This window comes from Lygodium microphyllum, chromosome 5 (genome assembly GCF_053477565.2).
Source record: "Lygodium microphyllum isolate KBCC chromosome 5, Lygodium_microphyllum_v1.1.10, whole genome shotgun sequence".
Taxonomy (NCBI): domain Eukaryota; kingdom Viridiplantae; phylum Streptophyta; class Polypodiopsida; order Schizaeales; family Lygodiaceae; genus Lygodium; species Lygodium microphyllum.
Window position 1 is genome coordinate 152,681,371 of NC_141139.1, and position 144,179 is coordinate 152,825,549.

The following is a 144,179-nucleotide window of genomic DNA, read 5'->3' on the forward strand; positions in this document are numbered from 1 at the left end:
CCATGCCTTTTATTAGTAAGCTAGAGCTTGAAGAGCTACCTCAAGAATTAACTAACACAATCATTAATGTGATTACTCGTTCAGGGAAATGAGACAGGCTCACACTTGATCAACCAATAAGCGTATTGAAGAAGTTCACCATTAGGTTACGTGATGATCTACAACTACCTTGATGGGAATGTTGGATCCACATGTGATTCTTGTTCTAGAAGATAATGTACCAATATACCCAGAAGGTTCTAGCATTTTAGAATCATTTGTTAAAAATCCAGTCGCCAAACTGGTCACTCCTTTCAGTTCTTGAGGTGGCAACCATGACTCACACAATTGTCTTTGAAGAGATCAAGAAAGTGCAGTGCGAGTCGGTGCCACTTGGAGGACCATTGTATATGTTTCTAGTGATCTTGGAGAGATGATCTGATATGTGCATATTGAAGTAGCAAGAAATCCTTTTATGGTTTCCTTTGTAGTTCTCAATATGGAGCATGCAAGAGAGGACTATCACCTCCTCTTGGGTCACCCATGGTTGCAATAGGCCTAAGTGTGTCACAACTAGGATCATGGCCATTTGGCATTATGGAGTGGCCATAATAAAATTTGGTTCTCCTTGAATTAAAGTTCCTTCACCTTCTTTTATGCTTTGGCTTGTCATTGCATCAATGGTCAACATGGTGGAAGATCTAGATGATGATGAGAAAGTTAAGTTCTTGGCAATGAACATCAACCTAGTTCCACTCTATTTGCTAAACGTTCTTGAGATTTTTGCAATATCTACCTAAGGGTTCAAAATCTTGTCATCTTAGTCCTTCAAATTTTGAAGCTTTCTTTTTCTTGATCTGATCTAATTCCATGATAAAAGATAGGGGATATTTATTCTCTCTCTCTCTCTCTCTCTCTCTCTCTCTCTCTCTCTCTCTCTCTCTCTCTCTCTCTCTCTCTCTCTCTCTCTCTCTCTCTCTCTCTCTCTCTCTCTCTCTCTCTCTCTCTCTCTCTCTCTCTCTCTCTCTCTCTCTCTCTCAACATTCATCACAAATGGCAAAGGATGGAAAGGCCACCAGAGTTGAGATTATTTGTAGCATCATTAGCAAATTGTCAGTACCACAAGAAATTCATAGGAAAGAGCTAACGATAGCTTTATCGTAGTATAGGCTCTCTTTGAGGCAATCACATGCATCCATAGACTAGAGGAGTTCACCCCATATCAACTTCTCCATCTCTTTGAAATTGGCTTCATCATCAGGACAAACATACATGGATGTGCAATGTGATTAGTGATACTATAGGCCAATTGTGAACCTCCTTGTAGTAGCTTCAAATTGAGATTAAGAGATACTCTAGAGAGACACGACAGAGTCGCCAATTCAAGATGTACATAGAAGAGCACTAGATATGCAAATACCCTACCTATTATGATATACAAGGTCATTATCGTCACCTTTTTCACAAAGGATTTAGCCTTTTTCAATGAATTATGGGATTAGTTTTAGGAGCTTTGTAGGAATCAACGTTAATTGGATTGACCTCCAATAGCAATCTGGCTACATAGGTAGCCACTAGCAAGCACTATGGGACTTCTTTGGGTTTTTACCACCACCATGATATCACACATATATATAAGCAAAAAGCACTGTTCTTTTCTCTCAGATTTTTAAGAGGTCCTACCCTCAACTCATACCCCTCATGACACAAAATATAATCATGTAGACCAATCACTAGTAATCACTTAGTTATTGATATATTCTTATTGTTGCTTAGGGGCAACTATAGTGATCACTTTAAAAAATGCAATGCAAGAAGAATGTGTTGGATAAGTAAAAAGGCTAGTAGTGTTGAGCCCAACTAAAGGATATAATTATAGTATTAAAATAGCCAAACCTATAAATATAATTAATATCATATTACCTAAGACTAAAAAATAATATACGATGTAAAGAAAAGTTTTGAATTCTAAGTGTTAGTCACTAAACTCATTGGCATGTGTCATTTGGATTTCATATGAAAATATATGTGAGAGGGAAGGAGGGAGGGAGCAAGGGTTAATGATACACGATAGTCCTTGTAAGCTGTGAAATGAGGCATGTTCTTTGGATGAATTTCATGGAATGTGATATATGTTGAATGGTCTAGATTGTGATAAGCTTTCATACATCCTGAGCTTAGCTTAGTTAGGATGTTGACATGTAGTTTTGGTGTTCATACTCAAGGATATTGAGATAGCTATGTGTATAAGAAGGAAGGTTGCCTATTTCAAACTTGCATACATACTTTCAATCACCTTTTCCTGAAGGGTAGGTCACTTTCCAAATAAGTAACATGAGTGTATATATAATAAAAGGAGAGAGACAGACAGAGAGAGAGAGAGAGAGGAGCATAAATGTTTGCATGTGTGTATGGTGCACCTTATGGTGTATTTTTCTTATTAATTATGAGTCATACATTTTCCCCCCCTTTTTCATCATTATGGTTGTAGTGCCCCATACATGTAGGGTAGCCTCAATCTACCCCTAAGGCTTGAATTGACGGCCTCACAAAGCTCACACCCCCCTATTATCAATTGGCCTACTCATTGCTAGTTGCATACAATGGATTGGTTGTACTTACCATTTTGGTCTTGATCCAATTTGGCCTTTGATAAATCTCTCTCTCTCTTTCTTTGTGTGCCTACTTCTAGTTGCCAAGCCTTGCCTTAACCTATTTTCCAAGCCTGATTTCTTTGTATAGAATTGTTGCTCTATCCAGAGGTTTTCCCTATGTATGCCAAGGCATGTTTTTGTCAAGCATGTCTCACATCATTGCCAAACATGCCCACCCACTTGCCTATATTCACACCACCCCCTTCTACTATCACCCCTCCCCCAACCATCCCATAGTTTCTTCCTCTCTCCATCCATAGCCAACTTCTAGTTGTTCTAACCTATTTTGACCAAGTTGGTGCTCCCTTTGTGCAAGAGGATGGACAAGGTTGGTATTAAGCACTACCATTAAAAAACAAAAAAGAGAAGTAGATAATGCTCTTAACACAATAAACAAGCAACTCATTGATGAAATTAGGAAACTCAAAATAGAAATGTGCATCACTAAGGTTAAAGGTGGAGACCCAAGGCGAAGAGCTAACAATGCTCAAGAGTAAGTTAGGAGGAGGTGTGGGCTTGCTCTAGGTTGGAGGAGAGAGAAATTTGACCTAATTTTATAGAACAAACCTTTGAGATCAAAGAGGGGATGCAAAATATTCAAGAGAAGGCTCCCAAGGAGGCTACATCTTCGATTGAGATACTCAAGAAGACTCAAAAGCAAGTGGAGGAAGCAAACCAATGGATACAAGTGCTCAACGAAGTTAAACATCAACTCTCAAACTCTACCCCTATTGCCACCATTACTAACAATACCTTGAAAGAGGACCAAAGAAGAAAGGTACAAGCACTACATGGGAAAGCAGAGGATTGAAAACAATGATAGTCTAGAGAAGGATACTAAGAACCAAGAATAATTTTAGTGACAACTCATATTCACTATTTCAAAAGCACAATTATGTAGTGTGGCCAACCATCATCGTTGCTTTGGAGATAGATTCAAGTGAGAGAGAAAATATTTAAGGACCTGAGGGTCACTCTTCACTTTGAAATAGCTATCATATATGTAATGATGCCACTTGATAATCAAATCAAGTATCTATATAGATATACTCTAAGCTTATTTATAGTTCATAATTTGTGTCTACTCTTCCATCTAGTAGCCTCACTCTTGTTGGTATCCAATGTTGCACATTAGCTAATCAATATATTGTCTGTGTATTTTTCCTCACAAAAAAGTTGAGCTTTGATGATTGTGTATTTAGTGATTTTCTTTACTTCAATCATGATATTTTCTTTCAATTAACATGCTTAAACTATCTCTTATTCTGTGTTTTTGCTACTTTATTGTTAAAAGAGGTTGACCATTAAAATATGAAAAATGTAAGGCTATATATCATTGTATGTCTCATAAAAAGTATCCACCCAACTAGTTATAAGATTTTAAAAATTTAGAAAGCTATTCCCTTCATGTTCTGAAGTCTACACTGTAACTTTTGCCCCATACTCTATAACATAAAATTATACATATGTTCTTATAGTTATCCCCACTAAAGACTTGTACATGAACGTGGGTATTAAGGAGACTTTACGAACATCAGCTTTGAGGTTTGAAAAGAAAGTAGATAATCGAAGTGAAGTAGGGGAGAGCTTGGAAAGTGTGTGCCATCATCTTACACTTTTCCTATCATGGTTAGCATGACACAAGCGAATGTTGTATTCTTGGACAATTGCCTCACATCAAGTCAACTTGCTCACATGAAGAAGTGTATGCCAAAAAATCAATGTAGTTTAGGAAAGAGGGTAAGCTAGATTTTTATAGGGAAAGAAGAGTAGTGATCATGAAGAAGTGCACCAAATGACAATGTGAGACTTGTATGTCCAACCTTAGAGGCAATTTGGAACTACAATCAAGCGTTGAATTCATGTTAATACATTTGAGGTGGCATTAGAGGGAGACTGTGTAATTTCTTACATGTGTTATATATTGCCTAATGATAGATGAGGATAGAGTTAGATTGTATTTTAATTTGAGATATACCAAGGTCTACAAAGCACACTTTCATAGAGTGGAAAAATACATATGGAAGTGAGCATACATGAGACTCATGTTGACTATGGTAGCCATGGGTCAAGTGGTGTAGTACTATTCATGCTCATTCCACATATTGAAGATCTCAGAGTCTCATCATGCCCCATCAGAGTTGTTGTGAGTCATGCTTCTTTATCATTTATATTGGACTCCCAATTCCAACATGAACAGAAACCCCCTTTCTTGAATAGATTACCGACACCCAATCCATTACTTCTCTAGAGAGAGAAAAGGATGTTTATTCAAGGGAGATCCTCAAATTGTTATATGAGGCGTATACCCATATTCCTTTATCTCAGCTCACATGACAATTCAATGAGGCTTTACATGTAAGAGTAGGTGCAAACCTTTCTACACTCGACCCACACAAAGAGCTTATTTGAGTCAATGCCTTGGAATAGTTTGTATAAAGAGTGTCACAAGACCAAAGCTCGTCTATAGAGAGAGAGCACTAAAATTTACCACTCACTAAGAAGTACTAATACTCTTCAAATGCCTTATATAATGAAAGAAGAGGACCTTTATAACCATGTTGCAAAGACACTCGTACCCATTACTCTTGAGCTAGGACTTTAGAGGGGCTAGGTGACTTTTCATATTATCAAGCCACACCCATTATATTTGTTGATACGTGAGAATAGTATTCAACCAGTGTATACACAATAATGAGTCAACCATCTATGCTTAAACCATTGATGCCTTACAAACATCTACTTTCATTATAGAGTAGAGTAACAAGCTTCACTAAGCACTTGATACATTCTATAGTAATGGTAAATTTTTCATCTACATGCTTAACACAACTACATGTGATGACTTCTTAGAGAGACTGAAGCACTAACGCAATCATACTTTTACTCAAGTGATTCTACCTAACCTATTTTCACATATTGGTCAAGTTATATGCCTCGACTCTTGAGGATGAGTTGGATATATATATATATATATATATATATATATATATATATATATATATATATATATATATATATATATATATATATATATATATATATAGAGAGAGAGAGAGAGAGAGAGAGAGAATCTAATAGTACAAGAATATGCTAGCTTTAAGGGACGCTTTCATGCATTTGATCATATGCTTACACTTTGACCAATAATTAAAGACAGAGCTCATGGCTAACAGACTTATTGTTTCTCTACAGACTTCCACTGAGTCTTTGATGTTGCGTGAGCCAAATTAATGCACAAACCATATGATATGGGGAGCACATAGGGAGCTCAAATGGAGATCATTGTCTAAGATGGTGATTAGCAAGGTACAAACACTTAGAGGGTCTTAGTACTTATCCAATCCACCTAATGGGTAAGATAGAGATAGTCATATCTCATCGATACTATTTGGACTATACATTGATGAGGGATTTGATTCTCTCTCAAAGGGCATAGAGGAGTTGGGCTAGCAAGGTACTAACACTTGAGGGTCTTAGTACTTATCCAATCCACCGTATGGGTAAGATAGAGATGGTCATATCTCATCAACACTATTTGGACTATACATTGATGAGGGATTTAATTCTCTCAAAGGGCAAAGAGGAGTTGGGCTAGCAAGTATTTGGATACCCCTTTGGTTGTATGCAAATGACAATGTAACTGACTCTCAACAAAGCCACAAAGACATTATATGAGACACATTCATATGCACACAACTCTAAGGCTTTCACTAAACATTGGTAATACCAAGGTTATGGTGTTTATCACTACATTGTAGCGGATTAAGAAATCCAAACCTGTGTTTACTTAAGAACAAGAGGAAATGGAGTATATGGATACTTACACATCTTGGAGTCTTATTTGTAGGGGCCACCCTTGTGGATATTTCATTCATTGGTCATATCTACATTGTTTTAGCTCAAATCACCAATGTCACTTAAGACATATGATGAATGGAGATCAATGGTTTTAGCATCCTAGTTTGAGCACACACACACGCACGCACACACACACACACTCTCTCTCTCTCTCTCTCTCTCTCTCTCTCTCTCTCTCATTAGCCACATTTCTCTATTGTTAGTAGAAACGCATGTAAGATGATAGGAAAGGCACTATAAGCGAAAGTCACCTTCAAGATCTAACTACCAATGGATGTACAAGCAGCTTATTTGCTTATGGACAAATGTTTGGTTTCCACTCAATGCACACCAATGCAAGAAGTCTCTTATTATATGGTAAGCACAATCTCCCCCCTTTCACTTTTGTGGGCCTCACCGTGGATATTTTACATATAATCTCTCCCCTTGCACTTTGGTGCATGTCTTGTGTGAGGACTTTTTGTGACCAACTCATTTTTGTGAAACTCATCATACTATTTAAAGGAATCATAATGGTTCCAAGCACCTATTTTTGCTAGTGATTAGCTAGAGCACAATATGGTTGGTAACCTCTGTTGCCCATCTTCATTACAATATGCACCATCATCACAATGCTCCAAGATAGCCCTCATTCTTGATTAAACTCATCATACTACTTAAAGGAATCATAATGGTTCCAACCACCTACTTTTGCTAGTGATTAGCTAGAGCACAATATGGTTGGTTACCTTTGTTCCCACCTTCATTACAAAATGCACCATCATCACAACGCTCCAAGAGAGCCCTTTAATTTCCAAGTAGTTAGATAGCTTCGCTGAATACAAAATAGTAGTCTCCTAATTTAACAACTACTATATTGTGGACCCAACTACTTTCAACAATCATCTTCAAAACCTCTCTCTACAAGATTTTTAAGCCAACGCTACCCAAACACGTGTTGAAGGATGATTCTTAAAGCTCATAGAGGTTCACCTCCAATACTTAGTTTTCACATAGAACCACATAAAGTAATTGTTGTTGATTTATAGATAGTACTTTAGTATGTGTTACATCCTATCTATATTGCACTAGTCCAAAGTTTGACAATCACATCAACTAGCCAATCAAAAAATCACTTTGAACTTTCCCAATGCTCTAAACATTTTAAACAAGAGAAAGACTTACAAGCTCAATGTATGAAGGTATAACTTGATACAGTATTTCACCTTTCTCCATGTGCTCTTATCAATCCACCAAGTATCTTAAGCTAAATCTCGTGAAAACTCACTTTGCTTACCTTACTTGGGCATCAACAAGCCTCTCTTTATTTCTATGCTTGCCTTGTTGGGACCTTTTCTTTGTCCTGGTTGGTCTGTTTTGTTTTTAATCAAACCTAAACTTGAGCAACTTGCATACTAACGCTTGGTGGAAATTTAAAGGCAAAGGTGCAACAGTCTATTGTCTTGTCATGTCTTATCTGTATTTTCCATGCAGAACTACCTACACTGGATGCCACGTACTCAATTAGAGAGTCAAGCTTCGAAGAAAACAAGCAATGTTAACAGGAGTCTATGAAAGAGCTCAACCTGCCTGCTTGTCAAAAAATCTCCATATGGCCTCAGAAAACATGCTGCAAATATTACTTGGAATGCCATATAAAGGATGTGTCCTACAGAAACTGGTATGATGACTAGAGGCTAAAACTCATGCCTGCTTTCCACATCTATCAAAATTTTTTGAGATGTTTGCATAATCTTTGGTGAGGCCGGGATAGTCCAAGCACAGCTGTGGTTTGAGGTTCATGTGACATCTTGTTTACCAGAATTTGAACCTTGAACCATTTCACCCCTTTGCAAACGCTCAAAAGTTTAATGTCTCCAAAGAATTATTTATTCTCAACTAATGTGGTGGTTTTCTTCTCAACAGATATAGAGATATCTGCAAAATTAGCTGTTTCACTTGGCCATTCACTAGGTTATCCCAACATTGAGACATGTTGGGCTTCAATGGAACGTCCCAGGACTAAAATATTTCGCAGTAACCCTGCCATATGTTGTGAAAACTTCAAAATGCAGCAAATACAGCAGGTTAAGGTTGAACCTCCTTTTCCTTCACACACAGAAATACATTTACGCATTGCAGCAACATGTGAATTAACCAAATGCCTGTTCTAATGAATTGATGCGATAGTATCAAATTCCTTTCTTCATTGCATAAAAGTTCTATTCTAAATGTGACCACCAGGTAACTGCACAAAGAAGCTATCAGAGACCATCTGTGTGTGAGCCCATTGGGACAGTTGGCATCTTCCCTCACTATGTAGCAGTGATTATGAAAAGTCCACCTATCACATACAAGGAATAGTGAGTACAAGATGAAGTATGTATTCAATATTTTTCCTGGTCATGCAGCTAATGATTATTGAAACCATTCTGCCACATTACTCAAAAACACTAAGGTCAACAATACAGCTTGGACTTTTTCAAAATTGCAGCTATTAGAGTCTGGAGACAATGACTGAATTGTCAAGTGCCCTCGTCACTACAAACTGAATAGGAATCACTGTTTCCAGCACCTCAAACAGCCCAATTTCACCCCTGCAAATGCAAGAAAAATCCTTAGTACACAATGTTGCATATTGAGAGCTGACACTTATCAGAAAGAGCAATTCAATTGACAAGGTTCTGCACACTAATTAACAGCAAAAAGCCTCAATTGAAACCACTGGGCATATCTTCATATTTGGGCCTTTCTTCCAAGCTGTCCAAGTAACCAACTAAGCAAGTTGCATAAAAATGTGCATCAGAGCAATAGGATTACATAAATATAGATTTTGTGTGTGTGTGTGTGTGTGTGTGTGTGTGTGTGTGTTGGGCAGCAGGGGCCCCGGGCAGTGGGGCACACATAGAACCACCCTTCGGAAACAAAGCACAATGCACTTTGTTAAGTACACAACTTACAAATACATTGTGTGCAAGTGCTTTCGACAAAGGAGATCAAGCACTATATTTTTTCTTTTTACGCGAAGCAAACTGCCATAATTAAGGTGACCAAATCGAGCATACCACAACTCAATGTCATCCACAATGGTGGCATCAACCTGTAATGCATCCTCTGATGCTCTCCACTCATACAAATTAAGATGATCAATTTAGCCACAAAACCAACACATGCAATGGCTGAAACTGAAAGCAAATTTTTCTTTATGCCTGGCACATACAAGTTCTTTTCAAGCATGATAGTTTCCCCATCCACTTGCAATGATGCAAACCTGACCAATGCCTCGAATTGCATACGAAGCATTGTTGCAGGTACAGCAGATCCCCCCTTTCGTACATTTGCATATGATACAAACAAGTTACAAATATGCAATAGCGCCTCAGACACCAACCAACCTTTAACCATGCTACCTTCTGGCCGAGCTCGTTGTTGCACAAAGCCTTTCAAGGTTTTCATGAAGCGCTCCAAGAAGAACATCCATCGCGTATTGACAGGTCTAGCAATCTCCACTTCATCTACAAGATGCACACAAAGGTGGATTTGTATCGTGAGCATGCTGGTGGGCATGTAATTCTCAAAGAGACAGACCGTCTCCACTGCTCCCCGCCTCGCGGATTCAATAGAGGATGTCTTAATCTCCTTCTGTGAGATCCATTGCACCAAAGTCAACAACCTGTAAAATGGCCCCGCATATTTCTGGAGTAAGACATCCTGCGATCACGATCGGAAGTACAAACTGCCACAAATGAGAAAGCATTATGAATAATGGCTACATTCCAAATAGCAAAATGCTCATGTGAAGAAGGATTATAGGAACAACGCACAGCAAAGGTATAAGACTGACCAATGTCCAAGCTTGCTGAATGTACGGTTGTATCCTTTGCATTTGCTAAATTTTTAGTAACACTCATGCCCGATTGTTTCTTCTTTTCACTTGCCATCCTTTTTCTATATTCTTCAATAACATGCCCCTTCTTCTTGCAAAGATTGCACCCTTTTTTCTTAGCATCATCATCCTTGTTGCTTGAGGAGTCCATAGAAGAAGTTGTTTTGTCTTTTCCCTTTGAGTTTGAGGGCTGCCACTACTTCCCTTTGTTTCAATGATTGGCTGCAAATGTGTGATTATCCATACTTATATTGGAGCGATTCAGCCTTGATTGCTCTCTTGCAGTAATAGTGATACCAACACATCAAATCTGTAAGCATTAGCATCTCCTTTTGCAAGTAAACGGAGTGTAGTGCTTATGCAAATAGGCTACACAAGCCTCATTGCACACCAAATACAACAAAGCAAGCTTATCCCAACTTCCAAGCATCCTTGGCCATTGCGCATGACTCAATGTGCAAAATAACATGTCTTCTCCACGAAAGTGCAATCAAAGAATGAGCTTGGGCATCATGCCCATGCCATCTCAACTCATTTGTTGTGGGAGGTGTAGGAGGAGCTAGAGCTAAAGATCCACTGGTGATTGTGAATGCACTAGAAAAACCTCTGACATTTTGTGTAGCCGGGCCTACATGATTAACTTCTAAACCACGTATATAACCCCGAAGCTACTCGTTAGCAATGAGGGTGTGCTCCATCCTATATGCCCACATGGGATAATTAGTGCCATGTGGCTTGGTATCAAATTTGGTCAATGCAAGTTGTTAAGAAGAGCAACCAAGCTCAAGGCTCAATGGCAGCTATGGGGGTGCGCAACCAAGATGGCAGCTAAAAGGTATCGCTCTTGAAACCAACCTTCCTTCCGTGGATGGGTGGTAAATCCTTGATTACAACTTAATTACAGCAGCAAACAATAAATGCAAATCTGAAAATACAAATTTGCCTACTAATCTTGGACAATGCACACCTGATTGGCCCCAAAATTGGCACCCCTTTCGGTATTTCTTTAGCTTTATTAAAAAAGAAGTTGATTTACAATGGGATTCTCCAATCCCCTTCGCAATCCAAACTTCCCTAGCTGTCCAAAGTGACCAGCAAGTCTTCAATCTATTTTGCCCCTTGATTCGGGCACTTAATTGGCCTTCACCCACTTCATAGACGATGTAAATGCCCCAAATTCAATGGCTGACTAGTCCTCCATCTGAATTTAGCTGAAATTCACCTTCAGCCTTGAAAAATCCAAGACTTGGAGCTTCCAATTTCTAGCACGCTTTCCAAAGCTGCTGCTAAACCCTAATTTTTTATGTAAACTAGGGTTTACAACAGCAAAATTTGCAATTTCTCAACCTCCAAGGGTCCAAATGCTAAGATCTTTGGAGCAAGGCTGTGAAATGGCTACGAGATGAGAGAGAAAGCTGTAGAAAGAGAAAATTCAGAGTTTTGTCGTGAAGAATAACTGAAAATCAGTCAAATGCAGCTGCTGCCTTGCCACAACAGCATTAAATGTTGTTGCCTGCAACTAAGACATCCAAATCAGCTATCACCTTGTACTTGGATGCAATCACCCAGCTATGGAGGGTTCGAAACTGCAATCGCCTCCTCAAAACTCACTCGTGGCTACCTACAATGGCTGAAAATAGGCTGGCCATGGCTGCTCACAGCTCTCTCACCTTTGCTACAACAAGAATGATCTCGTTTTTCCTCTTCTTCAACCTTTTACCAGCTTGTATGGGCAAGTTTGCTAAGTGGTGACCTTCCCAAATGGTTTTTTTCAACATTATCCATCATTAAATATTAATTTTCAGCCTTTAATTACTGAAAATTAATCTAATAATTATTTTTGTGCCTAGAAAAATAATCTGACTGGCCAATAATTAAATTGGCTAGGCATCTTCCACTTCCAAGTCTCTTTATGCCATCTTTGACCATTAGATCCGTGTTAGGTACCATTAAATGCCACATCTCTAGTGTCACTAACTGACACTTATGGCCAAATGAATGATCTAGGCCAACAATTGACACCAGATACCACCAAATACCTGTGCAACATAACTTATAGCAGCCTTTGCCTTTGACATCCCATGATTTTCTTGGGTCCCAGGCTCATAAATTTACTCCAACCCCAGTTGCACCTCACATGTGCAACATTTCCTTAATCATCCGATTAAAAATTAATCCATATATTAAGTGAGGTTTCAAAAATACATGTTCTCATGACAGCTCTAATACTACTATTAGGTTAGGATTCAACAACATGCGTCACTCACAGTGAACAAGTAAACAACGAGAGAGGAGAGAGATGAAAGATCACATCCATCTCTCTCTATACATTCGTTGTGCCAAGATACACATTCAAACAACCACATACTCACCATCACCAATCTCAAGTAATGGCAATGATGATGTGATGGTGAATATTGTTAGCAATCGTGTGATTTGCACAGTTATCTCCTCCTTGTGAGCCTTTGAGTGACACGGGGATATTAACAGCTCTAACGCTCCATCTATCATGTGTTTTGACAAAGGAGGCGACTCTCTTTACAGCATGCAATTTTGTTTTCATCAGTTTTAGATGTGTTCCCTATCAGCAATCATGTCTTATCATCTCCTACCTATGAGCCTCACAAACGAGGACTCCAAAAGCTCTGACTTGTCTATCACTTGTTTTGACAGAGAAGGCAGCTCATTCTAGAGCACTCAGTTTATTGCCTTTCAAATGCATTTTCTCCTCAAGTCGAGATTTTGTGTGCATTTCCCGAGAAGTTTTGCATGCGTCAATCTACCTCACCTAATGAACATTATCCATTGTTTTTTAGATTTTTTTGAGCTCGTTTAACATTCTTACCAACATTTAATGCTGGCCAGACCAGCATCAAATGCTGATTGGCCATATTTTGGCTCCAAATTGCAATCAGCCAATTTTTCATGGTTGTACCTACATATTTGGTACTCCTCCCACTCGGCAGATACATTCTCCCACATCTTCCTCCTACCTTGGTAAGTGCACACTCCAACTCCGTTGTCTTCCTCCATCTCTAGTGCTATTGTCATCATCAACCTAATTTAATGCCCTCACTGATGATATGGGCCACGTGCAAGGACTAATCAATCCCTTACTATATTCAGCATTCTTTCCTTCAGATTTCTTTCTTCTTTCTTGAAGTCTCTGCTATCTAATCCTTTGTGTTCGTGTTCCTTCTTCCATTGCGCACTCTCACATGGTATCATCACCTAAGAGAGAGCTGATTTCTACCGGAAACCACCCTAGATTGCCAGGCGGCCTTGCCACAGCTTTTTGCTTGGGGGCATCAGCTCTTCTTGTGCCACGTGCCCGTTTTGCTGCCCATTCCCTCTCCTACTAGAGGCGACTGGCTTCCTTAGTCAGGTGATAATTTTCTATTAAAAAAGCAAAGTCCTTGGGCAAGTGACAATCTATCTCCCTAGGCAAACCCTCTACATCGACTTGCTTGTAATCTTATAGCTGTTTCCTCCAAATTGAGGGCTATCTACACCCAAAACACAGATTTCTTGTGGGTGTCTTCTAGGATTATGAAGATGTCTTACAGCCAGTTTCATGGCTTTGATGATACAAATGAGAGCTTTCTCATCACTTCTCCAAACCGCGGCGAGAATATTGTGAAGACTATCACGCGGATCATGAAGAATGTAGGTCACCTAGCCTGTTTGTTCGAGAACGCTCTCCTCCCCGTTCTCTCCATGCTTCACAAAAGGCCTATTTGGCTGGTCTCTATATGCCACTCACGACACCCTCTATCCAGGTGCTTGTACTCCCTTCTTTGCTCAAAGAAGACCAGCTTGATGGTTCAAACTACTCACTTTGGTTGTGTAAGGTAGAGCATATCCTTGATACCTTCGATCTTTGGGAGTTTGTTACCCACCCTATTCCCTGTCTAGAGGTGGATCCCACTGTTGGATCATCAATGGATCGTATGGCCTTACGAGATCAGCTCAACTCTAGAGCCTGATCTTTCCTCTTTATGAGCTTACAGGATTCTGTCCTAGTACATGTGTATAGGTTGTGAAAAGCGATAGAATTATGGACAAAGCTTGGTTCTTTGTACCATCAAAAGGCATTTGTCCACCGGATTATCTCCAAAAGAAATTACGGATGCTCATTGTTGATGATTCTTCTTCCTTGAAGATCATATCAACAAGTTGGAGGATATAAGAGATAAGCTTGAGTCCCTTGGCAAGATGATCTCTTCAAAGGATATGGCCATGATTCCTTTGACTCAACTGCCATCTGCCCGGTTTAATGTCTTCTACAATAACCTTCTTACATCCAAGATCCATGAGAAGCTTCTATAGAAGCAGCTTGTCGCGCTTGCTTTCAAGCATGGCAAGCATGCCAAAGAGGTTGCTAGTGGATCCACCACCACCAAAGTGTTTGTTGCAATTTCAAAAAATGGAAAAAGAAAAAAGCAAGTCAAAGGCTCAATGACAGGAGAGTTTTTCAAGCTCTAACTTTGACTCAGAGAAGCCTAATTGCCCATATTGTGAAAAGGAAACTCATCCATATACCCTCACCTTTGTCCGAGAGCGAAGGATGGAGCTACAACATTCAAGCCTTCTACCTCTACTCCAACAATTACCCATGAGTCAGTGTTCGTTCATATTGTTGACTTGGAGAAGTCTCCTTCAGTGATTGCCTCGTCTTCTGAGAGACCTTGGCTAGTTGATAGTGAAGCTTCTAGTCATATGACTCCACAAGGTGATTTGTTGCAAGATCTATACACTTTTAAGGGTTCTGTCCCTGTTGATGACATTGTTTCGGTGCCTATTTGTGGTATTGAAACTTTGACTTTGTTTCCCGACCGCATGTCAAGCTCGCTTTCGCAAGTCAATTATGTTCTGAACTTGGGCTTTCCAATCCTCTCACTTTCTCGACTTACTAGGCTTGGTACTCGGATTGTCTTCACCAAGCAAGCAATTTATATTGAGGATTTTTCTACAAGGATTGCTATCACGACAAGAAGACAAGAAAGTAGGCTTTACACGCTCTGTTACACTTGTCTTATGCTCGGTCCTTCAAGATAGTTGTCTATTGCTACACGAGTTCTGGCTTGTGCACCATCTTTTTCACATATTTGTTCATGTCCCCCACCCTCTCCTCCATTGGTTCCCTCGTGCCCCCATCCCTTTCAAAGAGGAACAATCTTGGTAATGCGGCCTTGGATTTCGTAGCCCCTAGTGCTTCAAATAGGGTTTTCCAAGATCGTGAGAAACTTCTTCATCAACAGTCTATATCGACCAAGTTCATTAACATTGACATTCCTCTTGCCATCCCAAGATCCGTTTCTTTCTTGGCCTTTTATCACTTCAAGGATCTGAGAGAAGATGTTAGCAACCATGATTGTCATGTATTGTCATCTCCTACCTGTGAACCTCAATCTGAGTCAAACAAGGACTTTAGAAGCTCTAACCTATTTGTCACTTGTTTTGACAAAGAAGGTAGCTCATTCTAAAGCACTCGGTTTATTACCTTTCAGTGCATTTTCTCGTTCACTCGAGATTTTGTGTGTATTTCTCGAGCACTTTTTGCATATGTCAATTTGCATCTATGTTGGACATTGTCCACTCTTTTCGGGATTTTTCTGAGCCCGTCTGGCATTTTTACCAACATTAAATGCTAGTTGGTCAGACTTTGGTCCAAGATTGCAATTGGCCATTCTTTTATAGTTGTACCTAAATATTTGGCACTCCTTCCACTTGGCGAACATATTCTCCAACATCTTGCTTCTTCCTTGATAGGTACACACTCTGACTTCGTCATCTTCCTCCATCTCCAATGTTTCTCTTATTATCGGCTTGATTTGGTGCCTTGACTGCATAGTACGGGGGAGTTTTGGAAATGGGAAAAGCCGAAGTTTCGGAGTTTCAGTCGAATTTTGGAAACAGAAAAGCAGTGTTTCGAATTGTACACTAAAATAAATATGCTATTACATGGATATGTAAATATATCAATCCTACGACATGTATTTAAATTTTATACAAAGCTTTGAGTCTTTATGTCATATGATCGAAATCGTGATTCATTATACGTGTCACAAGTAAACACTCAATAATTAAGACAATTTAACATGTATTTAAATTTTATACAAAGCTTTGAGTCTTTATGTCATATGATCGAAATCGTGATTCATTACACGTGTCACAAGTAAATACTCAATAATTAAGACAATTTAACATAGTTAAGACACAATTTTCAAAACTTTAAGCACAAAATATATTATAATTTATGACCAATGAACCATCTAAAGATTGATACCAGGAATGGTAAAACCAAGATACATATAAGTATATGATGTGAATAATCAATAAGCACTGAGCACGAGTAACTACTAAATAATAACTATCAACATCAATGAACAATCATGATACCATTATGTGCATGTGACATGTGTAATACCATTGGTGACTGGTAACTAACAACTGCAATGCTAAATTGACTCTCGACTCCTGAGGTATCATGAGTCTAATCTCTAGAGTCCATGAGTCATGATTGGTCCGGATTTTAAGGATCCATGGACTATCTCCTTATCCAACTCCGAGGACCCTTATATCCCTTAATTGGATTAACGTGCCTCCAAAACAGATGTGGCCCCATGATAAGGTAATGAGAAATAGGAATTCGCAAAGAAGTTAAGAAGTAAAAGAAAATTGAAGAAAGAGGAGTAGTAGGAGGAAAAGGGAAAAAAATAAAAGAGGAGGGTGTAAGAATAAGAGTAAAAGAAAATTGAAGAAAGAGGAGTAGTAGGAGGAAAAGGGGAAAAAATAAAAGAGGAGGGTGTAAGAATAAGAAAAACTTAGAAAAAAAAAAGAAAGGAGAAGAACCTAAAAGGAGGATGGGAAGGGAGAAGAAGAAGAAGAAAAAAAGGAAGAAACGAGGAGGAGGAGAAATTCAAAGCTGTAGGAGCTAATGCGCTTCAGCAAGAGGAGGAGACAGTTGGCAGTTGCACAGTAGACTAGAGCAAAACTGAAAACCGGTTTGCCCATCCGCTGCAAGGTGCAACAACAATGTTTTGTTGTTTCCATTTTGGTCCGAAACAGTCATTCCATTTTGGGGCCCCCGAAACGTCATTTCAAGGTATTATGCCTCACTAACGCTATAGGTTGTGCAAGGATCAATCCTCCTATATTCAGCATTCTTTCCTTGTTTAGTGCAGATTTCTTTCTTATTTTCTTGCAATCTCTCTTTGTTTCTTTGTCTCTGTGTTCGTGTTTCTTTTTCCGTTGCATACTCTCACATTCCCTTGGGCTAGTTAGTTTCCAAAATGTGCATTTCTTTTTCAATAGTTCAAACTACATTTACATCCGCCAATCTAAGGCAATCATATTATTTTAAGGCGACTACATTTCTTGCATTGTTTAATTTTGGTCCACCAAGATTTATTACATCATCTAGCAATAGTCTGCCAATTTTTTGAAAGTCTAGCTATTTATTGCTATTCCTCTAATTATCTTCTACAAGTCTCCAGTACACTTAGACATTCAAGATTTTTCTCCATCTTGCAATATTGCCATTTTTCATCAACTTGATCCCGAGTCCTCGTTGACACCTTGGGATACATGCAAAGACTCGATATTCATGTTTCTCTTCTATTGCACACTCTCACATGGTATCAAAGCCAAAAGTGAGGACTCCAAGGATATGAGAAGAGAATATCACACTTATCTTGTTGTTTAGAGCAAATCTGCCTCGTGAAGAACCATAGTAACCGAGACACGTATTTCGCCGACATTGAAACGCAAAATGCCACAAATATTTCACTAAAATACAAAACATCCTCACTGAAACAGCCAACTAAAACAAATTTCTTAATGAATTTTTTTTTTCTTGCTTTTTTGAGAATGTTTGGACAAATTATATACACAATAGACATCATTTGTTGACATGAAAGGATCTGCATGGTATAAATGTGTAAGTTACAACTCATTGTTTATAAAAAAAAATTATCCCATATGTAGTAATCAAACCATTTCACTTGGCGTTTCACTTAGAAACTTTCCCAAAGGTGAAATGTTCTAGGGTGACATGCAACGTTTTAGGTGTGTGAAGTTTGGAGCGTGAAATGTTTCGTGGTTACCTTGTGAAAACACAGATTTTCTACCTTGTTTTGACCTTCCATGAAGTGTCAAGGCATCTACAACTTCCTTGTGTCTACATTGCAGTTTGAAGTGTGCACACATGCATAAGGACAAAGTCCTGTAGACTCACAAAGAGAAAGGATGGAGCTCTAGAGTTTAGCTAATCCTAAAGGGCAGCTTGGTCCATCGTAGATCCAATGTGGTGGGATCCTCCACTGGACGAGGAATTGGGGTAGTAACAAATGCCCACAATTTGAATGTATCAAGTATACACTTCACTTTGTAGAAGCAAAGGAAGAACAAGCACCCGCACAAACGGTGCCATTATGCCCACACGAGGACTTGCAGTACAAGTCTTGTTAAAGGTTTTTAGAGAAGCAGGGGGACGAGCACGCTCCAATCTTTAGGATCGGAGCTTTGATGTGTGATCTTTGCATCACTCTTCATGACAACTTCAGAGATGAGACTACCTATTGAAGAAAGATTGAATGATCTCCGCATTTGACTCATCAAAATCATCAAACAAGTGGAGCTCAGCTGTCGCTTGGAAACCTGGAGCTATTGCCTACTATCATAACCTTGCGTTTACTGCGGATGTAATTAGTTGGACCTATCCCCATCAGTCAAACACAACCGCCATCATCAAAAATTTGTGTTTGCAAAGTCTCTCTCCTCTAGTTGTTGCCTACATTTCTTGCACAGTCAACTGTTTCTAGAGGTTGTACAAGATCATTAGCCTTTGCGGAGTTTGAGGTTCAATATTCACTGGATAGTGTGTTTGTTGCATAAGCATTGTATATTCAATAGTCATTCACTTCATTATTCATGGTGTTCGCTATCTCTAAATTACCCTAACCCTAATAATTTATGCTCTGTCATACGATTGGTTTTGTGTTTTTTACATTTAGAGCACTTCTTCACATGGTATCAAAGCTAGATACTCTCTAAGAAACCTTGACCTTTGATCGGAAAGCTCATCTATAAAAGAAAAAACAACAAAAGGGACAGATGACTTCAAATGCATTCACACCACTACTCGAGTCTCCACAACCAAACCTGGACAGAAACAATCAGAAGTGGGTCTCCCAGCTTGCTACTGCTCGATTTGGCATGGGCAAAGGACTATCATGGAATCCACACACCATATCAAATTTATGTGGCTAAGTATGATCTCATCCTTATGCATAGGGCTCAACAAGAGGTTAAAGGTAAGACTAAGTTCTCTCCTTTAAATTCGATGCACAGAACTAATGATCTTGTACGACCTTTGCAATCTCCACTACAAACTGGCCATCTCCAAGTGAAAGCTGGCTCGGATTACACTCCACTTCCACAGTACTTTTTTTCTCCAATGCCAAGTGCAAACCCTATTATGTCAGATTGTATGCCAACAGTTTCTATATTTTTTGTTGGATTAAGAGATGCTCATTAAGAAGGGACTCTTCAAAATAACCTTTCATTTTTTAGTAATAAGGAAGACAGATATTTCTTCATTAACTCAAAACTAGGTAAGAAGATGAAAGAAGAACTTGTGTAAGTATTTCGTCCCTTCTTTTTCCTTCAAGTGATGGTGGCTCTGCACATTTAGGCCCAGCCTTTAAGACCTCTACATATCCGTTTTCAAGTGGTGTACTTGTGATGGAGGCTTAACCTCCCACACATACAATTTCGAGCTATCACTCTGGGAGTGCATCCCAAACATACTCAACTGTGGATCGTTTGATACCATAGTTTGCCTCTATGGCATTACCTAGTGGACCATCTGATCATCATGTTGTGCCTTGACCGACATTTGGACAAGGCTATCATGATCCAATCCCTCCACCTCCACTTACAGTATCATATGAATCTATGTCTGTTTTGATATCTCCGCATCAATCAGAACTCATTGGACATCAATAAAGTATTTTTGCCTATCCACAATTAGCCCCTCCTTCTTATCCACCGCCATCTTATCCTCCACACTCCCTCACCTATCCATCTTCAGAGACACCTCATGGTTCTAGCTCCTCATCCAATAAGCATGCTTTTAATGACAATACTCATTTCAATGAGTCAAACTACACTTGGTCAAACTTGATGAGGCATGCCTTAGACTCTCAAAACCTACGGGATTCAAAGCAAGAGTTGGAACCCCAACCTGATCCCACACTTGTTATATTACAGATGAGATCATCTGCTCATATAACACCTCTTCTTTGCCAAGCTTATACAAGGCTTATTGCCTACGTTTCACTCTCAGCTTCAACATTTCAACTTAGCATCCGAGCATTGGGCACACTTGACTGACCACTATGCAGCTCGGGATAGGACTCGCCACATCAATTTGGATCATGAGCTCTAACACTTTAAAATCACCGATAAGGATGACTTAAAAGACAAGTTGGCTAAGTATCGACATCTTCTCGTTGAGTTCTCAACCATTGGGGCTGCTAAATCCTTTGACGATCACATTACCCTGTGTCACGAACATGCCATGATCAAGTATGCAGATTAATTCTTACTCATATCATATGAATCCACACCCCATGAGAACAAACCCTTAACAAGACATTCTCAAGCCAACCATGTGAACCTACCCTTGACATGTCATCATAGAACCTTCTAGAAGATATGCCATGTCATCGTATGCATCATCGATGATGTCATCATGGAATATTCTAGAAGATCTTTAGCCGCCCTCCAACACCTATAAAAAGAGGGGCTACCATAGAGCTCCTCAAACTTGCCAATACCAGTCTTGGAAGCTCAAGGAGTTGAGACCTCCAAGTAAATAACTTCGAGTTTCAGTTTTAGGTAACAAGCTTGCTCACAGATTTTATGGCCCCTACCGGATCCTAAAGTGCATTGGAGACTTGGCATACAGATTGGAGCTCCCTTCTTCCACAAAGATTCACAATGTCTTTCGTGTTAGTCAACTCAAGCCTTTCTATGGTGATGCAGTTGATATAATTGATGAGCTGCCACCTATTGATGAAGAAGGTCTTATTCAATACATCCCAAAGGCTGTCATAGGTTAGCGTGAAAAGAAGCTTCGATCTCCTTGTACAAGTTCTTGTCTAGTACCGTCTTGTATCTTGTTTATCCCCGTCGAGACAGATCTTGTATCTAATATCTTGTATCCATACCTACAATCCCGAGTTGTGGGATCCTTCATATCCTATCAAGTCCTGTTATCCATACCTATGGTCGCGAGTTGTGGGATTTTTCGTATCCTGTTAAATTATCATTGTACCTTGTGTCCCTATGTGAAATTATCTTATAATCAAAATTCTTGTAATAAATCTTGCATCTAGTCTAGTCTCTCGAGAACAGTCTAGTGCTCTCGTAACAGATCGTCAAGACTACTTTCTAGTCTTGTTGAGCACCATGGAGGCAACCCTTAAAAGAATCCTGACCTCCCTTCAAAAACCTCCAACAACAAATTCAAGACTTGAATGAACAACAAGCGGAACTTCAAATAGAACACTCTATGCATCTAGGCCCTGTGCTTCAAGAGATGCAAGATCAGATCCGAGACTTGCAGAACAACAAAGGAAGTGATTAGATGATTTTGGGTATTTATCAACCCCCAACAAGAGAACCCAAGATGAGCATGCCAAAGGAGTTCAATGGTGACTATTTGAAGTTCAGGGGATTTTTGCAACAAGTAAAGCTCTATATCCGCATGCAACAAGATAGGTATCCAAATGATGCTTCCAAGGTGGGATTCATCATAGAAGAAACCAAGCCCGAACCGATGCAAATAGATAATACCAATTCCAACTCTTAACCCCATAAGAAAAGCAAAGACAAAGAGAGAATCATCTATGTCTATATTGTGGAAAACCTAGACACATCACCTAAATTTTCCAAATTAGAGGACAAGAACCCCAAGAGTTGCTACAGCCATCCTCGAGCAAGAAAGTGAGGATGTCCGTGCAAGCTGGTATTAAGAATTCCAAGATGTCTAAGGAAAACAGAATGCAGATCTCTTGCCCAAACACAGACCATATGATCATGCTATAGAACTCCATGAGGGGGCTCAACCACTTTTGAACCCATCTACAAGCTCTCCTGATGAACTAGCTGAACTACGCAAGAACATTGATGAGAACTTAGCCAAGGGATTCATTAGGCACTCAAAGTCTCTTGCTGGAGCCCCAATTATGTTTGTGAAGAAGAAAGACAAGTCATTTCGAATGTGTGTGGATTATCGAGAACTCAACAAGATAACAGTCAAGAGTCGATACCCTTTGCCATTGATACCAGAGCTCTTGAAACGTCTTGGAAAAATCCCCATCGAGAGAGATCTTGTAATTATGATATCTTGTATCCATACCTACGATCCAGGGTTGTAGGATCCGTCATATCCTATCAAGTCCTATTGTCTATATCTACGGTCCCAAGTTGTGGGATTTTCCATATCCTGTTAAGTCATTATTGTACCTTGTGCCACTACATGGGATTATCTTGTAATCAAAATTCTTGTAAAAAATCTCGCATCTAGTCTAGTCTCTCGAGCACAGCCTAGTGCTCCCTTAACACCCTGTTACTTAACAAGCTACCAACAAAATATTTCCATTTTATACAGCACATGATTTCAGATCCTCAAATATTTACATTTCATGAGTTTCAATGTCAATTGTTGTGTTATATGTGGTTGTCTAATCAATTTCATAAGACGTCCCCGATAGAGTAGAGTAGAGTAGTTTATTATCATCCACGAAAGTCCAAATTATGACCCGTGGGACCTTTCCAAATATACAATGATTCTCCTCTCCCATGGTAGGAAAGGGTAGCTACGGTGAAAGAACGATATATGCAACATGGTTCTCTCGAAAGCATAACATGCGGATGATGAGAGCCCCTATCTTTGATATAGGAGTAGTGGTCAGAAAGTGGTAAAGTGGCCCCCGTAAAGGGATATCAAAGTCAACCCATATGTGTGCATATGTTGGGCATGTCATAATCATGTGCTCCTCTGATTCTACACTCTGTAGTCCACACAGCTTGCATAACCTCGTCTCTCTTGCATGTCCACTCCATGCACTTGTCTCGATCAATAAAGTGTGTCATTGAGTTCAAAGTCGTATAATACTCCGTCTAAATACCACTGAGAGCGGGTTGGCTATGTATGGTTGTGTGTGTGCCTCTGCATGCATGAAGGATTCCCAACATGAAGGATAGATATGCATACTGTGATAAGCAAGTTTGCTATTTGCTCCCTTGCTTTGATGTTTTGTTTGATACTCTCATAAGAGGTCTGTGTCACAAGGACATGAAATTTTGAGACGCTTTAATCTTGCTAGTAACATTTGATAAGTCTCACGAGGACGTGAAATTTTGAGATGCTTTAATCTTGCTAGTAACATTTGATTAAGTTATTAATCGAATGTGCAAGGTTGTTTTGCATATGTGATGCACATGGCAGTTATTTCATGGGAATGGGCCAAGGACCTCGAGGATGCAGTGGGTGTTAAAGGCAAAAGTTGTGTTAAGTTATGCCAACTGGGTTTTGGTGGTCAGTTGGTGCTAGGATGGACCCTAGGACAATTGTTTGGCCATTAAGTGTCAATGGTGACACTAGGGACTAGCATTAATTAATTAATTAATGCTAGTCTAAGGGTCAACAGAGGTTGGGAACCACTCCAAGTTGCAAATGGCCTAGCCAATTCCATTAGAGATGGGCATGTTTAATTTTGGGCAAGGTCAAAAGGGCTGAAATTAATTTTCAGAATTAATTAATTTTGAAAAATTAATTTAATGGCTGAGGAGCTACCTAGTGGCATTGGAGTTAGCCTTATAGAAGCTGTCAGCGTTAGTGGCACTGAAGCTTCTAATCTACGGGTTATTACGAGAGGTTAAAAGGGTAAAGAAGTCAAGAAAGCCAAGGAAAAACCTATCGAGGGAAATCCCAAGCAAGATGATAAGGCGACGCAAGTCCTTAATCCCAATATGGAAGGAAAACCTTGTCAGAGTGCAGCGGTGCGGAAGCGTAGGACTGAGAGAGAGAGAACGCAGAGAGAGAAGGGAGAGAAAGAGACAGTGGACGATGAAGATCTGCTGTATAAAGAATGCTGAATACAAAGATATACACAGGCGCAGTGCGCTGGACTGCGTGTCTCCACCTCAACGATGCGACCTGCTGTCCACCTCGAAGTCTGCTGCAGTCTGCACTGTCTGCTGTCTGAAATCTGTGAACAGAGACAGAAATCTGCACGGCACCGGTCTGTAATCTGCGACAGAGAAGAGTGACCAGACTGCTGGAAACGTCGACTATGGGGCGCCAGAAAATAGGGCGCAGCCTGAAAAAGTCGGCTGCAGACAGTCGGACTGCCACGTGGCAGTCCGACTGCACAGTCCGACTGCTGCTGGTCCGACTGTACAGCTGCCTGCCCACCAAACAGGCTATGATCTCTAACACCCCCTCTCAGAGCCTGGAAAGGGCAGAAGCCTGAGGGATCTGGAATGTTGCCGAAGTAGAGCCTGAGGAAGCGCCTTCGTAAACAAATCCGCAAGATTGTCCTCCGTCTTGCAATACTCCACAGTGATGGTCTCATCCAGAAGCTTTTCTCGGATGAAGTGGTACTGAATCTCAATGTGCTTCGTCCGGGCATGAAAAACAGGATTCCTCGCCAAGGCAATGCAACTCTCATTGTCACATCGCAGCAATGTAGGACGAGTCTGGGGGCACCCAAGCTCCTCCAACAATCTCCGAAGCCACACAACCTCGCATGTGGTGGAAGACGCGGCCCGATACTCCGCCTCAGTAGACGAAAGGGCTACCGTGGGCTGCTTCTTGCTACTCCATGAAATAACACCTGCACCCAAAGTAAAGCAGTAACCTGTTGTAGACCGCCTGTGGTCCACGTCACCGGCCCAATTCGAGTCGCTCCAACCTGCAAGTACAAGATCTGACCCATCTGTCCCTGCGGGGTAATGAATCCCCAAATCAGACGTCCCCCTTAGATACCGAAGTATCCTCTGAGCAGCCTGCCAATGCACCGTCTTAGGTTCACGCATGAACCCTGCCAAGAGCCCAACAGCAAAACATAGATCAACCCTGGTGTTGAGAAGCCAAATCAAGGACCCTATCAACTGTCGATAGCGGGACGCATCCGCCAAAGGAGAAGCTGAATGGGAAGAGGCCTTCCAGTTCGGATCCATAGGAGTAGAGAGGGCCCGACAATCTTCCATCTCAAAAGACACCAAGAGCTCCTGTACATATCTCTGTTGGGAGAGAAAGATCCCCCTCTGAGACTGATAAATCTCATGGCCTAAAAAGAAATGGAGTAGCCCCAAATCCGTCATCTCGAATGTCCGATGTAAAGCTGACTTTGTCTCCTGGACCTGCCGTGCATCATCACCTGTGACAATCAAATCATCAACATATAATACAAACAGCACACAACCATCCTCGGAAGTGTGAACATACAGTTGCGGATCGGCCTTGGACCGCCGATATCCCAACTGAGACTAGAGGAACGAATCAATCTTCTCGTTCCAAGCTCGCGGGGCCTGCTTGAGGCCATACAGGGCCTTCTTCAACCTGTAGACTTTCCCATCTGAAGAACCAAAGCCAGGAGGCTGCTCAACGTAGATCTCCTCCTTCAAATCACCATTCAGGAAGGCCGACTTCACATCCAACTGATAAACAGGCCATCTCCTATGGCCAGCCAAAGCAAGAACAGCTCTAATGGTTGCCATACGAGCTGTGGGGGCAAAGGTGTCATGACAGTCAATCCCTGGGCGCTGGGCAAAACCCTTAGCAACAAGGCGAGCCTTGTGCTTATCCAAAGTACCATCACTGAGATATTTGGTCTTGAAGACCCACTTGACTCCAATCACCTTCTTCTTCGGGGGGCGTGGCACAAGTGACCAAGTGCCATTCCTCTCAATAGCCTCCAACTCAGCTTCCATAGCTTTCTTCCATGGGACGGACTGTAAAGCCTCCTTCACGGAGGTGGGCTCTCGATCCTGCATAACACGGGACATCAAACAATAATTGGAGCAAGCAAGCGCCGAAGAATGCGCCTAGTGCCTCCGTGACCGCCGCGGACCATCCTGCGGTCCCCACTCCTCAGGAACCCCCTCGATCCCTGAATCACGGAGTGTGTCACGGGCCCAGCGAGGAGGAGGCCGAACCTCCCCTCGTCGTTCGCCATCAGCAGAAGACTCTGGAATATCCACCGGGGGTAACTCCTCAGAAGGGTCCGGTGGAACAGTAGACTCTGTGCCAGAAACAGAATCATAATCAAAAGGCACGGGCTCCAGTGGAACTGTAGAAGGAGCCCAACTCTCCCCGGGATCTCCAAGAACGGGATGCTCTTCACCCGTTGAAGTAGCCGGAACCTCCACAAACCGCACATCACGGCTAGTATATACATCCCGCTTGACGGGATCATACAGTCGGTAGCCTTGGGACTGGGAACTGTAGCCAACAAATACCTGTTTTCGGGAAGCCGCTTCAAATTTATCACGGTGAGCCTTGGGAATGTGAACATAGGCATCACACCCAAAGACTCGAAAGTAAGAAACATCTGGCTTTGTCCCAAAATAAGCCTCAAATGGAGTCATCCCGTCCACGGCCGAAGTAGGGGATCGATTAAGAATGTGGACTGCAGTAGCCACAGCCTCGGCCCACAGAACCTGAGGGGTCTGTCGGTGCTCCATTATGGTGCGCGCCATCTCGATCACACTGCGGTTCTTCCGTTCAAGAATACCATTTTCTTGAGGAGTATTGGTATTGGCAAACTCCTGGTGAATTCCTCTATCTGCACAAAACCGAGCAAATTCATTAGACACAAATTCACCTCCCTTGTCGGATCGCAAGGTCTTCAACTTCCGGCCTGATCGGTTCTCCTCAAAGAGAAGCCAATCCTTGAAGTGCGAGAAAGCTTCTGACTTTAGTGCCAAAAAATAGGCCCATGTCATCCTGCTGTAGTCATCCACGATCAGCATGAAGTACGAGCTCCCACGAAGGGACTCATTCCTCATAGGGCCACATAGATCCGTAGATACGAGCTCCATCGGTGAAGTAGACCGCCGCGAAGCTGTGTGGGGAATGGCATCCCTATGCTGCTTCCCCCGTATGCAGGAGACACATGGCTGCTGGCTCACCACTATATCTGGCAACCCTCGAACAAGCTGTCCACGTGACGCCCTCTGAAGATAGTCATAGTTCAGGTGACCAAACCGAGCATGCCATAACTCAGACTGTGACTGTGAGGTAAGAAGAAGAGTAGAGAGGGCAGTGGAAGACTTCAGTTTGTAAATGCCGTTCTCCTCATATCCAGATGATAGAACCTTCCTCGATTCACGATCAAGGACGCGCACAGTAGAACTGTCAAACTCCACCAAAAGACCAAGGGAGCAAATCTTATGAACTGAAAGGAGATGGTACCCTAATCCTGGTACATGCAAAACCTCTGAGGTATGGGTGCCACCTCGTCCATCCGGAATAAGCTGCATCTTACCCCGACCTGCAATAGAAACTGAAGAGCTGTCCCCAATGAGAACCTGCCCACGCGAAGGTCGCAGCTGGGCAACATCATCTGATGAAGGAGTCATGTGCCGTGAGGCACCACTATCAACAATCCACTCTCGACCTTGGGGAGCCGTCATCGCAGCATCAGAAGCATTCGGTGAAGCGTCCTCAATGACAACTAGATGTAGAAATGCAGCTGATGAGGGTGCAGCCACCGCTCCAGAATCCTTGGTATCCTTCTTCTTGGTGTCCTTCGTGTCTTTGTCAGGGCAATCCTTCTTCCAATGGCCAGTCTTTCCACAAATATGACATGTGGAGTCTTTGTCCTTGTCCTTCTTGGACTTGTTATCCCCCTTCTTCTTCTTTTGGTCCTTCCCCTTCTTCTAAGAGGCTTGACCTGTCAACGCCTCCGTCTTGGAAGCATTCTGTCCCTTTAACTGTTCCTCTTGGTCCAAGACCATAGGAACCAACTCTTCCCAGCGAAGAGTAGACTCTCGCCCTGAAGCAATAAGGGCAGAGTAAAATGTACCGAATCGTGGCGGCAACTGGGACAATAGTGTAATCGCCATGTCTTCGGAGGAAATCGGCTTCCCCGCATTCTGAACCTGCATCTGTAGCTGCCTTAGCTTGTTAATGTGTTCCCTTAGCGAAGAAGACTTATTGACGGACAAGGTCCGCATCTGTACCTCCAAAGAAACCCTCTTCATCAGGGTCATCCGATTGTACATTTGATCAAGCTCCAGCCATATCTCACGAGCCACCGTCAAGTGCTCGATGTGAGCGATCACGGCTGTAGTGCATGATAGAAAGAGAAAGGATCGAATCCTGGCATTCAGTTTGTCCCAATGAGACTGGGCCCTGGCCAACTCCGCACGAGCATCGGAAGAGAGTTTGGACTCATCTCTTACCGAAGGCCGGTCAATATCCTCCTGTACCAACTCCGCCAAATCATAGGACTCAAGGATGGCCAACATCATAACGCGCCAAATGCGGTAATTGTCGCCGTCGAGCTTCTGATCTGTAGGAAGAGCCGGTAAGACAGGCACCTTCCGGTCCATAATCGCCTGGAACTCCAAGTCCATCTCTGTAGACATCTTCACCTGCAATGCCTTCTCAAACGCAAAAGCAGCCCCCTCTGACTGGGTAGTCTCAGCCTGCTAAGGCTCTTCTGCGTCCTGAACCTTCTTCACCCGCCGGAGGCGATGAAAAAGCAAAACCTGCACTTTTAGGTTGAAAACTCAAACTTCCTCCGCGTCAAACAGCAGTAAACAGCAGCAAATCCACCACCTGTACTCCTTTCCTGTGCGCCCACACTCGTTTCAGCCTTGTTCCAAGGCGCAGCCCTCCTGTCTGCCCTTAAACGCAAAAAACGCAAATTTGTGTCGCGATGGAAACTCCTCTTCAGGTTGATTCTGCGCTCAGTCAGCCCTCAAACACTGCTCTGATACCATGTCAGAGTGCAGCGGTGCGGAAGCGTAGGACTGAGAGAGAGAGAACGCAGAGAGAGAAGGGAGAGAAAGAGACAGTGGACGATGAAGATCTGCTGTATAAAGAATGCTGAATACAAAGATATACACAGGCGCAGTGCGCTGGACTGCGTGTCTCCACCTCGACGATGCGACCTGCTGTCCACCTCGAAGTCTGCTGCAGTCTGCACTGTCTGCTGTCTGAAATCTGTGAACAGAGACAGAAATCTGCACGGCACCGGTCTGTAATCTGCGACAGAGAAGAGTGACCAGACTGCTGGAAACGTCGACTATAAATAGTCGAAAACTGCCATGAACTGGGGCGCCAGAAAATAGGGCGCAGCCTGAATAAGTCGGCTGCAGACAGTCGGACTGCCACGTGGCAGTCCGACTGCACAGTCCGACTGCTGCTGGTCCGACTGTACAGCTGCCTGCCCACCAAACAGGCTATGATCTCTAACAAACCTCTCAAGGCCATAGATTGTAAAGCCAATCCCAAGAAGGATAAGGAGTCACCAAAGAAGAAGGCAAAAACTAACAAAGAAGCACCAAAGCTAGTTCAAAGACCAAAGGAGAGAATGGTCTGACGAGAAAATAAAGCTCTTGCTAGCTATCATGAATTTGATTTAGGGAGTTCTCTTTGCAAAGTTAAGCAAGATGTAAGTCTTCTACATTTGATTAAGTTGTCTCTAGGAGTGCTTATATTCTTTATAAAGATGGTGTGAAGTTAAAATATACTTTCGGTATTGACAAAGCTCATCGGGACTACACATTCCTTGGATAATGGTCTCTCTTGGTATCTATTGAGATGTGAGATGGAAGGTCCTGGTTGCACCATTCGAATAAGAAAGCTTTAGAGCTAGTAGAAAATGCTTGGAAAGAGAATCTCTTTGAGATAATTCATACCTACAAGCTTTGTTTAACATCAGGGTAAACAAAACTCAAATCAAAATCCAAATTAAAACAAGGCTAGTAAATCCCAAGAAACCACCCAATCTGCTCTTAAACTTGGATGACAGAATGTACCTAAGAAGAATAAGTATTGTCAACATTGTCAAAAGGTTGGCCATTATAACGACGAGTATCAATTTAAGGCAAGAGAGTCTTAAACCAGGATGACAGAATGTACCTTAGAATAACAAGTATTGTCAACATTATGAAAAGATCTAAGTCAAGAGGTATACAACCAAAATCCAAGAATCAAACCCCTGCACCATAATTGCATAATCTCCAACAGGTGAAGCAGGGTGGTGGCAACCCCAAGCACGGGCAATGGTAAGGCCAGATCCACATTGCCACCGCTCAACCATCACAATTGGTGAACTACTTAACTCTGACTGGTCTACAAAGGCCGACATCTCCTTAGAGACATCAAATGCAAGTCTCGTTTACATCTACAAGAGGCCTCCCAACGAGGTGACTACAGAGGCCCACCCATCACAGCCGAGCATATCAACATTGGTTTGGCTTATGGACAGTGGAGCTACCCATCACATGACTTCTATAAAGGATATTTTCATTTTCCGAGCCCTTGAAACCAAGAGAGTCCATGTAGGAAATAACTCCTTGATCAAGATTCACGCTCAAGGTCACATCAATTTTCCCACTAACCAAGTTCAGAATCTTGCTTCACTCGATGATGTCTATCATGTCCCCTAGTTTCGAGTGAACTTATTGTCCGTTCAACAGCTTTGTTGGTTGAAGCAAGTGATTTTTCTTCACAACCACCACAGTCGAGTCCTCGACTCATACTAGTTTAATGATTACTTGTAGTAAGGTACAACCTTATGGCCTTTACCACATGACCCATTTTCTTACCGAGCTGACTACCGATAATTCAGAGTTTCATCGCTTCCAAGCCTTAGCCACCACATAGGAGCCTATGAACTTTGAGCATCTTTCGCATTTTCGCTTAGGACATCTTGGCTATGGATCTCTTTATGAGTTGTCGTATCAAGCGATGGTTGAGGGCCTTTTATGCCTAAAACTATCTTCAGAGGTCTGTCAAGCATGTCAACTAGATAAGCAACATCATACATTCCTCAGTAGTCTACCACCCGTACTGAGGAGCCCCTTATGCTCATTCATATAGATCTTTGTGGTCCCACATTCACTAGCACCTTGAATGGCTCGCTATACTTTTTTTTTATAGTGGATGATTTCTCTATGTACATGTGGATGTACTTCCTTAAGAATAAGTAAGATGCCTTCACTTATTTCAATGCTTAGGTGCTACTAGTACATAATCAAACCAATCGTCGTGCAAATACTATGAGGAGTGATTCTAGTAGTGAGTTTACCTTCCACAAGTTTTCTAAGTTTCTACACGAGCATGGCATTGCACCCCAACTCACCTCTACGAACTCCTCTACATAGACAGAAGTCATAGAACATGGGAACCAGACAGTCATGAATATGGTACGCTCTATGTTGTTCCTAGCAGAGCTTCCTAAGCGCCTTTGAGTTAAGGCTATTAACACTTCAATGTACATCCATAACCAATGTTTGATTGCAACAGACCCTAAAAAACTCTCTACGATGCATTTTTTGCTCTTGGCCTGTTGTTTCTCACTTAGGAGTCTTCGCTAGTCATACTTATACATACACTTCGGATGACAAGATAGGATAGCTCACCCCTCAAGCTGATCTCTTGATATTTGTGGACTATTCTTCAGAAGCGAAAGTCTTCCATTTGTTTGATCCTTGGACGAAGAAGGCGATCATTGGGAGGGACGTCATCTCATTGGATTGCTTCTCTTCATGTGTTAAGATAATTAAGGTATATCTAAAATTATGGACTAACTTATAGTCATGGTTTATCCTTGCAAGGGTACACTAATTCTAACTGGACAAAAAATCCTCACACCCAACATTTCCATGGCAGCTACCTCTACACCTTCGATACAACACCCATCTCTTAGGCTAGCCGTGAGCAAAAGACAGTGGTAGCTTCCACGACTGAGGCATCAATTTGTGCTTTGTCGTATGATTGGTTTTGTGTTTTCTACGTTTAGAGCATTTCTTCACAAGGACATGGCAATGATTTTCCTTAGTTGCCACCTTCCAAGTATGATGTTTGCTATACTTGTTTGCCTACCTTCAAGGTTCTATGGGAAGAGCTAGCTCTGCTTCTTTTGGAGGACAAAGAGCAACTCAAGGAGATAGGTGCCACAAGATTCAGCCTTACTAAAGCTGGATCGCCTCATACCGACCAGTGTGAACACAGTCCATACCATTTGGCAACAATTGGCCAGTTTTTAGGGTGTTTAGTTATTTATAGGTGCTCCTCCAATTGCTTGTCATTATATTTTTCACATTTCCAACACACTCTTAACATTCAAGACTTTTCTTCATCTTCCAATGCTGCTATTTGACACCAGCCAATTTGGTGCCCTCACCAACACCTTGGACTGTGTGCAAGGAACTGATCAGTCCACCTTTTATATTCAGCTTCCATTCAGATTCATGCAGATTTTCTTCTTCCATTCTCTTCTTTCCTTGCAATCTTTCTCTTCCCTTCTCTCCATGTTCACATTCCTCTTCCACTGCACACTCTCACAGATTTGTGGAATACCCATATACCACAATCATACCAAACCCCCGTATTCCCACATGATTAAGCTCCTAGGACTGGTCCAGCCAAGCTATATAACCAACAGCTCTGCCTCATGGAAAATTATTTGCACATGGATACTCAAAAGTCTGTCAACAAACAAATTAAAGAGTTGTAAGTTGTTGCCATGATCAATTAATTGTGACAACAATGTCCTTGACCTTGTTGTCTACCATCCATAATAAACACCCAACCCCACATGCACATACATGCTGCCTCCCCTTCCAAATCATGTTATTCCCCTGATTGCAGTAAATAGGTGAGCAAGAATTACAATTTGTTCAACCTAGAATCACCTAAACCCAAGACTCAGAGAATGTTTAGCCTTAAGGCAAATCTTCAAAAAATCTATAATTTAGCAGTCAATGGTGTTGAAATATGGGTTCACGTGTATAACAATTACAATTGAATTAAAAAATGGCAAAAAAGACTTACAAAAAAATAAAGAAAATAAATGGAAGTCTGTGTATTTTCTTAGGATATGTGTACAGCTTGACCCTTGCATAAGGACCAGAGTGACATACTTGTAATGCCTATGACGCCATGCATCACTTTGATTTTTCATGAAGCTTATACTAAGGTGCATTACTCCAATCATTCCTCGGATTTTATCACATGCATTATTCCTATCATTCCAAGATTTTTAATCTAGTTGAAAAATTTAGTAGCCAATGCACAGTAAAACTAGATTTAATTCCTTAGCTATTCTTATGCATTGAGACCAACCTAGCAGCCAACAAACATGACCCATCATGGTCTGTCATCACCGAAGGCAGACTCCTTTTTTCTGCCTGTAGGTAAAAATGGAAGTTTAAATGAAGGTGTCAAACCTCTACTAGGAATTGATCGTCTTTACTTGAACATCCATGTTTTCTTGAATCTGTTAGAAGACATGTTTCCATGTGTCTTCCCTGTGTTTCATCTCTCGCTTGTCAGCCTCAGTGTAAGTTAGACAAGGACTTGAGAACTCTAACATGGTCTTTGTCCACTAGTCTTTCTCTGTTGATAGTAACCTTCATTCTAGGCCCATCAATTGAAGATTAGGTCCTAGAGTTTCTCTACACTATCCATGGTTTACATCTCAGCATTGGCAGCAAATCTCCTCCAAAGATCACCATTCCCCACAACTAACAAATAGAGACCTTCATTGGTAGAACCACTGAAAACATGCATCCAATGATACAAAGCAATTTCCGAGGACACTTAGAATTTCTCGAGAATGTTATGAGGGCAGCAACAGCGATGAAGTGTCAACAATCATTTCCTCATGAGCAAGTAGCCAACCTGATCCATGGCAGAAGAGTCATTTTGAGGTGATTTATCTGCAGGCTCTTCCATCATGACCACATCCTCTTTGCTGCTGCCCATTGGTACTGCTTCTGCACCACTTGACATATTTGAAGCACCATCATCATCAACTATCTTTAGTTCCGCTGGCAGTTGCCCTGATTTAAGTGCCTGCAAATTGGTACACAAATATGAGATGGAAGATTCTCTAAATGCAACTCTGTAAACAAATCCACTAACAGCTTCAAGCATTTCTTATCTTTTGTCAAAAATGCTGGGTCATAGCAAAGAACAATCATGTAAAGATCAAATCACCAGAGAGGAAAAAAAACATAAACAAGAAACTTATCAAAATTGTAACTGCATCTAAGGCGCAATTCCAAAAAAGCAACTGTACCTTTTCAAGCCTGGCAACTTCCTCCAATGTTTGAGAGTTTGCAATGGCAGCCTGTGCAAAGACCATTATTTAGAAACATGCAGGTGGTAATTCCCCTTTCTCAGAAAAACCCTTCAAAGAAGAGGATTACATGTGCATACTATCAATGTAATTATATTGTTGAAAAATAACCTTGATAGCCAGAATCTGCTCCTTGGTTGGACCAGTTTGTTTAACTTCTTCAGCTTTAGGAGGAGATTTTTCGTCAGGTATTTCACCAGGCACAAATGTCTTTGCAGGAGGCAGTTCCACGTTTAGAGGTTTTGCATCCTTCGTTCCAAACAAAGCTGTTGCCTCTTGTCTCTCCTGTCCTCAAAACAGCTGTTAGATTTGCCATGCCAAAACTGTACTAAACACAGTTTAACACAACACTCAATTTTTGAAGCTCATGAACCATCATGTAATCCTGCCAAGATCACATGTTCCACCATCCACTCACGATAACTTTGCACAGTCTTGTATGTGCCTGCGCAAGAGCCCATTTGTAGCTGCAATCAATCTCTAACTATCCCTTAATCTGACTAGCCAACAGTCAGTATAAACATTCACTTTATTTTTCTTCATTCAAGCTCTCTCTCTCTCTCTCTCTCTCTCTCTCTCTCTCTCTCTCTCTCTCTCCAAACACACACACACATGCATACACACACGCGCACGCACATACATGGGTGTTTGTGTGTGTGTGTGGTTTTTTTTTTGGTTTTCGGGCGCGGGAGGGGGGGGGGGGGGGGGTGTTGGTTGTTGGTTGTTGGTTTCGCACATGCGTTTGCACAGGAGTGCAGAACTGCTATTATAGGCCATCAAAAAGCCCAAGGACAGCAAAGCCAAGGACCACAAAAATATTAAGAGTTTGGCATTCCCTGAACACACAGTTTCAGATCTGAGCAGTTTCTCCACGCAGTCCACGTGGATTCAGTCTGTACAGGCGTCAGGGAGCACAGGTGCCACATGGCACAGTCGGACAGCTGCTGTCCAGTCAGCTGCAGTAAATGCAACCGACCTGCATTGTTTTTGGCATTTTTCCTGGCCTATTTATTGGCCCTGATTTTAGCAGTCTCCAACAGTTGTCTTCACAGATTTCAGACTGCAGACTGTAGAGACTGCCCTCAAAGCTGATAGAGACTCGGATCTTCAAGGTGGAGACATACACAGACATTCTCTCTGCACCCGTGTATATTTCTGCATCCTTATACAGCATTGTGCACTGCAGACTTTCTGCATTTCATTGTCTCTTTCTCTCTCTCTGTTCACTCTTTGTCTTGGTCATTCGCTTCCGCATTGCTTCACTCTGACATGGTATCAGAGCATTGAAGGATTGACGACCCATTTGCGAAGAGGAGATTTCAGCACGGCACAAGGCTGCGCTTTCAGCGTTCAAGTGCGAGCAAGAGGGCTGCGCATCAGAACAAGGCTGAGGTGAGCGTGGGCATGCAAGAAAGGAGAAGATTTGCTGAAGCTGTTGCTTGTTTTTGCTGTTAGAGAAGGAAGAAGGCTACGTTTTGGGCCTTCAAGTGCAAATTTGACCTTTTCATCGCCTCTGGCGGGTGAAGGAATGGGATGGGCAAACAAGAGCCCTAGCAAGCTGTACTTTCACAGTCAGAGGGGGCTTCTTTTTGTGTTTTGTGCAAGAATTATAGGTGAAGATGTCTTCTGAGGCCGAGACAAAGTTTCAGGATATCATGGACCAAAAGGTGCCCATCCTACTGGCTCTTCCATCAAATCAAAAGCTCGATGGTGAGAATTACCGCATATGGTGGGTCATGATGCTTGCCATTCTAAAGTCCTATGATTTGGCAAAGCTTGTTCTGGAGGCTATTTATCGTCCTTCTTCCCGAGACGAGTCCCGACTCTCTTCCAATGATAAGGTGGAGTTGGCAAAGGCTCAGGCACATTGGGATAAACTCTATACTCGCATTTGCTCGTTTTTATTTCTCTCATGTACTACAACCGTTCTCTGTCATATTGAGCATTTGACAGTGGCCCGAGAGAGATGGCTGGAGCTTGATCAGATGTACAATCAGATGACCATCATGAAGTGAGATTCTTTGAAAGTGCACATGCAGACCATGAGTATCAACAAGTCATCTTTTCTATGCGGGAGCATATCAACAAGCTGAGGTAGCTTCACATCGAGGTTCAAAATGCAAGGAAGGTGATCACTTCTAAAGACATGGCGATAACTCTTCTTTCATAGTTACCACCCCATTTCAGTGGTTTCTATTCCGTCTTGATTGTTTCAGAGTGGTTTAAGACTCTTCAATGGAAAGAGTTGGTTCCTATGGTCCTAGACCAAGAGGAGCAATTGAAAGGGACCAATGCTTCTAAATCTAAGGCCTTGGTTGGTCAGTCCTCTCAAAAGAAGGGGAAGGACCAAAAGAAGAAGGATGACAAATCTAAGAAGGACAAAGAAAAGGAGTCTACTTGCCACATTTGTGGCAAAACAAGACACTGGAAGAAGGATTGCCTTGACAAGGAGAAGAAGGAGAAGGAGAAGAAGGTGAAATCTTCAAAGGATTTTGAAGCAATGGTTGCTCCCTAATCAATTGCTTTCCTCCACTTGGAGGTGGTTGAGGATTTGACCCTGCTCTTGGTCGAATTTGATGTGGATTCTTTTCGGATTCTTAATCGTGGATCAATACAAGTTCTTTCTTCAAGTTATGAGGAGATTGGGGTCTACAAGTTGCAGTCTTCTTCTACCTTGACTTCTCTTCTTCTTACCTCACAAACTCAGTCCGAGATTTGACATGCTCGGTTTGGCCACCTCAATTATGATTACCTTCAAAAGACGTCCAAGGGACAGCTTGTTCGACGTTTGCCATATATTGTGATGCATCAGCAGCCTTATGTATTGTGCATCCGTGGGAAGCAGACTCGTGATGTTGTTCCCAGCAAGGCTTTGAGCCAATCTTCAACACCCTTGAAGCTTGTTTCTACTGATCTTTGTGGACCGATGAGGAAACAAGTTCCTCATTCCATGAAGTAGCAACAAGTGCCTGCACAACCAAGTTACCTTGTGCATGGCGAGTCATTGCTCTAATTCTACCAAGAAGAGGATCGGACTATTTGCTATCCTGTAATGTATCCAACAGCCATCTAGGGATTGTTTTAGCCTCCCAAATAGCACCCCTCTCAATGGCTACTTCATCATCAGCAATGCCTTGATCAATGGGCTGAAAATCAGATTGTTGTTCAACATGTGTTAGCTGCTAATTCCGTTGTTGTAAACCTTCAATAGGTTGTTGAAATCAACCAAAATCAGATGCACTTTGCTGAAACAATGGCAACAAACTATCAAACATATCCATAGGCCCCACACCAGGTTGATTTTTGTGGTCCATGAAGGGCTAATCAGCATTGTCGGTAAATATTACACCTCTACCAACAAAAATCTTATTCATGGAGGATTAGTATAAGCAATACCATTTACTTTGTGCCATAACAAATCAAAATGTATTGGACACCCTAGTCTTGCAACTTATGTCTTCGAGGTTGTGGCACCAAAGCATATGCCAAACAATCAAAGACATGAATGCGATACCACTAGCTTCCAACCATTCCGAGCCTCATAAGATATACATTCAGCAAATGCTTTAGTAGGGCTGCAATCTAGCACATATACTACACACATAATAGCATCAAGCCAAAATTTTGGGGGCAGCTTATTGTGCGAAAGCATACAACATGCCAACTCCATCAAAGTCCAATTCTTTCTTTCAACCATACCATTTTGTTGAGGTGTGTAAGGCGTAGTACATTGATGTTTAATGCCTTTTCAGCCCAAAAAACAAAAAAGTTAAACTCACGTGACATATATTTGCCCCAACAATCTATGCAAAGCATAATCAACTTGTATCCATTGCCATTTTCAGCCAAGGCCAAGAAGGCTTTAAAGGATGCAAACACTTTTGATTTATGCCTTGCAGCATATGCCCAACGATGATCAGTCATGTCATCAATGAAGGTAACAAAATACATGTATCCTTCAATGGATTCGACGAGCATGGATCCAAAAACATACTTCATCATGTATGCCCACAGCAATTAATTTGAGCAAACCAATTTATCAAAATCCCCAAACATATTTAGCAAGTCAATTTGGGCTGCCATTGCTTGCTATATAAAACTAAATTTTCACAACAGCTACCAAATGTGTATCTCTATGTGCAACAATATGAAAGAGCAAGAAAAAGCTCAAAAAGCTTACAAATTTGCGCACAATTGATGATGTTGAAGAAAAATTCGTAACTAAAAAGGCTCCAATATTCCCAAATGTTGATGTAGATGATGAAATTGGCTTCATATTGAGAGATTGGCAAATTTCACAAAAGCCCCAAATTTTTTATGTGAAATCGAGCTATCTTCAGCTTCAAATAGAGAATCCCAAAATTACAATGATTCATAAAGCTACATAAGCTACATGTTAGTGGTTGAAATTTTTGTATTTTCCTCGTATGATGACACTATCGAGTGTTGCACTACAAACTTGAATGCCATGTTCTCAACATGAACAAAAGACCCAAATGCACAACACAATTACATAGGACCTATTGGGAAGATGAGATCAACAGCATAGCTGGCATGAATGAACCTTAGTCAAATGTTAACCTTTGTTAGATAGCCCAACCAACATGTTGGCACCTTGGGGTTTGTCATTGAGTATATGTTTGCATGATTAAAATGGTATTCACTTGTACAGTAAACAAATTTGCAACCTATGCAAATACTTTGTTGCTTCTCTTGTGCAAGATTAAGCATTTGCTGTCTTTCCATTCACATTTTCTTGTGGCTTCCAATGGCTCCAAGCTTTCCAACATGCAAAACTCCAATAGGAAAGACATACAAAGACCATCATCATGTCTTATACTTTCATGAAAACTGAAGTTACTAAATCTCCACATGTAAGCCAATCCCAAGTTTGGGCCCCAAAAAAAAAAGGCATGTCACAACAAACCCATGGATCCTGCTTACACCACAAACACGTGGTGCTTTGGTGGCACTCAAGTTGGCAACAACCACCTGGCTATACAGTGGCTTGACCCTATATAATTTGAGATGCATATATCGAAAGGATAGATATTTAAATAAACTCTAAATATTTAAGTTAACCTTTCATTGACTAACTGAAAACTCATATTAATCAAGCAGTCCTTGTAAACTTACATAAGCATTGGAACTGCCATCATTTTTAAAATCAAATTCATACTTATCATGGCTATGAATATGTGATAATGTTACTCTCTTTAGAATGTTAGATTCACAGCGTACACTTGGTGCAAATTACTTTCTATCTCAAATTTAGGCAAGTTGATATAATTACGAGGGCCTCCCAAGCTAAGAGCAGAGGTTAGATTCAAAGGCTTACTAAAGATTGAAGTGGTTTGACCAATAACAAAAGTGAATGGCAAACAAAACTGAAAGAAAAATTCACATTGTGTGTGAAGCACGTATGACAACTATAATAACCAGTCAGAAAATCCATACAATAAAGCCTGAAAGCTGTAAAATGTCTGAGACAAACATTCAAGAGGGAAATTCAACCACATTACATTCCTAGTACCTAGAAATATGCCAAGTGATATATAAACACATCGGCTCATTTCAAGCATATACTAACCAATTGTACCTGGCATCATCAATCAGAACCAAAAGCATAAAGGCTCATATTTAACCTATACAAGCATCATCCAAACAATCACCAGCTTGGTCATGTAAGCTTTTCCATCAGTAGCCCATTATTAACAGTGCCTCTCAATGTCCAAGCTGGCAGAAAGCAACAGCCACTACAACAATGTTCAGCTCACATCTCGATCAAAGTAGATCTGCCACAAATCACACGCTACATGCCACAACAAATAAAGGTGTCCCAGTTCCAGTGCCATCCATGTCAACAAAGCTACATAGGCTGGCCCTACAGGGCTGCCCACTAGCAAGCTAACTCCTGTGTAACGGCTCATCGGCCAATAACCAAAATAGGCTCTACTCCAACTTCCCACAGATCAGGCTGCCCGTCATGCCCACGTAAGGTTCCTCTAAATTAGGCTGCCCAATAGCCACGTAGGTTGCAATAACCACCATGGCCATACAATGGTCCATCAACAAGGCATAGGCCACCCACAAATCAATGCAATACAATGGTTAGAATCGTCCATCAATCATGTTTAGCTGAAGCTTGCCTTTTTTAGGTTTTCTTTTCCGCGTGATTATTAGGCATATAAGATCCATGATGTACTATACATTCATTCAAACATGGAATAAAACCCAGATGCACAAGATTTCTATGGATCTAAAGACCACACAACTTCTGCATCAGCTCAAAATAGCAAATTAGATTGTGCACATTATCGCACATGAACATTGAGTTGCCCAAACTCTCATAATTAACTTTGGAGCAATATTCCAATGAAGCATCATCATCTTGAATAGACAAATGTGAACAATCTTGCAAACACACGTGACACACACTCTCAAACAAGCCTACATGAAGAACTATGTTTGAAAGATTAGCTAGAGATAGTTGGCACAATCATATAATTGAAATACTTATTTGAACGTCCCAATCAAACTCTGATGATAAGGAAAACAATTAGAGTTTTAAGTGGATCTAGCTAGTAGGAAGTGCATCATCTTTCACTTAACATCTAAGCAGCATATTTACGAAGGCATCAAAACAATGAAAAGCAAGAAATCAAAAGTCAAATGTTTGATTGTAAAGCATGCCCAAGTCAAAAGGCAATATTCATTTCTTCGAGAAATTAAACTTTCAAAGGTATTAGAGTTTGCAAGTCACCTTTTGCTTGACTTTTCTAAAATCTAGAAGGCGTAGCTTCTGCAACTTGTGAATGACATAAAGGCGATAGTGTTGTTTCTTTGTGACTGTATTATCAAGCAAGCAGAGGGTCTGCAAATTTGTTAGCCCTTCAAGAGGATCAAGGTCTATTAGGTTCACCAAGCGATTGTTTGTGAGTATCAAAGTATGAAGCTTTGGCAAAAAACCTGCATAAACAACATATCAGAGTAAGCTTCATGATCAATCAATAATGAGGCATGTAGTGAATTAACATGAAGCACAAAGTGAAACTTGCCACAAAGAAACAAACATCGAAAAACTCATTGCGTGAATTTTGACACAACAATTACAATCACTAGAGCAAAGATTGCCATGGATTACATGACACAGAGTACTTTATAATAACTCCGCACATGAAGGCATTTGAACTTTCAAGGTCTAAGTTCATACCTCCAAGACTTGGGCTTATTCGAGCTATCCTATTGTTGTTAACCAGGAGTGTACTAAGACGCTTGAGATAAGGAAATCCTTCTAGCTTGACCAGCTCATTATCAGATAGATCAATGGTGTCAAATTGGTCCTGAAAGCAACCCACAAGTGGAATTTCTTTACTCACACAAGATGAGCATGTCATTTGCAAGATCAAGATCAAAAAAAATACTTGCAAACAATTTTGCCTCACATGCATAGCAATCCCATCTAAACAGCTTCATGCCCACTCAATAACATCTAATTTTTACTCCCTAATAGAAAGAAAATAGCAAAGATTACAAACCATCACAAACCTCAGTAGCTCCCAAGTTTTCCACCACAGCAATCTTGTTCCCTGGAGATGAAACACAAAAAGCATTTAAAACACAACAATACAAATAAAAGCAGGAAAGATGAAAAGTTAAACTACACACAGATGCACCCATCATTATCCTTGCAGCCAAGATGTGTATCAATGAGTTTCATACTCCAACAGACATCTAAAAGTATCAATACTACATGTTTCAGAGGAGTGTGAGACACAATGTCCGTGGAAGCAACAAACCAAGGCACAAACTCAAAACAATGAACAATGAATGAGAAAGAACAATAAGCATGAAGGGCAATGCAATCCATAATAGAAAGCACAAGAACAAGCTAAATACCAGCACTCAGATGACCAGCCACAATGCCTCCACTCGTGACTCTCTCTGTCTCCAAGGATGTGAAGCAAACCCAAGAGGATCAAGTTGGCCAATGTGAATACCTTCCCAATGGCCTAAATGTGGCACCCATAAAAGCCGATTAAATGCCCAATAAATACAATGTCTTATACCCATAGTACACATAAAACCAACACCCTCTCCCAAATCATGGGTGACTTGTACAACAAAATAAACAATAGTATATGGCTCAAACATCAGCCACCCAAGAAGATCCCCTAAAATCCACCATGTTGGATACCTCTGGAGTCAGTAGGCACTAGAAAACCCTCAATATCATACTACATACAACAATGGCAATAGATAGAACCATGGATATCCAAGCCTTGGGTGATCAAGCCAAAGCTATGGTTGATGTGGGGGTAAAGACGCTTGTGCCTACACTACCCTATATTTACTTCACACACCATGACTATACACCTACACACTACAAGAGGTGGGCACCCATCATTGTAACTTTATTCTTTATTCTTTCAATGACTATTGAATAAGGAAAGGCTGGTTGCACATTGTGACTATTGGAGTTCCCCCATCTAGCTCCATCCTCCATAGCTCGCATCTCTCTTGCTTCCGCTTGCTCATGCTTCCACTTCAGCTTCTCCCTTCAACTGGAATCAAAGCTAACCATTCGAGGAGCTTCTCCATCCTTCACTTCAGCCCATAACAAAGCTTCAGTTCAAACCTTCATGGCAGCCATGGCTTCTTCACCCCAAGGTACGCATTGAGTTCTATCTTCTTCCTGGCTTGTTCCCTGTCTCTTAAGGCTTGTTCCAAGAGTGCAATAGACCTTCATCGGTGCTTAAAGCCTCTGTATTGAGCAACACAACCAGCAAAGGGGTCAATACGACCAGCATGATTTACGCCTGTTGTGCTGCCTTGTTTCCCTGACTCGTTGCATTCCTCCTCCGGCTCTTAGAGCTCCCAGCACTTAGTAAATACTTTGGCAATCACTTGGACATTGTGTGGCTTGCTCCCGAGTATCAATAGAAGTGTTGTCGGTCAGCCATTGCTTCATTGTTTGGTACAGACCTACCCTGTGGACAACAAATAATGAGCTCCATTATGCTTGTTTGATACTTCGAGGATGCTATTTTGGTGCCCGGATGATATGGTTAAGCCTTGCAATACTACTTGGAATGCTACGTGGATTGCTTAGAGCTTGATTAGCTCAATTTTGGAAGGTTTACTATAGTTATAACAATTTGGACAACAAGGTTTAAAATTGGGAGGGTTATGCCTATTGAGGCTTGATGCTATATGGGTATGCCACTTACGTGTGTTGATGTCTAGCATTGATACTTGAACCCAGATATGATTACGGATTGCTTTACCACTCGGATTTTGAGCTACATTGGATGCTTCGGATCTTTGGCTTTATGCTTCAATTGCTATAGTGGATCACTTACATACGGGCATGAAGATTTATTGAGGTTTTATGCTTCCAGCTATATGCTTGATATACCTTTCGAGATGGCCATGTATTTGATGTCTTTGTCAGAGATCATAGCCTGTTTTCAGGCAGGCAGCAGCAGGCAGCAGCTGCACAGTCCAGCTGCACAGTCGGACTGTGCAGTCGGACTGCCACGTGGCAGTCCGACTGCCTGCAGCTGATTTTTATCAGGCTGCGCCCTATTTTGGCGCCCCATTCCAGGCAGATTTTCGCCTATTTATTGCTGACGTTTTCAGCAGTCTGGCATTCATTCTCTGTCGCAGATTACAGACCGGTGCCGTGCAGATCTCTGTCTCTGTTCGCAGATTTCTGACAGCAGACAGTGCAGACTGCAGCAGACTTCGAGGTGGACAGCAGGTCGCATCGTCGAGGTGGAGACACGCAGTCCAGCGCACTGCGCCCGTGTATATCTTTGTATTCAGCATTCTTTATACAGCAGATCTTCAGTGTACACTGTCTCTCTCTCTCCCTTCTCTCTCTGCGTTCTCTCTCTCTCAGTCCTACGCTTCCGCACCGCTGCACTCTGACATGGTATCAGAGCAGTGTTTGAGGGCTGACTGAGCGCAGAATCAACCTGAAGAGGAGTTTCCATCGCGACACAAATTTGCGTTTTTTGCGTTTAAGGGCAGACAGGAGGGCTGCGCCTTGGAACAAGGCTGAAACGAGTGTGGGCGCACAGGAAAGGAGTACAGGTGGTGGATTTGCTGCTGTTTACTGCTGTTTGTCGCGGAGAAAGTTTGAGTTTTCAACCTAAAAGTGCAGGTTTTGCTTTTTCATCGCCTCCGGCGGGTGAAGGAGCTTCGGGACGCTGAAGAGCCTTAGCAGGCTGAGTCTACTCAGTCAGAGGGGGCTGCTTTTGCGTTTGAGAAGGCATTGCAGGTGAAGATGTCTACAGAGATGGACTTGGAGTTCCAGGCGATTATGGACCGGAAGGTGCCTGTCCTACCGGCTCTTCCTACAGATCAGAAGCTCGACGGCGACAACTACCGCATTTGGCGCGTTATGATGTTGGCCATTCTGGAGTCCTATGATTTGGCGGAGTTGGTACAGGAAGATATTGACCGGCCCTCGGTAAGAGATGAGTCCAAACTCTCTTCCGATGCTCGTGCGGAGTTGGCCAGGGCCCAGTCTCATTAGGACAAACTGAATGCCAGGATTCGATCCTTTCTCTTTCTATCATGCACTACAGCCGTGATCGCTCACATCGAGCACTTGACGGTGGCTCGTGAGATATGGCTGGAGCTTGATCAAATGTACAATCGGATGACCCTGATGAAGAGGGTTTCTTTGGAGGTACAGATGCGGACCTTGTCCGTCAATAAGTCTTCTTCGCTAAGGGAACACATTAACAAGCTAAGGCAGCTACAGATGCAGGTTCAGAATGCGGGGAAGCCGATCTCCTCCGAAGACATGGCGATCACACTATTGTCCCAGTTGCCGCCACGATTCGGTACATTTTACTCTGCCCTTATTGCTTCGGGGCGAGAGTCTACTCTTCGGTGGGAGGAGTTGGTTCCTATGGTCTTGGACCAAGAGGAACAGTTAAAGGGACAGAATGCTTCCAAGACGGAGGCGTTGACAGGTCAAGCCTCTCAGAAGAAGGGGAAGGACCAAAAGAAGAAGAAGGGGGATAACAAGTCCAAGAAGGACAAGGAGAAGGACAAGGACAAAGACTCCACATGCCATATTTGTGGAAAGACTGGCCATTGGAAGAAGGATTGCCCTGACAAAGACTCGAAGGACACCAAGAAGAAGGACACCAAGGATTCTGGAGCGGTGGCTGCACCCTCATCAGCTGCATTTCTACACTTAGTTGTCATTGAGGACGCTTCACCGAATGCTTCTGATGCTGCGATGGCGGCTTCCCAATCTCGAGAGTGGATTATTGATAGTGGTGCCTCACGGCACATGACTCCTTCATCGGATGGTGTTGCCCAGCTGCGACCTTCGCGTGGGCAGGTTCTCATTGGAGACAGCTCTTCAGTTTCTATTGCAGGTCGGGGTAAGATGCAGCTTATTCCGGATGGACGAGGTGGCACCCATACTTCAGAGGTTTTGCATGTACCAGGATTGGGGTACCATCTCCTTTCAGTCCATAAGATTTGCTCCCTTGGTCTTCTGGTGGAGTTTGACAGTTCTACAGTGCGAGTCCTTGATCGTGAATCGAGAAAGGTTCTATCATCTGGATATGAGGAGAACGGCATTTACAAACTGAAGTCTTCCACTGCCCTCTCTACTCTTCTTCTTACCTCACAGTCACAGTCTGAATTATGGCATGCTAGGTTTGGTCACCTGAACTATGACTATCTTCGGAAGGCGTCACGGGGACAGCTTGTTCGAGGGTTGCCGGATATAGTGGTGAGCCAGCAGCCATGTGTCTCCTGCATAAAGGGGAAGCAGCATAGGGATGCCATTCCCCACACCGCTTCGCGGCGGTCTACTTCACCGATGGAGTTAGTATCTACGGATCTATGTGGCCCTATGAGGAATGAGTCCCTGCGTGGGAGCTCGTACTTCATGCTGATCGTGGATGACTATAGCAGGATGACATGGGCCTACTTTTTGGCACTAAAATCAGAAGCTTTCTCGCACTTCAAGGATTGGCTTCTCTTTGAGGAGAACCGATCAGGCCGGAAGTTGAAGACCTTGCGATCCGACAAGGGAGGTGAATTTGTCTCTAATGAATTTGCTCGGTTTTGTGCAGATAGAGGAATTCACCAGGAGTTTGCCAATACGAATACTCCACAAGAAAATGGTATTCTCGAACGGAAGAACCGCAGTGTGATCGAGATGGCGCGCACCATGATGGAGCACCGACAGACCCCCCAGGTTCTGTGGGCTGAGGCTGTGGCTACTGCAGTCCACATCCTTAATCGATCCCCTACTTCGGCCGTGGAAGGGATGACTCCATTTGAGGCTTATTTTGGGACGAAGCCAGATGTTTCTTACTTTCGGGTCTTTGGGTGTGATGCCTATGTTCACATTCCCAAAGCTCACTGTGACAAATTCGAAGCGGCTTCCCGCAAACAGGTATTTGTTGGCTACAGCTCCCAGTCCCAAGGCTACCGACTGTATGATCCCGTCAAGCGGGATGTATATACTAGCCGTGATGTGCGGTTTGTGGAGGTTCCGGCTTCTTCAACGGGTGAGGAGCACCCCGTTCTTGGAGATCCAGGGGAGAGTTTGGCTCCTTCTACAGTTCCACTGGAGCCTGTGCCGTTTGATTATGATTCTGTTTCTGACACAGAGTCTACTGTTCCACCGGATCCTTCTGAGGAGTTACCACCGGTGGACATTCCAGAGTCTTCTACTGATGGAGAACGACGAGGGGAGGTTCGGCCTCCTCCTCGCTGGGCCCGTGACACACTCCGTGATTCAGGGATCGAGGGGGTTCCTGAGGAGTGGCGACCGCAGGATGGTCCGCGGCGGTCACGGAGACACCAGACGCATTCTTCGGAGCTTGTTTGCTCCAATTATTGTTTGATGTCCCGAGTTATGCAGGATCGAGAGCCCACCTCCGTGAAGGAGGCTTTACAGTCCGCCCCATGGAAGAAAGCTATGGAAGCTGAGTTGGAGGCTATTGAGAGGAATGGCACTTGGTCACTTGTGCCACGCCCCCCGAAGAAGAAGGTGATTGGAGTCAAGTGGGTCTTCAAGACCAAATATCTCAGTGATGGTACTTTGGATAAGCACAAGGCTCGCCTTGTTGCTAAGGGTTTTGCCCAGCGCCCAGGGATTGACTGTCATGACACCTTTGCCTCTACAGCTCGTATGGCAACCATTAGAGCTGTTCTTGCTTTGGCTGGCCATAGGAGATGGCCTGTTTTTCAGCTGGATGTGAAGTCGGCCTTCCTGAATGGTGATTTGAAGGAGGAGATCTACGTTGAGCAGCCTCCTGGCTTTGGTTCTTCCGATGGGAAAGTCTACAGGTTGAAGAAGGCCCTGTATGGTCTCAAGCAGGCCCCGCGAGCTTGGAACGAGAAGATTGATTCGTTCCTCCAGACTCAGTTGGGATATCGGCGGTCCCAGGCCGATCCGCAGCTGTATGTTCACACTTCCGAGGATGGTTGTGTGCTGTTTGTATTATATGTTGATGATTTGATTGTCACAGGTGATGATGCACAACAGGTCCAGGAGACAAAGTTAGCTTTACATCGGACGTTCGAGATGACGGATTTGGGGCTACTCCATTTCTTTTTAGGACATGAGATTTTTCAGTCTCAGAGGGGGATCTTTCTCTCCCAACAGAGATATGTACAGGAGCTCTTGGTGTCTTTTGAGATGGAAGATTGTCGGGCCCTCTCTACTCCTATGGATCCGAACTGGAAGGCCACTTCCCACTCAGCTTCTCCTTTGGCGGATGCTTCCCGCTATCGACAGTTGATAGGGTCTTTGATTTGGCTTCTCAACACGAGGGTTGATCTATGTTTTGCTGTTGGGCTCTTGGCAGGGTTCATGAGTGAACCTAAGACGGTGCATTGGCAGGCTGCTCAGAGGATACTTCGGTATCTGAGGGGGACGTCTGATTTGGGGATTCATTACCCCGCAGGGACAGACGGGTCAGATCTTGTACTTGCAGGTTGGAGCGACTCGGATTGGGCCGGTGACGTGGACCACAGGCGGTCTACAACAGGTTACTGCTTTACTTTGGGTGCAGGTGTTATTTCTTGGAGTAGCAAGAAGCAGCCCACGGTAGCCCTTTCGTCTACTGAGGCGGAGTATCGGGCCGCGTCTTCCACCACATGCGAGGTTGTGTGGCTTCGGAGACTGTTGGAGGAGCTTGGGTGCCCCCAGACTCGTCCTACATTGCTGCGATGTGACAATGAGAGTTGCATTGCCTTGGCGAGGAATCCTGTTTTTCATGCCCGGACGAAGCACATTGAGATCCAGTACCACTTCATCCGAGAAAAGCTTTTGGATGAGACCATCACTGTGGAGTCTTGCAAGACGGAGGATAATCTTGCGGATTTGTTTACGAAGGCGCTTCCTCAGGCTCTACTTCGGCAACATTCCAGATCCCTCAGGCTTCTGCCCTGTCCAGGCTCTGAGAGGGGGTGTCAGAGATCATAGCCTGTTTTCAGGCAGGCAGCAGCAGGCAGCAGCTGCACAGTCCAGCTGCACAGTCGGACTGTGCAGTCGGACTGCCACGTGGCAGTCCACGTGGCAGTCCGACTGCCTGCAGCTGATTTTTATCAGGCTGCGCCCTATTTTGGCGCCCCATTCCAGGCAGATTTTCGCCTATTTATTGCTGACGTTTTCAGCAGTCTGGCATTCATTCTCTGTCGCAGATTACAGACCGGTGCCGTGCAGATCTCTGTCTCTGTTCGCAGATTTCTGACAGCAGACAGTGCAGACTGCAGCAGACTTCGAGGTGGACAGCAGGTCGCATCGTCGAGGTGGAGACACGCAGTCCAGCGCACTGCGCCCGTGTATATCTTTGTATTCAGCATTCTTTATACAGCAGATCTTCAGTGTACACTGTCTCTTTCTCTCCCTTCTCTCTCTGCGTTCTCTCTCTCAGTCCTACGCTTCCGCACCGCTGCACTCTGACAGTCTTGAGCTTGTATTGCTCATTTGGCATTCAGATTTGCTTCAATGGGAGCTACTTGCTATTGGCATTAGAGCTTTGGATTCAATTGAGCTTGATCTTTTTGTGTCCACAATACAACTCACTCAAAGATGAAATTGACATCAATAACTCCAACAAAAACTTCTATGCATAGGTATCATCTCATAGATCATCAATGCAAAGCAACTCTAATCTTCAAACATGATTACTCCTTCGAACTTATAACTCACATTCTAAAGATCAAACTCTCAAGCCACATCTCACAAATCAGTAGCATCGGCATCGTAATCCCCTACAATCACCCAAAGTGTGTGCAAGTAGAAGCTCTCGATCAATTGAGCCATCTCCACACCTTCATAAACATTCTCCAAAGATTATCAAGTCTTTAACACCACCTATGACAGCCTTCTTGGTCTCCTCATCCTCTTTGACACCCTTCACAACTGCTCCACCTCCTCACCAACAGCAACTTTGCCTCTTCCTAATGAACAGGTCCTATTGCTGCCACCTTGGCTCAATGAACTCCTCCACTAACTCCACATTCCACCATCACTTGGAAAACATCTCTTGCTACAATAATCTTCTCTTTCTACCTCCTTTGACACCTCATCCATAGCCATCACCACCTCTTCTCTAACTTCACCGCCACCCCATAACTCTAACTCTTCACAACGCAACCTCCAACTACCTTTCTCTCTTTCCTCACACCGACTAGCTACCACCTTCAACTCTCCTCACCTTCTCACCTCTCCCATGTCGCTAATCAACTCTCAAAGAGCAACAAACACAGAAGCATATGGCAAGAGAATATTGTGTAATATCACCAATCGAAGCTCTCTCTCACTCGTAAGAAAACTAAAGCATAGTGACCCCAAACAAGCTTGAAAAAAATAGGACAAAAATAATGATAAAAAATCACAGGTTGGCCAGCTGATCAGTCCCACTAAAATAATAATAAAGTAATGCATCTGCTGCCACAAAAATGTTCTCTTGCCACATGGCAACCTGCCTGACTGCTCCAACCCATCAAACCTGACTTATCTGCCTAAATCATTGCCCAAACATGCTAGTGACTACCCAAACTAATGCCTGGCCTGCTCCAAAAAGAAATGTGACTCCATAAACAGCTCTAAACTGCTCTATATACGCACGTGCCCAAAGTCTCTAGAATATTCACCAATGGGGAAGCCGGTGGAGAAGTAAGCTCCTCATTTGTAGATGGAGAAGCAATCTCCTCAAGAGGCATAGGCTCCACTAGAACTCGCTCAAGTGTCTAACTGTCACCTGGATCTCTAAGAATAGTGTGCTCCTCACCCCCCTCGGAAGCGACAAACTCCATGAACTGCACATCTCAACTCGTATAGACGTCTTGCGAGATGGGACCATATATCCTATACCCCTATGACTAACACATCAAAACACCCTGAAATAGGAAACATCCGACTTTTGGCCAAAATACACATCAAAGGAGTCATACCTACAATGACAAGTGTAGGTGACCAATTTATAATATAAACTATTCTAGCCGTTGCTTCATAGTTGTCCACATCCAATGGACGCATCAACTCATCTGACCCATCCAATCTCGTCCAACCTGTCCAAGCCCGTCCGGTCCCATCCAGTCTAATTGTTGAGCTAAAACACGCTTTTCAGCTGATTAGCATTCTGAAACAGCCCCAAAACACAATTAATTAATGAAAAAACCCTGAAAAGGAGAGCGGTCTAAGAGAGTTTCAGTGGTCTCCCAAAAACCCTAATTTTTGGAGCACCCTTCAACATCTATAAATAGGCAGGCTGCCCCCATTCAGCCTTATTCCATCTGTGCAGGTTTCACACTCTCCAGTGCAGATTGCAGCCATCAATCTACCTCCACGTGGCTGTCCAGCCTTCGCGATTGCTGCCACCTCTCCCTCTAGCCTCGTAGTGCCCTGGCGCCTTCTTCCAGCTGTCGCCCACTATCTGAGCCATCTCCCAAGCTGTGTTTGGCCTCCAGCTGCTGCCATTGCCAGCATCTCCACCATTAGGTGACATCCTACATCTTGCATTTATACCCTTCTGGAGCCGCCTGGCATCATCTCTCCCTTCTGTAGCTGTTGCCTCTGTCTTTGGCAGACCCTGGTGTTCAGTTTTTTGAGTTTCCTCTCTCTTCACACTCCAACTGGTGATTACAGACTTGGGGTCCGTCTCCAGTGGAAGTCACACTCTAACATTGCTCTGCCCTTGAGCACACCATACACTCAGTATTCATTCACTTCAGAGTTGTGTTCTCTCACTCTTCTTCTATTTGTGTTTGAGTTTTGAGTTTTGCATTTAGGGTTTGAGTTTTGCTTTCTGTGTCTATGTTTGTCTCTTTGTATTTCTATCATGGTTGTATACGTTGTATTTCCTTACTGCAAACCCTAGCAGTTTTCTTTACATGGTATCAGAGCCGGTGCTCTTGTAACCTGCGGACATTGTGGAGAGCTAGTCTTTGTGCGATGCACACAATATGACTCGTAACCGAATCACAAAATCCCACACACCTTCTCCACTTCCTATGATGTCCTATCAAGCTTCTCCATCACTGGAGACCCTAAGAGAGTATTATAGACTCAGTGGAGGACAACACTCCACTTTCACCTTCACCTTCTTTTTCTACTCCTATTCCAGATTTCACTAACATAATAGAGGAGGACATTGAGGAGTACTATCGCAACAAGTACGATAATGTTTACACCTCTCCTACAAGCTTTGCTACCACGTTCACATCAGTTGGTGAGGCTGGCCACCTCTCCAATCATGGAGGACATATGGCATTCAGAACGTCTAGCGATCCATCTTCATCATCTCTGCCAAGTCCAATGTCAAGTTTGTACAATCCTTTTGAGTTGCATGAATCAAAACCCTCGCTTGTTTCTTCTTTGGAGATACAGGATCCAGATGACTTTATGTATGTGGACTTTGATAGAGGGGGCTCACGAAGCAAATGGAATTCAGGTACATCTACAGCTTCTCTTCCATTTAAGCATGCCACACACACTTCTCACTTCCCTCCCATCCCACCCTCTTCTATATCACACCTTGATCACCTCTCATCATATTCCAAAACCTTGGATTACACTCCACATCTGAATCACACCCCCTAGGGGTTGGATCTTCCATCTCCGCTCCTAACACCTCCTTCTCTACCCCATTCTCTACCTCTTTGCACCATGGTACTTCGTTAGGGGGAATGCTACCCTTTAACACAGTGTTTCTCACCTTTCAGAAAATGAGCACACCCATAACACCTAGGTCGACTGTGATGGGCATTCCCCTCACTATCCCCAGCTTCACATCTCACATGACCACTCAAACGCAAGGGTTTCCATGCTCAGCTTATGGTGCATCTTCAACACTCTCCTTGGGTTACACCCTATGCAAGGATTCCCATCTTCTGCTTCCCATGTTCCCATCCCATCTCCTTGGGTTACTCATGTGGCTACCATGCCCATGCCTAGTCAACCCATCCCTACCTATGGATCCACCTTGCACACTACCCACATGCTTGGTGGGCACTCTGGGGCCCATTCCCAAGTGTACTACACTCCCCTATCCTACCTACACTACACTTTTTCACACTATCCATCTCCGAGCACTACCACTCCTGTTGCAACAGCCAAGAATGCCTTCACAGATAAGACACGTTTAACGGGTCAAATTTCACCACTTTGTCGAATATCATGCAACAAGTACTTGAGTCTCAGGATCTTTGGGACCTCGTCATTGGTCTAGAGCCTATGCCGAACCCTCAACTAGCTCACCCTAACTTCATCCATCAATGGAGAGCCCACAATGCCACAACCAATGTTGAGTTGATCAAAGGATTGTTTCCTGAGTTTCATTCTCACTTGCAGCACTTCCCACTCGTGTCAGAGAGTTGGAGTCACCTTCTCGACCGCTATGCGGCTCAAGATTGTACTCGGCGTATCAATCTCAACTTTGAGCTTCAAGAGTTCTCTATTAAGAAAGGGGATAATCTGAAAGTCAAATTGGCTGAATAAAGACGGTTACTCGTCAAGTTCGCCACTACTAGCTCTCCAAAGTCAGATGACGATCAGGTTATATTCTTCTTAAATAAGTTGCCCGACAAATGATGGCTTTTATCTCAATCCATTTTTATATACTTTTTGTGTAAGATTGCACATTTAGCTCATAATAAAGTTGTTAGTTTCATTATTTATGCTATACTCTTGAGTCTTGTTTCAACTCTCTTTTGCACTTACTTTTTACTTGAATCTCCAAGTTTATGTTTTAAAGGATATGTCACAGTACAACGATGCGGAAGCATAGGACAAAGACTGAGACAGAGTGAACACACAGAGAGAGAGAGAGAGAGAGAGAGAGAGAAGGAGACAATGTAAACGCAGAAAATCTGTAGTGTAGTATACCCAGGGCAGCCTGCCAATGCACCTGTTGGCAGCCTGCCAATGCACCTCTTGGGGTTCAGTCATGAACCCTGCCAAAAGACCCACAGCAAAACAAAGATCAACACGAGTGTTGAGAAGCCAAATCAAGGATCCAATCAACTGAAATTAGCGTGAAGTATCCATCACGAGAGAATCTAAGTGTGCAGTGGCCTTCCAATTTCGATCCATAGGAGTAGTAATGGGCCGACAAGTCTCCATCTCAAAAGTCACCAAGAGCTCCTAAATGTATCTCTGCTGAGAGATGAAAATCCCGTCTGAGACTGATAAATCTCGTAACCCAAGAAGAAATGAAGAAGCTCCAAATCCGTCATCTCGAATGCCTGATGTAAAGCTGTCTTGGTCTCTTGAACCTTCTGTGCATGATCCCTTGTCAAAATCAAATCATCAACATACAACACAAACAACACACGACCAACCTCGGAAATGTACACATAAAGTTGTGGATTAGCCTTGGAGCGCCGATATCCCAACTTCGACTGAAGAAACGAGTCAATATTCTCGTTCCATGCACGCGGAGCCTGCTTGAGGCCATACAAAGCCTTCGACAACCTGTAAACTTTCCCATCCAAGGATCCAAAGCCAAGAGGCTGCTCAACATAGATCTCCTCCTGCAAGTCACCATTCAAAAAGACCGACTTCACATCCAACTGATAGACAGGCCATCTCTATGGCCAACCAAGGCAAGAACAGCTCGAATAGTCGCCATACGAGCAGTGGGGGCAAAAGTATCATGGAAATCAATGCCTGGGCACTAAGCAAAACCTTTAGCAACAAGGCGAGCCTTGTGCTTGTCCAAAGAACCATCGCTAAGGTACTTGGTCTTGAAAACCCACTTGACACCAATCACCTTCTTATGACAGGGACGAAACAAGAGACCAAGTGCCATTCCTCTCAATAGCCTCCAACTCGACTTCCATGGCCTTCCGCCAATGATCAGATGCAAAGCCTCCTTCACTGAAGTGGGCTCACGATCCTATATAACACGGGTCAGCAAACAATAGTTGAAGCAAAAAAGCTTCGAAGAATGTGTCCGGTTCCGTCGTGACCTCCGCAGTCCATCCTGCGGTTCCCACTCCTCAGGAACCGCCTCGATCCCTGAATCTCGGAGTGTGTCACGGGCCCAACGAGGAGGAGAATAAATCTCTCCCCGTCACTCTCCATCTGCTGAAGACTCGAGTACATCCACCGGCGGAAGCTCCTCGAGGATAGCCGATGGAAGAGAAGACTCTGAATCAAAAGAAGAATAACGATAACCTTGGGACTGGGAGCTATAGCCAACAAAAACTTATCGTCCGGAAGCCGCCTCGAACTTATCACGCTGCATCTTCAGAATGTACACATAGGCGTCACACCCAAAGATCCTGAAATAAGAGACATCAGACTTAGTCCCGAAGTAAGCCTCAAAAGGTGTCATCCTGTCAACGGCCGAAGTGGGAGATCGACAGAGGATGTGAACTGCGGTAGCCACTACCTCGGCCCACAGAAACTGAGGTGTCTGTCGGTGCTCCATCATGGTGCGCGCCATCTTGATCACACTTCAATTCTTCCGCTCCAAAATGCCATTCTCTTGGGGAGTATTGGTGTTAGCAAACTCTTGGTGAATGCCCCTATCTGCACAAAAGCGAGCAAACTCATTAGACATAAATTCACCTCCCTTGTTTGAACGCAAGGTCTTCAGTCGCCGGCCAGAACGGTTCGCTTCAAAGAGAAGCCAATCCTTGAAGTGAGAGAAAGTCTCTGACTTCAAAGTCAAGAAATAGGCCCAAGTCATCCTGCTGTAGTCATCTATGATCAACATGAAGGACAAGCTCCCTTTTAGGGACTCTATCCTCATCGGGCCACAAAGATTCGTAGAGACAAGCTCCTCCATGGGTGAAGTAGATCGCCTAGAAGCTTTGTTGGGAATCGCATCCCGATGCAGTTTTCCACGAATGCAGGAGACACATGGCTGATGGCTCACCACTATGTCTGGCAATCCTCGGACAAACGACCCTCGCGACGCCTTCCAAAGGTACTCGTAGTTTAAGTGGCCAAACCGAGCATGCCATAACTCGGACTGTGTCTGAGAAGTAAGAAGAAGAGAAGTAAGAGCTGAAGAAGACTTCAATTTGAAACGCCATTCTCCTCATACCCTACAGAGAGAACCTTCCTCGATGCAAGATCAAGGACTCGAATAGTATCACTGTTAAATTCCACCAAGAGGCCAAGAGCACAAATCTTATGAACCGAAAGTAAATGATACCCCAAACCTGGAACATGCAACACCTCGGAAGAGTGGGTACCACCATGTCCATCTGGAATAAGCTGCATCTCACCCCACGCAGCAATAGACATAGAAAAGATGTCTCCAATGAGAATCTGCCCACGCGAAGTTCGCAAATGGGCAACACCAACGGGAGAAGGAGTCATGTATCGGGAGGCACCACTGTCCACAATCCACTCACGAGCCTGGGAAGCTGCCATTGTAGCATCAGAAGTCTTCGGTGTAGAGTCTTCAATGACTGCTAAGTGTAGAAAAGCAATTGATGAGGGTGCAGCCACCGCTCCAGAATCCTTGGTGTCTTTTTTGTCTTTGTCAAGGCAATCCTTCCAATGACCGGTCTTTTCACAAATATGGCAAGTCGATTCCTTCTCCTTGTCCTTCTTGGATTTGTTGTCCTCCTTCTTCTTCTTTTGGTCCTTTCCCTTCTTTTGAGAGGCTTAAGCAACCAATGCCTCCGATTTGGAAGCATTCTGTCTCTTCAATTGTTCCTCCTGGTCCAAGACCATAGAAACCAACTCTTTCCACCAAAGAGTCGGCTCCCGCCCTGATGCAATAAGAGTGGAATAAAAAGTACCGAATCGTGGCGGCAACTGGGATAGTAAAGTGATCGCCATGTCTTCGGAGGAAATAGGCTTCCCCGCATTTTGAACCTGCATCTGAAGTTGCCGAATCTTGTTGATGTGTTCCCGAAGCGAAGAAGACTTATTCACGGACAAGGTCCGCATCTGCATCTCCAAAGAAACCCTCTTCATCAGGGTCATCCGGTTGTACATCTGATCGAGCTCCAGCCATATCTCTCGAGCCACCGTCAAGTGCTCAATATGAGCTATCACTGCTGTAGTGCAAGACAGAACAGAAAAAATCGAATCCTGGTATTCAGATTTTTCCCAATGAGATTGGGCCTTGATCAACTCCGCACAAGCATTGGAAGAGAGTTTGGACTCATCCCTCACCGAGGGCCTGTTAATCTCCTCCATCACCAGTTCTGCCAAATCATAAGACTCCAAAATGGCCAACATCATCACCCGCCAGATGTGGTAATTATCACCATCAAGCTTTTGATCTAATAGAAGAGCCGGTAGGACAGGCACCTTCCTGTCCATGATCGCCTAGAACAACATATCAATCTTTGTAGACATGTTAACCTGAAATACCTGCACAAACGCAAAATCAGCCCCCTCTGACTATGAAAACACAACCTTCTGGGGCTGGTTTCTCTCTTGCCCAAACCTTCTTCACCTGCCGAAGGCGATGAAAAGGTTATTCTGCAATGGAAGGCCTCAAATGCAGCCTTCCTCCCCTTCAAACAGCAATAACCTGCAGCAAATTCACCGATTAGACTCCTTTCCTGTACGCCCACGCTCGCTTTAGCCTTGATCCAATGCGCAGCCCTCCCGCTTGCCCTTGAATCTTGGAAAAGCAGCCTTGTGTCGCGCTGAAATCTCCTCTTCAAATAGGTTCAGCCCTCAGTCAGTCCATCTTCACCGCTCTGATACCATGTCAGAGTGCAGTGATGTGGAAGCGTAGGACAAAGAGAGAGAGAGAGAGTGAACACAAAGAGAGAGAGAGAGAGAGAGAGAAGGAGAGTGTAAACGCAGAAAATCTGCAATGTAGTATGCTGTATAAGAGTGCAGAAATACACGGGGGCAGAGCAAATATCTGCGTGTCTCCGACTTGATGACCTCAATCTCCATCAGCCCGAGCACAATCTGTCTCAGCCAATAGATCTCAAGATCAAAATCTGAATCACTGAATAATGACAAAACAAGTGTGCACCAGGGGCTGGCTATTTATAGCCAGGAAAAATAGCAATCACAACAGCAGGTCGGCTGCATTAAATGCAGTCGACTGCACCTAAAATAATACAAAATCTGTCCGACTACCCATAAAAGTGGCGCATGTACCTACTGTGCCACGTGGCACCTGTACGCTGCCTACTGTCCGACTGCTAACGTGTCCTCTGCCGTACGACTATCCAAGAAATGACTGTCTAACAGGATATTCGTGAAATCTCATTGTATTCCATCCAGATTGCAATTCAAGATAAAGAAATACCACAAGGAACACTAGCTTTGGGACCAACAAGCTGTCCATGTCCAAGATTAGGTGGTAACATTTACATATTCAGTTTATGTGAATTTTGTGCTCAATGTAATTACAAATTAATCAAGTTATTATCACCCTCTTCGAGAAGGGAGACTAGTTACGCTCACACACACACACATATGCAAACATACATCCATACATGCATGCAGAAGAAATGCTAGTTGCAAGCGCACGCACACATATATACATACATGCATCCATGCATACATACATGCGTGTGTGTGTGTGTGTGTGTGTACACACACATATATATGGCCTTAATAGCTTAGGCCCCAATGCGCATTTATATGCAAGTATAATCAAGGTCAATTGTACCCTATCACATTCATATGCCAATTACTTAGGCCCCTTCATATGTGAGTAGAATCAAGGTCTTTTGAACCCTATCACATAAACCTTGATGGCACCCAATCACAAGTTGTCTTGGTTATGAATTCCAAAAGTCCATGAGGTTTTATATGCCAACTAAATACACCATTACAATATCGAAGTCAAGGATGATATACCTATCTCTAAGCTCAAAATATCAAGCTTTCAAACCTTTTGAGTCAATCATTTAGATCAAAACATAAACCTTGAATTACAATTGTCACAATGCTAAGTGAAAACGTGACTAGTGGATAGGAAAAACCATGACACAATGTCCTAGAGAACCAAAATTTCGTATTACTAAAGACCATCCCAAAATCATGCCTACCTTAAGAACAAAACATGTTTATTATTGCCTTGTTGTGTCTAACCAATGCGTTATTATCACATCCCTAGAAACTTGCAGATCCTCAAAAAACATCTCACAAAGGATTTCATGACTCCAATATCCTTGGCTAACTAACATGAATCCAAGTCCGACTCAAACAAGGATGAAGAATGATGAATCAAAGTCGTCTATCACCCTTGGCTTTTGCCTCCTCCTTCCCCAAACTACTTACTTATTGCAATCATCCTGACAATGCCACTTCTTGCAACAGAATTAGCACCTCCCCTTCTTATCACCTCTCCCGCCAACTATAAGTGCTATCCTTTAGGCACTTCCAGCTCAAGAACCCTTTGACCCCCGAGTTTATTCCAACAACAAAGAGATCATATGCAAAAAATTGATTGGATATTGGAGCTTGGTCCTCCTAGTTAGTATGGATACCATTATAGAGAACTAAGGAGAAAGTAAACTTAGAACAAGATACAGAAGTAAGAGTTCAACAATTGAAGTGCCACAATTTACTCACAAAAACAAAGCGCGCTGCACTTCAAGAATAGGATTAACAATGAAATTATAGATACAATCTAGTGTTAGCATGGAATCAAGCAAAGAAGATCCCCCTTTGAAGCACAAAAAACGTTGATATCAGAGTAAAAAGTGTGAAAGTGCACATTGTCAAACATTAGTAGCAGCAGTCATCAAGCAACACATCATGCAAAACAGTCAAGATGGCAGTTATAACAGCAAAACATCAACAAAGCAGCAACTAGATCAGTATGATACCAACAAGGGAGGCCTATCATCAGCATAAAACAGTCAATGTCACAGTCCAAAAGCAGACCTTCAGCAAGTACATGTACACACTACAGGCCGGCCAGGTTGAGACAATGCTAGATAGTGAAGCAGATGAAAACACAATGACAAGCAGTTCTGTGGTATGAAATCACAGTGATAAAGCACCTGGAAACAGCCTAACTGCACACAAAATAAGCACCAAAATCTAGACAGCTAGATGTCTCATACCATGTGAGAGTGCACAACAAAAGTGGAAGCAAAAAACTTAAGTCATGAACACAACACAATGAGCAACGAACAAGAAAGAACAATAAACTCAGAGAGAACTCATGAACGGCCAATGGAATCCATAATATAAAGCACAAGAATGAGTATAATGTCAACAAAATAACTGGTACGCTGAAGACCAGCCACAATGCCTTCAATCTCCTTGCCAAGGATGCCAAGTGATGCAATGATGATAATAAATAGGAGGCATGGAAGCCTATACATAGGCAATAGTGGGAAACACCTAGAAGGATCAAGACAAGCAGTGTGAATAGCTGCCTGATGGCCTAAATATGGTACCACTAAAGCCAATGTAATGCACAATAACTACAATGCCTAATATCCATGATATGCATAGAACTAGCACAGAAGACAGTCATTATAAATGGACAAATGGACTAAGGGCATAGCAGCCAAAAACATCAGAAACGTTTAGAAACGAAACGTCAAAAACATGTTTCCTAAGTTTCTGTCAAGAGGGGGTAAAATAAGAAACACATGTTTTTTTATATAGGGATTTTTAATAGTTTTGACTGGGGAAAGAGATTCTAAACCTCTATGGAACTCTCTCTTAAACAAAGAATGGCTAATTGAGCTTGAGTGATAATAGAGTCAATTGAGAATAATACATTATACGTTACATATCCATGATCCATTATTGACTTGTCACTTATGTCAAAGTTAGTATTTGGATAAGCTATACTATGGTTTAGAACTGAAACATTATGATTCATACATATCATACAAAGAAAATTGAAATTAACATGTAAATAGCCTATCTATAATATGGATCGAGTCAAGTTGCAACATCATGATTCTCATTTCAAAACAAACTAACAAAATGTTGAAATCGAGAATGAATTGTAATATATCATAAATAACTCATAAATGATACTAAAGTCGTATAATATCCAACTCTCAAGACAAGAATAGATACTAGATTGACAAAGTCCACTAACTAAACAAAATCACAAAAAAATCACTCTCTCATCCAAAATCTTGCACGAGTCATTATACATCATCATCATCATGTTTAAAATTGCTCAATAGTTTTTGTCAAAAAAACCATGTTTTGGGTTTCAACTCACCAAAAAAAATTTACAAAATAAAAATGCCCACGTTTCTTACTCTTAGAAACGTTTCGTACTTTAAGAAACGTTTCGTAAGTTTCAAATTCAAAGAAACGTTTTTCTTAGCTGTTATGGCCTAAGGTGTTGGTAAGTATCACTAGCAAATTTTCCATCACAGGTCAACTACTACAAATGAAAATAACGAAGTCTAAGATGTTGATAAAAAGGTTGTAGATGTTTTGAGAAGGTGAAATAATTAGAAAATAACAATTTCTACTCCATCTTGATCAAAATACCCATAAGATTCTTATCAAATGAATGTGGAGCAAGGGAAGCAAAGAGATGAAGCTATTGTAAACATAGAGAACTGAACAAAAGAATAAGAACACATGAACTCAAAAACAATGAACTCCAGTCATGGAATCCATATACAAAGCAGAAGAGTGTGTACAAAGGCATGTGTTGTAGGCAACCAATAGAGTGCTCTCTGTCTCCCTCTCTCCAGCAAGATAAATGTGCATATATGAGTACAAAACCGTAATGCACTTAAATAATGTGCCTCTACAACCATGATATGTATATGCTAACACCCACTCTCAAATCACAACTGATTAAGTACAGTGAAATATACAAATATGAAAGACACATCGTAGTACATGTAACAATGACAATCACATAGAACCATGGATACCCAAGCACTAAGCGAACAAGCCACCACCAAGTTGTCATACAGGCATTGAGACCCATGTCAATCATACCAACCACTGACCATAAAGAGAAGTAGTTGAACCTCATGCCTATCACAAACCAACTCCACAAAAAGCACATGATGATTGTGGATTCCCCACCTTCAACTACACTGCCAAAGTGTCCCTCGCGTGGAAATGGACTAGGAGAAAAGACCGCACACACAAAAAGCAAACGAACTCCAAGATTTGAATCTGCAAACTCCATCGAGGCTTGTAGACTCAATATCCACCACACTTAGCATTCCTATCTGGCACTAGAAAGTCAAGGATGATAACACCATTACAACTAGACAGCGATTCTCAGACCACCACAACCTTCATGGCATGATCGAATCAAAGTCAAATCCCAAGGATGATGAAGAATTGAAAAAGTCCTTACTCTCCTTCTATTTCCACAACTAGCTTCTTGCAATCCTTGCAAAGGTGCCCCTATTGAGAAACCACATCATTCCATATAGTTTCCCTTCTTCATTCCCATTTTTCATCTCAGTTTCCAGCCCCAAAAAAGCTTTTTAGGATCTTCTGAGAGTGTCCGAGCATTGTTCGAGAGACTTCAGTGGTGTGGCCAAGACTCAAGACTACTCGTGCCTATACATTCAGCACCTCCCATTCATTCTTCCTCCACGTTTCCATCATCAAAGACTATCTACATTTGCGTTTTTAAATTTCAAGATCTTCCTTCACCTTCAACGTCACTCCCAGCAGCTAGCATTAGTCTTTAGGCCTGCAGTTGCAGACTCAGAGGCTCCTCACCCTTTGACGGCAATCTCCCTACTCAATGTAGCACCAATGTCCAATCATCATCCTTGTGGTGCAGATTCAAAGGCTCCTCACCCTTTGACGATAGTCTCCCTGCTCCATGTGACACCTCACCATCCTTGCGTAGAGGCTTCTTCAGCAGTCTCCTTGCTCCAAGACATCCTTCGTGCTATGATACCCTTGTATCAAACCAGACAGACAGTAGGGTTTGCCATATACACTCTATGTTTCTCCTTGCAAACCCTACTATCTGTCTAGTTGCTCAATCATTTCTTAACATGCTATCAAAGCCAAAGACACTCAGTGAGTCGTGAAGATTCTTTGCATTGGAGAAGGCAAAGACAAGTTGTAAGTTCGATATCAACATCTGATTATCACCCTACTTCCGCTACATCACTGAGAGATATCTTTCTTCTCCCTCCCACCCTCCCTTTTAACAGGTTGCCACTCCCGTCCCATGGCGTCTCCATCGACAAATTGCCTGTCGCTCCTATTGTGGCAAGAACGGTCACAACCCCGAAGGTTGTCGACATCGACCTTTGCTCCCTACCCCACTAAAGTATGTCTTCCACCATGCACTCCTTGTGGTACCTCTCCTTTCTAGGCCACATAGATTGTTCTGCATCAACTCTCACCTTACTATGCTTATGGCAATTAGCCGCATCTGATGCACACTAAGTCCTCACGAGCAAACGGTGACTCTATGACCTCACGTGGCAATAAGTCCTTCTAGAGACCACCACATTGCATGGAGGTTTACTCCACCCATTTTCATGTCCAGTGGCTTCCACAACCCCCATCTCCTCCACAATCCACTCCATTAAGAGCCAATAGTGTTCCCCACCCTTGGCTCACCTTAAGCTTTTATCTATCCCACCATCTTCTCCTCAAGTTCAAGAAGACACCTCCGGGTCCTCACTGTCTTTTGCTCCTTCCGAGCTCCAAAGACCTTCGACGCGACAGGCGGTCCTTCCTTGGTCATCCGACAACTTGGAAACCGTGATCCATGAGTTGGAGTCCCTATCTTTCTCAAAGAGGGATACAAAGGGGGAACCTTTTCCTTCTCCTTTGGAGGGTCTCCTTCTCGTACTCCTCCAGTTTTGAGAGGGACCAGAATTTTCAGCCAACCTCTAACAAATCTATCCTTTCCTCTCCTTCTACCAATCTCTAACGTATCTATCTTCAATCAAGGCCCTTGGATTTTAAGCCACGACTTTTTGACTAGGCCTTCATATTCTTTCCAGCACGGTGTAACATAGCTAGTGGCTTCTCACCCAAGGTTGTGTTTCACGTTCTACTGCTCATCCAATCTCCTGACTATCTTCACAGGTCTCCTTTTAGGTGGCATTCTTAGATTACAAAGTGGATCTTCTTCTCTTCACCTCACTTCTCTTTTGTGCTCCTTTCTAGGCTTGAGAGAGGGTGTTGAGAAAACACATCATTCCATATAGTTTTCCTTCTTCATTCCCATTTTTTATTTCAATTTCCAGGCCCAAAAAGGCTTTCTAGGGTCTTTTGAGATTGTCGGAGTACTGTTCGAGAGACTTTAGTCGATGAGACTCAAGACTACTCGTGCCTATATATTCAGCATCTCCCATTCTTTCTTTCTTTACCACGCTTCCATCTTTAAAAATTGTCTACATTTGCGTTTTCGGTGTTTCTGGCTCTTCCTTCACCTTTGGCATCACTCCCTACAGAGCTCGCATCAATCTTCACGCTTGCATTTGCGGGCTCAAAGGCTCCTCGCCCTTTGACAACAATCTCCTTGCTCCAGGAAACACCAGTCCCCATCCCTGTGTTGTGGATTCAAAGGCTCCTCCCCTTCAACAACAGTCTCCCTGCTCCAAGCTACACCTCATCATCCCTATGTTTATAGACTCAAAGGCTTCTTCCGCAATCTCCCTGCTCCACAGTTTCCTTCATGTTACAGCACCCTTGTATCAAATCCACTTCATTATTTCAATCCTGCATCATCTTATTCATCTGAGTTTCTCTTCTCTTCTTAGTATTTATCGTACATACTTTGTTCTCCCTGCAAACCCTATTGTCTCTCTAGTTACTCACTCATTTCTTAATAGCCCCTTTTTGCCACAAAAGTAGCATTGTTCCTAAAGCAACCAAGGCACTTACATGAGGTTTGCCAAACTAAGACAACAACCCCCCCCCAACTACAATCTAGAACCGATTTCATGTGTTGAAAACTAAAGGGAGTATTAAATATTTGATGAAAGGCATTGCCCACACCATTAAACTTCAAACGCAATTTATATAGAATGGTCCCTACCAAATGAGCTTAGAAAAGCAAACTACATATTGCAAAGTTTATCTCGGATCTGTGACACATGAAGAATGAGTGACTAAATCATATTAATCGCCTTACACTGGATACTTTGCAATTAACCATAGAAAGTATCAGCCTTCATAGTACAAAGCCTCATAGATAAGCTCAAGTTTCTCCCACATCTCAAGAGGTCCTACAAGAAATAACCACCGATCAAACTTCTTTTGAGATGCATCGAAAAAACATTGAATATGCTTTGGCATTGCCATTACTCCAATCTAGGATTGCTTCCTCATAATTAAATTCATCCCAATCGAATGGAAAAGGAGAGGATAGTCCAAGGCCTTTCAATCTATCAACAATGTGATGACATGGAGGAGCCATTGAGAGATATTATGCAAAGAAGATAAGGAAGAGCTTTAGAGAGAATACCTAGAACATTTTTAAGGTTAATAAGCCCAATAGTACAAGTTTAATAGTTGAAATGAGAGACCGGTTCAAATTAAAGACGAGAGAGGAATAGTATACGAAGTAAGTGTAGAAAACAAAGCCACAATAACCAACACGGGCATTTTAATGCATCAATATAGCAATAATCATACTGATAATACTTGATTAAGATTTATTATGAGTCTTGTCCGAAGAGTAGAGGAATGGAAAAAGAACCTTCCATGCTAGTCCAACCATGGGCCATCAACTTGCTACATTAGTAGATTTCCAATTTGCCATCTCGGTAGATTGTGGATGGACTCTTTCTAGAATTAGTAAGCTTCCATCTTCGTTTGTCAGTCATTGATGACTCACTGTTTGCATCATCCAAATTCCCACTCCCCTGTGACCATGGATCCTAATCTAGGAGCTACCAAATTACCTATTTGTACATACAAGGGTCAGCTGTAAATTTTACAACCGTCGGGATGCTATGCTTCCACCACACCGTGATGCTATGTATTGATAAACCAGATTATCAACAAGTTCTCCTCGTTGTTTTGGCAAGCGATTCCCACCTTCGAGGATTGAAAGAAGAAACAATGCTTCCCAATACACTTAACATCGACTCTCATTATCAAACTTCGACCAAAATAGATACGTCTACCACATGTAGTAAGCCATTCCATCGTTTTCTGCACAGAAAAGCCTGCTTGCCGTGAAGTTTTCTGTTTATCAGCTACAAGATAGCGCCGTGACGCTAGTACTGCCTCAGCATACGCATGAGACAGTGTACCCACAAACAAAAAAAGTGAGAGAGAGAGAGAGAGAGAGAGAGAGAGAGAGATAGAGATGTAACCTTACCTCGAAGGTCTATTTCTCTCTCGCGGACTGCGTTGAAGAACTGAGGAGAGCGCAAGATTAGGTCTGCTGACAAACGAACCATCGTATTCTGGCCCTCTTCAAAAGGCACGGTCGTCAGAAGAGGAAGAACTGAGAGTGATCATGCCCTAACCGAAGAAGAAGAAGCAGAAGAAGAAGAATCAGTGTGCCTCGAGGTTTTTCTTTTCCCTCCCAGTAGCACCTCTGCGTGTGCGCGTCTCACATGCCAACGTTGGGATGGTCACACACCCTTCTCTTCTACACTAGGCCGCCCATCAGCGGTCTTCTATGCTACATTCTACAGTAGATAATCTATACTCTATCTATATCTATATTATTATCTCTTATTTTTTGATCTCCTAAACATGTCATGGCCAAACCTAGCAAAACCTTACGTTGCACATTTCCCAAGTACCATGAGAGAAAATTTTGAGATTATTTTCAAAAACTATTTCTTTACAACACTTGAAAGACAATCTCTCTTTCAAAATAGCAACTCAAAAACTTTCTTATAAAAACATCTTATTATTCAAAAGTGGAAAAACAATCACAACACTTTTTGTGGAGAGTCAAACATACACAAGCACCAAAATGCCTCATGGCCATTATGGTCATCACAAATTCATGGTCAGTCAATCATCTGCTTGGGGGGTGATTACGAGCACATGTACTAGGATGGCTTCCAAGGAGAAGGGATAGAAAAACATAGGCTATAATGTTTTGCCTACAACTCGAAGTGATTGCAAGCACATGTAGTAACATGTGAAAGTCATGCACATATAGATTTTGCTTCAGCATGGTTGGCTTCATTTCAAGGTTGGTGCCATCATCATATCTATGAACCTATAGAAAAAAAAAACAACATCAATACACTGGGGGGAAAAAAAAAGTGTATCTTTGTATAAGATGTTGTGTGTAGGTTGTTGTCTATCTTGTGCCATTAGATAATTCAAGATTTTATCTATGGCATGGCCACATTTGAGCATTATGTTTGTATTTCATTGTTCACTATCTAGTTATATAGACATTAAGATAGGGAATTGTAGTTAGAAATAAAATTGGTAACATTGTTGGCTTACACCATAACTGTGACTAGATTGGCTCTTCTGCAATAAACCATGGTTAATTTTGAAGGACATCACTTGGAGCAAAATGGTACATATCCTTTCATTTTAGGCAATCATCATCAAATCTAGAGCTATTTTGAGGGTCTGGGGACAAAAGTAGAGCTACAATAGATTAGAGTAAACTAAAGTGGCCTCTACTTTTTGAAAGCAGGGTTTCTTCTTCTTTGTGAGCTTCTTCTTTCAACAAGCTTCTTTGTGAGCTACCATTCGTGGATTCTTATTGATTTCTCTTTAGTGACTCCTCCATTGCTCAACTGATGTCTCCAATAAGATTCCACTTGTCAAAAGAAGCCTTATCAAAACCATTATAGCTTGTATTGAAGTTAGAAATGTGGGCCGTTTTGCAAGGTGAGTAGCAATGGAGTGTCCATCCCCATCAAATTTGAGTCAAAATCATGTTTTTGTATACAAAGTTAATGTTAAAAAGGCATTTGTTTATGGAGACAGAAATGGCACAATCTATAAGACATTTAAATTGCCTAAATTTGGCCAAAATTGAAAAGATGTGACTATAAGGCTAAAGAAGGCATCTAAAAAGAGGAAGAATGGCATGAGGAAGAAGAGGAATGGATAGATAAAAAATATTTTTTTTAAAAGACCACGTTTAACTTTTTCTCCTCTCATATTGTATATGAATATAGAAATGAAGTGTACTCTTCACCCTTTATGCAATGACACTATTATTTTCCAAGCTACATCAGTAGAGTATTGTCAACTATTATTTGTGACTCACCATTTACCCATACCATTTGGGCTATGAGCAGGTGGCAATGCACCAAGGGACCACCATCCCTCATAGGGTTGGTCCTCTCTGTGTGTGTGTGTGTGTGTGTGTGTGTGTGTGTGTGTGTGTGTGTGTGTGTGTGTGTGTGTGTGTGTGTGTGTGTGTGTGTGTGTGCGTGCGTGCGTGCGTGCGTGCGTGCGCGTGCGTGTGCGTGTGCGTGTGTGCGTGCGCACACCCACGCGCATGCGCATGTGTGCGTGCGTGTGTGTGAGAGAGAATGGATGGGCTATTGTTGAGATTGTAAAATTTTGATTTTTTAGTCTTTCTCTTTATTCCTCCATAGTCAAGTCATCTATGAACAAAGAGCATTGGAACACATGGTTCAAACATTGTGGAGTGCATTTAAGTGTGTTAGTGATTGAATAAAGTGTCAACATCCATGGTGTAATATACGCATTTAGGTTATATTGTGTCTTACACACAAGTACTCAAAATTTGGCACTATTTGGTTATTAAACAATGAGCTATTTTCATGTGGAATGAATACGAGTGAACTCTTAATTTTCATCACATTTGTTGGCCTCTTTTGTTTTAAAAAAATCAAAAAATAGCTTTAAAAAAATAAAAAAGCAAAAATTTACTAAATGTTACCGATGATAGGGACATACTGTAGAATTAGAAAAATATCAAACATTATACTAAAAACATTGGATTTTATAAAAACTATGGTTCTAACACATAAAAATGATCTCAATAATATGGGATAGCCCCAATGCTATTTGTCACATTGTACACAATGAGAAACATTATAAATCTTAGTATATATAGGTAAAGGATTGATTTTCTATACATTTTATGTTTAGGATGATTATGTGTTCTTTGTTAGCCCTGAGATAGCACGAGTTTGAAGAACTCCGTGCCTTAGGGATGTCTTACATTACCGCATCATATAGGTTACATTCACAGGAAATAAAAATGATTTGATTGTTGCACCTTTACACTAATTTCTCATTAATAATGATTGAGCACTTGTTATCCATATCTTGCATATGAAGTACTCCTTCACATACAATGAAGCATACCAATTGTTTTCTCTTTTGCTGAGTGTGGTTGGGTAAGTCCAAGTTGTTTTATGTTCATAGATCCAATGGGGTATAAGTGAGGTTGAGTGGAGTGAAAGCGATATGTTTTATACTAAGATGAGGGCCAGTATATCAAAATTGAAAGATCGAATGAAAGATAGAAGCATAAGTGGAAGTAAGAAGAGAGAAAGAGCTATGGAGATTTGAGGCAAGAAGAGAGAGACCAGTGTGCGAGAACTCCCATAGTCACAATGTGTGGCTTGCCTTCCCCTATTATATTGCCACTAAAAGAATAAAGAATAAACTAACAACGATGGGTGCCCACTACCTAGAGTATACACGTGTGCAAGTACTATATACAAGTAAATGTAGGCCGCTAGGCACATGCAACCTTTAATCCCCAACAACCTCCCACTTAAAGGCTAATGCGCCTTAGTGAGGAGTAAAAGAAAAAAGAGACAAGTACATGTACATAGAATACAATAGGCTGAGGAAAGATGTCATCTCATCTTATGCCCATCAATTTCCTAAAAGGAAGGCATACCATTCAATTGGGAGACTTTTAGTGAGTAGATTTGCAAGATTTGTATATGTAGGAATCTTGACAAGCTCAATGGACTTGTCCACTACCACCTCTCTCATGAAGTGATAGCATACCTCAATGTGCCTTGTCTTCTCATGGAAGATTGAATTACAAGCAAGCTAACTAACACTCATCGAATCTGAATGCAGTGTAGGAGTCGTAGTCATACCAAGATCTTAGTAGTAGATAAGACTGTGCATTTCTTTATATCTTAGACATCTTAGAGATAGCACTTCTAGCATAGGCAATGACATACCCAAAGATGGACCTCTTATTGTCTGCACGTTCTACATAATCCGAGTCAGTATAATCAATAACTCTTATATCTTGGCTACCATAGCAAATGCACATATATGTAGTGCCTTTAAGATATCTCATGATACCTTGCAAAGCATCCCAATGTCACCTCTCAAGTGCAACCATATAATGTGCCACAACTTCCACTACAAATGCCATGTTAAGATGAGTGGCTATTATGGCATGCATCAAACTACCCATTATAGATGCATGTGAAACCTTGGCCATCTCGGCCCTAGTTATATGACTATGCACAGTTGGCATGACTAACCTTCACATGAGATGGTAAAGGATATCTAAGAGGTTTACCATCCAATATGGAATCTCTCAAGTACCATGAGTGTGTACTCCTTCTAAGACAAGTAGAGAAGTCCCTTAGAGCAATTGTGTGTAATGCGCATACCAAGTATGTGTGAGGCTTGTCTCATGTCCTTTATCTCAAAGCTCTTCTTGAGCTTAGTCTTTAAAACATCTAGCCCATCATGAGTACTCCTAGCTATAAAGCATATCATCAATATAAAGTGCCAATATAATAAGGCTACCATCACAAGCCTTCTTCATGTATTGATACAAATCCATATCACCACACAGGCATATCCCTACGAATGCAATAAAGCATTAAATTTATGGTACCACTCCTTAGACTATTGTATATTAATATTCTCATGCAAGTCCCCATGTAGAAGAGCTATGTTGATATCCAAATGATAAAGATCCAAATCCAACTGAGCTACCAAGGCTAAGACCAAGTGTAGGATAGTCATCTTGACCATAGGAGAGACGATCTCATCAAAATCAACTCCCTTTTCCTACTTAAAGCCCTTAGAAACCAATTTGTCCATGTTGGCTTAGGGTGACTAGGGATACTCATCAATTTTTTGCTCACCCACTTGCATGGCAATGCACACTTGCTGTCAAGCAAGGAAACTAAGTCCCATATATGGTTCTTTTGCAGAAAATCAAACTCAAGTTGCATAACTTCTCCCAAGAATGACATTCACCTCTACACATAGCCTCCTCATAGGTATACGTGGCTTAGCCTCTCCTCTCTATCCAACAGCATGATCATGCACAATAGGTAGATCCTCAACCATTATATCATCAACAAATTATAGCATGCTGTCTCACTAGGGTTGGTTGTATTGTAACAAGAGGCTCCTCTTGAAAGATCATCCTACATACTTGAATCATTGCTTGGGTCTCATATGCATATTATCCTCATGGAAAATAATATCATGGCTATAGATAACCTTCTGAGCCTACAAATCTAATACCCATCTCACTTACATCTCCATATCTAAGAAAGATGCATTTGAAAGACTTTGAATTATTGCACTTGTCTTTGGTAGAAAGCCTCACATCCAAAGACTCATAAGTGTGCATATAAGGGAGGTTTACCAGACCATACATTCTCTACAACTCTTCCACCAAGAGTAGCGTACAGGGATCTATTAATTAGATATATGACAAAAGTAGCTACATGCGCCCAAAAGTGTTGTAGTAAACCTACTTGACTAAGCATAGTACTGACTGTTTCTTGAGTGATCTTGTTGATGTGCTCTACAATGCCATGCTGGGTATTGAGATGTCAAACTCTACATGAGTTGGCATCCACTACATGCCTTGGTGATATGGCACGACATTATTCACGGGCATCTTAGGTGACTAATATGAGGATACACTAGTGATTCTACAGTTGGACTACACCCACATAGTCCACCCTTAGTTATGGCACATTCATTGTGCCACCTCTTCTTTCCTAGCGAGTTCACACTTAGTGACTGTGTATACATACGTTGTGGTACTTTCATGTTAGTTTTTTATCATGTTATAGACTTGGTTTTTTTGTGTGAAGAAAAATAAGATTTTAGGCCTATCTCTCAGTGTTCTCAAGTCTCCATTGCTTTTGTGTATATGTGTGCTCTTGGGTGCTTCACCTCTCCCTCTTCTTTTCAATTTTCATGGGTATTAGAGCCAATCCATGGTTGCATAAAGCATGATTGAAGGCTAATGTTGTCATGTCGCTATGCAAACACAATGTAAGAAAACCTAGAGTGCATCATCATCATCTGGATTTCTTATGAATCTAGAGAGTCAATGTCATCTTAGTCATTAGTGCTAGTGTCCATAGTATAGTTAGTTCCAAAGCATGGGATTTATGGACAAGGTTAATTTATTTTGGATATTATTTCTTGTAAATATCCTAAAAAGATGTAGAAATTTTCTGAAATAAATCGACATGCAAAAAGCAAGTGGATTTTTAGTCAATTTTGGGAGATCTTGTGCAAAAAGAAGGGGCTTTTGAATCCGCGCGGCGTGCGATCGTAGTTTTCAGGCATCAAACAACACTTCGAACGAGGAGAAGTAGAAGGAGTAATTTGGGAGAATTCTGAGCACATGTCTAGAGGTTTTACCCCCTTTCAAAGCCAACGGGACCATCGGATTTGCGATTTGAGTAGTAGCTAGTATTTGGTGAGCACTTTTGGTCTACCAGGGAGCTCCAAGAGATCTAATGCTTGGAGATTACTTCTGAGTAGTCCTAGACAAGGATTTTTCTTATCTTCTCAGGTTCTATTAATACATTTTACTTTGATTCATCGAGCTTTTTCTTTATCTTGTGTATCTCTTATCTATTCTTTTTCTTATCTTTTATCTCCTATTTTCTACTTCCTTCTCTCTCTGATCCCTGGTGGATACGACCTTTCGACTAAAACCCCTCCGACATTGGTGAACCCAACATGAAAGGTCGTTGAAGGAAAGATAGGATGGGAGAACCTTCAAGCACAATTTTTAGTGATGTTTTGTAACAGTTAGTGCAGAATATGAACATGCTTATGCAGGTACAACAACAACAATAGGTGATGTTGGCTTCTGCTCAAATAGAAACTATTGTAATGAATGCTCTCCAAGTAGTAGAGCATGAGATAAAGTTGTTCAATGGCAAGAACGTATTTGCATATTTACATGTCTATGCTCAAAAGATGAAGTTCTTTGGGGTGGCTCAACTTGCATGGAGCCATTTTTTTCTACGGGTCACTGTACATGAATTGAAAGCTCGAGTTACTAAATTGTACATGCAAGATGCTAATTGGGTAGTCTTCAAGAGAAGACCCTCAGGAAATAACTTTACATTGAAGACACTAGTTTGATTACATGCGAGACTTTCCAATAGTGGGTTCTAAAACCCAATAAGGGTCTTGTGGCTGCAAAGTTATTAAGAGAAATTGAAAGTAAGTTTGAGCAGTTAGATCTTGCAGAATAGCAAGCTATTACAAGTCAGAAAATTGAATTATTTCTACAAGCACTAGATATTGAGCTTTAAGAGAAGCTTGATGATTTGTTAGAGGATCAGACTATAGAGACGTGGCTTAAAATAGAGTGGAGGCATGTTAAGGAAGCTGTTACTGCATTGGTGAAAAAGCATAGAAGAAGAGAAAGATTGCATGCATCTAGATTGCCCACTATTTTGAGCAAAATAGTTGATGTATCCAGTAAGCTACCCACTTCTATAGCTAACCCTATGGTTGCACCTGTTGTTTCCACTGTTAGGGAAGATGTATTAGATGAATTGGTTAAAGGTATGTGAGATCTTCAATTGAAGGTCACAAAATTAAACGAGAAAGGATAAGAGGAAAGGGGACGAGCAATGGCCCCTAAACTAGGGAAAAGATGTATGTGGTGTGATAGTTTGCAACATGAAATAAAGGATTGTGCTACTTATTCATCTTTTGGAAAGATAGCAAGATCCATGCACAAGAAATGGGATTGCCTCTTGCTTTGAATTTTGGAAAGGGAGGTATGCAAAAGTTATTGAAATAATTGGTTATCCAAAATGTTTATGCAGTTATACATGCTTCTACTTTTGGTCTACAATTGGATAGAATGCCTGGCCAAGTGATGGTCCGAAGGCTGCAATATGGACACATGCTTTGCATACATCTGAAAAAAGAAAAGTTACTGATAGTGAAATGTCTCATCATGTAGGGCAAGACATTCATGATATAATTGACAGGGAATCATCACTAGGTGCATATTCACCGTATGCATATTTAGAAAAGGTACAAAACATGAATGTACTTATGGAAAAGAAACAAAGGAGAGATGAAGATAATGCATAGACATCTAAGAGAGTGACAATAAGTGTGGATCAGCCTAAAGCAGCAAATTAGCCACCTCCCAAGCATGTTATGAAAGAGGTTGGGTAGGAGCAAAAACAGGATAGCAAACAAGAAGGCAAAAAGAAGGGCAAGTAGTTGGAATATAAGCCGCAGTCTGATATTGAGACAGCCACAGATCTTAAGAAGGTTCTTGAAAAATAGATTTTAAACAATCGGGTGAAATTCACCTTGGGAGAGGTGCTTGGCATTGCCAAGTGAGAATTTCATGATGAAATCATTGACATAATTAAGAGGAAGCATTAGTTTCTTGGTAATATCACTAGTGCATTGCTGCAATTTGAAGAGAAAACTGGTTTGTTGGGAAAAAGTTGCTAAAAATGTATTGTCTTGTAGCAATACACATGGTGGAGTAAGGCAGATGCAACAATATGGGGAAGAGACTCTAGGATTTATTCCTCGAAGTCATTACACAAGAAACCATTGGGTAAGGGCTACCACTGAAATAGTAGTGAAAATAGGGGAGTGTGAAACTCCTTGTGTTGCTTCGTGTCACTAAATTGATCGCTTATTCTCTATTTAATAAATTCGTGTCATTAAATTAATGACTCACTTTTCTTTAAGTGTTGATGATGATCTAGCATGGCCATGAGACCATTTAGAGAATAGTGTTCCTAGTGCATCACTTAACGGGGCGATCAGAGCACTGTGACAAGGATATCTGATACAAGCAGTACAAGTTATTGTTGGGGGTAAGGCGCCTCTGCCTAGCCGCCCGTTTATTACTACACTAACAGTACCCGCCACTGCACGCTGAAGGTGGCAAGCGCCCGTCACTGTCACTTTATTCTTTATTCTTTTAGTGACAGTTTGAATAAAGGAAGGTCCGGTCACACATTGTGACTGTTGGAGTTCCCATTTGTGTCTCTCTCTCTTCTTGCTCTTGCTCTCCACCATAGCTCACTTCCAAGCAAGCTTCAATCATTCTCACCTTTCAATTGGTATCAGAGTGAGGCTTCCCAACTTCCTGAGCTTGGTTTGTGGCATTCTTAGCTTCCATTCAAATAAATACCTATAGCATTGGGTCTCCTTCCCGATAGCCATAGCCGACCTTCCCAAGCTCCCATCACTCCCCGGCTTTTCGAGCACCTTGCCGACTTATTGAAACACCCTCAGGGTATTGCTACAGAGGTATTGAAGTGTTCTTTCAGTGATTTTATTCAATTCTTAGGTTGTAGTCATTTAAGGCAGCCATAGCTCAAACCCTTGGAGCTTGTATCTTGCTCCCTCTTGCATTTGGGCACTTGGGGCTTGTTGTGTGCCTCCCTAGGCACCCCCTGGAGCCTCTAACCACTACCATTGAGGCCATGTGGATGCACAGTAGCAGAATCAGACATAAAAAATTTTGTGCCATTTTTTTTTGTTGATCTGGATAGCATACTACAACAGCTCACCTACTCCTTAGTGATGGCTATGCCATGGCAATGCACTTGGCAATGATCTCTAACATGTGTTGAAGTCTCCTTGATCATTAGTATCAAATTTGGGTCTGATTTGTACATTCCCAGGACTGTTTACAGCAGTCCCACAGTCATGTTATGCAAAAGTAACATTGACATCTAATGCTATGCTTGTTTGGGCACTTCTACTTAATCGGTTTGGTACCTATTAATGCTCGATTGTTTGGGGGATGCAAGGCACATGTTATGCAATCATTTTGGACTGATTTTCTTACTGAAAATACTAAGTTTGGAACATTAAATCATTATTGTACAATAGTGGCCTGAAGTCTATTACTTCATGTTTGGTTATGCCTATTGGTTTTGGGCTGTCTTTGGGATATGCAATGAAGTATTGACCTTCGGGGTACGACATCGAGCTTGTCTTTGATTCCAGATCTTCATTTGAGCTTGAGCTCAGCTTTGTAATGCATTTGATGCTCTGTCTTGGATGTACATATGGCATGTATGTTACCTATGCCTGACCGGTCTTGACATGGTTGGCCTATGCTACTACTACATGGTAGTTACATTGTTTGGAGCCGATTGCTATTAGTGCCTTGTCTCGGCTTGCATTTGGCTTCCCGAAACTTACTTGGGATATTTCTTGGCTTGCCAGAGTTGTATTTGGGATACAATTGATGTCTATGGATACTCTATTTGGAGGCTACATAGCCTATATGCTCATGATGTCTTATTGATGTTTGGTCTTGGATCTTTTGTCACTGGTGCTCTCATATGCCTTTCTTGAGCTTCTTGGCTTGATCCATACGACTTTTGTGCCAGTGGGAGCATTGTTGGATGTTTGATAGACATTGAGCAAGTGGTTTATGCTATTGAGCTTTGAGTCTTTTGAGACTGGGATCTTCTTCACTTGGATATTACATGGTTGATATGCTGTGGTTCGCATATATGTAATTGGGCTGATTTGGGCTTCGCACTCCCTGAGCATACACCTCTTTGTGTCAAGTCTTGCCAATGTTGTGTACATTTTGCCCTATTTACACAAGGGGTGTGCTGGCTTATTGATGGATTCATTTGACATGCTTGGGTGTTTGCTCGATGTCTGTATGATCCTCATATGCTGATTTATGTCCGCTTGATGCTGGTTATGCTTTGGCAATTAGTGGTTGACTTGGTGCATTGATTTTTCCTACAGTTTGCTCTCATTATACCTAACTGTATTTATTACAACAAGCAATTATGTATGGACTGATGTGGAATTTTCATGTTGAATCATCTTGATTTTATGTACTTTTGATGGTACTTGGTGGGCATCATCATTAGCTATCAGTTGTGGTCATTTTGCCTTGGTTTTGGTGGTATTTTGGCTATTTACAGCAAAAAACAACAAGCAGTTTTGAACTGTCAGCACTGGTTTGGATTGCATTATGGGTTCTTCTTCCACTGACAGTGTTATCTTCAACATCACTAAGCTTGATGGTACGAATTATGCCTATTGAAAGAGCCAAGTTTGGTAGGTATTGGTGCAGAAATTGCAGATAAAGCCATTAAGGATGCATCACGAGTAGCTTGAAACTATGACTGATGACAAATGGGATAAGCTTGATGAGTTATGTAAGTCCACCCTCATCTTGTCTCTCATTGAACAAGTGCATTACAATGTGGTTTAGGAAGTATAGAGTGCTTGGCAGCTTTGGGATAAAATTAAGAACCTCTATGATAAGAAAAGTTTAGCAAGTCAGATGTATTGGCTGAAGTAGCTTATGGACCTGCACATGAAGGAGAATATGACAATGTCTACTCATTTGAGCCAGTTCCATGCTATTCTCAAGAACTTAACTTTGCAAGGTATTACCTTTAATGATGAGGTTACTCCATTGTTTTTGCTTGGGACTCTAAGTGAGTCATGGGATATATTATGCACTGCCTTATGTGCTCTTGTTACTATTTTGAACTTGCCCAATGTAGAGAGTGCTCTTCTGCAGGAAGAGCTCAACCGTAAGAACTTAGATGCCTCTTGTGTGTCGCATGCTTTGAGAGTGAGAGGCAGAGATGGTAATGGCAAGAATGACCGTGGGAATGGCCATGGGAGAGACTCGCAGAAGTCTAGGTCTAAGTCGCACAGTAAGTCTCGTGGGAGAAATGCTAATGTGACATGCCATCATTGTGGCAAGAAGGGTCATATATGCCCACAGTGTCGTGAGTTGCATAATACGAAGTGCATAGAGAAGGGGAAAGACAAAGTACAGGAAAAGTCCTTTGATCGCAGCATTATGCCTGTGAAATCTAGTGTGAAAATCGAGAAGACAAATGTCATGCAAACTGATGACTCTGATGGGGAGTACATACTTGCAGCTAGTTCTTGTGATGATATGTCATTGACCGATGCTCACTCTATATATGCACAGTGCTGGCTTTTGGATTCTAGTGCTTCATTTCATGTTACACCATGTTGTGAGTGGTTTCACTCCTACCGCACTGTCTCTGGTTCAGTTCGCTTGGGTGATGACATGTCACTTGCTATTGTTGGCATTGGGAATGCACGACTGCAGTTCTCTACTAGCAGTACTTTTTTGTTATAGGATGCACGCCATGTACCTGTGCTTACACGTAGTCTTATGTCTGCAGGGCAACTTGATGATGTTAGGTTTCATGTTTCATTTGGGGATTTTGCTTGGAAGATTACCCATGGCAAACTTGTGCTTGCTAGAGGTGCCAAAGCTGGCAGCCTCTATCCTCTTGTAGTTGATGGGTCCTCTGTTGACCATGTTTTGTCAGTGGGTTCCATCTCACATGTATCTCTTTGGCATGCCCATTTGGGCCATATGTCCTTGAAGGGAATGAAAATGCTTTTTGGTTTGCAGTATTTACCGCCCCTTGACTACGCATGTTTTGATTCATGTGAACATTGTCTTTATGGCAGACAAACTAGGAATATGCATAAGAAGTCTGGTAGGACACGTATGAGTGAGACCCTAGCACTAGTACATTTGGATGTCAGTGGGCCCATGCCCTGTCAATTTATAGGTGGTACCAAGTATTTTGTGACATTCATTGATGATTTTTTGCTTAAAGTCTGAGCTTACCCCATTAAGCTTAAGTTAGATGTCTTGGCTGTATTTCAGAGATGGCTTGTATTTGTTGAAAACCAAACTGGGCATAGGCTGAAATGCCTTAGGACTGACAATGGGGGAGAATATGTATCACGTGCTTTTGAGCAAGATCACCTTCTAGTGGTTTGGATTTCCAGGTTACAGAGGAGGTATTGACTAGGAAACCTCCGTCTTATGCGCATCTACATATCTTTGGATGTGAGGCATTCTGCCATGTGCCCAAAGACAAGCATAGTAAGTTGGATCCTAAGAGTGTCAAATGCATTCTCATTGGCTATGGCGATACAGGCCAGATAGGCTACCGCCTTTGGGATCCACAAGCACGAAAAGGCATCCGCAGCCATGATGTAGTCTTCCATGAAGGCAAGATGCATAGGCAATCTAAAAAGGTGGTAGAGATACGCATGATTATATTCCAGGAGGAGCCACGTGCTCCTACACAGCCAGTTGGACAGCCTACAACAGCAGTTGGAACACATGGCCAAGGTGTTGGACCGGCCACAGACCCTGTCTACTAGGGATAGACGTCCACCTGATAGATTTGAGACCTCAATGCATTATGTCTTGGTTACAGATGCAGGAGAGCCTCTCACCTATGATGAGGCTATGCATAGGGGTAACAATCACTCTTGGGAGAGGGCTATGCAGTCTGAGATAGACTCCTTGCATAAAAATATGACTTGGGATTTGGTTGCATTGCCTCAGAGCAAGAAGGCTTTGGCATGCAAATGGGTGTACAAGCTGAAAAGTATCCCTGGAAAACCTAAGCTGACTTATAAGGCAAGACTTGTCGCTAAGGGTTTTAAATAGAAGCATGGAGTTAACTTTGATGAAGTCTTTTCTCCTATGGTCAAGATGACCACCCTACGATTGGTTTTGGCCTTAGTCGCGCAGCTTGACTTGGACATGTATCATATAGATACTAAGACTACATTCTTGCATGGGGATTTGCATGATAAGATATACATGGAGCAGCCTAAGGGCTTTGCACAACCTGTCAGGGAGCACATAGTGTGCAAGTTGAAGAAAAGTCTTTATGCCTTGAAGCAAGCACCTAGGGAGTGGTATCATAAGTTTGATGCCTTTATGCAATCACAGGGCTATAGCAAGAGTGCTATGGATCCATGTCTTTACATGAAGAAAGCCCATGATTGCTCCTTGCTTATTTTGGTACTTTATGTGGATGATATGCTGATAGCAGGGAAAGCTCATGATAAGCTGGATGCTCTTAAATCTCAATTGAAGAAGAGCTTTAAGATGAAGAATTTGGGACAGGCCTCTCACATTCTTGGTATGCGCATTAAGCGCGACAGGTATTCAGGACTAATCTACCTCTCACAGATGGAGTACATTCATAAAGTCCTTGAGCATTTCTTTATGTAGGACGTAAAGCCTATTGGTTGTCCATTACCTTCTTATGTGAAGGTTTCACAGGCCAATTTTCCGCAAACGGACGAGCAAAGGGCCAAGATAGCCAAGATCCCTTATGCATCAGCTGTGAACAATTTGATGTACGCCACGATAGCCACTTATCCAGATATTGCCTTTGCAGTTGGTGTTGTGGCACGCTATATGGCTACACCTTGCAAAAAGCATTGGGATGCTGTAAAGGGTATCATGAGATACTTGAAGGGCACAACAGATATGTGTATTTGCTATGGCAACCAAGATACAGGAGTTGTGGGCTACACAAACTCCGATTATGCAGGACATGCAGATAGTAGGAAGTCCACTTCCGGCTATGTCTTTACTTATGCTGGAGGTGCTATTTCTTGGATGTCTAGGGTTTAGAAGTGTACGATTCTCTCTACCATTGAGGCCGAGTATGTTGCGGCCATTGAGGCTTGCAAGGAGGCCATATGGTTGGGTTGTTTGGTTCATGACATTAGGATTAATACTATACCTACGCTGCATTCAGATTCAATGAGTGCTATTCAACTAGCCAAGAATCTGGTCTTCCATGCGAAGACGAAACAAATTGAGGTGAGGTATCACTTCATACGCGGGGTCGTGGAGGACAAGTCTATTGACATTTTCAAGATCCCCACTCATAAAAATCATGTAGATCTGCTCACAAAAAGCCTCACTACTGAGTGCTTTGCCTTCCTCAGGAAATTGATGGGCATTGGATGAGATGATGTTTTCCTTTCCTTACCCTGTTGTACATGTGTACATTGTAGTGTCTTTTCTTTTTCTTTCACTCCTTACTAGGGTAGATTTGCCTTTAAGTGGGAGGTTGTTGGAGGTAAAGGCGTTTCTGTCTATGTTAAATGCTGAAATGACTAGATTTTTTGGTTTTTTTAAATTGTTTTTGAGGCATGAATGGTTGCCTTTTGATGGATTTTGAGTGATGTTTAGTTGTTTTGGAAGTGTTTGAGAATGTTTTGGATGATATTGATTATGTTTTGAAAGCTCATGATGATTTTCAGTAGAAATATGAGGTCTATGATGTTCTGATAGATTCTGATACCTTCTATTTAGCTTCTGTTTTGTTCTAATTTTCTTCTATATGAAGCTTGGATCAATGATTGATGAAGGTTGAGTTCTTTTAAAAGTTTATTGAATAATTTTTTATAGTTTGGGATTGTTTTAGTATGAGTTATGAGGTTTTGATATTCTCTAATGACATTCTGTAACCCTATGTAGAGCCTCTGTTCCTGTTCCTGTTCTGTTATGTAGATCTTCTGTAAGTGTTCTATGGAATGTATATGTGACTTTGGAAAATTTTTCTAACTTTTGGAAAGGATGAATCTAAGTTAAAAAGAGCTAAAACAAATGGAAGAAGTAGGTGCTGAAGACTGAAGAGAAGACTAAAGTGAAGTGACAGTAGTAAGCTATGAAGAGACACTGTAGTGGCTCTGGTGGCCTTTCATATTAGACACACCTCTTGGGAGGTGTATCCACGACATAAGAAGGATTATTATGAGTGATTTTTGAGTATTGTAGTGAGAAGATGATGTACTATTGATTGAGAGAGAAAGAGAGAGTAAAAAATAGCAAATTCTATAAAAACAATGTATCTATCTATGAGAGATTGTGAGAGAGAACTATGAAGACAATGAAGATGAATACTATGTAATTATTTCCATTAAAAAGTTGTGTATTCTTTTGTGTTTCTTGTTCTATTGATGGTTTCTATGAAGATGTTGAAGATTATGGTTGATTCTATCAAATCCGTGGAAGATATCTACTATGATGTTGCATGAAGTTTTGTTATTTTCCTTGTTGTAATTCTCAAAAGAATGAAACAAAAGCTTATTGATGTACAATATAGATTTTCTTGTAGTAGAAACCCCTTTTCCTTGGTGTTCCTCTTGGGGCTCCACGTTTTTTATGCGCAGCTGGGGAAACTTGCCATCAACAAGCATCAGAAGAGGCTGAAAATGAAGGAGATGGCATTATAAGAAGAGGAGAACTCGATGGATGTTTGCAAAGTTACTTCTTCCAATGAAGAGTTGAAGATTGTCATTACCAAAGCCACTTTCCACAATAAGTTCATCCCACAATGGCAAAAACATATTACCATCATGATGCATGCTCTATGTGGTGGACTATTTTCTCTTGCAGTTGAAGCAATAGAGACGTGCATCTTGGTGGCAAATTATTTGGGAACAAGTTGAAGAGTAGAAACAGAGAGAATGACCATCCATGGAAGAGTTGGCATTCATTGAGAAGTTTCCACACATCATCAAATGGGAGATCATGAAGAAGGTCCAGGAATCGTGGTCAGTGGAGGCTCACGAAAATAAGAAGGAAAAAAGTTGGAACTTATTCATGGATGCTCAACAGCAGGACACGTGGGATGCTTGCTGTTCTGACAATCTTCTGTTTGTCCAACTGGCAACCCACTGGAAGTTGGTAGACAGAGTGTTCTTTACAATATACACTGTTGAAACCCTCAAAAACTGGTATTATTATGATGATGGCACAACCATGATCCTAAGAAGAATGAGTTTTAATACTTTCAGAACGTAATATCTCCCCCTCTGTAGTGGTTTGAAAGTTGAATTCAGAGATGTTGAAATGAAGGAAGTAGAAGAAATGTTGGCCAAATAATCCTCCAAAGATTGAATTCCCCCTCTGATTCTATTCTCTTGAGTACAGACCAACTAGTTGGAGCCAACCCCCTGATGAATGACGCAATCAAGAGATAAGCGCTAAAACAAGTCTAGAGGTACGTGAGAAGAGAGAAGGCAAGAATCAAGGCTGAGAACGAGTTTACACAGCAGAAGCCTCCTTTGATGCCTTAAAAGCACTCTTTACAGAAGTGCTCATGGCGACTCAAGGTCCCCTTCCTAGTCAAATTTATCATGGAAATATTGATGATAAGCCATCAAATATAGTCCCATGGCCAATTTTAAGGGAGAATACAATGAAAACCCCGATCTTCATGTAGCAGAGTTTATGGTAGCATGTGTGGCTAACAATGCCAAAACCCCTGAGTATTGGTTAGCAATATTCCCCGCCACTTTCAAGGGCGCGGCGTTTTAATGGTACGAGAGACAAGCAGCAGGAACTTTTGGTACATGGGACTGGCCTTCCTCACTAAATTCAGGCGTGAAGGTTTTAAAGAGCGGATATGAGAGGAGTTTATGAACCGAAGTCAATCCTTTGGAGAAAGAGTAGAAGCTTATGTCTCATGAATGGAATCCATCTTGAAGAGATGGACCAATCATCATTTGGATGAAGGCATCTAGAAAGGAGTATTTCTCGGAGGCCTACAACCAGAAGTTCGCAAGTTCGTGGAATTGAGAAGACCAGTCAATCTACAAGCTGTAGTGGAAGGTGCAAGACTATATGACGAAGTTGAAGCAAGGTTGCCAATGACCTCAGGAAGAGGAGTTTTATCTCCTTCCATGCCAGGAATGGTATACCCACCAAATGCAATTCCAGGGACAATTCCCTACCCCTACCCCTAGATGCAAACAGCAATGTCGTAGTACAATGCACCTAATCCACAGTGGCTACAAACAACAATGCCTCAAATGATGGTTCAACCACAACAAAAGTGACCTCAAACAATTCCTCCAATGGTGACTCAATGACAATAAAATCCTACCCACTGGAATCAACAACCCCAAGTCTCAACAAGATCTCTGAATCAGAACCAAAACAGAGGATCTCCTGGATCAACCCAATTCGTGTATGCAGTAATTACAGAAGCTTCCAAAAACCCTACTACAAGTACATCAGGAGGTGAAAATCATAAGGACTACCTCTCCAACTCAGTCGCCAGTATTAAGAAAGAGCTTATGAATGTGATTACAGAACAACTACAAATGCTGAAGGTGAATACCGCTAATATATCCACTCCTATGGGAGGAGGGAGAGATGTGATGCGTTCTAATACATGGTGCAGAAAGTGCCATCAAGTGGGACATTTAGCCACTGAATGTACTCGAAAACCAACCATTCTTGGAGCCTTCTATTCATATTATTTGAGGAAGAACCATACAGAGGATATCTGCTCTCTGAAAGAGATGCATGAATGAAGACAGAAAGATGAAAACACAAGATTCAACTTGCTAGAATCCAAAATGACAACGCAGGACATTGGACCAATGCCTAGGGAGTTTGGTCCTAATTTTAGGAGATTTCCCTCTCAAAGTTACAGAGGACGATAGTCTGGCAGTGGTTAAAGATCGAAAGTAGAATGTTACAAATGTGGAGAAAAGGGCAATATTTCACTGAATTGTCCAAACCCCAAAAGATCTATGGACTACAAGCCCTTATGTAATCGATGCAAAGAAGAAGACCACACTGCAAAAGATTGTTCGAGTCCAGCCCCTGTAAATTCTACTTCTGATACTCAACAGAAGACCCAAGAATCTGCTTCCAATTTGGTGGAATTGAAAGTGGCCGCAATAACGTGTGCAAAGAAAGGAGAATCTGTAGTTCTAAAAGAGAACGCTCCTTCTGCCAAGACTGTGAAATTCAACCTTCCTTGGGAAAGGCAGAACAATGCAATCCAGAGTAAGGAAGTACAGAGCACAACAGAGCCACATAAAGCTACAAAGACAAAAGCAGAGACAGGACCAGAGGTCCAGGAAATAGAGGATGCGAAAGTCTCTCCTCATAAAGAAGAAGCGTAGATGTTGCCGCTCCTAGAAAAAAAAGGAAAGATGAAAGTGGGCATGGCCCCATTTCCCAGTTGATTGGAAAATCCTGTGGATCCTATCAAAGAGTATGATTTAGTCAAAGACCTAGATACCTTTAAACAAACCTAACCTTTCGATAGTTGCTGATGCTGTCTCCCAATTGCCAAAAAAGATTCAAAAGCATTTTGACAAGAAGTCCCGACCTAAGAATTTCTACCCCAACAATAATAAAGTCCAGTAGAACCTCAAAAACCATGAAGGAAGTAGATGTGGCCAACACCTTCATGGATCCTAGAACCCTAGAGATTAGTGTATGGATAGAAGGATGCTTTATTTTAGATGCATTGATTGATGGAGGCTCAGCAGTAAATATAATGACGGATGTGACAATGAAGGATCTATGTTTGCAAGGAATTCAACTTACCAAGCGACTTATCAAATTGGCAGACCAAAGTAGAATTAAACCATTGGGCATCCTCCCATACGTAAAAACAACTTTTGTAGGAAGAGACTATTGGTGTGCAGATCGGACGCTGTATGCTCACGTAGTGAATGCCGGAAGGTCCTCAAGAACAATAGAACTCTACTTTTTGCATAAATTACAAGGTAAAAAGGATGAACGACAAGAGCAAGAGTTCAATTGGGTGCAATCTCCCCCCATGCCTTGTGTGAGCGCTCCACAAAGCATTTATTTTATGTATTAATCATCTTCAAGCTCAAATAATAGCCCAAAATTACAAAATAGCAAGCTTATAGCTTTTGAGTTTGCTTTTACACAAAAATAGGAATAAAGCTAATGGACGGTGCCCAAAGAGTCTGGCACGCCCAATACAATGTCCAAATAGAAATAACATAATCGTGCGCCCATGCGCATACAAAATAATAATAAATAATCGATGCCTCAATAAATAGGCATGACAAAATATAGGCGTGTCGCCTATCAAAATATAATCCATAAATCGAATACTCGCTATTCTCCAATGCTTTCCTCCGCCACTACTGCTATCTCTACATATCAACTGAAGCATTCACAATCATTAGTAAAATAATACAATTAAACCGACAAAAGTGAATACCTAGCAGTCTTCAGCTACATAAATAAATCAATTGGTTAGAAATAAATCCTAACCTTAATTTATTACGAGTGCGCACTCTAAACTCATAAACGTTTATTAATTTAATATGCATTTTTGCAGAATCACCCACTATGGAATCACCCATGTACACACTAAATTAATGAAACGCCCAAAAAGGACAGGCGTCCCCATCAACTTCTCGCACAAAGAATCCACTTTGTGTATGAGCCCCGGTCATCAAAGTTTACGGAATCCACTGTAAAATCTCATGGAATCCACCGTGGCACGGAATCCACTGTGAAATATGCCTCCTGGCATCATACCCCCGGGGTGGGATAGCAATTGACCTCAATTGCTATTAGCTCAATATGGAGCTAACAGAGTGGGGAAAGCATTTAAGTCTCTAGCGTGCATCCATTGTGCTTCCTCTACAGGATGGTTCTTAAATTTAACTAGATATCTAGAATATCTTCGACCAGTTCTAGTGGTCATAAAGTCAGTATCTATGATAGCTTCGGGTTCAAGTATTTCAATCTCCTCCTCTAACAAAGGTGGGTTTTCATAAACAGGGTGTACAGGTAATTGGCCTCTAAATGGTCTTAACAAACTAATGTGAAATGTGTTGTGAATTTTCCAATGAGGTGGTAATTCTAACTTGAATGCATTGTCATTTATTTTATGAATGATCCTAAATGGTCCATAGAATCTAGGGGCTAATTTCACAACCGGGTGTCTATCTACACTTTGTAGTCTACGTTTTTCTATTCTCAACCAAACATAGTCATCAACTTTGAAATTCATTGCTTGTCTTTTCTTGTTGGCTTGTTTGGTATATGATTGCTGGGCTTTGGCAATCATATCTTTAACCTCATCAAAAATAGTATTATGCATACTAGCAATATCATCAGCACTCTGAATTCTATTTGACAAAGATGCAACCAGTGTAGATAATCTATAACCATAAATCACTTCAAACGGTGCTTTCTTTGTAGATGTGTGTGGTGTATTATTATATGCAAACTGTAACAAATGCAAATGTGTGTCCCATGTCTGAGGTTTAGAAATAGTATATGCACGTAAGAGATCTAGAATAGTACTATTAGTGGCTTCTGTTTGTCCATTAGTTTCAAGATGAAATGCAGATGAGAAATCAATCTTTGTGCCTAGGATAGCAAACAGAGTAATCCAAAAGTTGTTACAAAATCTAGAATCACGATCTGAAATAATAACTTTTGGCAATCCATGGTTAGTAAAAAAAATTTTCAAAAACAGTTGTGCTGCTTGTGATGCTGTTAAAGTTTTCTTACATGGAATGAAATATGCTTGTTTACTAAATCTATCTACTACTGTCCAAATCATATCATGGCTAGATTTAGTATTAGGTAAACCAGTAATAAAATCCATAGAAATTTGTTCCCAAGGTTTAGATGGAATAGACAAAGGCATAAGTAATCCATACTGTTTACCATGATGTCTCTTAACTCTTTGACAAATCAAACATTCAGAAACAAAGTTAGATACATCAGTGTCCATATGCGGCCAATAAAAATCTTCAGTTAATGTACGTAAAGTAGATATGATACCTCTATGACCTTGATATGGGGGACAATGAATCTCATTCAAAACAAAAGATCGGAATGGAATTGTAACACACAATCTCTTTTCATAAAACATAAATCCATCATTATATGACAATGAATCAATAGGAATCAAGTTATTTTGAACTAATTTATTCCAATCAGCATGAAAAGTAATATCCCGATGATAAGTATCTTTCATAGCAATCAAAGAATCAAAAGATATAACAGAAATATTATGAATGGCAGGTCTTCTACTTAATGCATCAGCCACTACATTTTCTTTACCGGATTGATATTGAATGATAGGATGAAAACTTTGAATAAAGGATGCCCATTTGATATGTCGGTCATAAATTTGGGGTTGGCTAAGCAAATGTCTAATACTTTGCTGATCGGTCTTAATCATGAATTCTGAACCCATTAATTAGTGTTTCCACTGTCTTAATGCTTGTACAACTGCTAATAGTTCTTTGTCATATGTGGAATATTTCAGTTCAGAGGGTTTCAGCTTACAGCTAGAATAGGCTATAGGATGATTATCCTGCATAAGTACAGCTCCTATTCCTGATCCACTAGCATCGGTCACTACTAGAAAGAATGGTCTATTAAAATCAGGCAACTGTAGGACAGGGGCATGGGTTAATGCATGTTTCAATAAGTCAAAGGATTTCTGTTGATTTTCGGACCAATGATAGACAATACCTTTCTTCAAAAGTTTGGTTAATGGTAAAGCAAGTAAGGAAAAATTACGTACAAACTTCCTATAGAAACTAGCAAGACCAAGGAATGAGAGTAACTCATGCACGTTTTTAGGTACAGGCCAATTCAATATTGCATCTATTTTCTTAGGATCAACTTTAATTCCATCAGATGATACAATATGACCTAAATACTCAATTTTTGTTTTAAATAATTCACTCTTTTCAGGGTTTGCATACAATTGATTATCTTTTAATAATTGAAAAACCAATGACAAATGCTCATAATGTTCCTTCTCATTTTGACTAAACACCAAAATATCATCAAAGAAGACAATTACACAATACTGATATTTCAAAAATATACGATTCATCATTCTACTAAACGTAGCAGGTGCATTAGTCAATCCAAATGGCATCACTAAAAATTCGTAATGACCAAACTGTGTCCTAAATGCAGTCTTGAATATGTCTGACGTATCTAGTCTCACCTGATGATAACCAGACTTAAGGTCTATTTTACTAAATATAGCAGATCCTTGTAGTTTGTCCATAAGGTCATCAACTCTAGGAATAGGATACCTATTCTTTACAGTGATCTTATTTAAAGCTCGATAGTCAATGCACATACGATAGGTATTATTCTTTTTCTTGACTAACAGAACAGGTGCACCGAATGGAGAACTACTAGGTCTAATCAATCCTCTATTTAGTAATTCTTCAACTTGAATCTGAATTTCTTTTTGCTCTATTTGGTTATGCCTATACGGTGCCTTGCAAGGTGGTTGTGCATCATCTTATGGTCTTCTGGACGTGAAGGAGGTAAACCAGGTGGTAGGTCTTCGGCAAAACAGTCCTTAAAATGTGCAAGAAATTCTTTATGCCTAGGGTGCATATGATTTTCTTTTACTTGCAATTCATTCACCCAAATGAGATAAGATTTACTACTCTTGCGTAATGCACGTTTAGCTTGAGTATGCGAAAGCAGTGGAAAAACATTAGATGCATGCATACCATATAATGTAATAGGTTTTCCTTGAAAAGTAATATTCATTGAATGTGTGGAATAGTCTATATCTGGGTTATGCTGATGACGCCAAGGCATACCTAAAATAATGTCACTTGACTGTAGTGGAACAACTAGAAAATTTCTTCTTTCAGTGTATTGACCAATTTGAATCTCTAAGTAATGCACTTCCTGTGTACCATTATACCTAGTGCCTAAGAATGCTGCTTTGATGCGGTAATGCGTAGGTACAGTCTGTAACTTCAATTCTTTTACTAATTTTGCTGAAATAAAATCATGAGTGCTACCGTCATCATGCAAAATAATCTTTTCATTTCCATGTACCATACATTTCATAGTCAATAAAGAATGTGGAGTTGGCTTACCTGGTAAAGTATCCGAAGGTGTAGTAGTGTCGTCCTCATCTTCCGTGAAATCAGGCATATCTTCATGTTCGTCTTCGTCCATTGCTCCAAGGTAGTTGATATAGGCAGGTGGCTTCTTTGAATGGCAATTTGCTGCTAGATGTGCAGGTTGGTGGCATTTATAGCATACTATTGGCTTGGCTTTGGTTACATTATTTGCAATGACAGGAAGTCTAGGGACATTAGGATTTGGCTGTGGAATAGGCTTAGGGTTTTGATTGACATTGGATGGTAAAGCAGGTGGTTTTGCCCAATTTTTACGGAAAGATGATGAAGAGAAATGACCTGGATTAAATCTTCTAAAATTGGAATTGAATTGCTTAGATCCATAGTTACCATTGGCTTGGAATTGCTGTGGACGTCTGTCTCTACCTCGTAGCTTGTCTTTAGTGTCGTGAGCTAGTGAAATGGCGTCTTCAAGAGTAACAGGCTTGAACATGTTAACTTCAGCGTAGTAATGCCCAAGAAGTCCAGACATATACTTGCGCTTGTGTGTCACTTCAGATACGTCTTCAAGCATGCGTAGCTGGAGTAGTGCATTCCAAAAACGCTCTGTATACTGAGGAATAGGCTCACAATCCTGTTGCTGAAGAAGATCCCATTGCTTAATAGATTTCTCATGAAATTGTGGAGGAAGGAAATTTTGCATGAACTTCTTCTTGAAATTCTCCCAGGTAGTGGGACAATCTATACTCTTGCGTACTACAGTCCACCAAAGAGATGCTCTGTCCACTAAATGATTAGTGACACACTTGATTTTATCTTTTTCTGCATAGGTTTCCTTATGAAAGTAGTCGTCAAACTGACTAATGAATGCAAGAACAGTTTTTCCTTCTTGTATGCCATTGAAAGTACGGAATTTGAAACTTCTTTTACTTATCTTTGATTCCTTGTGGATGGTTTGAGCTTCGAGAGTTGCGTCGATGGTACGTCGGATAAGATCTTCAGCTTGAGGTTCTTCTTTGTCAGTAGACGATCTCTGTAAATTTGCCAGTTGAACTTGCAATGCTTGCCTAGCCCTTCGTTCTTCTTCCAATTGCATCATGATTAAGTCCAACTTTTGTTTCATCGTAGGCTCAGGTAGGTCGCCTTCAGCCATTAGATCATCCATATGTGGTTCCGTCATCCTGCAAAACTCAAAAGACCTTTCTCACTCAAAATCAAGTTAGCGGGATGAGCGTAGCTCAAGTTCGGGAATACAAGGCTTATGTATTTTTGGGTATGGCTTTCACAGTCTTTGGAAAAACTGTGTTTTATCCTTCTTCGTATGCTGAAAATGCTTCAGCAAACTTGCGTATGGGTAGAGTATCTTCCAATGAACAACTTTGCAGTTCGGAGTTTTTGCGTAGGTATAGCCCTTCTAGGAGTTTTAAGCACAAGTCAGTTCTGACTCCAGTTGATTTGTCTGACTTGCAGAGTTGCAAACTTATGTGACTTGCAGAGTTGCAGACTTGCAGAACTTAGTCGATTTGTCTGACTTGCAGAATTTAGACTTGAGAGACTTGCTGAATCTGAACTTTGCAGACTTGCAGTACTTGCTGAATCTGAGAGGCTTATATGACTTGTGACTTAGGTAACTAAGCTTTTAAGCTTAGCTAATAAAATCATGAAATCGTGGGGGAGGGGGGGGGGGGGGGGGCGTTTTCTGACGCCGCCGAAAAATCCGCGACGTCCTCTGATATCTCGCGTGATGATTTTGAAGCTTTTAAGCTTCTTAAAGCTTATAAGCTTTAATACTAAGCTTATTAAAAGGAAAAGCTTTTAAGCTTGTTAGCTATGGAGTTTATCTCACTGGTTTTTTATGACTTGTATGTGAGGATGTAGGAGTGGTCCTCTGCCTCTGTAGCCCGGTCCTTCACGATCCAATGATGGAAACAGGGGTTTTTGATTGCCAGAAGTCTGCTTCTATCGACGGTTCGCGACGAGATTGACCGTAGAGCCCGATCATTCCAGGAGCTCCGCCTTCGCACGAGATGAGTAGCGATTGGAAGCTCTTGATATAATGGACGGTGCCCAAAGAGTGTGGCACGCCCAATACAATGTCCAAATAGAAATAACATAATCGTGCGTCCATGTGCATACAAAATAATAATAAATAATCGATACCTCAATAAATAGGCATGACAAAATATAGGCGTGGTGCCTATCAAAATATAAACCATAAATCGAATACTCGCTATCCTCCAATGCTTTTCTCCGCCACTACTGCTATCTCTACACATCAACTGAAGCATTCACAATCGTTAGTAAAATAATACAATTAAACCGACAAAAGTGAATACCTAGCAGTCTTCAGCTACATAAATAAATCAATTGGTTAGGAATAAATCCTAACCTTAATTTAGTACGAGTGCGCACTCTAAACTCATAAACGTTTATTAATTTAATATGCATTTTTGCGGAATCACCCGTATGGAATCACCCATATACACACTAAATTAATGAAACGCCCAAAAAGGACAGGCATCCCCATCAACTTCTCGCACAAAGAATCCACTTTGTGTATGAGCCCCGGTCATCAAAGTTTACGGAATCCACCGTAAAACCTCACGGAATCCACCGTGAAATATGCCTCCTGGCATCAACTATTGGTTGACATATTTGGTGGTCAAACCAAATTCATATGGGACCTCACATCCTCGGCTGCTAGGAATGCCTTGGCTTTTCGAAGCAAGAGTAAGAATGGACTGGTTCAAAGGAAACCTAACCCTAGGCATAGGACCCAATAAAGTAGTATTGAAGTTGTATGGATCTCAAAAAGGCAATGGATCCACATCCATTAAAGTCGTAACAAACTCCTCCAATGAAGTAACAGATGGTATATCAGGAGACGAAGAGGTTGTCAAACAAATCTTTCCTAAGAAAACAGAGGCATAGTCCCTAATAGTGGGCACTATAAGCAAACTACCAAAGGCAAAAAAGTCTTTGTCCATGAGAGAATACCTATTGCCTAAACCCAAATTGACTTTTGAAATCACCTCTGATAGTGAAATAGAAGCATGGATGTACTGTTCTCCCTGTTACATGATAGTTGCAGAGACAGAGTCAAAGTCAGAAGCAGAAGCAGAAGCAGAAGTGGAAGCAAAGGATATAACTGAGAGTTTGTTCTTCTCTCACAGAACATCCACAGATGTAGAAACAAAACCTGAAAAGGATGAAAGTGATAAAGCAAATGAAGATTATGAAAGCGAGCTAAAAGAATCTATCCTACTCACGAACGGCGGGGAAGAGGAAGACGTTCCTAACGTTCTTGAAGCCTTAGAAGCAGAAGATCCCTTTATGTTTGATAGAATGATTGTAGTCTTCTTTGGATTGATCCATGAATCATGTCATACCCAAAGCCTTTATAAGAAATGGATTAAGAAGAATATGCCCTCCTTCAACAGTGGTTATTGTCATCCAAAGTTAGCCTTTTGTAAAGAAGATAATGACCATGCACCGTGCCAACAACCCCCGACCCTACATCTCAAATAGAACACAGGAATTTCATGTTAAGTGACATTCTTGGATGTATCTTCAGAAGACGAATTCTTGAGCCAAGAAGTAACTCATCCCCAACCTAAACTCGAAACCTCAATGATACCCTTTCAGCCTCCCAAAGAGCGAGCTAAGCCTCCATTAAAAGACAACATTAGTTCCAATACATCATCGGAAGATGAGACCACTCCCTTGAAGAAGTCGGATCTCTACCCAGAAGCAATCCGTGGGACATTTATCTGCAAAGTGGAAGGTGAAAGGCAATTGACGTTCCTGGAGGATGACGGTATAAAACATCACATGAAAGTGGGTCAAAAACTTCCAAAAGAAGAACTAATAGTCCTGTGAGACTTACTAAAGGAGAACTTAGATGTGTTTGCTTGGTTGTATAAAGATCTGAAGGTATAGTCTATCAATATCACATTGACCTTGAACCAAATGCCAAACCTGTGAAGCAAAGACAAAAGTATATGAATCTTAATTATTCTGCTCTGGTGAAGGCTAAATTATTGAAGCTCCTTGACGCCGAGTTCATTTATCCCGTGGCTAACATTGAATGGGTTTCGCCCACCATTGTGGTTGTACCCAAGAAGAACAGGAAACTTCGAATATGTGTGGACTTTCGAAAGCTGAATTCCAAGACAAAGAAGGACCGTTTTCCTATCCCATTCACAGACCAACTGTTGGACACAATGGCAGGCCATGAGTTCTATTCCCTCGGATGGATTATGAGGATACAACCAAGTCCAAATTGCAGAAGAGGACCAATCCAAAATAACCTTCACAACAGAATGGGGAACCTATGCTTACAGAGTGATGCCATTTGGGCTCTGTAATGCTCATGCTACCTTCCAACGAGTAATGATGGTTGCCTTCTAGAACCATCTATATGATTTCATTGAGGTGTATCTCGATGACTTTTGTGTCTATAGCCTAATCCGTGAGCATTGGGGACACCTAGAACAATGTTTTGACAGATGCCGAGAGTATGGGATCTCTCTCAACCCCGAAAAATATGTATTTGGCGTCTCATCAAGAGTTCTTCTGGGCCATATTGTCTCTGCACAAGGGATTGCAATAGACCTGATGAAGATTGAGAAGATTGCCGCCTTGACAGCACCAATAAACCTTAAGCAATTGAGGGGATTTCTTGGCCATGTGGGCTACTACAGAATATTTATTGTATATTTTGCAACCAAGGCAGCACCTCTACACAAGCTCCTAAGGAAAGATGCGGATTTCCTTTGGACTGATGACTGTGAAGAAGCCTTCAATATCTTGAAACAGTGCCTCATCAAAGCACTTATCTTTTAGCCAGGCTCAGAAAGTAACCGACTGAGAGCGGAACTACACAGTGACAGACCTTGAGTGCCTAGCAATGGTGTTTGCATTAGAGAAGTTTCAACATTATTTACTGTCAATGCATTTCAAGTTCTATGTGGAGCACGAAGCCTTGTCCTTCCTGATGAACAAAGAAGATGTCAAAGGACGAATGATGAGATGGTTGCTCATATTTCAAGAGTTTGATTTTAAAGTGGTCACTAAGCCTAGCCGTTCCTATGTCTTAGCCGATCATCTGTCACGGATCCCTCAAATTGCAGAAGAGGAACATGATGATCCCGACCTTCCTAATGCTTCCTTGTTTCTAGTCGACACAGTTACCCCATGGTACGCATACATAGCCAATCTCTTGGCAACTCAACAGTATCCCCCTGGCATTTCGAACCGTAAAAAGAAGAAGCTTCTGTTGGAATCAGCCCCCTATACCTTCCTAGGTGGTGCACTGTATAAGAAAGGCAAATATGAAGTGTTGCAAAGATGTGTTGCAGGAGATGAAATCAGCATAGTATTGAAAGCATGCCATGATGAGCCGTTCCCATGTCTTAACCGATCATCTATCCACGGATCCCTCAAACTGCAGAAGAGGAACATGACGATCCTGACCTTCCTGATGCTTCCTTGTTTCTAGTCGACATAGTTACCCCATGGTACGCAGACATAGCCAACCTCCTGGCAACTCAACAGTATCCCCCTGGCATTTCGAATCGTAAAAAGAAGAAGCTTCTGTTGGAATCAGCCCCCTATACCTTGCTAGGTGGTGCACTGTATAAGAAAGGCAAATACGAAGTGTTGCAGGAGATGAAATCAGTATAGTATTGAAAGCATGCCATGACGAGCCATACGGTGGACACTTCGCAAGAGAAGCGACATCCAGAAAGGCTCTACTCGCAAGATACTGGTGACCAACCCTCCACAAGGATGCCTATGACTACTGCAAGAGATGCGATGCTTGTCACGAATGGGCAAACCTACCAAGACCAGTGCTATGCCACTGCAACCTATCCTTTGCCTAAAGCCATTCAAGAAGTGGGGGATTGATTTTGAGGGTCCCATTGATCCGCCCACCAGACGGAAGCAGAACAGATACATCCTGGTATGTACGGATTATGTCACAAAGTGGAGTGAAGCTAAAGCTCTAAAGTAGGATGATGGTAACCGCGTAGCCCTGTTCATGTAAGAAAACATCATCACCCGTTTTGGCAGTCCCCTAGAGATTGTAAGTGATAGAGATACTCATTTCCTTAACAAGATTATGGAAGAGTTGACAGAACTGTATAAGATCCGCCCCATTGCAAGTCCATCCCCTATTACCCCAGAGCCAACAGCCAAGAGCCAAGTTGAAGTCACCAATAGTATCCTCTGCTCGATCCTAACAAGGACGATTGCTGCATATCATCGCAATTAGGATGATCGACTTATAGAGGCCCTCTGGGCATATAGAACCTCTTATAAGGCTGCTATAGGACAAACCCCTTTCCAGCTGGTGTATGGCACAGAAGTCGTCTTCCCTGTTGAGCTGGAGTTACTCTCTTTATGAGTGGCAATCAAAGAACGCCTCGGAGATGATGAGCCTCTCTAGTGCTACCTATTGCATTTGGAATGTTTGGGTGAAATTCAGCAGATGGCCTTGCAGTGCATGGAAACCACTAAAGGGCGATGCAAGGCCTATCATGACAGCTTCATTAAGCACAAGGAGTTCAAAGAAGGTGATCTTGTCCTAGTTTATGATTCCTGATTTGGCAAGTTTCTTGGCAAGCTTCAACAACACTATATGGGTCCCTATAAGGTCCTTACTGTCAATCCTAATGGTTCTATCCAAGTGCAAGTCGTCGATGTTTTTGAAGATCCCTTTCTTATCAATGGTAATTGCTTGAAGTACTTTCCTCCCTGGGGATCTTGACAATCACAATCGATCCACCCTTTTCCTTTTGGGTGTCGCACTGTCCTTCTCTTCGTGCTTCGGTGATAGCCCTTATGATCTTCCTCATGAGGCGGTCTCGTTCTGCTAGTCTCTCCCAGACACCTCCCATCCTTACTCTGTTCTCCTCTCATCTGATCCAACAGTGGTGATGAGGATGGTCATGCTACATGATATTTCTACCATTCTCTTTAGAAAAAAAATAATTAAAAAAAAGAAAAAAAAATTGCTATGGGAGAAAAGGAAGCAATTCCTTGTCATAGCAGGCCTCGTTCCAAGACAAAGCGGTAAACACTCTTGGACGAGAAGCTGGCTGTGGAAGAGGTGGCAATATCTCGCATTCCAGAACAGTTAAATCACTAGCTGAATCTTTTCAGATGCAACTTTCCAGAGCCACATTCCTTGGTGTGTTGGATCAGTGGTGGTCTCATTCAAAGGACTGATTCCCTACAACAGACTACCTTTTCCAAAGACGACATGCTCTATCGATAACATCAAATTCTGATATGTTGACTATCTCCCTGGGTATGCCTCTTCATCAACAGACAAAGCAATCTTCTTTGACAACCCCTTGAGTGATGTGAGCTTTCATCCTAACCGGATGAAGATGGGGTGGGGTGAGTGACCAGTCATTTTCCTTCAATTCCAACGAGGGGTGCAATGTGTGAATGGAGTGTTGCATGCACAGGTTGGGCCACTCAATGCACACAGCATGATCTGTTCCTGTGCATTGCACTATAAGGCTTCTTGGTCTTCCTTCTTGCACCTATGCTGGCATAGGGTGGGATGCATAGTTGCACCATCAAATGTGCACAAGGCATACAACCTTTGCACAAGTGATTGTGAGGATTACATCAATGGGTTTCAGGAATGTGCTGCCCTATGTATCTTTCAACAAAGCGTAAGATAGAGGGTGGGCTAAGTGTGATTGGTGTTTCTCCTCAATCAATTCCGAGAGGTGAGGTTGAGAGATGTTACGACAATTGGAGTCAGGTACGTTTTCGTTTCCCTATGCACACACGTATGGGTCTTTGCCAGCGTCTCCCTGGCCTTCCTCCTTGCACCTATGCCAGACGGGTGGGATTCACGACTGCACCAGCAATTGTGAACACTAGCATACTCCCCCCCTACACCATTCCCCTTGCCAATTTCTATACCGGGTGTGAGATATGGGTTTCAATTAGTATTTATTGAGTGCTGTGAGTGCTTGGGGAAGTGACTGTTCTCTCATTTCCAACATGAGTGATTGTGACCTGCGTGCTCTATCCTTCGCTATCGACGGCTTCCCTCACCTTCATTAGCAATGCGACATTCCTAGGTGCTGCTACATGGTCCCTGCCATGCTGGATGCATCTATTGCAGCAAGCTCTGGTACCTCCTGCAGACGACTGTGACCCAGCGCGTGCCATCGACAATTACTCTCAACTATTTGCAAAATGGACCAAGTTTTTCTAACCCTACCTCCTCTGGTTTACCAGTGACGATCATGTCTTAAGTGTGGGGACATCCAAGTCCACTATGTTGTCAAGTCTTAGGTCCTTGTTGATTAGTCAACCCTGCCGGTAAGGTCTTAACTGTGGGGATACGTCCCTGCGTGTCTGATGTGCATACCCCTTGCATATGTCATTCCCCAATCATGCATGTCTACTACCATGTACTAGTTCTGCCATGATGGGGTTCCTTCCTCACCCACCCACCCTTGTACCCCCTGTCGTCGAGGCCTTTTCCCTTGCGATTGCTTTTATTGCGCCATTTTTTCTGTTTTCTCTATGAACGCACCTTATGTTCACCAAACTCTCAATCCAACTTTATAGCCATGTTATTCCCTTCGAATTACACACTTTTCTTTTTTACATCCCCCCTGTTTCGGCTTATTGTTTTTGCATTATTAATTTTTGTAGCTTTTCTCGCACAATGGGATGTATTTCCATGCGAACGTATCTTTATCGCTTTGCAATAGTGATCTAACATATCAGCCCTATCCTATGCCTTCCCTTGGATATTTTTTCTTTTAATCACCTGTCATTCCGACGTACGATTTTTCCATTATTCATTTTTTCGTGGTTTCGTACATTTTTCGCGTACATTTTTGCCCTTTTTCATGAGAACCTGCCCTATTCTCCTCGGAATTCAATTATGACTAGATAGCCTTGTCAATCCATCCTTCTTACACATTTCTCCTTTTTCCTCTGCTCTGTTTCGCCCTTTGGATTTTTTGTTATTAAATTTTCTTGGTGTTTTTTAGCTCCATTTTCTTGTTTTTTCCATGTGAACGCCTCCTAACCCTATCCGAACTGAGATTTGATGTGACACCCCTGAAGATTATATATACCCTGACATTTTTTATTTTTATTTCCCTCCATTTCGGTGCACCGATCATTCAATATTAAATTCCGAATCCGGTTTTGGATATGATTTTTGGGTTTTTTCCATGAGAACGGGGTTTCTCTTGCTTAGAATTGTGTTCTGATGTGATACAATTTTCATGCATATTTTTGCACATTTTTCCTTCTTTGCTCACTTCGTTTCGACTAATGGATTTTTCGATATAAATCCCCATATGCGTTTTCAGGTTCAATTTTTACCTTTTACGCATGCGAATCCCTCTTCATTCCCCTGGATATGTGTTTTAATGTGCCAGCCCTATAAATTTCCTTCCCCTAAACTTTTTTTCTTTTTACTGCGCTTCGTTCCAGTGCCTCAATCTTTTTATCTTAATTTTGTATCCCATTTCGGGGTTGATTTTTTGGTTTTTTCCCATGTGAATAGGTCTTATTTCCGTCAAAACTATGTTTTGACATGACAGGCCTGTCCGGCATGACTTTTCTCACAATTTTCCTTTTTCTCGCATTTTATTTTGGCGAATGGATTTTTTGATATTAATTATCGTATGCATTTTTCGAGCTTGATTTTTTGTGTTTTTCCCATGTGAAGGCCTTGAATTGTTCTCGGCACCCCACTGCCCTTTTCCGCTATCTTCTCCTCGTCATCCGGCCCATTTTTCCTTTTTATGGAATTTCGTTCCGATGGGTGGTTTGCATGTTTTCAATTTTCTTTGTTTTGTCGCGCTCCCCGCGGGCCTCGCCTCGCGTGTGAATGCCCGTGTTTTTGCTTTTACGCGCCTCGCGACGCCCCCGTGGCATCCACGCTTTCCTCATCTGTCATGACCCTCGTTGCTTCCCGCCACTGCAAATTGTTTTACCTCGCCCCACGCTTATTTCTTTTTTAAATAAAAATAAAAATACTCCCACCCCCACGTGACGGTTTCTCTCCCCTCCCTTTTTTTTCTCTCTCTCTCTCTCTCCCTCTCTTTCTCTCCCCACCATTCGCCTCCTCTTCTTCCCCCTCCGTACGCCTCCTCTTTCCCCTTCTTCCGCCTCCTTCCACCCTGTCGCCGCCTCCTCTTCCCCGTCCTTCTTTGCCTCCATCCCACGCTCCTCCATCTCCGTCCTTCCCCCCAATCCCTCTTGGCTTGCCCGTTGTGGGAGCTTTCGCTCAACCACCAAGACCCACGGACCGCTTATTATTGTTTCAAGCGTTCCAAGCGAGCTCTAATAGCTACCTCTCACATAGAAGACGCGCCGTCGATCCTACGAGTGTAGTGAGCTTACCTTGATGCCGATATGAGTTGCCTTCTCTCTCGCACACACCGGTAGCTCCAGGATCCTAGATGCTAGCTCAAGAATCCTCAAGCCTCCTCCATCTCCAAGCTCCATCCACCATAGCCGTGCGCGCAAGAGAAGAGAAGAGAAGAGAAGAATAGAAGAGGAGATGATGAAGAGCTTCACCCTCTTGATCCCTCACTCTCACACACTCACTCCCTCACACTCTCACACTCCCTCTCTCAAGAGCACACACAAGCAAGAAGAAGAGAAGAAGAGAAGAAGAGAAGAGCTCTTGATAGCCACATATCAAAGAATGAGCTTCCATTCACTTTTTGAACTTTATATATACAAACAGTAAAACCCCATGGGCGCCCATCCCTTTTTACATGACCGGCCATTGTGGCAAGGTCCCTTTTTCTAATTCCCTCTTCTTGCTTCATGTCCCCTAAGCCTATACCTGTCTATTCTTTTACAAGTGGCATAGGAGGGAGCCTGGCGCTCTTTTACAAGAGTTTTTAGAGTTTTTGAGGCGCCTTTCATTTAAAATTACGCTTTTGGCCCCGGCTTAGCTTTAGAGGCCGCTTGCGTGTCTTTGCTCCTTTTCCATCTTCTTCCTGCTTTTTCATTTATTCTTCCGCCTTCTTGGCTTGGGGTTAATACCCGTCCCCTCCCATTACCCCCTAATCCCCCATTCCCACTAACCCCTTATCCTTACTCTCAGTTCCACATGCCTCCCTTCCCACCTCCTTCTTAGGCCCCCTTTCCCCCCTCCCAACCACACTACCTCGCATGCCCCTATTCTCACCCCCACCCTCATTGTTGGCCCCCTGTCACGTGGGTCCTCTTCTACGGGTGCGGGTTTCTTTTGTTGTTGTTCATATGCACCGGCTCTTGGTCGATTTTTTGGGTGCTGGTCCACTGCTGTTCTCGTGCTACACATGCATGTTGTTCATGGATTGTTCGTACGTGTACTATTCCAACGCTCATTCCCGCGCGCGAATGTGCATCTTGTTTTGAGCTGTCGTTCATACGCGGCTGCTATCGAGTACCTCGTTGTCCCACCTTTAATACATAGAAAACTCAAAAAACATTAAAAAAATTGGCAAAAATTAAAAATTCAATAAAAATTTATTCAAATTCTAAAAAATACTATAGAAAATTCTAAAAAATTCCCAAAAATTTCTTGCATATCTTTGCCTAAATGTAAACCTATGAAAAATTTAAAAAATCCTTGTGGGCAATTAAATATTTAAAACAATCCATTTAAATGCTTTACAAATTGCGATAAGTTGCCAAAAATTACTGTTTAAATTCCAAAGAAAAATCCAAATTTTTTTAAATATCTTCAATTTTTGGGATTACTGTTTGGGTTTTCTTTTTTACAAATTACCAATTGCAAAAAAAAGAATTAAATAAAGGAAAAAAAAAAACAAAACTCACTTCAAACCAAACAAAATAAAACAAAACTAAATCACAAAAACACAAACAACCAAATACAATTTAGGACAAACCAACATACATACATACAAACACCTTTAAAAAAAATATAAATAAATACAAATCCAAATCTGCCTAAACTTAAAAAAATAATAATTCAAAAACCAAAACAAAATACAAATATACAAATAAATGGTCGAAAAATCCTAACACATGACTCATTAAGATGTTTTCTAATCCCACTTCCCTAACATGCCTAACACCATCCATAATACAAAATCTAAAAAGAAAGGCAAAGAACAAAAACAACCAAGACTCACACACATGTAAATGTATAAAATCAACCAACTATTGCATCCACCAAACAAACAAAATGCACCTCATTAATTTTTATTTTAAAAGAAACCTGACCGTTAATTGTAAAATGAACTCCCGTCGTCACGAGCACATGGCACAATAACCCACATAATTTTCTGAAATAAATCCACAGTGCACACACACACGCACTACAGACACAATTAATTTGTAATTAAAATGAGCCCTCCCCCCCATCACGCATGCATGCGCTTTGCGCCACAAATCATGTAAGTTGTTGTAACAATGAATTACATTGTTAGAGACCCCCAGTTAGTCAAGTTAGTCTAAGTAGGGGTTGGGATTGCGGAATCGACTCACTATGTATTAATGGTTAATTAATAATGAACTGCTGCAATCTAATTTGTACATGGCTAAAATGAATTCGATAGTGTTCACCCATCCATGTTCATTGCACCATAGGTTTACGCAATGCGCTTACGGGGATTGGGATTTGTTAAGTTAGAGATGTCGGTCTTGTTCATCTGTCTTTATTCTGTTGGTCCAAGTCTTGGATTCTGTTTGAGTCTACTCATTGTTTGGGTTACGATGTGTTTAAGTTTTTTTAAATTTTTGATTGCTTGATTATGCGGGATCAGGGTGCCTGTTTATCTGCATAGCATAAAGCTTTCGATCTCACGAGTACATAGGTCATGTCAAAATTTTTACGTAGGACGTGGATTGTTTGGGGAAGCCTGGTCCAAGTCGTCTATCCTTTGTTTTGATATTCTTCTCAGTGTTGGTTTGTTTGGGTTTTGTAGGAAAATTTTCATCTTTTTCATTGGTTGTGTGTGTGGGTATCCTGTGTATTCTAAATGGCATCTACCTCTATTCCTCCTATTGTCATCCAGCATGTGCCTTTGCCGGTGTATGACTATGCTCTTCTCTTGGAGGTGGATTGCATTCGCCATGCTGGTCTTTGTCCTTTTGTGATCTGAAGTTTCTGCCAGTGGACAACACCATTTGCTACTCCTTCTTGGCATCATATAAGAACCAGACTGACTTGGTTTATAATCGACGCTTTTGCTTATCCATAGCCAATATCAGTGATGCATTGTGCTTGACTCTTTCAGCATCTTTTGTCCTTAGTGGAAATCAATTATTGATAGCTGAGGATATCCTTTCTCTCCTACAGAAGGAAACCTCTACCCCTTTGGTCTCTAGCAAAGTTATTACTAGTTCTGAGGTTTCTGTAGCTCACATCTCCTCCTCGGTATGGAAACAACTTTGTTAGTTTCTGTAAGACAAGTTTATGTCAGGGAAGCCTGCTTCCAAATGTCTATCCAACGAGGTAGCACAACTAGTAATCATACCCAATACCGAAAAACAATCAATCTCAATGACTACACGAGCACCCATAAAATACTTCTTATCACATTTAAGGATTGTCACAATTTCGCATAATTCTCTTTTTACATGTGGATACCTTATTTGTTGTTCGGCCAATACTTTAGCACCAAACCAAATTGAATATCTTGTCCTTCCTCATCATCTTGCCCAATTTCCCATCCAATCCCTATTGGGCTCGTAGTTATCAATAATAATAATGATAGGCTTCCCATGTGAATAATCAACCCTTCTCAATGTAGGAATAGATTTCAAGAGCCGCTTCATTTTCTTCATTGCTTTCTGATGCTTCGTTTCCCAGTGAAACCTCTGATCTTTCCTCAAAAGCTAATATAAAGCATCAACTACGTGTGCAAAGAGGGAACCATATCAAATAGAACACACATGCACCTAAGAATCCACACACCTCAGATACATTCATGCATACATCTTGCATTCTATCAATCTCATCTATTTTCAGTAGTGATGGTCTTCGCCCATAGGGCCCACACATATGTCCAACAATCAAAACCTCTTCAACTCCAAAGACTCCAAAAAGAGTTAAATGCAACTCTTCTAGATGCGTCAAAATCCTTTCACAATCAACAATATGGTCTGCAACAAATTGTTTGCACCCATGAGCATCCATCTCTTTATTCTTTTCATCCACTGCACACCCTTTGATTGGAACATCATTTAAGAATGGCATTGTCAATTGTGGTATAAAATCCCTGAGTGCCCTATTCATAGCATTTGTCATGTGTGCCACTAAGTTTGTTGCACCCTGTGGGAGAGTACATATTCATACTAACCCCAAGGGAGTCTTCATGGTTGCGATATTTTTGCTCTCAATTGCAAGCTGAAATTGATCATACCCCAAGTAAAGGTCACCCAAAGAATAGGTCACTCTACTTGCAAAAGTCTCTAAAAATTCATCAACCACAAGACTTGCACCCACATTTCTTATGGTCACTTTATTGATCGGCTGCATATCTTGAATAAATCTTAAAGCCCCATTCTTTTTGGGCACAGTAAACCAATAATTTGAGTACGAGGCTAAAGAGGGATCCAAGATCTTCATGAGAATCTTTTCATTTAGCAAATCCAGTAGCTTTTGCAAGTAAGCTTTAGGCACTGGAATAGGCCTCAAGTTCCATGGTACATGTGGCATAGTAAATATAACCATAGAAGAGACAACATTTGGATCCACATAACCTATTTCAACTAGCTAAAATGCAAATGCTTTCCCATGCTTAGCCAACATCTGCATAAAACAGTCTCTTGTAGTAGGTAAAAGAAACCCTTCTACACCAACTTTCAATTCTTGTAATGTTTCAACTGTAAACTAATGACCTATATCTTTAGGATCCCCTAAACTTGGCTACATTGACATTTTCTCATACAGATCCTCCCTATCTGATGGAAGCAGCAAAGCAATTGGTTTTACCTTTTTAACAACCATCTTATACTTTGTCTCCACAATGGTTTCAACCCATCGTAATCCTTCTTGCTAAGCAAACAATGCTATAACATCATACATGTCCTAAGAACATACTGACAACACTCTATTTTCAGCCTCATTTTCTACATGTATGGTTGCTAAAATTTTAGCCATAGTGTTAGTATTATTTAGCCCATAAAAGAGGCCTAAAATGCCTTCATTTTCAGCTAACAACACCAATGCTCTTAGTTCCTTAGCAGCCTGTTTCATAGATATGCATTCAACCTTGCACATAGCTTCCATAGGCTTAAACCAACATGAATTGTTTACTGTAAACTGAGAATAACGAGTAAATAGATGCTTCATTCCATCAAGAGGTGAGTATATCCTCTGAACATCACTACTATAGCCTTGCATTACAGAAGTGCTCAATGAAAATCCGGGTCTTTGAATTCCCTTGGATTTGGAGGCAAAGGAGACTCTCAAAGCATATCCCAATTCCTAGGATGATTAACACAAATGGTAAGAAATTGGGCAGCTTTCCTCCCATCCTTACTTCTAACTCTTGCATAAGCAGAGAGAGAGAGAGAGAGAGAGAGAGAGAGAGAGAGAGAGAGAGAGAGAGAGAGAGAGAGAGAGAGAGAGAGAGAGAGAGAGAGAGAGAGAGAGAGAGAGAGAGAGAGAGAGAGAGAGAGAGATTGACAACACACTAGGGACTAGAAGATGGGCTAGTCTCCCCCTTGTGGAGTTATATTATTGACAAGGAGCAAGCTCCTCCATTACACATAAACCAATTCTTACTTGTAGATCTTGGAAACAAGATCACGGTTCCTTGCACGGTATACAACCGGCTAACACTTGCACAACTTGGAAGTTGGCACCTTTCGATCCTGCTTGAGTCTCCTTCTCTCCTACACAATATGTGTAGGGCTCTCCTCTTGGAGCTTGATTTCAATAGAGCTTTCGCAGCTCTTGCACCTTCTCTTCTTCTCTTGGAACTTGATTTCAACAGAGCTTCCGTAGCACTTGATTTCAGCAAGGCTTCTGCAGCTGCTACTTGCACCTTCTCTTCTCCTCTTGGATGCATGAAAAGTGATGCTTCCTCCCTCTCCTCACACCCAAGGAGAGGCTTTCAAGAGCTTTTCTTCTTGGAGAGACACTTGAGTTGATCTTCATGCAAGTTGTGGTTGTTCCAAGACCTACTCTGCAGCACCAATTTTGAGATATCTCTCTGTGTGTTGCTCAGATGAAAAAACGTCCAACACAAAAGTTGTAGATATTGTTGTTTCCAATAACCCGCATGGGCCATTTTTAGAGATCATCTTTCTATCAAGAGATATTTTAAAAATGGATTCACCATGTCTTTGTTTTTTTTAACAGCTTCTTAAAGTATAGTCTTAACTTGTGGTCCATGCAACCACCTTAAGGAGAGTTCATTAAATTGCCTTGGGCCTCAACCTTAAGATTGAATTCCACACAAAAGCTTGTGTCATTTTAGACCTTAGAAAGAGAAAATCACTTCTCTCCTCACTTCCAGAGGATCATGTCTCTCCTCTTTCTTAGTGAGAGAATTACCTCTCTCATCTTTCTTAATGAAAGAAAAGACCTTAAATCTTGACTTGTAAGGGAGAGGATGACCCCAAATGAATACAATTCTCATTACACACAAGTAAACGTTTCCAAACATCCCCAGATGCACACATAAATACATATACACAATGCCAATGCACTTCCTCTTCTTAGAACTTAATCCATCTTCATTTATGTGTAACTCCTTGGTTCTTGTGTACACTCTTATACTTGGTAGACACTTCCTTCTCCATTCATAACTGAAAGGTGAGAAGGATCAAAGCTTGCTTAGAAGTGAGATATGGCAGAGAGCAAGAGCAAGAAGAGAGAGAGAGACACAAATGGGAACTCCAACAATCACAATGTGTGACCGAGCCTTCCTTTATTCAAACAGTCACTAAAAGAATAAAGAATAAAGTGACGGTGATGGGCACCCGCCACATGCAGTGTGTAGTGGCGAGTGCTGTCAGTGTAGTGATACACGGGCGGCTATGTTGGAGCCCCAAGAGGAACACCAAGGAAAAGGGGTTTCTACTACAAGAAAATCTATCTTGTAACATCAACAAGCTTTTGTTTCATTCTTTTGAGAATCACAACAAGGAAAATAACAAACCTTCACGCAACATCGTAGTAGATATCTCCCACGAATTTGATAGAATCAACCATAATCTTCAACAGCTTCATAGAATCCATCAATAGAACAAAAAATACAAAATAATACTCAACTTTTGAATGGAAATAATCACTTAGTATTCATCTTCATTGTCTTCATAGTTCTCTCTCACAATCTCTCATAGATAGATATATTATTTTGATAGAATTTGCTATTTTTTACTCTCTCTTTCTCTCTCAATCAATAGTACATCATCTTCTCACTACAATACTAAAAAATCATTCATAATAATCCTTCTTAGGTCGTGGATGCACCTCCCAAGAGGTGTGTATGATATGAATGGTCACCACAACCACTACAGTGTCTCTTCATAGCTCACTACTGTCACTTCACTTCAGTCTTCTCTTTAGTCTTCAACACCTACTTCTTCCATTTTTTTTTAGCTCTTTTTAACTTAGATTCATCCTTTCCAAAAGTTAGAAAACTTTTCCAAAGTCACATATACATTCCATAGAACACTTACAGAAGATCTACATAATAGAACATGAACATGAACAGAGCAAGAACAGAGGCTCTATATAGGGTTACAGAATGTCATTAGAGAACATCAAAACCTCATAACATCATAGACCTCATATTTCTATTGAGAATCATCATAATCTTTCAAAACATAATCAATATCATCCAAAACATTCTCAAAACAACTAAACATCACTCAAAATCCATCAAAAGGCAACCATTCATGCCTCAAAAGCAACAAAAAAATCTAGTCATTTCAACATTCAACATATCCCCACACTGAGAAAGGAAGAGTCCTCGCGACCTAAGAAAAAGAAGAATATAAGTTTAGTAAAGAGCTCAATTCATTCTTGTGTCTTCAACAACACTCCATAAAATCATCCCATCATGACCCCAACAAGTAACCTATATATTTGATAATACTACAACGAAAGGAAAACACCCTTTTGGATATTATCTCCAATTTTTAAAAATTGTTGGCAACACAAACTCATAAAGTATATAAAAGTTTTCTATAAATCAACATCATCTTCTGTTAGCTTTTAATCCAATATCTTCTTCATCAATCCAGCTTCAACTTCAGCTCCATTCAACAAAGATAAACAATATACCCATACCACATATACAACTCACACAGACACAACACCAGGTAATCTAAACCCCCAAAAAATGGAGAGCACAGAAAAGGATTTCCATTAAAGAAAAAGAACTGATACATCGAAAAAGAACTCCCTTGCTAAGCAGGATGCAGACACTTCTTCTTAAACTGCATGCTAGACTTGAGATGCTCCAGAGTTTTACTCTCATCTACAAAATACAAAGGCACATTCTAGAGGAATTGTAAACAGCACATCCTTTCCAGCAAAATAAGAAACGTGGTAGGGAAAGCCTGTGGAAGTAATACAGAATATCCATCTGAGCAACAGTCACATCCACATTCGAATTAATAATCAAACAGGGGATACTCTTGTGAGTGTTCAGATTAGACTGCTAATGCATAAAAGCGAGATACCAAGAAAAGTGAGCAGCAAGGTGTACAGAGGTATCCTCAGAATGAGCATGCACCCGAGCAAAATGAAGGTAAGACATTGAACATGAAGCAGACGTCTCCCAAGACCCAGGAATGAGAGACTAGTTAAACACTGGTCCTGTCAAAGAATCATGCAGCATCCATTGCCTTCGACAGAGAACATCACTGTCATACCCAAGTGTATCCAGCACTGATTGAGGAGGAAGGTTAATAAAATCAGTAGAAGGTGGAAGTGAAATGAGAGGGGAACATTGCAAAGGCGGATAAGATAAATCATAAAAAGAAGGGAAATGAAGAGATAAGGAAGATGGAAAAGATGGAGAATTCAGCAAAAACTTATGAAGGAAATCTACTGAGAAAACAGAAGGAACAGAAGGAACGATAGGAGGAGGTTCAGAAGGGGTAGGCGATGATGTCGGATTGGCAATGAAAGGAAAAAAGTAAAGATAGGAATGTGAGATGAACCAAAAGGAGTAAAAGACAATAGAGGAATAGTGTTAGGGTTGGAAGTAAGGAGGGAAATATACAACTAGAAAACGATAGGACATAAGAGAATAAGATAGAAGATCAGTGGGATCTAATGGATAAAAAGAACAACGATAGGCAAGATCCTGGAAAAAAGAACTAGTGAATAATGGACAATTAGCAATATGACTCAACAGTTGAGTTTGCAAAGGCTGGATATTAGATTTGTGGAATACACCCCTGAGACGACGAGGCTCCAAAGCATCACCCTCCAAAGAAGGATGCCAAGCATATCCTCTACGCCAAGATGTCTGCTGATGATAAGTTTTCAACCCTTCAACTATAACAGAAGCTCCACTAAATGTACATACATCACAACTTGTAACACCACATCTCCCACATACAAATTGAGATCTTCCTCACTAGGAAATTGCAAATGGCCCGTAAGATACATGAAAGACAACAAATGTACTTCGTGCGAAATCAGCTCATGAACAAATCTGTCAAACACAGACTTTATCAAATCTGCAGACCACAAATTCTACCACCCATCCTCTAGAGGTTCTAAATCCACATTGCTCAAAGAGATATACAAGGCAAAACGTTGCTGATTATACTTGATACAGAAAGACGGTGGGGGTGACACTAGCTCAGCATAACAAGTAAAATTATCCTACACACAATTTATACGTTATTGAAGGCGTTCTACCTTAGTAAAAAAACCATTACACAACTTCGCCTTATGCTATAATTGGTCAAGCTCCTCTTTGGAAGATACTACAAAAGAAACCACAGGAGGGGGAGGAACAGAAAGAGTAACAATCTTCTGATTAAGCTCTGCAATCATCTTCTTCTATGACTCAACAGTTTCCTGAGAAGATTGTAGTTGACCCTCACAAGTACCCAACCTACTAGCTAAGCCTATCATCTCCTCAAGGGTAGAATTCTTCTCTTTAGTCAAGGATGCATTCTCTGCTTCCAAGGTAACAATTTGGGTTTCTAACTTCTGAATGGTGGCCTTCTGGGAATCCATCAGAGTAGTAGCTTCAGTCATTTGTTTGTGAATATCAGTGAGGGCGGCTTTCTTAGATCCTAGATCCTCCAAAGCCTTACTCAACTGACTAGTCAAGGAATCCACTTTGTCTTGCAGGGAAGTATACACCCCTGTGTAAATGGACTGAAGACAAATTGTCAGTGAAGTCTCCAATGTAGCTTGGACACCAGAAACTAACTGAGGAAGCAAAGGTCCAGCTAACATTGTTTGTATGGAAGCAGGAATCTGTTTATCTAGCTGCCCATACCTTTGTGCTGTAAATAGATTAGGACATGACAAGAATGAAGGGAGGGAACTGGTAGAAACAAGAGAAATGGAGTCCTGTATAGGAGAATCAAAAACAGAAACAGAAACAGGACTAAGTGGACCTTTAGTACGTAATATTTTACTACGAGAGAATCTGGTAGGGAGCTCATCTTCCGAAGCAGAATTAGGCTGTAATGAAGGAGGAGTTGGAATAGAAGGTGGAGGCTGCTTCGGAAGAGGAGCAGGATCAGCCCCACTGACACACCACCAAGAAGAGGTGCAAGGGAGATAATCTTCTGAAGGAAACACCGTAGGAGACATTATTGCCTTGACCTTTCCTAACTCTCTGAAAATGATGATCCATCTTTGCGAGCATGAATGCTGCCCAATTGAACTTGGCTCTCTCTAGGATCCAAACAGAAGCGGTGGATTGCATGCATTGAATCTTTGAACCCTACATTTCAATATATTACAGGAAGAGATAACCTAGTGGTGGTAAACATGTTATTTTGGGTACGCTGTGAGAATGAATATGAGATGATGGATGAGGAGGAAGAAGATGACTTTCTTGCAGTTGACATTGATGTTTAGATTGGTGAAATTGAATTGGTAGCCATTGTAACTACAAGTACAACTCTCATGAATGTAAGGACATAATTAAATGTAGTAGATACAACACTTGGTTTATTAAGTAAAGTGCTGTAAGAGTGAATTTAGCAATGCAACGAGTTGCTACAACACTAACAGAAGCTTGGACAATAAAGAGAAAACACTTTCAATTTTATGTATCTTGTGTAGAAGTGTTTTTGAAAGACAAGTGTGTAGGAGAGTGGCAAATAATTGGTTAATACCTTAATACATTAACAAAAAGAGACAAGTGGTTAGATGAGGAGTTTAAGAAGATTAAGAGGAAAGCCTATGGAATTTCACAAAAGCTTATGGGCAAGTCATAGAGGTGTTTGGGGTACTTTTGCAAATATCAAAGAAAGATATTGGTGGCAAGGCATGTATAAGGATGTTGCTCACTTTGTGGAAACATGTATGACATGTCAAATGTATTCATCTATAAGACATCAAGATGGATTGCAACCCACATATCCCTTGTCTCTTCATTTTAATTGGGTGACACGATGCCTACAGGTCTTTGGCAAATGAGATATCTCGTACTTGCCTATGAAGACTTGACTAATCAAGTGGAAGGGAGAGCCCTACATACCAAGACAACAAATGAAATGTGTACTTTTCTCTTAGAAGATAGCTTTTATTGATATGGATGTGGGGGAAAATTTACAATAGATAGGGATGAAATGGATGCAGATAAAGCCCATGATTTCTTTACACAGTTGGGGATAAAGCTTACTTTAACTTCAACTTATAACCCTGAAGAAAATGGCAAAAGTGAAAGAGGTTATCCACCTATTGTGAAGGCATTAGCAAAAGCATGTGGAGAGAAGGTAAAAGAGTGGCCACAATTGCTCGCTTATGCTTTCTGGGCTGACAGAATGAATCATATTGTTGTTACAGGATATATGCCTACTGAATTGATGTATGGTCAAAAACCTATCACACCAATAGAAAAGATGATAATCACATGGAGTGTGCTACCTTGGGAAGAGGAGTTGAATTGAGAGTAGTTGGCCTTACATATTAGACAGTTGGAAAGAAAATCACAAGACATAAAGGTAGCAGTTGCAAAGTTAAAGGCAACAAGGATATAGAATAAGAAAAGGTTTGACAAAAGACATAGATTGAGGCTAAGAACCATGCAAGATGGGGATTGGATATTGGTTTATGACAACAGTTTAGACAACCAACATAGTGGCATGCATAAAGACTCCAAACGATGGTTCGGACCCTATGTGGCAAGACAAGTGTTTGATAATGCTATTTATGCATTAAATGAGTTGGATGGGATAGCCATAAAACTTTCCATTCCATAATCGCTCTCCCCCTTGGGACCAAAGAGTAAAATTTACTTAACATTCCCTCCTTTCGGCTAAGGCATATCCTAAAGGTTCAAATACTATACATGACGTAAGTCCTAGCATTCCAATGCAAATTAATCAATCTAGCAAGAGCATTTATGCCTCTTCTCTAAGTGACATTTATCTTTTGGCCTTTCCCTATTATGCAACATTTTGTCTTGGCTTTATCTTCCTTTCTCCTAAGGCAAGGAGTCACATGTTATTGATGCAAAGTTCACATAATCTCTCCCATGTATGTACCATCTATATGCATTTGCGAGCCTTAAACAATATTGTCCTCGGTAAAGATTAATCAAAGACTCATCGATGCTCAATACTTTAGAGTCTTGTATGCTCCTTATGCTATGCATGGATTGATCGCATAGCAACTAGATGCAATTTAACTCCCCTTGATACAAGCACTTCACAAGCTTCATATTTGAATATTTGAGATGCGATTTATCATTTCCAATGACCTATTCTAGCACAACAAAGTATAATAGAGCCTAACATGTCTCATGCGAGAATCAAAACAAGCATCTATTAATTTAGAAATATATTACTTACGATCAGAACCGTAGTTGGATTGATAGTGACGCCTTCGACCAAAGCTTCGTTGTTGCTGGTTGTAGGATTTCCATCCGCATGCAACATTCTTCGCTTGGAGGCCATCGTCTGCAAATAGAGTCAAGAGATTAAGAAGGAGCAATAGATTCGAGATGGGAGATCGTAAGAGAAGATGGTTAAGTCGAGGATCGAGATAGAGGGAATTGTGCAGCCTCTCGGGGTAACTCTTCTCTCTCTCTCTCTCTCTCTCTCTCTCAAGCTCTCTCTCACAATCTCTTGGAGGGGTATCCTTCTCTCTACCTCTCTCTCATAGCCTCTCATGGTCTCCTTATGCTCTCTTGTGCCTCCCCATGCTTCATATTTATAATGAATTAGAGAGGAGGGGATAAGGTTGAGAACAAGAGTGGAGGGGCTCTTGGAAGACTTAATGATCTGATTATCAGATCATAAATCTGATGGTTGCATTGGCTCCAAAAGGGGGGTAAAACCCCAAGACACTTGATTAGAAAGCTCTTAGTTCACTTCTTCTTCTTTTCTCTGCACTTTTCTTTATTTTTTTCTTTTTATAAAATCTCCAAAACTAACTAAAACATCACGTGTCTTTTCTTTTAAATGACATCTAGTCTTCGAGACATGCTACTTTGTTTATCATTCCTATTCGGAGTTGGGCTAGACGCAACAAAAACTCCAGGGCAAATGAAGAGCTCAAGGATTAGGAAACCCTAAGTCAAAGGAAAGACCGATGCTTTTGTACTTGTTGGGAAGAAGGTTGGGTTATCGATCAATGTAAGTGATTAATAAAACTTATCTCTTGTATAGTATTTGAAACCTTAACATATGCCTTAGCCAAAAGAAGGGTGTGTTAAGTAAATTTTACATAGAAGCGCTCTCTTGATCCCAATGAAAATCAAGAGTATTGTGGAAGCTTTTGGATCTATGAGATTGGTAGTTGACGATAATGGTGTTGTGTGTACATATTTAGATGGAGTTGGAGATGAATACAAGAGCTTCAGGTCATCTATGAATACAAGGGATGATATCCCTGACTTTGCAAACTTGATTTCTATATTGATACTCAAGGAGAAGAACCTTGGCTTGTGTTCTTCTTTTTTTCAAAGCAAAAATAAGTCTGAATAGGTGTTTTAATCTACTAGCAAGTCGTGGGGTATAGGCTAAGGTGGTGGTCATGGTTAAGGTTATGATGCACAACAAAATAGAAGACGACAATTCCAAGGAAGGGGGAGTCAAAGAGGGCAAGTTGCGAATTCCAATAAGCAACAGAATTCTGATGATAGCAAAGAGTGCTGGCATTATTGTTAAAAATATCAAATTTCTAAAATTTCTTCAAAAAGAAGACTAAAATTAGAAATGAAAAAAAGTAGCAAGGTAATGACCCATCCAGTAGAAGCAAAAATAATGATGGTAAAAGCAAACAATCGTTTGTTATGTAGAACTTTATGAATACTATGACTCATGATCGTTCATCAAAGAATGATGTATAGTATGTAGATTTAGGTGTCTCTAACCACATGACTTTTCATGGAGAGTGGTTTAGAGATATATGCAGTCCATAGTCTCTGGCTATGTGGAGATAGGGGAAGATATAGCTCACCCCATTGCTCATGTTGGAAATGTTCCTTTCAGTATGCAAAATGGCAAAACCTTATTTGGCTAATGTAATGTATATACCAAATATTACCAAAAACTTAGTTTTTGTTGGTCAGATATGGTAGAACAAGGATTTCAAGTTCGGTTCACCTTTGATGGTTGTTATATAGAAGATCTCAAAAATGATTACAAGTTGATTGCAAAAGGGAAGCATGTTGGCAAATTATTTATTCTTGATGAAGTCTACTTAAAATGGTTACAAAAGGGAAGATCAACAGAAGATTTCATAGAAGGTCAATAGAAAGAACCACATAACTCATACTAAAACCATTCCAAACTATAAAAAAATCATTCAATGAGCTTGAAAAAGACCTCAACTTCCATCAATAAATAATCCATGCTTCATACAAAAGAAAAACAGAACAAAATAGAACCAATCAGAACCTCACAAAACCTATCAAAACATCACATAGTCTCATATTTCTACTGAGAACTGGCATGTTTGCACAAGGTTTAGGTGTTGTGGGCGATATTGAAATTTGACATAAGAGAATTAGTAATGTAAATGTAGAGTGGCTAAAATACATGTAGTCAAAATAAATTATAGATGGCTTACCCAAGCTTAAAGTTGATGGGATGCATAAAGTATGTGAAGCATGTCGATTTGAAAAGCAAGCAAGGCATGCGTATCCACATGAAAAGCATGTATGTAAGAAGCTACTTGAATTGATACATTCTGATGTGTGGGGTTCTACAAAGATTGCGACTTTGAGTGGTTGCAGGTGTCATGTTTCCTTCATTGATGATCATACTTGCAAGGTATAGGTTTACTTTATGTGTGCGAAAAGGAAGGTGTTCATTCACTTTAAAAGCTTTAAAGGAGACTAGGTTGCATACTAAATGCCTAAGGTCAAATGGAGGGCGAGAATATATCTCCAATGAGCATATTGCAAAGGTGGCTCGTGTATTGATGTCAAAAAGAAACTTGCCCCATTACTATTGGGTTGAAGCAATTACTACTGATATATAAATTATGAATAGGACATCCATTGCTATTGTACATGGTATGACACCCTGAGAGAAGTTTATGGGTAGAAAGCCAAATCTATCTCATTTGAAAATATTGGATGTATTGCTTATGTGCATATTCGATGAGTTGTGCAATAAATTGGATCCCAAAGTATAAAAATGTGTATTTGTTGGATATTCTCTTGAGTAAAAAGGATATAGATGTTATAATCCTTTTATACATGAGTTGAAAGTTAGCAAGGACGTTATTTTTGATGAAATGAGTAGCTAGTACAATAATGTACTAAATGTAGTTGGGATTGATGAGCATGAGAGTGTGGCTATGCAGAAAACGGGTTCGTGGTCACAGACATTAAGTGGACCGCAAGAGTCTCCTAGACATGGTTTTGTTAATAGACCTTGGAGTGATAGATTGAGGTCACAAGTCACTCCACCAAGTACATCACAGAGAGATAAATAGAAAGTTGGGGACTCATCTATTATGATAGATGTATCATTAGGTTTCTCTCATATTGATGCTGATTCAGATGGCTCCAAGCAAAGCTTGGATGAGGAGTTTGGGATTCCCTCTATTAAAACACCTAATGTATGGAAGACATGAGAGAATGCTAAAACACATGGTAGTGATCCATTTCCACGCAGGTCAAGTAGAGTGAGAAATCCAATGTAGCAATCGATATGTGATAGCTATGTAGCTCATGACTATGTATACATGGCTAAAGTTATGCAATATGTGGAACCCACTTGTTTTGAGGATGCAATGGGTAATGAATATTGGAATCATGTTATGGATGAAAAAATGGTTGCACTTATGAATAATAACACATGGGAGTTAGTGCGCTTATATGAAGGTAAGAAAGCTATTGGCTGCAAATGGGTTTACAAGGTCAAGCATAAGTCACATGGATCTATTGAGCACTATAAGGCATGACCGGTTACCAAAGGGTATGCACAAACTCATGGTATTGATTATGAGGAGACCTTTGCTCCAGTGGTTAAAATGGCCACTATAAGGGCTATCATAGCAGTGGTGGCATCAAAAGGTTGGATCATGCATCAAATGGATGTGAAGAATACATTTTTGCAAGGGGAGTTACGTGAAGAAGTTTATGTGGAGCAACCACCTGGTTATGTGAATGAAAAATCATCTAAATTATGTATGTTGGCTTCATAAGGCCTTGTATGGGTTGAAGCAAGCACCTAGAGCATAACATGACATGATTGTATAATACCTTGTCAACATTGGATTTTGCAGAGCACAATTTGACTCTATGTATGTGAGAGTGATGCAAGTATTATGGTCATTACTATATGTGTGGATGATTTGATCATTGTGGGTGATACTATTGAGATAGAGATTGATAATGTGAAGGGCCTTCTCAAGGTTGAATTTGAGATGAAGGATTTGGGAGAGCTATGCTACTTTCTTGGCATAGAGATAATCAGGACTCCACAGGGTGTATAGTTGTCATAGAGACAATATGTGTTGGATATGTTGAAGAAGTATGGTATGGCTAATTACAAGACTATTCTGTACCTTTGGATATTAAAGCTACGTTTAATGCACATAAGGGTGACTTGATTGGAGATGTAATTGTGTATTGGAAGATTATGGGCAAACTTATATATTTAATGATCTCTAGTCCATACCTAAACTACATAGTTGGGTTGGAGAGTCAGTTCATGCACCTTACATAGAAGCCACATTTGGATGCAGTGCACTACACATTGCACAATGTTAAGTCCATATTGGACTATGCCTTATTCTATGTTGCAAGTGTTTCATTGGATTTATATGGTTACACATATGTAGATTGGGCTAGAGACAAGATATCTACTAGTGGTTTCATGTTTTCCTTTGGGAGTTCTATTATTACTTGGAGTAACAAGAAACAATTGACACTTGCCTTGTCTAGTATAGAGGTGCTGCAATTGTAGCATGTGAGTAGCTTGGTTATGCACACTACTTGGTGATTTGGGGATGTAAGTGGATAATAATATTATCATATACTGTGATAAAGTTAGTATCATTCAATTAGCTAGGAACCTGGTGTACCATGCACAGACCAGACACATAGAGGTCCATTACCATTTCATTTGGAAGTGGGTTCTAGTAGGTGATATTGACTTGGTATATGTCAACATAGAGGATCAAGCTACTAATTTTTTCACCAAGGCCTTAGGAGCTGAGAAGCTTCAATGCTTCAAGACTATGCTTGGAGTTCATGAGCTCATACTAGGCTTAAGGGGGAGTGTTGAGATGTTAAGCTCTACATGAGTCGGTATCCACTACGTGCCTTAATGATGTGGCACGATATTATTCACTGGTGTGTTAGGTAATCGATATGAGGATACACTAGTAATTCTACGGTTGGACTACACCCACGTAGTCCACCATCCTTAGTTATGGCACATTCATTGTGCCACCTCTTCTTCCTTATTGAGTTAATACTTAGTGACCGCATGTACATACATTGTGGTTCTTTCATATTAGTTTTTTATCTTATTGTAGACTTGATTTTTTTGTGTGAAGAAGAAGAAAGGAAGAAGAAGAAGGTTTTGGCTCTATCTCTCTAAGTTCTTAAGTCTCCATTGCTTGTGTGTGTGTGTATTAGCAAGCCAAAAGCTAGAGATAAGTATCAAGAGCTGAATAGGGGGTACCTAGGAGAGTTGACACAAATCAAGCAGGTTGTCTTGGGGCTCCTGTCATTACTACTGGTTAGCTAAGGCACAATGGTGCTCTTATTAAAGCTCAAGCACTCCCCACAAAGTTCTCGAATGAGCTGAAGTGAGCAAAAGATCAATGGGATTGATGCATACCTCGTGATGTGGCTACCATGAAAGCTTGAAGTGAAACTCTTCTTCCTAAGCTAAAGTAAGTGATGATAAAGCTCATCAAATGCTCACTCTAATACCATTTAAAAGGTCAAGTGGAAGGTGGAAGCACAAGTGGAAGCAAGAAGAGAGCAAGAGCTATGGAGGTTCAAGCAAAGAGAGATCGGTGTGTAGGAACTCCAACAATTACAATGTGTGACCTACCTTCTGTTAGATATGCTCAATGCCCCACCCTCATAAGGTGCCATGAATGATCAATGCTGCTCAAAATTGTAAGGCTCCCATTATGAGGAGAAGCCAAATGTGAGCCCAGACATTGGTTGAGTCCTGACTTGTATATCAGATGAGGTCTATGTGATCGGATGGCAAAAAGGTGACCATTTTGGGTCTAATCTTTGGGTTGGACTGAGTATTTAAGCTGGTAGCAACTCGAGGCACATTGCATCGAGTTTCCGGGGTAAGGGAGTTAAAAGGGGCCCCTATTTTGGGGTCCGGGGGTTGCAGAAGCGGCCCTTGGCTGGGGGGTCCCAGGGGGGCTAGCGGCCCCCCTGGTGGGGGTTCGGGGGTAGCGCTCGTGGCCTGACGGTAAAGAGAATTTTCCTAGCAATATTCCCTGGCCGACTAGTGGAGGCTCATATGGTAGGTCAATCATGCCGACCTAACTGCCTTCACGGGCTATAAAAGTTAAACCCCTTCATAGCTATTGATAATCTATCTTTCACCCAGTTAGAATTGTCCCAGCTAGCCTTAAGCTCTTCACCTATCTTCTGTCTAGATCACCATCTAAGCTTTACTGTGGAAGCGCATGGGTGGATAGAGCCATCTCTATATCAGTTGTTTGGAGCTAAAGAAAATTTCTAATTCTCCTCTTATCTGCTGTGTACTCTCTATCACTATCTCTTTCTCAGATTCTGTTCACTGCGCTATGTAATTTTTACACCTTCCCTTCTTCTATTGCCACTAAAAGAATAAAGAATAAAGTGATAGTGATGGACACCTACCACTTGTAGTGTATAGGTGTACGGCTACTATATACAAGTAAATGTAGATGGCCAATGGCCAAGCACATGTAGTCTTTAACCCCCAAGAAAATCCCTAATCAATGAAGGATCCTTGTAATAGGAGGCAATGACACTCACTCCGAGATGCCCAAGTGATGTTTGCGTGGTATCAAACATGGGTGGGGATACCTCCTACTTGGAGTTCCAAGCTAGAAAATTAGGAATTGGACTACAATGTAATGTTCTAAATTTAGTTTGAGGGTTTTCTAGCATTCTTCTAGTTGCTCATGGTTGCAAGGCTATGAGGGTTTGGTATTTGAGGCTTGACAATGAGCTTAGAGTGAGAGAGTAATTGTCGATGAGATGATTTTAGGTCCTAATGGGTGACACATTTATCGGAAGTTGTTGATAGTGGTGATCTAAAGTGCCAAGGTCAAGTAGTTATTGTAGGGTTATATCATGACTTTCAAGTTGATGAACTTGTAGGGTCTTAGAGATAGTTTATCAATTCTATTTGGATAAGCAAGGTCCATGGTTAGTAAATGGTTTGTAGTATTAGATTTTTTCCTCAATAATGACCTATCACTTGAATTTGAGGCAGTGTGGGTTATATCTTCTTGTACACTTTGAGTTGATTCAAGACAATAACTATATACGACTCGAGATAAGAATGCGGTTAGACCTCGTGTGCATGATGTCACAATTTTTGACTTGATTCCACATCATGAAACCATTCTAAGGATATGCTAGGTCTTGGATACCTTGCAAGTACAAGGGAGACCCCACCTTTGGAAGGAGGAGGCATCAAGCTTTAAGTTGAACCATTCCTTAAGTGGTAAATATATAGGCCCATGTGAGTTGGCCACCCTTCCCATCTTATTTAGTAATGTTATAAGTAAGGAAGGGACTGACACACCTTGACCACGAAGCAACGCTTTGGATATCCATCGCGGCGTTGTGCTAGCTCTCCATCGATGCCTTCGCCTATAAGGCTTGGGCTTCTTTCGTGGTCTTCTATGATTTTTGTGAGTCCAAACCCTGTCCTTGGCCTTGTCTCTTGATCTTCTTGTTTCCGGCATGGCCTCACTCACTGGTTCTCGTTGTTCGATCTGTGCTTGTATCAACTCCTCCAACAAGTCCTTGCCCTCGTTTGTAGGCTTGACTGTTATGTCATCACCTTCCTTGCCTTTCCCTTGAGGTTCGATGAGGTCACCCTTGCTAAAGGTGGTGACTATCCTCACACCCGGTAGTGTCAGGTGTATCCTCTGTGCTACATAGTCAGCCTCACATTTGGTCGCCCTTTTGAAGGGTCTTCCTAGGAGGGTTTCTTTCCTGCAACTAGCACTTTTTGGAGGAACATGAAATATGATAGGCAAGCTTTCCGTTTCAATTGTCGCAAGGATTTTGCACTTCCCTATGAGTGCTTGTGGGTGTCCCCCATAAGGGCTAAGAGTTGCACTAGTCGTCGGTGTGAGCTCTGGTTGGCCTAGTAGGGTCCATGATTCATAGGTCAAGATGTTAAAATCTGCTCCTTCATCAATCAGAGCATCAATAGTATGCTCTCTTTTCGCGGTGAGTTTGACCCTAAGATAAGCAGGTGGTACTATGTCTTCATCTTCCGGGTCCTGGCTTGTAAATTTAAGCCTTCTGACAGATGCCCTTGAGTTCTCGACTGCACGATCAGATGTGGATTCTCCACTGCTGTCTTGGATCGTCAGTGCAATGCTATTCAAGGTACATCTCTCGTCAAGAGTGTCATGTCTAGTCATCTTCGCATTTGTAGCTTGCTGAAGTTGCATTTTGCTCTGACTAGACACGGTTTGAGCACAATGTCTTTGTGTTCTCGTGGTGTGGCCTTTTTGCCCTTGATGGCTAGATTGGCCCATTGATGTTTTAGGGTCTCTGTTTCTCTCTGTTCGGGTATGGGCTTTTGGTTGCTCTATTGCAAGTGAGACTCCATGCTGGTGTAGAGCCATCACTTCACTAGGGTCCAATTTGGAAGACCTGTCACTGCGCGCGTTTTCTCTCCAACCTACTCGGGGGAGGTGCGGAGGGGGCAGAGCCCCCTCTGCGAGGGTCCGGGGGGGCAGTCCCCCCGGCCTGCAGGGCCGTTACGGTAAAATCCATACACAATTTGGAGGACCGTTTATAGCCAAATTTTGAACTACTTGCTCTAAGTTTCAGCCTAGTGATGGATCTGTGATGTGCCTTTAGCTCTACGTGGTCCTGGGTCAACTTTGGGGTTTAGATGCGTCAGAATTTGTGTTTAAGATACCTGTCCGATTTTGACACTTATTGGTCCGATTCTAAGATGTCTGATTTTCAGGAGTCCGATTATCAGAATCGGATGTCCGATTTTGGGTTGGTCTGATCAGCCTAGTGGTCCAATTTTGATCACGTCCAATTCTGGGAGTCGGATCAAAAAGTGGTCTGATTTTCAAAGTGGTCCGATTCTGGGAATCGGATCAGACAGGGTGGTCCGATTCTAGCAGGTCCGATTCTGAGCTGGTCCGATTTTGGGAATCGGATCGGACAGGGTGGTTCGATTCTGGCAGGTCCGATTCTGAGCTGGTCCGATTCTGGGACTCGGATGGCCTGGTCCGATTCTGAGTGGTCCGATTATGGATTGGTCCGAGTGTCCGAGTATCCGAGTGTCCGAGTCGGACAGGTTGGTCCGAGCGTCCGATTCGCAAAATCGGACGGGCTGGTCCAAGTGGTCCGAGTGTCCGAGTCGGACGGGTTGGTCCAAATCAGAGTGGTCCGAGTGCCACGTGGCACGTCCGATCGGGCCAGTTCGATTCTGGGAATCGGACCAGACTGGTCCGACTCACTCTCAGTCAGACGGTCCGATTCTGGGAGTCGGACGGTCCGACTTCAGAACTCGGGTGGTTCGATTCTGGGAATCGGACCACTGCGAGTTGGTCCGATTGCGTCGGCGGCGGGCGCGATTCCCACGCGTTTGACCCCTCCTTACTATCTGCTGCACACAATCATCACGGACTTTCTAGATCTGATTAGAGCACTTATTGGGAAGCACCAGACTCACCTGGAGCATCACGAATCGCTGTCGCCTAGAAATCGGGGTAGCACTTCCTCGTCCTGTGAACCAGAAGCTCTCTCTCTCTCTCTCACACACACACACAAGGCCAACCAAGGAAATGAGGTCTGTCCTGGCCTCCCAGGCCTCTTAAGGTCCTGTCCCAGCGCTGCAGAACCTTACAACTAGTTCCATGTCCATGTCTCACCCAGAAACTTGAATCTGGTCCCCTGTTTCCCTGTTTTAGCCTATTATACAGCAACAGAAAACATTACTGTTTGCTTGTTTTTTCTTTGTTTTTCTCCTATCCTAAATGCATCCAAATCACAAAATAAATACATATACTACTCCATTCCACAACATAAATCTCAAGAAAGCAAAAAACCTACTTGCCCAGGAGATCGAATACCCTCTTCAACCCCCTCGCTTCCTACCTATCTACCTCAAGCACCGGTTCGGGGAAACCCTTACTTTGATGCTCGATTCGAAGTACGCAAGCGCTCAAGGCTTGAATCCGTAGGTCCCGGCAACGGAACCAAAATGTGGGAGCTTTCGCTCAACCGCCAAGACCCACGGACCGCTTATTCTTTCAAGCGTTTCAAGCCGAGCACTAATGGCTACCTCTCACATAACCGACGCGCCACCCATACCTACGGGTGTAGTGAGCTTACCTGCGTGCCGTTCGAGTTACCTCCTCTCCCGCACACTTCGTAGCTCCACGATCCAAGTGCAAGCTTCAAGCAAGCTCCATCCTCAAGCTCCACGCTCCAAGCTCCATTGCCGCGAGCAAGACAAGAAAAGAGAAGAGAAGAGAAGAAGAGAGGAGAGCTTCTCCTCCTCGGTCCCTCACCCTCACACACTCACACACTCACTCCCTCACACTCTCACACTCCCTCTCTCAAGCACAAGCTCAAGCAAGCAAGAAGAAGAAGAAGAGGAGAGCTACTTTTGGCCACACACAAGAATGAGCTTCTCATTCACTTTTCAACTTTATATACAAAACCCTAAATCCCTTTTGGGCGATCATCCCCTTTTCCCCTTTTTACATGGCCGGCCATAGCCTAGGCCCTTTTTCCCATTGTCCTTTTATCTTCCTAGCTTCCTGTCCACCGCCCGTCTACATTTACAAATTGCACGGGTGAGAGCCCGGCGCTCTTTTACAAGATTTCAGGCTTTTTATTTTAAAATGCGCATTTCCCCTTTTGCCTTTGCCTTGGACTTTTAAGATTGCCCTTGCGCTTTTGGCCTTTTCTCCTTTTCTTTCTTCAGTCGGGCTACCTTTTTTCTGCCTTTGCCCTGCGTCTTTCCCACTTCCTTTTGCTTTCTTCGTGTTGGGTTAACAAAGTGTTATACTAAATAATCCAAAAACTCTAGCTAAGGCCAAAGAATGAGCAATGGAGTACGAGCATAATGTTTTGGCTACTCAGGAGAACTTTTGGAGTTTTCCCCATATGATATATGTGCACAAAGACTTTGAGCACATTTATTAACAAAAAAGTGGGAAAAATAAATATCTTGAAGATAATAAGCTTTAGAAAAAGGGTGTGAGCTTTATGCATCTAGTTCAGGAGTTATGAGATCATTTGCATTATGGCGAGGATCTCAATCTTGGTAGACAACATGTAGAATTACAACAATGATTTTAATAACTGAAGAACACTTGTCAAGAACAGTTTTTGGCCCTGTGGAGCTTAAATGTAGAGTGCTTCTCAATCCATGGGCAATATCAAGCTTGTAAAGATCAACCTACATTATGAGTACTAGAATGGATGTTGGTAAGAGTGCTTTTTAGGACTACTAATACATTCAACTAATGTTCCATACTGTTTGCTGATGGTAAATCAGAGAAATGAGTGTTATTGTGCTCTCCTCTGATTCATCCCATAGCATAGAGTTGACTGATACGTTGTGCCCCACCAAGAACTCCTCTAATAAGTCACATTATCAGGAGGAGCTTGAAGGCCAGTCAAAGCTCACCTTGTTGAAACCTAGGAAAATAGTAAAGCTTAAATCAAGAGTTTTTCGAAGAACATGACCTCCTAAATCCTATCTTGAGATATTGCATATGTATGATTTCCAACCGTTTTCAACTCTATAACTTTAAAAGTTGGTTATCATTTATAAAGCAATTAGTTCTGCTATTTGGTTTGTACTTGGCCACCCGTAAAGGACTAGACACTGCCATTGTTTAAGGCAATAGGTAAGACCTTCCTATAATGGCCATGGACTAAAGGCCTCAAATTTGCAAGTTCAATGGAAAAGATTTCCATCCTTGGCAAGTCTTGGTAAAATATAAAATGATGCAACGAGGCTACTGGCCCTTCATAAAAGGGACCAAAGTGATTGACCCATCCAATCCCCTTGATGTAGAAGATGATGAAAGAGCTCAAGCCATCATCATGCTTCATTTGGACGAATCTTTAATTCATCATATTGATAAACTCTCCACTGCCAAGAGAAGTGGGATGAGCTTGAAAGGCTCTATGGGGCTATAGGGAAGAACTCTAAGATCTTTCTAAAGATTGAGTTTTTCAGCTTGAAGTACAAATAGGGAGAAGATCTAAGCAAGTTTATTTCACATATGAAGGGACTTATGGCACAACTGGCCTCCGTTCAAGCACCCATTCATGATGAACATGCCATTGCCATCCTTTTGAAGTCTGTGAAGAAGGCTTTTCCAACCCTTGTGACTACCCTAACTAATATCCCAAACCCAACCTTGGCAAGTACCATCCAGTCATGCCTGGATGAAGAGAAGAGGAACCATAATGAAGGAATTTCAGTATTTACTTCCCTTGAGCAAGTGTTAGTCCATACCACTTCTGCTAAGTGCTCCTTTTGTCACAAAAAGGGCATATTGTAAGCAATTGCTAGAAGAAATATCCTGACAAAATAAAGTGCAATAAATGCAAAAAAACCGGGCATATCACTAGTAAGTGTCCCAGTGTTCTAGAAGTACCTAAGGAATTGGAGGCCGACTTTGCCTTCCAATCCACAGATGACTGACTCTTTTGAGTCTTGTAACATCCTCTACCTATGAATATCCTTGTAGCCTGATTTATAATGATATCTCATTTGATTGAGGGGGGGAACTTTAACATGTCTTGCGATGCAATGCCACCCTCGCATTGAAGGGGGGTGTTAGAATATAGGCATGTGAATTCACCCTAAGCAAGGGTCTATGAAGGCAGATGTATGTGAATGGCCTTAAGGGGTAGGGAAAACCCTAACCCTAGCTTGGTAGAGGCTATATAAATAGCCTATGGGTCACTATCAAGGTGTAGAGAGAGTGTACCCAAGTTGTACTCTAAGCAACTTAGTAAGCAAGATTTTGTTATTGTATTCTGAGCTCTCTTCTCCCTCCTATGCACATTCTTCTTACTGTGAACTCTGACTTTCCACACAAGTCTCCTTGATTGAGAGTATGAATGATAAGCAAGGGACCATGTTTATGATTGGTCAAAAGGCATTTCGATCTAAGCATGTTTGGAGGCCTAAAAGTTTGGCTATTGGAGGGGAGCTACAAGCTCTACCCCGAGATCTACAGACCACTTATTGCTTAAGTGTTTCGAACCGAGCGGCCATGGCTACCTCTCACATAGCCGACGCGCAATGCCTACCTTACGGGTGTAGTGAGCTTACCTTGATGCTCGATCGAGTACCCTCCTCTTTCTTGCACACCGATAGCTCCACGATCCTTGAGGCAAGATCAAGAAACCTCAATCCCTCTCCCATGAGCTTCATCCTCCATAGCCACGCGCGAGACAAGAGAAGAGAAGAGAGGAGGGGAAGATGAAGAGAGAAGATGAGAGCTTCTTCTCCAAGATCCCTCACTCTCACACAATCACTCCCTCACTCCCTCACACTCTCTCAATCCCTCTCTCAAGCACAAGCAAGAAGGCAAGAAACAAGAGAAGAAGAAGAAGAAGCTTTGGCCACACACAAGAATGATCTTCTCATTCACTTTTTAAACTTTATATACGTGCCCTACTTTTCATGGGCGGTCATCCCCTTTTTTACATGGCTGGCCATTAGCCTAGCCCCATTTCTCATTTCCCACTGTTCTAATCTATCCTATTCCCAACTAATGCATACAATTTGCACAGGAGTGAGCTTGGTGCTCTTTTACAAGGATTCGGGAGCGCTTTCACACTTAATGGTGCGCTTTTTACTCTTTTACTTTCCTTGGGCAACTCTAAGACTTCTTGAGGGTCGTGCTCGTGCTTTTAATTTTTTCAGGGTCTGGTTACCGGTTAAGGCACCTTTTTCTTCCTTTTGTCCTGCGCCTTTTGCTATTTCCTTTTTTCCATTTCCCACTCCTTTGTGCTACGGTAAACATTACCCCCCTCCTAGCCAAGTGCCAGTCCCATGGCACTGTGGTGGGAAGTAGTGGGGTAGAGGATGCTGTTGCTAGGTGGAACTGGTGGGTAGATGACACTCATGCTTGTGAATGAGAGGTGATGGAGTTTGATGACGATGACCAGGAGAGATTCCGGCGTGCAAGACTTCATGAAAATGCTTGGGATGTCACACACAGTTGTGGTTCCCATTCTGCGATGGCGGATAGAGGGTCCAATTGGCTGGTGGAAAATAGGTAGCCGGTTATCCTTTGGTCAATAGAAATGCTTGATCAATAAGCAATCCCTTAGGAGAATGGTGTTGGAGGGATTTATCCTGGAGAAACCCCCCTGAACTGTGTCTTGACAAAGGTTTGCTTTGTCTTCGCATGGAAGATCTTTGTCTTTGTTTTGAAGATCTTGTTATCCCAAGGATCCTTGTCTTCGATTTGAAGATCTTCAGCTTTGATTTCAAGATCTTCAGGTTTGATTTCAAGATCTTCAGTGCTGAGCTGAAGATCTTGAACCTTGCATTGAAAATCTTCAGGCTTGTGGAATCAATAAGAGATCCATAGAGCTTGAGGCGGTAGGCATGCATCTTTGGAAGATGAGGTTCCAAAATCTAAGCCAATGGTAGATCCATCACTGGGTTTTCCTTTTGCTTGATTTGGTTCAGTCATGGCAGCCATCAGTAGGCGGATGATTGGCAACATGAAATCTGTTGAGCCATTTAAACCTTCGCAGCGAAGCTCCTAGAGTTGCAGTAATGGAGTCATGTCCGACTCATGGAAAAATTCCTTGTCAGTGGAGGATGTAGTGGATGATCTTCTTCAACCAAGCAACTAGTTCTTGAAACATGAACATAACCTGCAAGAAAAGTTGTGCACTTCCTAGGCGGTGTGTCTGTCTCACTGTGTAGTGCATGGTGCCCGTGTGGCAGTGGAACTGGGAGATGGGTCTGACCTTGGGCAAGCCCTTGGTAATGTCCCACACTTGAGGACCCAGTTCGTGCGTCGTTGGAGGTGCGGTGCAAAACTTAGGGTGACAGGTCTGAAAGTCCTGCCCTTGATGTGTCCTAAGTGTGAAGTGGGGAAGGGGCTAGGGAGAACCCTAGATGCAGTGAGTGTGGTGCACAATAACAATGAACGGAGACTGCAAGCACATGTGAAGCGTTCTCCTTGTTAACTTGCTTAGTAGTAGATTCATCTTTCAACTTTGCTATTTTTTGCTCTTGTCTTTCTCTCCAGTCACCTTGTCTTTGTTTCCTTGTGGCTTTTTCTCTCTTTGCTTTTTTTTTTTTGTTGAGAATGAGAGAGGGAGTACAATTGTCAAGGGATATCACACCCATTTAATCACGGGGCGGTCGCAGGCATTGAGATAAGAATGCGCGACTTTGTAGGTATTCTTTAATATCGGCCTTAGCTCTCAGAGGAGTGGTTGACAAGAAAGGGTGATTACACCTTGTGAAGCGGGTGTCACTCATATTTTCTAAGAGCTCTAGACAGAAGGAAGGAAGGAGAGTAGCTCACATCATTAACCTAGTCATAGCTCTATTATCTATTCCTAGGTTGATATCAAAGAAGGGTGCGGGGAGATGGGCTTCCTCTACTGTGGGTTTTTAGAGTAAAAAGAATTTGATAAGTCGGAGGTAATTACAAGTGGTCAAAAACGCTGGATCTGGGCAGGAAGAGAAGTCTGCAAGGAAACGATTTATTGAAGGAAGTATATCTTCTAACCTAAACACTAAGCATTCCTCAGGGCTCCTAGCATTTACATTATATATATTTTTGGAAAGTCGTAATCCCCATGCAAGTCTCTATCATAGTCCACTCCATGCCTACGGGGGTAGGGCATGTAGATAGGATCATTGCGCTCTTCGGGGAGTGAACTGCAAAAGGCGGTCCATGCATCAAAATTGGTGTCCCAAATCCTCATCCACCATTTTGGTTGTGCCTCGTAGCCTTGGACGGTTTTGGGAACCAGATTGACCTTATCTTTCCAGTAATCCTATGGTTCTTGTCGCCACCTAGTTATTATCAGGCTCCTCTCTTCAATCCACCTGTTTGCAAGTTCATTAGCCAGATCCTTGATCTTGGCTAAGACTCCTAGAGGCAGGGGCCGGTCCAGAGAGCGTGGGAAAGCAAATGAGAGCTCAAACGGCCTTTTCTGGAACTCTCGCTGACGCTAGATGACCAACTCCTGGGGCTAGTCTACAGGATGTAAATCACCTCTCAGTGGCATGGGCTCTTCAGGAAGTTGTCTTGAAATTGTGCGTGCTCAGCATTGGGCCTCCTCAGCTAATTCTTGTCTTCTCCTCCTTGCTGCAACTATACGCTCATGCAGATGGGCATCTGCAGGTTCTTCTTGTGGGGGATCGGGTTGAGGCGGACTCGGCATTCTTTGTTGCTCTTCTTCATCACCTTGCTCGAAATCTAGACCCTCTTCGACATGTCGCTCAACCACATATGGGATGATTGGCGGTGGTGGTGGTGGCTGTTCATGCTCCTCAAAACCTAGCTCCTTGAGCTCAGCAGTGGAAAGGCCCGTACAGCGTAAGTAGTGGAATTGTTGCTCCTTAGTGATCCCTGTAGTCGTTGGGAGCTCCCGCTCTTGAAGACCATATCTTAGAGCTCGGGTGGTCAGCTCCAACTTTCTTTTCACCTTTTCCATTGGATCATCGCCCTCAGCTTGTGTGACATGGAGTACCGTGGTGAGGAAGGCCTGCCGCTGTGTTTTAGTAGTTATTTTGGCAGCTTCAACCCTGGCTTCTGCAAGCACCCTTTCGCATTCTGCCACTGCCAAGTGTTCGGTCAAGTCTCTCACCTTGTCAAAATTATTCCTTTCCCAATGCATAGCTCTTTCTTCCATCCTTTTTCTCTCTTCCTCCAGTTGGCTGGCCAGGGTGGTCACTACCTGTTGCTGCTCATTTGTTAAAAATCACAACTGGTTCCTTTCTCTTGACTTCTGAGCCAGCTGCTCTTCAGCAATCCCTTTGGCTTGATCTACAATGCCGAGCCTTTGGTGCACCTCGGCTAGTACTTCTGATTTTTCCTGCACCAGCTGCTCTTGGCTTTGGATCTCAGCAAGGAATAGCCTTTTTTGATTGAAAGCCATGGCCATGAGGGCCTCTACATCTTCCTGGGAGGTCTCCAACGCATCTTGTAATCTTTGCGCTTCATCTTGTAGCCGTTTTGCTTCTGCTGCTGAGACTCCTGGCCCTTCACTCTTCAGAAACTCGATTTCACTTATTAATCTGTTTTGTTTTTCTAGCTCCTGCCACAAACGGAGCTCCATGGTATGTTCTTGTGGTGTATTGGCTTCGCCTTCCTGAACCTCCTGTCTTAGCGTTTCCACTTGAGCGACCTTTTGCTGTAGATCATTGTATTGCTGCACTAGTAGCTTTAGACTCCTTTGCTCTGCCACCAGGTTCTACTCTTCATCTTCCAGCCTTTGTGTAAGGCGGCTTTCGTTGTCCTGCGCTTCCTTTGCTTTTGCTACTAGCAGGTCTTGCAAGGCCTTCATTTCTCTTCGTCGGTCGGCTCCTTGCCTTGAGACTTCTAGCCTAAGAGCAACTGACGTTTCTTTTTCTTTTTCTAGCTCCATCAAGGCCACTTTCTTCTCTTCCTTTGCCTTGCCTAGTTGTGCCAGTAGCTCAGCCACATATGCGTCATAGTCAGTGTTGGCAGGCATGGGAGTATGGGGTGTGGTGGTCGATGCCTCCAACCTTTGTCTTTTAGGGTCTTGCCGTGACTCTGCATTTGCGACAACGGGCCTTTTCAATCCGGTTTCTGGCACAATCTCGGCCACTTTGCTCACTAGCATTTGCATCATGTTCATTAGCTGTGCCGTGTCGAGGGGAGGTGTGGGTTGTGTGGTGGTTGTAGTTGTGGTTTCAGTCATTGCAGGCACAAAAGAGGAAGGAAGTGGATGTAGTAGGGACTTGCCCTTGCCTTCAGCCACCACTGGAGCTGCTTCCACACTTGAACTAGCTTCGGCTTTATGACGGGGGCCGATAGGTTCAAGCTCTCCACCCCCATGGGTCTCTTCCACAGATCTTCATGTAGCCTCTGCCAACTTGGCCAGCTCCTTCAGTCTCTGCTCTTCAGCTTCTTCTTCCGCCCTTCTTTTCTTGTCCTCTTCTGCCTTCTTTGATTCTTCTCTTATCTTTGCAAGCTCTTCCTCCTCTTTCCTCCTTCTTTGTTCCTCAGCCCTCCTAGACTCTCTTTGAGCCCTCTTGATTTCAGCTCGTTCTTCTTTGCTTAATTCCTCTTTTCTTTCCTTCTGTCTCCTGTCCCCTTTCTTTTGTCCTTCTGGTTTGCTTGCTTATGTAGGTGGCACCTCCTGTTCTCCCTTGTCACTTATCGTTCTTTCACTTGATTCTTCTCCTTCGTGGTGAGGTGGGCTTTGATGCGGTGGGCTTTGATGTGCAGCTTGCTCTTCCATGACTCCAGCATCCTTCATTGCTTCATTTATGATGGCTGTCAAAACACCACCATATCTAATTGTGGCCGCCTTTGAGGCAGGTTTCTTCCTTGTGGAGCATGCTGTTGAGGCAGGGGATTCTCCTCCTGTTGCTGGTGCTTCCGCTGGAGTGAGAAGGGCAGCTGAGCTTTGAATGGTTTTCTGCATGAACCCATTCCAGTCTACCTCCTCAGGGACTCTTGCTGCGATGCTTTCTAACAATGGGACCCCGATCATGTTCATCAATGCGTTGTACCTTTGGCCCGAGAAGAGTGTGTGGATCATCTTCGCTTGCACCTTCACTGCTGGATCCGGGATGTCAGCCAAGTTGATTCCATCCACTGTGTGGACCTCTTCTTTCTTTACCCCCAGCATGGCGTAAACATCCCTTCTCGGCCGCCTCTCTTTCTTGGGTACGAGCCCCAAGGCCTTCTCTATGATTGCTGCATTAAGGGGCACTTCAACTCTTCTTTCCTGCTCCCCTGTCCTCACTGTGATAGTGCCACAGTTCCTGCCCTTGTCAAAGTTCCTCAGAAATTCAGCACACATGCCGTAATCCACGGCCTACCCCACCTTTTCCACATACTTGTGGAGGTGGCATCTGTCCACCAATTCTTTGACTGTAGGTTCCTCCAAGATGGCCTCATCCAGGTTCAGCGTGTGCTTGAAGGTGAATTGACTGAATCCTCGTATCTCGACGCTGATACCGAACTTGGTCATCTCTTCTTCAGAAAATGGGAGTTTGCCCCCTTTGTCTTGTCCTGCCATGGTGGTTACCTGTCAACACACCATGCCAACATTAATGCTTAAGAATTGTCTTATTTCTAACAAAACCCAATTTTAAGAGAAAAATGTATGTGTCAAAAATTGGTATACTTGCTTAGAGGCTTGAATTTTAGAGACAGGCTCACAGCAGCAATTGCTATTGTTTTCCCTTTGCAGTATCTTCCATTGAAACTCAATTAATCATAACATTCTGCTAGATAGCATGACTCTCATTTTGCTGACTCTCATTTTGCTCTGCTCTTGCTCACATTGCTCCCCCCCGTCTTGGATCTTTCAAGGAATCCTTTCTAGGATTAGCACAGGAAGTACGAGGCAAATGCTGTTTTTCGTGGATTGACTTACTTAGGCAATAACCAATCATAGAAGCTTGGATTGTATTCGAGTTGGGCATGACAATCAAGAGCAGATGGTTGGATGGAGACTTGGGAGATGTAGGTCAAGTCATCGTGAAAGAGATCTCTAGTATTAAGGCGGCTTGCAACATGTAATTCCTCTTCCGTAAGGAATTGGTCAATGTAAGGGTGAGCGAGCACATGGTCGTCTAAATGCTGGTTGCGGGTGATGGCCAAAACCCTAAACGAGATAGGTGCCACATAAGTAGGGTCATATTCAATGGTTTTAACTGCCCTGTATTGCTCAGGATTGGTCATTATTTGGCAACCTTTTTTCTCCCATTGGATTCTCAGAGCAAACCACTGCTGCAAGAATGTGGAAGGCGAGCTTGCCATCTGCGTGAGCTCTTGCAACTCGTGCTCAGGAACAGAACGAGGAGGCTTACGATATGAAGTGATTAGTCTTCTGAGGGCAGCTTGCTCCTTTGAGATTTCGTCGTTTGCTATCAGTTCAAGAGTAATTTTGGGGAATTTACCAGTCATAAGTTCGTATTCTTTCCAAGTGCATGGTAATGCACGAACATCCAAAGAAAGAGTTTTGTCAAGAAGACCTAGGTCTAGCCTCTCATAACTTCTAGCGAATGTAGTGAAAGTTTTGTCCAACCTCTTGATGCAGGTTACTAAGTCATCCCCAGAAGTCACGACAAGGTCTTTAGCCAAGGAAAGGAAAGGTCATACCGCATAGGAAGGTTTAAGACCTGCTGGTGGGAATGGTGCAAATGGACTGGATAGTGGTGACTCCATCATTGGTGTCACAGGTGTGGCTTTGCACTCCGAAGCACTTTGAGGTGCTGTAGGAAGCTCTGGGGACATGGGAGTTGTGCTGGGTTTTGAGTGAGCAGTCATGGGGGTATTTAAGTTCTTTGGATTAGGTAAGTCTAAGGCTTGTGGCATTTGCTTTGGTCGATAGATGAGCTGGGGCTTACTAGCCACAGCGAGCAATGGTTTGCTGACTATGCCTTGGGCACCATGTGTGCAAGCCTCCCTCACTGGGTGATATTGCTTGTAGATGAGCTTTTAAACTTGCCATTTTTAGGCACCCAAATCCAGGGGTTGCCCTCGTAGTATCCTTGTGCTCACAAGAGATCTTTGGGGATCCATCGCAACGTGGTTGTGTGTCTATGTCGATAGCATCTTAGGCCATGATGGGTGGCTGATTATTTTGGCATTTAGAATCACGTTTGGGTGGTCTACCCGGATGTGGTATTTGCCATTTTGGCACCCATATAAGCTTGGACTCCTTGGCCTTGTGAGCACTCTTGGTGGGTTTGGGCATAGGGTCGAGAGCCTGGCATGAGGCCTTAGTTTTCTTCTATTTAGACTTGGGCTGAAGCGTGGTCGTAGGGGTTTCTACCTGTGGCTTCGTAATGGTGGAGGAGTCAGGACAGCCCTTGCTGAAAGTTGTCACTATACGCACATTGCCTATAGCAAGATGAATGCAGTTTAGGTTGTTATCCACATTACAGTTCGTTTGCTTCTTGAAAGTACGACCTAATAGTTGTTAGAAATCAAGCTCACCGTCAGTGTGACTTTATCTATGACCGACATCTATGACAGCTAGAGTGTGCAGCTGTCTACATGTGACTACATTAAATAAGTCGGGTTAGTAGTCAGTTAGTGACCTGACTAGAGTTAGTCTGTCTAGTCTACACTTACACTAGGTCACTTTATCTTTGTATTGTGTGTGCTTTTCAGTTTTAGAGTGTGGAACATGAAGGAATGACTGTGAGAGCCTGAAGGCTCAAGACAATGGAGTTTCCCTGTCTCTCTCTCTCTCTCAACTTTGAACATGGTATCAGAGCCTTACTTGGTGGACCTCTTGGAGCAGGAGGGAGTGAAGATGATCTGCAGTTGAAGACTTGTGTCATTTTTTCAAACAGGCTGAATGCCATTGTAAACTGAAGGTATGCATTGAGTGATTGCCTACTCTATGGGTCAAGCTGCAGGTTGTGGCTTGTTTAGAGCCTTGTGAAGGGGGTATTGAGCACTAGTGTGTGCTCCATCAGCATCAAACTCAGCAAATCGAGCTAATAGAGTAGAGGACAGATCTGCGTGAACTGCGCTTGTTTGCTGCTATCAGTTGTTGGGCTGCACTTCATCAAATGCTAGTGCATTTGGTCATCAAATACTTGGTTATGTCAGGTATGAAGTGCTCTGAGATGGCAAGAGGCAAATGCTTGACCTTGAGCTCTGACATGAGCTAAGATCAGAGTGGGCAGATCTGAAAAAAAAGGGCAACACCGCTGTATATACAACATACATGGTATATGCAACACATTGAAGAGCTTTGGAAGCTCTCTGACAAGCCCAGAAGCACTCCTGGAGCATATGTATATGCTGGAGGTCATATGTACCTGTTGTGATCCATTGCAAGTTGATTTTGGTAACTGAAATACTCAGATGTGGAGCATTTCAGACAGGCTGAAAACTGTCATTTAACATGGACAGCAAGCATTTGTTCTTTACTGAAGCATAGTGTGACATTTGGTGACATCTATGAGATGTATGTACTGACATACGTATGTCAGAATGTTCATGGGTTGAGAAAAGCATTAAGTGCCACTGAATGCTGAAATTTTTAGAGCTAAAGCAAATGCAATCTCGTCTTTTGGCTAAATACAAATTGCAGAAGTAATGCATGACTTTGCTCATTAGAGACAGACAGTCTATGGTCACTACATAGTCATTCATTGACCTTGTCATACTGGAGCAAATGTATGGTTTTGTTTGAAGACGCTTTGAAGCGGTTTGAAGCTGGTTATGCTAGTTTTTGGTTGACTGCAACCTGCAAACAAAACTGTTGATACTTGTACTTGCTGATTATGCACTGTTTCGTGCTTTTATGCTCATGTCTGGAGTGACATATGTACTTGCAGTCATCTGAGAAGACTTGGGACATATATGACATGTATGCATGTTGTTTTTGGGATTGAAAGTGTTGCTGTTAATCACAGTTTACAGGTTTGGACTACATGTTTTTGGACCCTGGCAGTGGATTTGCAGGAGTTCAATCTGAAGCAAGTACACGGCATATGTATTGACAGTTATTTCTACGAGTTGGACAACTTGATTGTGGACTATTTTGGGCTGATACTGGGCTGAAATTTACTGGTTTTTTACTGCAATTAATTGCAAAAAACTGTCATAAAGTGTTACGGAATGAACTTGGTCAGTCATACTTACTGGTCTGCAGGGAGTCATGCACTTGATAGACAATCTATTGCATCATGGCTAATGCACATGGGACTGACAATATCACTCAGATAGTTGGAGAGAAGTTGGATAACAGGAACTTTGCATTATGGAAATTCAGAATGGAAAACTTTCTGGTTGGCAGAGGTTATTGGGATCTATGTACAGGAGATGAAGTTGCTCTTGAGTTGCCTGCACACAATCCAACAAATGAACAGAAAAGAGCCTACAGGGTATGGAATGAAAGAGCATGCAAGGTGCTACATTGGTTTTCTTTATGTATATCTGATGCTATGGTAATTCAAATCACTGGATGTGAGACTCCGAAGGATGCTTGGGACATACTGATGAAAAATTATGGAACCATGACACATGCAAGGAAGATCTAGTTGAAACAACACTTCAACAACGTCTAGGAATGGCAAGAGCATCCAGGCGTATACCACGGAGATTAAGACCATAGCTGATCAACTTGCTACTATTGGCTCAAGTGTATCAGAAGATGATATGATTACTGTTGCCTTGAATGGCTTAGGCAAAGAGTACAAAGCTTTTGACACTTCCATTTCTGTCAGAGAAGAGCCCCCTAGCTGGGAAGAGCTAGTTGCTTTGTTGCTGCATGAGGAAGTCAAACTTGGTTTGAATACAGGTTCCAGTGCATCTCAGAGTAGAGACACTGTGTTATACTCTAGCCAGCGTGGCAGAGGATCTAGAGGTCGTGGTTCATTTCGAGGTCGTGATGACACTCGTAATGCTTATGGACAGCAGTAGCAGTAGAGTAATTGGCATGGTGCAAATACACAAGGCCAGCGTGGATCTGGTGGGTTTAGAGGCAGGGGGAGATCACCCCGAGGTAGAGGTGGTGGATCTGGTTCATGGCAGTCATTTGATCAGTCCAACAAGGACAAGGACTGCCATTATTGTGGCCGGTATGTGTTAGAAATGCGGGATCTAGAGCATGACATAACCGGAAGCTATGGAGGATGGAAGGAGAAGTGTAGACTCATGATGGAATGGACACTGTTTGTTACACAAGTGAATTAGGTTCCAAGATTGAGACTTGGACTCATAAACACAATCTTGTGTATGTGGACAATGACATTGACACTTTACTGAAATGAAAAGAGTACTATCATTGCATTAAGGAAGGAAGCAAGTACAATGCTTTATAGGAAAGTAGGAAACTGCAGTAGGCACTATTGTGCATATGGGATAAGTTAGCCTGCATATCCTTGACCCTGAGATTCCATACAAAGAGGCTGTTTGAGTGTGATTGCTGATTCTCAACACCCCTCCTCAATCACAACTAGGAAAGGCACAAAGTGTGTAGAGGCTGTAATGAGAACCACCTGCAAAGTGTGGGCATACCACAGACATGGCAGAACACCAGAGGCTGTTGCAGAAAAGGCTAAGTGTGGGTACCATAAACATGGTGGACATCCAGAGGCTGTAACAGGGGCCTCACAAAGTGTACAGGGACTGTAATGCCAAGTTACATAAGGAGTTTACAAAGCTTATGGCAGGAAGCATTAGGGTAAGGAAAATACAAGGCTATTAAAACAATCTATCAGAATTATGAGAGTACAAGGACTGATGAGTCTTGTCCTTCCGATCCTGGTGGTCTTCATCTTCATCTTCTTCTTCCTTTGCTCCATTTTCTTCTTCTTCTTTGATTGCGACTAGATAGGCCTTTTGGGATCTCTTTCTTGCGTGGCAGAACTTCTCGGTGTGTCCGGTCCTTTTGCAGAAGTCACAAAAGAGCTGATCTTTCTTGCCTTTGTACCTGTTGCCAACATATAATGCATGCTCATCTCTAGAGGTACTTGGTTCTTCTTTAGTTTTTAGCTTCTTTTCTTCTTCTAACAGTGATGCCTGGATATCAACAAGTTCAGGATTTGGCATGTTGATTAAAGTTGTTGATACGTTATTATATTCAGGAGGCAAGCTCTTAAGTAGAACACCGATGCAAACATCTTCATCCATTTTAATGTTGATTCCTGCAAGTTGGGTTAGGAGTCCTTCCATGTAATTAAGATGTGTGGCAAGTGATGTGCTGGACTTCATTTCAAGCCTGAAGAATTCAATTAGGAGACCATACTTTGATGATTTAGATTGTGCACCGAACAGGGTGTCAAGTCTTTTCCATGTATCCTGTGAGGTCTCACAGTTATCCACGTGATGGATATAACTGTCATCTAGCTCCAATTTGATAATGGCCTGGGCTCTGTCATCATTCTTTTGCCAAGTAGTTGCAAGGTCCGCGTCCCGAGGTTTCTTCTCTTTGCCATTTGTGATGGCCCAGAGACCCTTCTTCATCAGGATGAGCTTGATGCGGGTTTGCCAAGTGTGGAATCCGACTCCTTTGAATCGAGCATTTGGCGAGTCTTTGCCCATGTTAGATTTTACGGGAACAGTAGCAAATCAACTTCAGACTTTATTAGATTTGAGCAACAGAAGAATTGATTGAGAGACACAAGTGCTAAAAAGCACTAACTGAGTGTCAATGAATACCACATCTGCAAAAGTCTTTTACTCCAAGTGATCTTCCCCTTCTTGATTTGATGCTGATGTCGTCAGATCTGAGTGACAGTACTTTAACGAACTTCAGAGAGTATTGCTCAGTGATTAAAATCACTGTTGATAACTTCAGTGAGAGAAACAGTGAAAAATGTCAAGATTTTGAAGCTTTTGGCTATGGTGGATTTAGGGTTTCTGAGACAGGGGCCTGGTTTTTTTCTTATTGCAGGAGCTACAGTGCATCATTTTTAAAACTTTTTACATATCTAGGAAGCTTATGTCATGGGCTACCAAAGCCCCATGAAGATTGTGCAGATCGTGGTCAGTATAAGGCGCGCAGGTGCCGCGAACAGATTCGGCGCAGATCTGGACAGCGTGGTCGAATTTCTGCAATGCTGGAGCCAGGGAGCATCAATGTCATTGATTGTTGTGCCAAGATGAAACGCCTTGAGCAGAGGAACAGCTCTCCAGAAGAAATCGTGGGCTGAAATGGCCTGGTTGAAGAGTTATGGAAGCTCCAAGCAAGGTAGGTCCTGTCTGGCTATGGCAGACACAGAACAGAGATTTGGGATTTTCACAATGCTGAGCTCCAGATGGTCCAATGTCCTGGATTGATGTGATACAAAGAAGCTTTATGAGTTGGGGAATACTTTTCCAGAAGGAAGCTGTAAGAGATTTGACCTGTGGAGTGAGATATAAGCAGTTCAATCTGATAGGGTGCTGCTGGCTATGGCTGCCATGGAAGCTTCAGTGAGAGTAGAGTTGGGAGATGAAGTCATGAGCTGACATTGAGCTGGATGGAGGTTCAGAAGAATCAAGAGAGGCTAGAGAAGCAATGCCATGCCCAACTGGGCTCTGATACCATGTTAGAAATGCGGGATCTAGAGCATGACATAACCGGAAGCTATGGAGGATGGAAGGAGAAGTGTAGACTCATGATGGAATGGACACTGTTTGTTACACAAGTGAATTAGGTTCCAAGATTGAGACTTGGACTCATAAACACAATCTTGTGTATGTGGACAATGACATTGACACTTTACTGAAATGAAAAGAGTACTATCATTGCATTAAGGAAGGAAGCAAGTACAATGCTTTATAGGAAAGTAGGAAACTGCAGTAGGCACTATTGTGCATATGGGATAAGTTAGCCTGCATATCCTTGACCCTGAGATTCCATACAAAGAGGCTGTTTGAGTGTGATTGCTGATTCTCAACAGTATGGGCATATTGCAAAGGATTGTTACAAGAAGCAGGGAGATATGAAGGCAAAGGGCAGACAGCATGGGCACTATGCATCTTCCAGTGGTGCTCATGATGAGCCAGTTGATAGACTCTTTGCCATGCATCATGTATCTAAAAATGCATCGAGACATGATAGAGATGACAGATGGTACATTGACTTTGGAGCGTCAAACCACATGACACCGCATGGAGAGTGGTTTGATGAGATGGTTGCAGGTACACATGGTCATGTATCTACTAGGGATGACACCCAACATGACATAAAGTATAAAGGGATTGTTCCTCTTATGATGCCTGGTGGCAAGAAGAAAGGCCTGCATGATGTATTACATGTACCAACCATAACAAAGAATATGTTGTCTGTGGGTCAAATGGCAGAACATAATTTGCAAGTGAGGTTCAACAAAGATGGGTGTTTCATTGAGGAGTATGGAAATGGCTGCAAGTTAATTGCCAAGGGCAGAAGGGATGGCATGATGTTTACATTGGATGCGACCATTCCGGGACTCAAGGCAGCCATGTTTGCTCATGATGAGAGTGCCATTTGGGATGTAGAGATTTGGCACAAGCGGATTCGACATGTCAATGTACAAAAGCTGAAATCTATACAGTAGAAAGAAGTAGTACTTGGATTACCTAAATTCAAGTATAATGATTTTGGTCATGTATGCCTTGCATGTCAGTTTGGGAAGCAGGCACGGTTTCCTTTCATGAGATATGTAAAAAACAGCACTAGGCCTTTACAGTTGGTACACTCTGATGTCTGGGGTCCTTCACATAATGCTTCTTTTGGCGGTGCACGGTATTATGTCTCATTTATTGATGATTTCAGCAGGTACAATTGGCTTTATATTTTGAAGCATAAGGATGATGTGTTTGATGCATTCAAAGACTTCAAGAAACATGTTGAAAATGAATTGGGCTATTACATATCATGCTTGAGATCAGATGGAGGAGGTGAATATGTCTCAAATTACTTTGACAGGTATCTTGCTAAACATGGGATCAGAAGACAACTCACATGTAGTTATACACCGCAGCAAAACAGTGTTGTAGAGAGGAAAAACAGGGTTTTGATGGAGTCAGCTAGAGCTATGCTGAATGAAAAATGTCTGCCAAATGGTTATTGGGCTGAAATAGTGGTGACTGCTGTCTATGTGCTGAATCGAACCCCTACAGCAGGGATTCATGATGTCACTCTGTATGAACGACTGTATGGTCATAAACCTGATATTTCACACTTGAAGGTATTTGGCAGCATTGCATATGTGCATATACCGGATGAGAAGAGGAAGAAATTGGATCCTAAGGCAGTGAAAAGTGTGTTTATAGGATATGCACAGCAACGAAAAGCTTATAAGTGTTATGCACCTTCTACACATGAGACACTCATAAGCAGAGATGTGGTATTTGATGAGTTAGCATCCTGGTATGGGAATCCTGTTGCGGTGCCTACTGATGGCTCACCCAGTATGAGTCATGCTAAAAATTCTCCTGCAGAGAGTACTTCCATGAGTGGTCAGACAGGTGATGTATCATCTACAGTAAGTCCTTGGACAGGACGATTGCGAAGTCGCACTATTGCATCCACTCACACGGATATGTCAGTGAGGGGGAGAACAGATAAGGGAAAAGAAAAGGTTTTTGAAGATGTAACAGGTCCACTCACTGCAGGTTATGATTCATCTAGCAGTGACAGCTTAGACAGTGAATTGGGGATTCCGTCTATTATGACACCAGGTGCTAGGCAGAGCCGATATGTGCCGCCTCATGAGAGGCAAGTTCACAGTGAGCCACAACTCAAGAGATCAGAGAGGGTCAGACGACCTGTTGACAGGTATACTTACACTGGATATTCAGCCCATCATTATGCTTATATGACGAAAGTAACAGGTTTTAGAGAACCAAGTAAGTTTGATGAGGCAGTTGCAGATGAGAATTGGCGTGCTGCTATGGATGAGGAATATTCAGCTTTGGCTGAAAATGGTACATGGGATTTGGTACAGTTGCCTGAGGGAAAAACACCTATTGGATGCAAGTGGGTGTATAAGGTAAAATGTAAATCAGATGGATCATTGGAAAGATATAAGGCCAGGCTGGTTGCAAAAGGGTATGTGCAGCAGTATGGTCTATGGTAGATGGACGTAAAGAATGCATTTCTCAATGGAGAATTACAGGAAGAGGTTTACATGGAACAGCCTGAAGGCTATGTACATCCAAAATTTCCAGCACATGTATGTCGGCTGAAAAAGGCACCATATGGGCTGAAACAGGCACCCAGAGCATGGAATGCTCGCATAAGTAGTTATTTGTAGCAACATGGTTTCCGATTGGGTGATGCTGATCATAGTCTGTTTGTGAAGAAGACATATAGTGGCTATGTTTTCCTAGTTGTCTATGTTGATGACTTAATCATTACAAGAGATGATGAAAATGGAATTGCTGAAATAAAGACATGTTTACAGGCTGAGTTTAAGGTCAAGGATCTTGGAGAGCTGAAATATTTTTTGGGGATTGAGGTTGTCTCTACACCTCAAGGCATATGGCTGCTACAGAAGCAGTATGCTCATGACATGTTACAGAAATATGGTATGGTTGATTGCAAGCCTATGGATACGCCTTTGAAGCAGAATGTCAAGCTACAGATTGATGTTGGGACAGAGATTGAGAATGTTACTATGTACAGATAGATGGTAGGCAGCTTGATCTATCTCACGATCACTAGACCTGACTTGAGTTATGCTGTGGGGCTGATCAGTCAGTTCATGCAGAAGTCTCGCAAACCACACTTGGATGCAGTCAGGAGAATTCTGAGATATGTAAAGAGTACCATAGATCATGGGCTGTTTTATGCATATGGGAAACCCCTTGACTTGATGGGGTACACTGATGCTGACTGGGCTGGTTGCACATTTGATAGGAGGTCAACCAGCGGCTATGCATTTGGATTGGGTAGTAGCATGATCAGTTGGCAGAGTAAGAAGCAGCCTACAGTTGCATTGTCTAGTACGGAAGCAGAGTATCGTGGTGCAGCCTTAGCGGCCTGTGAAGCTAAGTGGTTACAGAAGTTGCTGAATGACTTGGGAGTACACTTGGACAGTAAAGTCAAGCTATACTGTGACAATTTGAGCAGTGTTATGTTAGCAAGCAATCCTGTTTATCATGCAAGATCAAAACACATTGAGGTTCACTACCATTTCATCAGGGAAATGGTTTTAGCAGATCAGATTGACTTGGAGCATGTGAAGACTGAAGACCAGGTAGCAGACATCTTTACCAAATCACTTGGTAAAGATAAGTTCATTCACTTTAGACAGCTACCTGGAGTGATGCAGATGATTTGAGTTTTTGTTTTTGAGCTTGAGGGGGAGCGTTAGAAATCAAGCTCACCATCAGTGTGTCTTTATCTATGACCGACATCTATGACAACTAGAGTGTGCAGCTGTCTACATGTGACTACATTAAATAAGTCAGGCTAGTAGTCAGTTAGTGACCTGACTAGAGTTAGTCTGTCTAGTCTACACTTACACTAGGTCACTTTATCTTTGTATTGTGTGTGCTTTTCAGTTTTAGAGTGTGGAACATGAAGGAATGACTGTGAGAGCCTGAAGGCTCAAGACAATGGAGTTTCCCTGTCTCTCTCTCTCTCAACTTTGAACAATAGTGACATATTACCGACTGACAACACATGGAAGAAAGCTGGTAAACTTTTAGACTTGATAGAAACGACTACCTTGCACTTCCCTAGGAGTGAATAAGCATTACCCCCAAACGGGGTGAGTTTGGCATTAGTGGGCTGTAGTTTCAGTTGACAAATGCTGTCCAATGGTCATGCGTCAAGATGTTGTAGTCGGCACCTTCGTCAATCAAGGCATCGAAAGAATACGTCGCTCCTGCTATGACTATGATTCATAGATACACCGGTGCCACTGCTTCTTCGTCCTGATCTATAAGGTTGGTGATAGTAGCCATGCAGATGTTCATTGGGGGTTTTAGCATGGGTGGCTCATGTAATGGATGGGAAGGAGGATAGTACTTCTTTATGCGGCTGCCATTAAAAAAGCCTATTCTTTTGCCTTCAAGTGTCTCGAACTCAACATTCCCTATTCTACCAATCATGCATATTCTGAAAGGCCCTAGCCCCCAAAACTTCATCTTCTGTTTATGTCCTTTTACAGAGTATAGCAGAACAAGGTCCCCTTGTTCAAAGTCTCGCTGTTTGACATGCTTGTCAAACCACATCTTTCGTCGAGCCTTCTCACAAATAAAAGAGTGAGTGGCGAGGAGTCGGGTCTCCGTTAGGTGCTCTAACTCCACTAAGCGATTGATCCAAGCCTCTCTTCCCTCCCAACGCTCCTGGACTGCTATCCTTAAGCTAGGGATGAAGAATTCTAAGGGTAAAATGGCTTCAGTTCCGTACGTTAGCCTAAAAGGCATCTATCCTACAGTCGTTTTATAAGCTGTGCGATAGGCCCACAAGGCCGCCATTAGCTTGTTGTCCCAGTCACTTCTTGAAGTAGACACTACCTTTGTAAGCACATTGACTAAGATTTTATTAGTGGATTTGGCTTGGCCATTAGCCTGAGGGTAATAGGAAGAGGACTTCTGATGAATTATTAGGAAGGTAGAGAGCAGGTGGGAAATCACCTCATTAATGAAGTGCGTGCCTTGGTCGCTTACAAGTTTGATTGGACAGCCAAACCGTGAAATGACCTACTCCCACAAGAACTTTGCAGCGGTTCTAGCATCATTTTTCCTCGTGGCTCGTGCCTATGCCCACTTCGTTAGATAATCGGTTGCCACTATGATGTAGCGAGCTTGGGAATATTGTGCCGCGGGACTGATAGGTCCAATAAAATCGATGCCCCATTTTTCAAAGGGTTGTTGGGCTATGACAGGGGTCAACTCCATCTTTTCTTTCTGCACAGGCACTTTGGTCCTTTGG

The 144,179-nt window shown here is 42.0% G+C and overlaps 1 protein-coding gene across 2 annotated transcripts; it reads right to left on the reverse strand.

Moving 5' to 3' along the window:
* Positions 1 to 8,837: 8,837 nt before the first annotated feature.
* On the reverse strand, positions 8,838 to 66,765 carry U2A' (U2 small nuclear ribonucleoprotein A). 2 transcript variants are annotated; one of them, XM_087678535.1, is made up of 8 exons: positions 66,464 to 66,765; positions 42,309 to 42,349; positions 41,974 to 42,103; positions 41,524 to 41,729; positions 34,872 to 35,045; positions 34,701 to 34,751; positions 34,301 to 34,474; positions 8,838 to 9,070 (listed from the first exon to the last, which is right to left on the reverse strand). In XM_087678535.1, the coding sequence occupies exons 1-8, from the start codon at positions 66,543 to 66,545 to the stop codon at positions 9,065 to 9,067; spliced, it is 864 nt and encodes a 287-aa protein (XP_087534661.1). In that variant the 5' UTR covers positions 66,546 to 66,765; the 3' UTR covers positions 8,838 to 9,064. The 2 variants fall into 2 exon arrangements, with proteins under 2 accessions (XP_087534661.1, XP_087534662.1); XM_087678536.1 differs by having other exon boundaries at positions 42,299 to 42,349; positions 66,464 to 66,538.
* Between the last annotated feature and the right edge of the window lie 77,414 nt (positions 66,766 to 144,179).

Excerpts from the sequence above, each read along its gene's own strand:
- U2A' (XM_087678535.1), bottom strand. The coding sequence starts at position 66,545 with ATGGTTCGTTTGTCAGCAGACCTAATCTTGCGCTCTCCTCAGTTCTTC. Across the intron at positions 42,104-42,308 it reads AAAACTTGGGAGCTACTGAG|GACCAATTTGACACCATTGA; the intron begins GTTTGTGATGGT and ends GGTTGCTTTCAG. Across the intron at positions 34,475-34,700 it reads AAGTTGCCAGGCTTGAAAAG|GCACTTAAATCAGGGCAACT; the intron begins GTACAGTTGCTT and ends ACCAATTTGCAG.